At 37.4% G+C, this 121,896-nt stretch overlaps 15 protein-coding genes across 19 annotated transcripts in view; 6 read left to right on the plus strand and 9 right to left on the minus strand.

Annotated features, from left to right (window-relative positions):
- LOC149391250 (protein PSK SIMULATOR 1-like) overlaps positions 1-5,423 on the plus strand; it is a 5,635-nt gene extending 212 nt beyond the window's left edge. The window contains exons 1-13 of one of the 3 annotated variants that reach the window (XM_089619362.1): positions 1-260; positions 504-1,094; positions 1,839-2,164; positions 2,271-2,363; positions 2,484-2,574; positions 2,752-2,845; positions 3,435-3,532; positions 3,862-3,931; positions 4,109-4,203; positions 4,349-4,465; positions 4,536-4,612; positions 4,713-4,757; positions 4,824-5,423. The exon at positions 1-260 is cut by the window's left edge and continues 212 nt beyond it. In XM_089619362.1, coding sequence (XP_089475488.1) covers positions 756-1,094; positions 1,839-2,164; positions 2,271-2,363; positions 2,484-2,574; positions 2,752-2,845; positions 3,435-3,532; positions 3,862-3,931; positions 4,109-4,203; positions 4,349-4,465; positions 4,536-4,612; positions 4,713-4,757; positions 4,824-5,259 — 1,881 coding nt within the window. In that variant the 5' untranslated portion in view covers positions 1-260; positions 504-755 and the 3' untranslated portion in view covers positions 5,260-5,423. Of the gene's footprint in view, positions 261-503; positions 1,095-1,838; positions 2,165-2,270; positions 2,364-2,483; positions 2,575-2,751; positions 2,846-3,434; positions 3,533-3,861; positions 3,932-4,108; positions 4,204-4,348; positions 4,466-4,535; positions 4,613-4,712; positions 4,762-4,823 lie in introns of those variants that run through there. The other 2 variants (XM_089619361.1, XM_089619363.1) reach the window with 2 other exon arrangements.
- Positions 5,424-7,390: 1,967 nt separating this feature from the next.
- LOC149391251 (uncharacterized) lies at positions 7,391-8,218 on the minus strand. The gene has a single exon (XM_089619962.1). It carries the CDS (start codon positions 8,216-8,218, stop codon positions 7,391-7,393), a length of 828 nt encoding a protein of 275 aa, XP_089476088.1.
- A 1,276-nt stretch (positions 8,219-9,494) lies between these two features.
- LOC149391252 (sucrose transport protein SUC2-like) lies at positions 9,495-12,207 on the minus strand. Its single transcript, XM_089619255.1, has 5 exons — positions 11,779-12,207; positions 10,696-11,481; positions 10,141-10,204; positions 9,998-10,041; positions 9,495-9,886 (listed from the first exon to the last, which is right to left on the minus strand). The coding sequence occupies exons 1-5, from the start codon at positions 12,205-12,207 to the stop codon at positions 9,701-9,703; spliced, it is 1,509 nt and encodes a 502-aa protein (XP_089475381.1). The 3' UTR covers positions 9,495-9,700.
- Positions 12,208-23,714: 11,507 nt separating this feature from the next.
- On the minus strand, positions 23,715-25,312 carry LOC149391253 (Eukaryotic aspartyl protease family protein). The gene has a single exon (XM_089618559.1). The coding sequence runs from the start codon at positions 25,229-25,231 to the stop codon at positions 23,876-23,878; it is 1,356 nt and encodes a 451-aa protein (XP_089474685.1). The 5' UTR covers positions 25,232-25,312; the 3' UTR covers positions 23,715-23,875.
- A 1,798-nt stretch (positions 25,313-27,110) lies between these two features.
- Positions 27,111-31,787, minus strand: LOC149391254 (protein PSK SIMULATOR 1-like). Its single transcript, XM_089620517.1, has 13 exons — positions 31,733-31,787; positions 31,351-31,535; positions 30,770-31,074; positions 30,595-30,687; positions 30,428-30,512; positions 30,041-30,134; positions 29,640-29,740; positions 29,405-29,474; positions 28,677-28,774; positions 28,470-28,586; positions 28,297-28,367; positions 28,128-28,172; positions 27,111-28,027 (listed from the first exon to the last, which is right to left on the minus strand). Exons 2-13 carry the CDS (start codon positions 31,513-31,515, stop codon positions 27,595-27,597), a joined length of 1,677 nt encoding a protein of 558 aa, XP_089476643.1. The 5' UTR covers positions 31,516-31,535; positions 31,733-31,787; the 3' UTR covers positions 27,111-27,594.
- Positions 31,788-39,514: 7,727 nt separating this feature from the next.
- On the plus strand, positions 39,515-44,757 carry LOC149391255 (alpha/beta-Hydrolases superfamily protein). Its single transcript, XM_089620198.1, has 14 exons — positions 39,515-39,850; positions 39,920-40,009; positions 40,460-40,521; positions 41,132-41,232; positions 41,409-41,498; positions 41,658-41,780; positions 41,980-42,057; positions 42,412-42,497; positions 42,742-42,790; positions 43,063-43,119; positions 43,213-43,343; positions 43,429-43,512; positions 43,926-43,995; positions 44,090-44,757. Exons 1-14 carry the CDS (start codon positions 39,603-39,605, stop codon positions 44,540-44,542), a joined length of 1,722 nt encoding a protein of 573 aa, XP_089476324.1. The 5' UTR covers positions 39,515-39,602; the 3' UTR covers positions 44,543-44,757.
- Positions 44,758-46,232: 1,475 nt separating this feature from the next.
- LOC149391256 (P-loop containing nucleoside triphosphate hydrolases superfamily protein) lies at positions 46,233-50,550 on the plus strand. Its single transcript, XM_089621279.1, has 15 exons — positions 46,233-46,468; positions 46,580-46,738; positions 46,830-46,919; positions 47,023-47,151; positions 47,457-47,557; positions 47,846-47,960; positions 48,188-48,319; positions 48,435-48,500; positions 48,632-48,811; positions 48,905-49,000; positions 49,249-49,386; positions 49,505-49,587; positions 49,676-49,713; positions 49,800-50,014; positions 50,165-50,550. Exons 1-15 carry the CDS (start codon positions 46,298-46,300, stop codon positions 50,252-50,254), a joined length of 1,803 nt encoding a protein of 600 aa, XP_089477405.1. The 5' UTR covers positions 46,233-46,297; the 3' UTR covers positions 50,255-50,550.
- Positions 50,551-52,224: 1,674 nt separating this feature from the next.
- Positions 52,225-54,084, plus strand: LOC149391257 (Tmem18). Its single transcript, XM_089620362.1, has 4 exons — positions 52,225-52,481; positions 52,599-52,704; positions 53,568-53,716; positions 53,834-54,084. The coding sequence occupies exons 1-4, from the start codon at positions 52,341-52,343 to the stop codon at positions 53,927-53,929; spliced, it is 492 nt and encodes a 163-aa protein (XP_089476488.1). The 5' UTR covers positions 52,225-52,340; the 3' UTR covers positions 53,930-54,084.
- Positions 54,085-71,863: 17,779 nt separating this feature from the next.
- Positions 71,864-75,781, minus strand: LOC149391258 (histone acetyltransferase HAC12-like). The gene is made up of 12 exons (XM_089619963.1): positions 75,572-75,781; positions 75,308-75,499; positions 74,874-75,122; positions 74,656-74,784; positions 74,348-74,548; positions 74,119-74,261; positions 73,438-73,687; positions 73,221-73,357; positions 73,067-73,130; positions 72,927-72,986; positions 72,400-72,467; positions 71,864-71,936 (listed from the first exon to the last, which is right to left on the minus strand). The coding sequence occupies exons 1-12, from the start codon at positions 75,779-75,781 to the stop codon at positions 71,864-71,866; spliced, it is 1,776 nt and encodes a 591-aa protein (XP_089476089.1).
- A 7,134-nt stretch (positions 75,782-82,915) lies between these two features.
- Positions 82,916-87,622, plus strand: LOC149391259 (forkhead-associated (FHA) domain-containing protein). 2 transcript variants are annotated; one of them, XM_089618837.1, is made up of 7 exons: positions 82,916-83,299; positions 83,399-83,616; positions 83,709-83,804; positions 83,919-86,300; positions 86,383-86,518; positions 86,631-87,022; positions 87,092-87,622. In XM_089618837.1, exons 1-7 carry the CDS (start codon positions 83,044-83,046, stop codon positions 87,344-87,346), a joined length of 3,735 nt encoding a protein of 1,244 aa, XP_089474963.1. In that variant the 5' UTR covers positions 82,916-83,043; the 3' UTR covers positions 87,347-87,622. The 2 variants fall into 2 exon arrangements, with proteins under 2 accessions (XP_089474963.1, XP_089474964.1); XM_089618838.1 differs by having other exon boundaries at positions 86,401-86,518.
- A 124-nt stretch (positions 87,623-87,746) lies between these two features.
- Positions 87,747-90,079, minus strand: STOP1 (C2H2 and C2HC zinc fingers superfamily protein). Its single transcript, XM_089618839.1, has 2 exons — positions 89,962-90,079; positions 87,747-89,251 (listed from the first exon to the last, which is right to left on the minus strand). Exon 2 carries the CDS (start codon positions 89,222-89,224, stop codon positions 87,911-87,913), a length of 1,314 nt encoding a protein of 437 aa, XP_089474965.1. The 5' UTR covers positions 89,225-89,251; positions 89,962-90,079; the 3' UTR covers positions 87,747-87,910.
- A 3,844-nt stretch (positions 90,080-93,923) lies between these two features.
- LOC149391261 (uncharacterized) lies at positions 93,924-96,711 on the minus strand. Its single transcript, XM_089619964.1, has 5 exons — positions 95,703-96,711; positions 95,389-95,568; positions 95,003-95,148; positions 94,825-94,893; positions 93,924-94,499 (listed from the first exon to the last, which is right to left on the minus strand). Exons 1-5 carry the CDS (start codon positions 96,709-96,711, stop codon positions 93,924-93,926), a joined length of 1,980 nt encoding a protein of 659 aa, XP_089476090.1.
- An 11,201-nt stretch (positions 96,712-107,912) lies between these two features.
- Positions 107,913-110,552, minus strand: LOC149391262 (Tetratricopeptide repeat (TPR)-like superfamily protein). 2 transcript variants are annotated; one of them, XM_089619050.1, is made up of 6 exons: positions 110,248-110,552; positions 109,888-109,962; positions 109,609-109,666; positions 109,002-109,267; positions 108,755-108,901; positions 107,913-108,450 (listed from the first exon to the last, which is right to left on the minus strand). In XM_089619050.1, exons 1-6 carry the CDS (start codon positions 110,323-110,325, stop codon positions 108,157-108,159), a joined length of 918 nt encoding a protein of 305 aa, XP_089475176.1. In that variant the 5' UTR covers positions 110,326-110,552; the 3' UTR covers positions 107,913-108,156. The 2 variants fall into 2 exon arrangements, with proteins under 2 accessions (XP_089475176.1, XP_089475177.1); XM_089619051.1 differs by having other exon boundaries at positions 107,914-108,450; positions 109,609-109,670; positions 110,248-110,551.
- A 1,078-nt stretch (positions 110,553-111,630) lies between these two features.
- Positions 111,631-114,003, plus strand: EMB3003 (2-oxoacid dehydrogenases acyltransferase family protein). The gene is made up of 6 exons (XM_089619049.1): positions 111,631-112,597; positions 112,697-112,888; positions 112,989-113,076; positions 113,265-113,335; positions 113,420-113,503; positions 113,596-114,003. The coding sequence occupies exons 1-6, from the start codon at positions 111,764-111,766 to the stop codon at positions 113,698-113,700; spliced, it is 1,374 nt and encodes a 457-aa protein (XP_089475175.1). The 5' UTR covers positions 111,631-111,763; the 3' UTR covers positions 113,701-114,003.
- Positions 114,004-117,923: 3,920 nt separating this feature from the next.
- Positions 117,924-121,634, minus strand: LOC149391264 (leucine-rich repeat transmembrane protein kinase family protein). Its single transcript, XM_089619536.1, has 2 exons — positions 118,753-121,634; positions 117,924-118,488 (listed from the first exon to the last, which is right to left on the minus strand). Exons 1-2 carry the CDS (start codon positions 121,313-121,315, stop codon positions 118,190-118,192), a joined length of 2,862 nt encoding a protein of 953 aa, XP_089475662.1. The 5' UTR covers positions 121,316-121,634; the 3' UTR covers positions 117,924-118,189.
- Positions 121,635-121,896: the final 262 nt, after the last annotated feature.

Below are 121,896 nucleotides of genomic sequence, written 5' to 3' on the forward strand. Positions count from 1 at the left end.
TTCTCAATCGTTTTCTGTTGCTTATTTTTGGTTGCTTGGGTTTTCTTTTCTTTTTCGCTGTAGCTTTCTTCGAAGTCCCTCGTTCTAAATAACCCATCTCCGTAAACATCACAGTCACAATCATCATCATCAACATAACCAACTTCTTCTCATCTGGAAGGAAAGAGTTTTCAGACCCAGAAGATTTAAGTAAAAAAGACAAAAAAGAAATATTTTATGCTCTCACAGATCCAACTCTCATTTCATATCCTATTTAGCTGGTAAGCTTTCTATTTTTGTTTTCCCTTCGTGTGGGTTTTCTTTTTTCCTTCTCGGAATCTACTATCTCAATCGTTTGTTTCACCACTATGCCTCCGCTTTTACCATTATTGGCTGTAATGGGCTCCTTTTCTTTGGAAATGGGTTTCGGTAATTTGGGCGATATTCGGTTCATTTGTAATGCAGATTTTCAGCGTGTGTTAATTATATTAATTCTAATTCTCTATGGTTGCTTTGATTCACAGCTAGCCCAGCCCAGAATTGATGGATTGGAGCTTCTGTGGCGATCACAATTGGTACTGTTGTAAGGTCGGTAGAGCTTGGGTTTCTAATTGATCAGTCTCGGGATAATAAACTCTTCTGTGAGGGCTTTGGCATTTTCCACCAATAACTCAATCGAATTCCCGGGAAGTTCTTAGCTTCAACTTTTGAATGGAAGTTGTGGATAATTAGCAGTGAGTTAGATACAAAAAAAGAAAAAAAGAAGAAAAAAAAAGATGGGCGGGATATGCTCAAGAGGAAGAAGGTCACGCTCTATAGACAATGTCAATGTAAATAACGAACCGAGTGGAAGTTATCACCACGTCAATGGTGATTCGGGCAACAACGGGTCTTACGAAGCTCCCGCGAAAGCCGACGCGAATTCGGTACCGTCCTCGGCCGGTAACAGCATGGACATGCAGTTGCTACGCGATCCGTATTCGTCTCAAGAGCTCATCCACATGGCGCCGTACGGGATCGGCTCCGATGACTCCAACGATGGGATTCCTCGCTTGTCGAGGGTTTTGTCCAACAAGTCGAGATCAGCGAAGTCGAAACAGGTTGCCGTGGCAAAGGTAAACGCTCTGACTCTAAACTTTTAGTGTTATTATTTTGAATTGAAGTATTTGTTAGATTCCCGGTAGAGTTTAAGGAGTGTAGATAGTTCTAATCACCTCGGTAATCTGTTGCCCAGAGTTTCCTGAGATTATTAGTCATGAATATGGGCTGAAACGAATGAAACAAAAAGCTTTTTGAGGGTCATGCCTCTTGTGTTTTAAAGCAAAGAGATGTGGGATTCGAAGAAGAGAGGGATTTCAGTATTTTACTCACATAAATGGTGAGAAAATGGTTGAACAAAGTGTTAAAGTTTAAAGTTTTGTTACAAAAATGTTATCATTCTCTCTGGGTATTTCCAACCAATTGTAGCCTATTTTTAGACATGTTTGATTCATCTCCTCTGCCTGTTGTGTTTCCCGGTCTTGAGTTTTCCACGTCGTATTATATCAGTGCGTTCTTGTTTTTCATATTCCACTGTTTTATCATCACGGATTCGTAACCTTTGCGAATTCTGATAAGTAACGTTGGAGAAATATTTATCAATATTTTCTAAAGTGTAGAAGAATTAAATATTTGGGCTCAGGTCATAAAATGTCCAACTCTAGAAAAAATAAAAAAATTTATTTCGAGTCTTTGATGGGCTTTGCTTAGAATTCAACCAAAGTACTATCCTGTCCTGTCCAGGAATTTTACATTTGGTCGTTAAAAAATGTTCAAAATCGAGCTAGGTGTGACCCTTCTCTGATTTGAATTCGTTTTAGGTATCAGAAGTGAGCTCACTTCTGGGCAGAGCTGGTACGGCCGGCCTCGGAAAAGCTGTAGAAGTTTTGGACACGCTTGGTAGTAGTATGACAGGTTTGAGCCTCGGGAGCGGTTTTACCTCCGGAATAACGACAAAAGGGAACAAAATCTCAATCCTTGCTTTTGAAGTTGCTAACACGGCCGTGAAAGGTTCCAATCTAATGGAATCCCTTTCAAAGGATAACATAAGACGTTTAAAAGAAGAGGTGTTGATATCAGAAGGAGTCCAAAACTTGGTGTCACGAGATATGGATGAGCTCCTGAGAATCGCTGCCTCAGACAAGAGGTTGATAAGCCTATAAAATATGTTTTTTTAAATACCATTATCCTCTTTTTTTTTTATTCCTTGAGTTTGTGAATGGAGAATAATTTATTTTACGCGGTTTTGACAGAGATGAATTGAGAGTATTCTCCGGCGAAGTGGTACGTTTTGGAAACCGTTGTAAAGATCCTCAGTGGCACAATTTGGATCGATATTTTGAGAAGTAAATCTTAGCTATTTATTCTCGGTCAATCGTTTCTTTTTATGTATTTTTAACAATTATTTTTATAAACCTTTAGATTTAACAGAGTACCTTTGCCGCCTCTTTTTTTTCATAAACTAGGTTAAGTTCGGAACTTACGCCACAAATGCAATTGAAGGAAGATGCCGAGACACTGATGCAACAGTTGATGACTTTGGTCCAATATACAGCTGTGAGTATATAAGCCGTACTAAATTTATGCCAAATACGACTGTTCAGACTATTGTCTTCTATAACAAATCGTTGTATTTGCAGTGTGTGTTGATTTTTATTTTTAAACAAACAAAAAAAAAGGTCTGGGACTTTGATTAATTACAACATTATATTTTCATTTTCATTTCCGGTGCAGGAATTGTATCACGAGTTGCACGCCCTGGACAGATTTGAGCAAGATTATCGGCGCAAGCATCAGGAAGAGGATAACTCAAATGCAACACAACGAGGTTAATTTCTCAAAAAATATTCCATTATCACACTCTAAGAATTCGTGGTTCTGAGCTTTTGTTTTCCTTGTTTCTAATTTAAATCTATAACCCTTTACCTAGGTTTGTACATTTTGTATTTAGTAGAATGAATTTACTTATTCTGCTACACTTTTGTCTATTGAGAATAATACTTGATTTAGCCACATTTTGAAAACTCAATTTGCAAAGCAGCAACGATTTCCATTTGCTTAGTTTTGGTGGCCATATAGGGTTAATTTTACTATAATACTCTAATGGTGGTATTTTTTTAGGGAATAATTAAAACCGTTTTTAAGTAGTTTATTTGAGGGTATTGATTTTGCTCTTTTTTTGTTTCACATGGGGGTATAGCTTTCCCACTTTTATCAATTTATTTATTAAATTAGAAGAAAGTTATGTGGTTTGATTTTGCGATTGCCAAAATGCTAGGAAAGATAGGCAACTCTGGTTCCAATTTGTAGTTTTGCACAAGAGAGGTGTTTGGTAATATTTTATTTTATTTTATTTTTCCATTTTGTCATATAAATTTATTATTAAGACATATGTGCACGTGATTTTTGGCATGTAGGAGACAGCCTTGCAATTTTAAGAGCTGAGTTAAAAAGTCAAAAGAAACATGTGAGGAACTTGAAGAAAAAATCCCTGTGGTCCAAGATCCTTGAAGAGGTAACAAGTAGCAACTAACTGTTTATTTATTACTCTATAAATTGATGGCTCAGTAAGTTAGGCTCTACTTACTTTACTGGTGCTACAGGAAATATATTCAGCTACTACAAAATAGCTAGTTAATTGTTTAAGGTGAAATAGAATTAGTAAAAGATGTTTGTATGTAAATAAAAAGTATGAAAGAGTCATTTAGAGGAAGATGAATTAGTTTGGTTTAAGGCTCTTCTTTGCGTTTTGGGAGAGTTACAGTTATCTTGTACTTTCTTGTCGTATTATCATATTGAATTTGTAGTTTTTCACCTACTCAATTTGGTTGTATTTATTTACAGATAATGGAAAAGCTTGTAGATATAGTACATTTTTTACACGTGGAGATTTATGAAGCCTTTGGTATTGCTGGTACGTTTTGCCAAAACATGCCGGAATTGTGCTGGGTTATTTCAATTTTCAATTTTTTTTTTAAACAAGAATCTTATATTAACAGGCTGAAAATGCTATGATTTGGATTTCCTTACTCTATTTCAATGATTGAACTTCACGTGCTTATAAATGGTTATTTCGGTGAATGAGTTGCAGATAGTGATAAGGCAGTGAAAAGTTCTCATAACAAGTTGGGATCTGCGGGTCTCGCGTTGCATTATGCAAATATTATTACTCAGATCGATACTCTTGTGAGTTTATTCTATACAATACACGTCTTTTTGGCTGTGAAACAAAAGAAAACCTGCTTGTATTCGTTACATCTGTAGAACCGCGCGTGACAATATATATATATATATATATATATATATATATATATATATCATATGAAAATAGGTTTCCCGATCAAGTTCTGTTCCTCCGAATACGAGGGATGCTTTGTATCAAGGGCTTCCACCCAGCATAAAGACAGCTCTGCGCTCAAGGTTACAAGCATTTCAAACAAAGGAAGAGGTACTCGCTCGTGATTATTTTCAAACTTAAAATTAACCCTCAGCTTCAATTTAATTGCGATTCTTTGCAGCTTACCATACCTCAAATCAAAGTCGAAATGGAGAAGACGCTGCGATGGCTCGTCCCTATCGCAAATAACACGACAAAGTAAAATCCATATTTCATTTCCTTCTTTGTTTTCCGACTTTGGTGCAACCCAACGTGATCGTTCTATTTGGTTTCAATTTTGTTTATATGTGATCCTCAGAGCTCACCACGGATTCGGTTGGGTCGGGGAATGGGCAAACACAGGGTAAGTCATTGTTTCAAATTCCATCACCACATATTGTATGAAGCAACGAACGATGGGTGTTTTCAGGTCGGAGGCGAAGCGGAAGGCGGGGGGCCAGACGGAGGTGCTGAGGATCGAGACGCTGCACCACGCGGACAAGGAGAAGACGGAGTCCCACATCCTGGAGCTCGTGGTGTGGCTGCACCACTTGATCGGCCAATCGCGCGGCGTGCGGTCCCCGATCCGGTCCCCCAACCAGGTGGTGGGGCGGGCCCCGCGGCTGACGGTGGAGGACCAAGAGATGCTGCGCGACGTGAGCAAGAGGAGAGCCGTGCCCGGGATCAGCAAGAGCCAGGAGCTCTGCAGGACCACGCTCAGCAAGCACCACCGCCTCAGCAAGAGCACCAACCACTCTCCGTCCAACCCTTTTTCCGTCCCAGTCATCGACTTCGACATCGACCGCGTCAAGGCGCTCGATCTCATCGATCGCATCGACGACCCACCCTTGCCTACTTTGATGTGAACACCACTTTTGTTTTTTTTCTTCTTCTCTATGTACAGACTTATATTCAATAATTATATGTTCAAGCCTTTTTTTTTTTTTTTTTTTTTGCCTGGAGGGTGTAAATACGAGCCTTTCATTGGTTTCATAGTTTCATTACATTTATAAAAATATATTGGAGAGAATACTAGTTGTGATTAGGTCCACTCTTATTTTTTCCTTGAAAAAAAAAATAAGTTTTTCAAAAAAAAAAAAAAAATCACTATTCACTTTAGTGTTAGATTTATTGTTCCAACAATCTAATGATAATAATCTACATCAAACAATAACTCGGACCACACAATATTTGGATATTTATGAAAATTTTAATGAGAAATTGTCTCAACTATACTATTTGATAAAAAAAAAAAATTAATTTCTCACCAAAAACTTAATTTAGTAAAAAATACTATTAAGTCACTTGTATAAATATAATTTTACCTTCACCATGATGTCAACAATTGACATCTGTTGTTGATATAGATGTCAATAACTGACATCTATTGTTGACATTTGTGAGTTTTTAATTATCTGTTTGTCGACATAGATGTCAACAATCGACATATATTGTTGACATCTATATTAACAATTGACATAAATTATTGACATAAATTATTGACATTAATTGTTGAAGGTAAAATTGTATTTGTACAAGTGACTTAGTAGTATTTTGATCAAATTAAGTTTTTGGTGAAAAATTGGAAAAAACTTATCAAATAGTGGTAATTGAGACAATTTCTCAATTTTAATCTGGTCTAATCTAGACGGAACGTGATGACATTCTAGACTGATGATGAATGTCGACTTTGAAAAGTTGTGTTTAAGATTTTCGAATGTCATGTTTCAAGGCGTTTTGATAGTATCTAGGCTCTCAGCAAATGACAAGCCGGTCGAAAATACCAACACAAAATGTTGCGGAATGTCTTATTTTAGTTCGGGGTATTACGTGAGAGCTATAGACATACATTATGCTATTTTTTTTTCATAAATATCGATTAGTTTAGGTAACATCATTATCATCATTAGGTGAGAGCTAGTATTGGATTTCTAAGTTTACAAAAGAGAAATAGAATTTGGGGAAGATGAAATTTTGTTCTCTGAATGAGAAAATCATATTGAAAGAGTTTATTCGATTCAATCTAATTCTGTACAAGTTATCAGCTAGTATGAAACTCTGTTATCTGAATGAGAAAATCAGAGTGAAAGAGTTTATTCGATTCAATCTAATTATGTACAAGTTATCAGGTTATATACAACTGAGTTGTTTGACAATACAAAAAATAAAAAACTAGACTAACAAACGACACATACAAGCAAAGTGAAACGACATCAACAGATCAAAGCAACAAAGCTGAAAATCAGAACTAAGACTAACAACAGACTTTCTTGATGTTCCAATAGCTAGACATAAATATGAATTATACGCAACATCATCATCATCATTAAATAGGCGTAAATTAATTTTTAACATAGGTAGTCTAAATAGACCTTATATCAAAATCACATAATATGGTTTTCGGTATATTATGTGATGGCTAGACGTACATTATGCTATTTTAATTGAGAATAGTCATTACGTTATTTTGAACAATTTCTTCATTTATGTAATTTTAGACATAAATACAAATTCTACTAAAAAGAAAAAAAAATACAAATTTAGCCTATTATCACATGAATCGGGAATACAAATTTAGCCTCTTTTCAAAGCAAAATTGATCATCATCTGGATAAAGTATTTATAGATGAAAATACCCCGAAAATGTGATTTTGGAATTGAACTATTAACGTACAACATATATTAAAAAAAAACCTTCTGAGTAGTAAAAGATAACTTAGAGCAAGTCAACTTCAATGTCAGGATGATGATGATGACAACAACAGCAACAACAACATCATCAGGATGACGCTTGGGATGTATCAACTATCAATTCATATTCACTTACTCGGGAAAGTGAATTAGCAGAATATAACTTGGCTGATAGCCTACTATAGTTTGAAGCAAAAATATCCATATATATGGTTGGTATTTTTTTTTTTTTTTTGGACTGTGGGCGGGACCACGGGAAAAATATATTAAAGTTCTCACGTATGACGGAGGAAAACCGTGGTTACATCAAGGATTAATACCACGACGATCGGTCACGACCTCGTGATAGGCACACGGAGGAATCGATTCCAACCACCGGGCGCCCGAATCAAACTTTAAAGCAAAACTAGCCAAATTATGAGCAACCTTATTACAATCATGAGGATGAAAAACAAACTCAATATAATCAAAGTTTGGCCTAAGCAAAAGGATATCGCTAATAATTATTCCAAGATCAGAGGCCGGGGAGACATTCTTCCGGATAATCGAGATGACCTCAAGACAATCGGATTGGATGCTAACCTTCTTCCAGCCCATATTTAGAGATAACACCATATCTTGAAAAATCGCCGAGGCTTCCGAGATTCGAGGAGAGAGGCCACAGAGAAGCACATGGGTTTCGGAGCAAAGAACCTTTCCTTCTGGGTCCCTAGCAACACAACCCATCCCGATTCTTCTATCCCTCGGATGGATCACGGCGTCGACCGAAATTGCAACGATCCCGGACGGAGGAGGCCTCCAAGCACGCTGCCGGCTCCCTCTCGTAGCCTCCCGTGTCCCGAGCGCCGCTTCCCGAAAGTCCCGCAAGTAGCCTCCCGACCATTCCACGAGCTCCTCCGGGGACCAAGGGGTTTTCCCCGCATGCAAACCATTCATGTGATTCCAAATCTCCCAATTTAAGAATAGAAAAAATTCTAGATCACTAACCTTGAGGGACGAGGTGGCTTCGAGAAAGAGGCCGATCATATCGCCTTCCTGAAGGTATGGGAGAAGGTCTCTAAAACCTCCACACTTCCACACTCTACGGGCCCAAGGGCAGCCCCAAAGAGCGTGGTAAAGAGTTTCGTTATGCATGTTACAAACCGGGCACCGAGCATCGGAGAGGATGTGTCGCTTCTTAAGGTTTGCATGAACCGGGATTCACTCCCGACATACTCGCCATACAAAATTTTTCACTTTGGGTGGAAGTTTGAGACCCCAAAGCTTCACCCACCACTCGATGTTGTCCGACGGGGAAGAAGTACCAGCCAAGGACGAGGTCTCCATAGTCACGCGGTATCCGCTTTTGACCGAATACTCCCCATCCTTAGAATAGTGCCAACAAATTAAATCTGGACCGCCTGCTTGGCTTTCCGGGATGCTTAGGATAGCCTCAACGTCCTCAGGAGCAAACAAAGCCAACACAAGAGGGATGTTCCATTCGCCCGAGCTAAGCTTAAGTTTCGACACTCTCATATCCTCCGGAATAAGAGGGGGGTTTCCAAGCTCGAAGGTGGGGGGCTTAGGGATCCATTTATCCCCAATCACTGAAACCGCTTCGCCATCCCCTATTCTCCATCTTGATCCCTGGCGAATGATCTCTTTTCCCCAACAAAGACTCTTCCAAAGGAAAGAGGCCGATGAGCCATGTGAAGCATCGAGAATGCACCCATTCGGAAAATAGCTTTCCCGAAGCACTCTCCGGGTTCCTGATGAGCCTCCACACCGTCTTAGCGAGAAGCGCCTGATTGAACTTTCCAATATCGCGGAAGCCAAGCCCCCCATTGGATTTGTGTGCCGTGAGCTCCACTCATTTACACCAATGAATTTTTCGGTTGTCTCCCCGATCCCCCCACCAAAAGCTTGCAATTGCTTTGTGAATGTCGTCTACCAGACCCGGTATTAAATTATCATATTATGCAAACAACTTATCATATCTGTTATTTATAATTGACATTGAGACTGATACTTACTTCGCCTCGCTTTCCGTTTTTTTTTTTCTAGAAAGACTCCGAACATTGCTTCTCTGCCCCACAAATATTTATTGCAAATATTTATTTCATTCGTCCTAATAGAAATTATCAAAACGTTGACCCTCTATGCATTGAATTTCTCAGAGTGTAGGTATGAACTATCTTTATGTTGATGACCTCTCTTAATTTTCGTTTTTAAAGGGTTATCTAGTAATAGAAATCATGTGAAACAGATTATCATCATCGTCGTAGCATTTGGAGTTTGGACATGTGACTTGATGGCCAGTTATAACGTGAGCAAAATCGTATCGAAACAGGAAGTAAGCAAAAAAAATAAAACGATTATATTTGCTTACGCATTAATTACCACGCTTTCATGATAAGAGCAATGCCATCAATACAAAAATGGAAAATTGCTGGCATTTTTTTTCGTACATCACGTAGTCTTAATGAGGACCAAAATAAAAAGGAACACTTAAATGAAAGATTGACATTTTATGTTAGAAAGGAAAAAGAAAAAAAGAAAAAAAAAAAAGGAAAAAAGTTATTCAACTGATCTCTCGCAATAAAACTATTTGATGCGTTCCAAACGGCCAAAAATTTGTTAATGGAACGCTGGGACTGAAGGGCTTGCGTTTTTCGCCGAAGGAAGATCCGGCGGCGGCGACGGAAGAAGTGTGAGGGCGAGAATTCCGCTCGCCGCGGCGGCGATCGCTCCGACGACGAACGCCGGCAAGTTGCTCCCACCGAACAGAGCGTCCCATGGTCCACTCGCCACTGAAACGACCATCTGAATATACAAAAAAAAAAAAAAACGACACGTCATCAATAACTTTGAAACGTGTGTATTCAGCGAACGGATTATTAGTAGACTCATTTAATTTTATTTTTTGAAAATTACCTGTGGAACGACAATGGCAAGATTGAGAACTCCGAGAGAAAGGCCTGTGGAAGAGAATAACGTATGCGTTGATTAGGTTTTCTGAATTGGATTTAATTTGATTCAGTGATTCAATTGTAGGATATATTAAATAATGCACGTACCTTGGCCTGCACCGGAAGTGTTGGAAAATATGGATGCCATCGCAAAAGGAACACTGAAGGTGACCTGTCAACAGATAGAGGTGACAAATACATTATTTATTAGTAGGATGCGATTTAATTAGCAAAAAAATAATAAAGATAGAACGTTACGTACAAAGAGATCTTATATGTTCTTATTATACGACACTATTTCAAAAAATTAACATCTTACATTAATGCGGTACGATCAAAATTAAAGACAACGAGTTACAAATGCTTTCTTGTACATGGATGAATCATATTTAATCCTATTAAACCACCTTTCAGATTTTCAACAAACTTCAAGGGGTAGGGGTATAGTAATATATTTTAAAAATTTATAAATTCTGTTATATTCTCTCACTTCTCAATTTTTACCGATCTAATTAACCATCTTTATAATTTAAAAAAAAAAATTAACCATCTTTATGCCGTTCAAAATTGCACGCCTAAAATCACGCGAGTAATATATTTATTAAATAAAAAAATAAAAATAAAGTCAAGTCAAGAGATTAATCCCATAGTCGTAGTACGTACCGCAAGAGGCACGCCCAAGGCGCCAAACACGGCGAGAGCAGCGCCAACAACAGACTCCGGCGGCGGAGCCACGACATCTCCGGCGTCTCTCCGGCTGGCCTCGGCCATCTTGGTAACAAGCACGGTGGCGGCGAGGCAAGCGGCGAGCACAAAGTTAACGAGCCCCCAGAGGCGTTTGGCTCCGCCGAGCAGCCTGGCAACGGGCTCAACCCCGAGCGACATGAAGCCGAGCACAACCGAGTTGATCATGAGCCCCAAAGCCCCGGCGTGGACTCCCCGATCATACAGCTTAGCCCTGGCCGGGTCCGACGACCCCACGTCGCCCCCGAACACCTCTTTCCCCATCCAGTCGGTGTCGAAGAGGAGGAACGGAAACCACGCCACCCAGTTGAGACACGTCACCAGGAGGAGGATCCACATGGGCCTCTTGAGCTCCTTGAACGCCCCCGCCATTTCCCCGAAGAAGGGCATCGCCGCCGACGACGTGGAGGCTTCTGATTTGTCGGGCGGCGGGGCCCGGGGCTCGGTCACGGTGGCCAGGGCTACGGTGGTGAGGAAGATGAGGAGAGCGATGGAGATGAAGAAGCATGTCTTGAGGTTGGCGCAGTAGACGTCGCACGCGGTGGTCCGGGAGAATGGCAGCAGCGCGTGGAGTTCAGTGTACGACCCGGCCGCGTAGCCGAGCACGTTCCCCACCGCCATGAAGAATGAGTAGAACCCGTTCGCCGTTCTCATCTTCTTCCGATCGTCGCCAGATAAGTCCGCCAGCAAAGCCCGGCACGGTCCCTGAGAAAAAATCGTAGACGGGGACGGAGTCAGAAATTAAACATTAATTTTTTTAGAGGGGTATATAAGTAAAAATAAATCTAGTTTTGGACTGAACAGCAAAAATTAGGATGAAATACTATATCTCACCATAAGAATAATATTTTGCAGTTAGAATTTTAATTCAGGAGAAAGATAATAGGCATAATTTTATTTTGAAGACGGGTATGTTAGAAAGAAGAATTATGTAGGAGGGTGTATATGTAAAAATATATATAGTTTTGGACTGAACGTTAAAAAAAATGGAGTATTAATTACTTGGAGCATGTTGTTGGCGACGTCGAGGATCCAAAAGCCGACGACGAAGACGGCGATGGCGCGGGGCTTGGCGTGCTTGGTCAAGTCGTCGCCGGAGAGGTGGCCGAGGTCGGCGGCGAAGCCGATGAGGAAGACGGCGGTGGCGACGAGGCCTGCACCGGCGGCGATGAAGGGGCGGCGGCGGCCGAAGCGTGAGGTGCACCGGTCGCTGTAGTAGCCGACGATGGGCTGGACCAACATGCCGGAGATTGGGCCGCACAGCCAAATGAAAGCGGCCCACGTGTGAGGGATCCCCAGAAGCTGAACGTACGGCGTCAGCAGTGACAGCTGTAGGGCCCACCCGAACTGAACTCCGGCGGCGATCGACGCCACCGCCACCAGCTTCCGAAACGGACTCGCCGCCACCGGTGTCCCGCTCTCAACCTCCATAACTAATAAATAAATAAAAAATGAGAAATGAAGAAGTGTAATTTAGAGAAGAAAGAGAATGAGTGAGTGAGTGAGACTGAGAGAGAGTTGGTGTGTCTGATCTGATCTATACATACACAGAGTATTTATAGCCAATATTGGGAAATGAGACTCGAGAGCGTTTGCATGGAAAGTTTTGGCTGGCTGGCCTTATCCGTTTAAAAAATAGAGTAAATATATTTTTGGACTTAAAAAAAAAAAAAAAAAAAACTTTTATGGTATTGCCAACTATGATTAATTACGCTTTATGTGGATTATTATTATTATTATTATTATTATTATTATTAATTATTACTTTTTTTTTTCCCTTTCTTCCTTGGGAATGAGAATTGTAAAGACTTTTTCCAATTTTGTTTTCTTCTTACTAAATGTGTGTCATTGTCCTCTTCTAAATAAATACGTTGTTCACATTTAGTGCGGTTGCGCATATAGTATGGCTTTCTGAGTAATAAAATTGCCTACTAATATGCACGTGTACGTACGTTGTATATATAATATATTATATTACCTTAACTAGTCTGTGAGTTTATTGTCCTTTTTTATTTTGGTTAATTAAAAAATAAATTGTTGAGAATTATGACTTCTATTATCCAATATATATCTGTATTTATAATAGGAGTAAAAGAGAAGTAATCAGTCTACTATTACTCCCTAAAAATTAATTCAACGATTTATGTTGGTCCAAATTCAAGTCATAGTCCTAAAAACTTGCCAATTAATCTGACCACGTAAAGGTATATATATTAATTTCGTTTATGTCATGTTATAGAGGTCGCTCAATTTAGGGTTGTTAGAGCACTTGTTTATGCCTCCTCTAACCAAGGCTTAAGACAAAGTAATTCTCAAGTGCATATATATATATATATATATATATATATATATATATATATATATATATATATAATATTTTATCTCTCTTCGTTTTTTAAACTGACATATTTGTAGAAAAACGTATTTGTTTGGTAATATTAATTTTTTAAAATAAATCAAAATTTAATCAGAGAAGCATGCTTGAGGTGGTGGAACAAAGAGGATGTGTCACCAGTTAGTTTTTATCAAAATATAAAGTATTACAAATCAAAATTATAATAGTACTAATAACTTAATCACGAAACTATAACGAATCGGGATCTTCTATATACGATTAATGTCCATTTTCCTGTCTCCCAATAACTATTTGACACGTGTATATATAATATTTTTTTTAACTTTACCTTCACGGTGTTAACTTTTTTTTTTTTTATATAATAATAAAATTGATGTCTTTTCTTTTTAATAAAATGAAACTGATGCTTGTTAACTTCACCTTTATTTGGTTTCCAGCCCCAAATGACAATGGGTAGCTACTTATAAAAAAATATGGTTACTTTTTTTTTCTGCCACTCCGTCACCGGAAGACATACACGATCGCCCGATATTATCCATCGCTCCACCCTGAAAGATTAAGGGAACAGTTTCTCGCTCTAAATCGCGACCGGAGAGATATAGAGAGGCTCAATATCAGGTCAACCGTAGAGGTGAAAAACTCAAAAATTATGAAAGGGAGAGAGACATGTATTGTTTAACCCCCGGCTCAGGCTTTTCTTGAAAATCCATCAAGTTTAAACCATAAAAATTATATTAAAACTCCATCAGATGTTTCCATCAAGAAAAAAAGTGGTGGCAAAGTATTAATCAGATAATAAAAGAAATGATTAAAAACTACACATTGGTTGAAGTGTTAAATCCGACCGTCGTGAATTTTTTTTCGGTCACAAAATATATTTTATTTTGGGGGTTGAGAAAGTGAAAGAAACAACAAGATGAAATGGTGTGGTTGCTTAACACGAATAAATTTTTATTAAGAAAACGTTAGCACCGTGATAATAATTTTTTTTTAAAAACACACGTGTCAACGCTTTATTGGGAGACAGGAAAAGGGATAGGATTTGTAGAGAGGATCTGGATTCAACCATAACACAATCTTGTTTAAAATTTATCAAACATTGGCTATTTAACAATATCAAAAGTTTAAGTTGATTATTTTCCTAATTTTTTTGTTACTTTAACTGTCAACTACCATAGTTACATACCCCATCATCTTTCTGAATTTTACCGTAATATACAAATGGCGAGTATCACTTATAATCGCTCGACATTGTTCTTTGTCAACCACCATAGTTACTCACTCCATCATCTTTCCGAGTTTGTTTTTCAAAATATGTTCTTAAGTCTATGCCATCACGCAAAAGAAGGGCCTCACAAAAAAAGAAGCAGTGTCATCACTCTTGCTCTTGGAGCTAATTTATCATTACATATGTCAATGGCCTCCATTTGATTTATTACGCTTAATTTTACTACTTATCACATTTTCTTGGGTGTGCAAGTTAGTACTTATCACATTTGTTCGAATAACACACTCTATCTATAATAATGCTAAACTAATATTAAATATTACATTATTCTTATATTGGGGTGGTTCATCCATGTGATACATTTTTCTTTGGCCATGAAGTATATTTCACACACCCCAAGGATGTTTCAACAGATTTTATGGATTATAAACATATTGTCACAAGCTAGCTAGAAATTAGATCTTGGTGAGTTGTTTAGGATTTCCTAGTTAAGTTTTTCTTAATAAATAAATAGTTGTAATTGTATTAAAAAATCGCACATTGGTGTCTTAATAACATATGGTTACTACAATGTAATATTATATAAAAATCCTTTCGTAAAATGCACCAATATACAGTTTCGCATTTATTTACTACGCAATATGCATATGATAAACCGACAAATTAATTTTATCAACTTAGGATTTTGCTTCCTCACATACATATATGATCATGAACAGAGACCGAGAAGCTCACCAAAAAGAGGGCTAATTTCGAAACAAAAATCAGAAAAGATTAATTTGTAAGGATTCATAATGTAATTTATTTTTACGATCAATTTAACAAATATCGAGGATCACTACTCAAATATGCTTTATATTCTAGTAACACGAGTCAAATATGCGCCTATACGTATTTGTGATACCATAAATTGGTTAAAAAGCGATAATAAAGTTAAAAAGCCCTGGTCAATATGCTGACGGGGGATCCGTATGGACTATATTGAAGAGTAGAGTTGTTCAATACATTATCCATATTAAAATAATATTTAATTTAGCCGTACCAGTAATAAACTGATGCGTGTATGTGAAATTTCGCAAACCAAAAGGATAATAAAAATAAAAGGAAAAGGGCATTGACAACAGCAATTTAAATCTGTCGTTGACTCTAACGATTATATCATAACGTAAGATATCAAATACACGCGTCAGTGTTGACTGCTATTTGCTCTCATTGGTTGGCTTAAGTTGAAACAGTAAATGGTTTTCTGGTTCAACTGGATAAGTGCCGTGGGATTAGTGCTTTTCTCTAGATACGATATTATATATGAATATACATAGACCTTGTAGTTATATAGCGATACATATGCAAATTATCAAAGCAGAACTTCTATCCAAACGAATTTTAATTTAATGCTAATACACAAATTGATACGATGACAAAGACGTTTGAATCCGCAAAAAAGTGTATAAAATAGTTCCAAATAATAGTAGCGACCTTGGGATCGAATTCAACTACATTGATTAGTGAAATACAGAAAATAATATTTTTTTTTTAAGAAAAAGGAAACTAGAGAAAAATGTGTAGCAAAAAATCAGCTAGCGAATTATGTCGTATTTTCAACCCAAAGACGGAGTGATAAGATATTGAAATGCCAACTTCCATATAATATATATTTTGTACACAAATTTGTCGGATGAATCTTGTGTTGGTAGAACAAGGACAATGAATCTTGTAAAGAAAGAGGGCTAAAACCACGTCAATAACATAGTTAGTGGGTATTCTGAGCATTGTTTCTAACTAGTGGATATTTTGAATATTAGTTGCAATTAGTGAGTATTTAGATGCATGAAAACAAAAGTGAAATGTAAATTTCATGCATACCAAGTGGAACAATTAATTTTGGGAAAAAAGAGTCCCACATAAATTCTTTACAAAAAATTGCAAGATCAAAGCACTATTTAAAAGGAGAGAATGCAATTATTTCTCTACAACAAAGGTACAGATCTTATATTATTATATAAATTTATTTACCGACTCTTTCAATAAATTTAAAAAGCATATTTTATGACTGTTATTATTCATCATTATGAATCTGTTATGAGTAAAGATCCAATATATACTTCATTTATACTATAAATTTAATTATTATCTATGATCACGAGTCAAATATACTATAGTTTTTGTTTCTTGTTTATTGCTTCATTCAAAATAAGGAGAAAAGTCTTTTGAAAATAAAAAATAAGGTATTTATGAAAGGTTTATAAATATAAATATAAAAATTACAATCTACGATTCTCATTTAAAATAGAACAATTTGTTGCTTAGCCAATTCTCTAGTTTTTTTTTTAAGATTCTAACCAAAGTTTCATTTTATTAAAAAATATCTCACCAGGTCGAAGTAAATTAAATTAACTAAAACAGTTAATTCAATTTACTTTGACCAAGCCGAAGTAAATTAAATTAACTACAATAGTTAATTTAATTTATTTCAGTCTGACCAAAGTAAATTGAAATAACTGAAATAATTAATTTAATTCACTTCAGCATGGTAGACCATTTTCTTAAGAGATTTGTAAATAACTAAGTCACTTTAAACATGTGATTTTGGATCTAGTCTATGTTTAACAATTTTTAGGGATATAGCCAAATGGCTTATGTATCAATAATTAAGGTCTACTTTACCATTATTTATTAACAAATTCGTCACTTTCTCTCTCCTATTTTTTTCAAATAATTTTTTTTGCCTCAAAACTTCAAAAATTCGTATCTTTCTCATACGAACTCGAAATTGAGTGATTTCAGATCCTACAAATTCGTGGCGTCGAGATCTTCAAAAATAAACCCATTGTGTTTGATGAAAAATTATATTTATGTCGATAATTTTAAAAAATTTCAGTTATTTCCATATTTAAGTAGTAACGTGATTTTTCTACATCTATGGTATTAAACATGATTTTTCATCAAACACAATGGATCTATTTTTGAAGATCTCGGCGTCACGAATCCGTAGGATTTGGAATCACTCAATTTCTAGTTCATATGAGATAGATATGGTTTTTTGAAGTTTTTATGTAAAAAAAAGTGTATGAAAAAAATAGGAGAGAGAAAATAACGAATTTGTTAATAAATAAGGGCAAATAATACCTTAATTATTGTCACGTAAACTTGTTGGCTATTTCCCTAAAAGTTGCGAAACATAGGCTAAAAAAAAATTTCATATTTTCATTTTGACTATTTTGCTACACTGCCCTTTTCTTAATATAGTTAAACTTTGACTATTTTTTTCCAAAAAGATGATGGGTTATTGGACTACTGAGCTAATTTTCCCTTAAAATAATAGAAAAATCTTCTGAAAATATAAAAAGTAAGATATTTTTGAAATTATTGAAAGCATGAAATTCTAAATGAAAATTATAAACTTCAAATCAAATATGATATTTGTGTAAGAGAAGATATAATTTCAAAACTATAATCATTTTTAAAAAATTTATACTAAAATTCATTAGTTGCTTCTAATTTTAAAATTATTAATTATTGGTGGTTTTGAAATTAGTAGTAATGAATGGATTTTGATCCAACAAAGTTTTAAATGATCATAATTTTAGAAATACCTATTTGTGTAATTTACGCAAAACCAAACCCTACGCATAATATGGAGGCAGAAGAGGCCAATATCCAAGACATGCCCAAGAGAAACACCATGAAGCCCACCTACCATGTAGTGGATGAAAGGTGAAAATGGGAAACTTTGAAGATGCATATATTGTTAGGAAAGTAATAAAAATAATACTTTTTGTATACAATATTTTCAAAAGGACAATTACGTCAGCAGCCCAATAATCCACTATGTTTTTTAAAAAAAGTCAAAATTTCATTTATTAAGAAAATAGTTCATCAGACCGAAACAAATTAATTAACTGGTTATTTTAATTTAATTTACTTCGGAAAATAGTCTTCCAGACCAAAGTGATTTAATTAATCTAGTTAGGTTAATTAATTTACTTCGGCATGATGGACTATTTTGTTGTCAATGGTGCCCACAAGAAGAGTAGTAGTGTCTATTTATGTACATTTGATGTCATATAGTCTTACGAAGACTCTTGCTTGTAACTGCTGAATAATCAATAAAAGTTGAAACGTTCATTCATTCTTCCTTGTATGTTTAAAGTTTTATGATAAAAACCTTAGTCTTTAGTCCATAAATAAACCTAACAACATATGAGGAGACAAACGTAGATTTGCATGAACAAACTCTTCATGGTTTGCTTAAAACTACATATTCACAATATAAGGATCAAAGGACTATTGATCTCAGTACGATTGTTAGGAGAATCTATGATGTCTGGTTATGAGACATTGAGAGTTGGAGACTCTATAGTTCTTCTAGGTATCTTCTAAAGGTACTAAATTGACCAGTGCACTTCTAGAGACAGATTAAGAACAAACCATTTAACCTTATATGTCTCGAAGTCACTACGTATGAATTGCATCATGCTTACCTCAATCCTGAAATGAGACATGTCATTTCATAGCTTACGTATTCTCATTTGAGAAAGTCAGAGTTCGGATTCACTATGTGATTCCGAACATGACCTATTGGTGAAGTACTAAGTTATGAAGATGTCATGAGTAACTTTATGAAAATCTCATAGTAATGGAATGCATGTACAAGATTGCTGAAATAAAATGTATATCACCTCATGCTTTGTTCCTTGGAATGTGAATGAATGAACTGGCCAATGTCCAAATTGAGTCATGACTCTTTTGGATGAAACAATGTGACTTGTTAGCTCCTCGTCAATACATTGTTTCTAACTTATTTACAAGCGACAAAGGAGTTGAGGAAATAACATCTATAAGGGTAAAATGGTAATTTTGTAAATCCCGACTAGCTGATGATATTCATGAAGGGTAAACATAGATAATATTCAGTGGATCAACTCATCACAATTAAGTTGAATTCTTGAATAGAAAATAAATTCATTTGAACCGAGAGATTCTCAGTGTCAACTCTTTAGTGGAGTCAGTTGACATTAAGCTAAACTTGGAAAAAGTTTGTGAACTTTTGAGTCCAAGTATGTTAGTTCAAGCTTTGTTCATTTGGATCCATGAGGTCATTTTCACAAATCATATCGAGTAGGAATAGTTAAACTCAAGCTAAGTCAAAACAAGAACGAGACAAGTTTTACGAAAATTGTCTAAATGGTATTTTTGTCTTTTTGGACATAGGATGGTATGAATGTCAATAAATAAGTTTTTTGACATTGTCATATGATGACAATGAAATATGTCACACGGCCATATTAGTGTAATTGGGCCTTCAGGATTAATTTCATTTCATGGAATTTTATGTGAAAATTATTAATGGGTTTTCCTTATATTGTCATGAACAAATAAACAAACATCTAGAAACATGTTCTAGACTCAAAAATTCGTGCATACCATAGAGAGAAAGAGGAAATTATTTTATGCATTGATGTATGAAGATACTTGCCAAAATAAAAAAAGAGGAAACAAATTTGCTCCATGGAGCATATATTTGGGCGGCCAACTAAGAGAGAACAAATAAGGAAACAAATCCAAGGACTTGTATGACATGTCTTGGACGTCCATAATAGAGAAAGAGAAGGCAAATATTTGCTCATGAATATGTGATATTATATAGAAGAGGAAACTACATTTATGAAGGTTTTCTCTCTCCTATAAATAGATGACTCATTCTCATTGTTTTCTCATTTCACATAAGTTAGAGATTGAGAGCTTCTCTCTCTAGACCTTGTGGCCGCCCCATCTTCCTCTCTCTCTCTCTCTCTCTAAGTTCTTTTCGTTTTTGTTTTGGCACCTAGGTCCACATTTGACCTAGTGTTTTAGCTCTTCGACTCTTAGACTTGTTCTTGAGTCGTCGTGTTGAAAAGTGTCCACACACTAATTCCTTTCTTTCTCGAGTGATTATTGTGATATAAATTTTCGTGGTTGCTCGAGTTCCCAAGGTAAGAAGAAAGACGAGCTGAGTGGAGAGACGAACGTTTTTACCTTCCCAAGGTTTCTCAACGTTCAAACTTCACAAAGGTTAGTAAATGAGTAATGCTTTTAATATTTTTATATTAACATGTACTTGCTCTTTGTCTAGGTTAGTAAAATCGTTTTACTCGTTTAAAAGAAAATTTTTAATTTCCGCCGCTTGCTCGAAACGTTAAATCTTTTCTTAACCCTAGATCAATTCCAACATATTTTTCTAATAAAATAAAACTTGGACTAAAGCTATATAACTAGGTAGAGAATTGACTAGTTGCAACAAATATTTGATTTTCAAAATAGTAGCTTTTTTAAATCCTTTTAAAAATCTCAATTTTTTAAATGGTAAATTATTATTTTCCTTACAAATGAAGTTATAAAAGTAAATAAAGTTAATGAGAACCCAAAACCTTAAATAAAATTAAAAATAAAAACCTTAAACATAAAAAAATGAGTGTTTAAAAATTAAAAAAATTATTTTCGCAATAAAACTTTAAGTAGATTATTCTTGTAATAAAAAAACAACTAACAAAAGAAATTATTACTATATTGTTTAAGGTGGTTTAACATAACAACAATTTTTACAAACTTAAAAAAATAACATTTGAATTGAAATTATAAACAATCTTTATTTAAATGAAACTATAACTAATAATAATAATATACAAATGAATAAAGCTACAAACAATCAACTTAATTAAAAGGAATAAAATTAAGAAAAATAATTGGCCAAGTTTGAAAAAAAATGTGTAAAAATTTTATTTCAGGATCAATTTTAAAAATTTGATATATCATGTAATTTCTCATGATTTTTTTTTTTTTTTTTATGAATAAATTGTCTAGCAGACCAATTTTTTTTATAAGTATTCATTAAATATCTCCCAAAAATTTTAAATCTCATATAAAACAGATTTTGAAAATTGGCCCTTTTTTAATCTAAATGAATTCATGCATTCATATTTTTTGATTTTTGTCAATTTTTTTTAATAAATTTATTAAGATTACGTTTTTTTATCCAAGAAACAAATGAAGTAAAGAAGGACTATTTATTTTTAGGGTACATTAGAAAAATAGTCAATTTAAGCGTTTGACATTGCTAAATAGCCAACGTTTGGTAAATCTTAGGTAAATAGTCATTTTCATGTATTTACAGACGTAAATCTTTGATAAATAGCCACCTCTATATATTATGTCACGTCATTATTTACAACTATTTATATCAGATTTACCAAACGTTGGTTATTTAGCAATGTCAAACATTTAAATTAGCTATTTTCTTAATTTTCTGTATTTTTTAAAGGAAGAATGACTAATTGGTTAGTCCAAATGGTGAGCATTTCCACCCACAAATCCACGAGGTGGCGAGTTTGTCTTGGACAAAAGCTCAATTAAAAAAAGTAAGAGATATATAAATTTAAATTTTATGGGGTGATGATATCCTAAAATTTGAAAGCCACAAAACAAAGACTGTCTAATGATTGTCTTTATAAACTACGGACTACAACCATATTAATAAAACTATGGATAAATTTCATTTTTTCTCCTGAATTATAGGGTCCATAACAATGTCTATCAGACCGGTAGCTAGTTTGGTCTAGCGGTAATCCCACACACACCTCGACGGAGAGGTCATGAGTTCAAGCCCCCATGGGATGCAGAAATGCATGCCCCCTAGGATTTATTCTAATAAGTATGTAATCTTGGCCAGTAGTGCCACCTACTATGTAATCTTGACCGATAGTGTCACCTGCGCTTTGCACTGATAATATATCATGTAATCCTGGTCGATAGTGCCTCTACTCAAAAAACAATGTCTACCAGACTTTTTTTTTTTTTTTTTTTTTTTTTACAACCGTTTACCATCTATTTTTGAGTTTTTCATGAATATCCTTCTGTTACATATATAACAGAAACTAAGAGTAAAATCGTATTTTTGATTTTTTTTGCTCTATTATGTATTTTATGAATATACCCAAATTAAAGATAAATAAATATTAAAAATAAAATCTCCAAATTAACAATTTCTTCCTCGTTGTTCTTGTTAAAATTCTCGGCCGTGCTTCGACAATTTGAGCTTTAATTTTTTTAATACACAATTTTTTAGTTTTCTACGAGCTAATTCGTAGTATAAAAAATGTTGCTTTTGAACAGAATTGTGATATTTAAACAATGGAGATAGGAGCATGGTGGAAGCTTTGGATGAAGACGCTCATAAGCTGTTCGACGAAATGCGTGTGAGATACGTGGTGTGTTGGAATAATATGCTCTCAGGATACACGAGAGTTGGGCAGATGAGAAAAGCTAGAGCGGTGTTTGATGAGATGCCCGACTTAAACGTTTGCTTTTGCAAAATAGTCAACGTTTCGTAAATCTTAAGTAAATAGCCACTGCATTTTATTTACGCTTATTTACAATCGTATATTTACAAAAATATCCATAAATACCCAAAAAATTTTGAACTTATTTATGGGTATTTTTGTAAAAATACATTTGTAAATAAAATGCAGTTGCTATTTACCTAAAATTTACGAAACGTTGGCTATTTTGCTAAACCCAAACGTTGGTTATTTTGCTATTTTTTTGTTAATATAAATATAAAGATATTAAAAACAATATATTTAGGGGTATATTGGTAAACTCAATTTCAAATTCGTTTATGTATTGATAATTGAAACGTGTATAATTCCGTTAAAAAATTTAATGGAAGGGTGAATTTTAAAAAACTTAACAAATTCGAGGTAAACGGTTGTATAAAAAAAGTAGGATATGCATTGTTACGGACCCTATAATTTGTATAAACTTTTTAGTATAACTAGTTTGTATAATTGAAAACCTTGAAATATATATTTCCTGTCATTTGATAAATAAAGAGTAATTTATTTTAAATTCTCGACTAAAATTTCCGAGTTTATATTTAAAATACCTGCTTTTATTATATTTTTTACCGTGTTTACTTTTGACCGGCTGCATATAACAAACAAATATTATTTAGTCTTACCAAACCGTAACACCCATAATAATCTAGTCATATATGTATATATCGATATGTCTAAAAAGAATGGATATGTCTAATTCTAAATATTATTGTCTCATCAAGTAGTTGGGAAGTTGATCAAACTCGTCCTAGTATTTTCTTCAAAGGGGTAAGAATCCATGATGAAGCATTTGATCACACGCAAAAACCCTAGCCTACATCAATACTTCATTCCCACGACTTGATCGTCTAGAAACCAATGATGATCACAATTAGTACATATATATATATATATATATATATAGAGAGAGAGAGAGAGAGAGAGAGAGAGAGAGAGAGAGAGAGAGAGAGAGAGAAAGAGAGAGAAGTAGCCCTGACCAAACTTGCGAACCAATCAATATGCTGAGTTGTATCGAATTTATTCCATATATTTAAACTAATTATCATAATGCACGTACGTAACAAGTTTCATACTGAACGCATAACAGCCGATCTAAAAAAAAATTAAAAATTAATTCATAAAATAACAAGAATCACAAACAATTCACAACTGGTCACACTGCGTGGGAAGAAACGACAAAGTCCCCTTGTCAAGATCATGAACGACAAGCATGTTCTGCTGCTGAACATTCCCCAATATAGACATCCCCGAGGACGACCCCATCGCCAAGCAAACCACCCCCAACTCCGAGTCGCTCAGCACGTAATTCTCCGCCGGAAGCTCCAAATCCCCTCCCCGGAAATGAAGCACCATCTTCGGAACCTCCACCGTCTCAACCCCCTCCGGCAGCGAAAAGCAAAGCTCCAAACCCATCGACCCCGCCGTCGACGACGACCCTTCGTCCAACACAGAAAGGCTCATCTGCTTCACGAACTCGTCCCTCACCGCCCGAAACCCGCTCCGCTCCAGATACGTTATGGTGGTCCCGGAATCGATAATCAAACCCCCCGTCCCATCATCCCTGATCGCGAACGCGTCGTCCTCCAACGGAAGCCTAACGCCCCCGACAGAAACCCCGACGAGATCCAAGTAGTAAAATGACGGCTGAGCCGGGTTCGTCACCAGCGGAGTAGTCGTTACGGAAGCGTCGTTGTCGTGATCACTCTCCGCCCCCATGACGAGCTTGCTCGTCTTCTCACTCCCTTCGTCGGTAAGACAATACGAAAACCTCGTCTGCCTGAGCTGGGAGACGAGGGAGAGCGGGCCCCGCCCCAGGCCCACGAGGCCCGCGGCCTGGGTGAACCCGTCCCCCTCGTTGTCTTCCCCGCAGCCGAAGGCCAGAGCGGGGAATGAGGACGAGGCCGAGCCGAAGGAGAAAGTCTCGGTGGCGAGGAGGCCCTCGGTGGAGGAGTAGTCTCCGTAGGAATACGAGTACTCGCAGTGGTCGGAGCAAGAGGAGGAGTGGGGGGAGAGAGAGTGGCAGAGAGGGGCGGAGCAAGGGAGGCGCGAGAAGGAGGAGGAGTGGGACGGGTCGAAGATCGGAGTTTTCTGACGGAAGCATGAGGAGCAAGGGAGGCACTGAGTCCACGTCAGGTCGCTCCCCGTGTCCATGATGGCGGAGAATTCCTGGGGCGGAGTGCCGATGGAGAGTCGCATGAGGAATTCACCGTTCCCCGGCCGGACCGGGGACTCTATTGAGTCTGAGGAGGAGGAGAGGCGGTGGAGGAGGGATGATCCGCCGCGGGCCATGCGGTGGGAGAGCCGCTGGAGCTTCGTTAGGTTTGCGGCGACTGGGACGCGGGTGAGATCGATGGTCAGGAAGCTTCTTCCGGGGGCGGTTTTTGTGGCTGTGGGCCCGGGTGATCTGGAGGTGGAGGAGGATGGGATGATCATGATGAGTAGTGTTGTGAGTATTATTATTGTTCTTGTTATTAGTTTTGAGGAATATTTGTTGGCCATGTTGAGGGAGAGGGAGAAATGGCACACAAGCTAGGGTTTTTTTTTGTGGGGATTGGAATGTTGTTATAACTTTATATATATAATGGCACACAATAGCTACGGTTTGTTTTTCTTTACGTCTGAGAGAAAGAAAGGGACAGCAATATATGTATATATATACATGTGATTATGTGTGTGTGTTTCTGAAAGAGTATCATATATATAGCTAGGTAACACAAATTAATTCAAAGAAAATTACTTACTAATAAGACTATACGCATGTAGTACAGGTTGATTCTGTGAAATATTTAGTCACAAATTTGTTGATTCCGTGACACATTTGGTATTTTTTTTTTTTTTTTGAAGAATTTGGTATTAAATGTGTTAATATTTGAGTTTTTGTTGATTTTTGGTAAATGATAAGCAATTGATATTATTTCTGTCAAATTTTCTAAAAAAAAATTAGGTAAATAGCCGATTAAAACATTTGAAATTGTTATATAACCAACATGACGTGATATTACTGATTTCTCATTTCATTAAAATAAAATGGTGAGATATTTACGTCATTTTACGCGCGTAAATACACGAGGTTTGCTATATATATATATATATATATATATATATATATATATATATATATATATATATATATATATATATATAGTAAGATCTTTACTGCTTTAATGCGATAAGTTATAATTTTTTTTAACAAATGATTGATTAATATGTCGATGCAGAATAAAATAGGTCTACTAATAATACCATGAAAATTTATATTCGTTTGTGTGCGTGAGAGGCTTAATTGGTTTGGTTTGATTTTTTTGTATAGGAGAGTTTGATCTTTCGAATGTGAAGTAAGCAGCACACATGAGTCATGACGACCCAGTTTGGTTGGTAAATTGATGATGAATGTAACTCAACATGATAATCTCAGATATAATAGCATTCACTATATCTCAATTTCTTTCTTTTCAAGTGAATGATTATTTTTATATGAATTCACTATATTATTTTTATAGTTTTAACCTTTTTAGGGAAATTGATCGTTGAAGCAAAAAAAACCTTTTTAGGGAAATTGATCGTTGAAGCAAAAAAAAAAAAAAAAGTTTTCATTACACTTTGCCACAAATACAAACCTCTCGGGCCAAAATAAAAGTACCAAAATGTGTCGGCCAAAGGAAAAGTAAAAATGGGAAGTGAAAGCACGAGATGTTGTTTCCAGGATTGGTGCACATTTTCCATTAAAATTGACCGATACTTGTCACTCAAGTGCTTTGCACCTGTAATAAGCCATTTTCTTAAGAAAAAGGAATGTATATATATCTGATACTTTTTTTATTTATTCCCACCGTGTGTAAAATTGGGAAACTGCATAATTTTTTTTATTTTTTTTTTCCTATTGAGACAAATACATCTTTCAGTTTTCCTATTATAAGGGAAGCGCTGTGTATTATTATATGGAAGCAATTGTTTCTACGTCATTTATTTAAAAAAAAATGGCTATTGGATGTGATTTCTAGGTGACCATGAAGCCCAAAATAAATAAATAAATAAAACAAAGACTTCCTATGTACGCGATTTATAGGTAAGCTGAATAGTTACTTTGATCTCATGACTCTCAATTCTCAAGTGATTGTTTAACTAAGCTTTACCAACTCGACGAGTTGTCGTTAATAACAAGCATCTCTCTCTCTCTCTCTCTCTGGAAAAAGAAAAAAAAAACACACTAGTTTGAATTAAGTTCCTCTCCTACAAATTTCCCTTTCTTTTTTGGGTGACACAGATCAATCTTTTTGGTTACATGTTTATCAACAATAATATCACAATATTTCTACAGATAATCTAAAACTCTCTCTTCAAGGAGTAAAATGTCCATTGTTATTAACACACCTTTTTTTTTTCTTTTTTTTTCTCTTATTTCCGTTTTCTGTTTATACATCAGTGGTGAAAAAGTCAATTGCGTGGATTTCAAGGCAGATATAACACACAAGGCGCATCGTCTTTCAAAGAAGCTACTTATGTTTGGCTAGAAATTTTAATAAAATTGGCATATTCTTTGAAGCAGACACTTGAATGTCCGAAGATACCGACCTAAATCAGAGAAGATGAAATTGAATATGACTTCTTACCTTTTATACCTTTTATGCTTTGCAACAAACTATCAACACATTATTAGATAAACTCTGTACTAAACATACTATATGCATGGCTATACAGGATTGCAATTTGCAGCTCTCTGCTTATTAGCCTAGACCTATATTTCCATGTTTTACAACATATCCACTTTTAATAAATAAACAAATCCTCCTACTGCTTAAAACAGATTAAGCCCTCCAAAATTGATAACTATTTACATCTCGTATCCACACCCACGTATGCTTTCAAGCTCTTTCCAATCCATCGATGACATCCAAAACCTTGAGACGATGAATGTCAAAGTCGATAACAGGGTCCCAAGAAGACCATCCGAGTCGATTCTCTGTGCCCGGGGACTCTCTACCACTCTTTGCCAGCCTGAGAGTCTTGCTCAACCCGGGTTTCGAGGCAGCAAAATTCTGGCTCTTACTAACTCCGCATTTCGAGATCTTCTGCCTCACGTTCTCTAGCATATCTTGGCCTTTGACCGACAATGACCGATGAGACGAGGAAGAAGCCGCCGATGGTGCCACATCACTTCTCGCTCTGACGATCAGAAGATGAAGCCACGTCACCAGTTCGAGAATGCAGGCCTCGGTTCTCTCTCTGTCGGCGTGGTACAGCGTCTCTATCCTCAGCGCGTGAGTTTGGCCAGTGAGTTCGTGGTTCACTTCGGACCTACAAAAAAATTAAGCTGAATTAGCTGAGAAGATAATAAATTAATAAAACTTTATTATTTGGGTGAAGGAATAAGAAGTGTTTGTTCGTGGACGCTCACTTGAAATTTGCCCACCCTCTGCTCCAACCTAAGCCTTGTAGAGCTCTTTATGCACAACATTTTCAAGACAAACATTATCAGCCCGATATAATAAGCAAAATGATATATGGAACACTTGTAGTTTAAACGAGGACGTGGTTAATATAGTGATATCATATGAGTCTCTCACTTGGTTGTATTACGAGCGATCGGAACAAGCCAATGCAAGATTTTATCCATTTCAGCTTTAACTTGATCGCACTGAAAGATAATCAGTTGAAAATAGATGATAAACATGTTTCTGAGAGGCTTTGATGTCAAGTAATGAAGAGTGGGAGACATGAGTATAATTGCTAAATATACCTTGAGATTATCTGGAATAGACTGCAATTTCTCACGTAGAGCTGATTTCATCCCACGTGGAAGCCGTTGATATAGATCATCCCTCATGCTTGGAGGCGCAGAACTTGATAATGTCCCCTGAGTAAAATTGGAAATTAAATCAACAAACAGATAGAATTATTTTCTAGATATGAAATTTGGAGAGTAGTTAATACAGCGTGAACTCACAAGCGTGTCGATTTGAATTATGATGGTTGCATAATGCAATGACATTGGCCCCAGATTTTTCTCGTTGCTCCTAGAACTTGCTACAGTTTTATAATCACCTGCAAGGCAGCGGAGGAAAAAAAAAACAAAAATTTAGCGATATAAGCCACATAAACATAAGTGTGTGTGTTTTAGCCAACGTTTTGTAAATAGCCAAAAACTGTTGGAAATATTTCGTAAATAGCCATATTTACTATAAATTTACTCTGCATTTTTTGTTATTTTTATAGCGTAAATAGATTTATGTGGCTATTTACAAAAAATTAACGAAACGTTGGCTATTTCAAAATTCTAACATTTCATGTGGCTAGATAGCCAATGAACCCAAAAAAAAATGGGCGTAACCATACCTTCAGTTTTGATATCTATAATGTGGATATACATAATTGAGTCATAAATGCTAGCCAAGATTTCTTTTAGAAGACAGAGTATGGCTGAACCATAATTCAAAATTGGGATTATATATGGACAGTGAAACTATGATTCTTCTCGATAAAGAATCACCATTCAATCAAATAAAAGGAATAGGCATTCTCGGAATTAGAATTATACTCTCATCTTTGTTTCTTTTGTGCATATATTACTTCAATTTCTTTTATACTACAAATGCAGTAAAAAAACATATAAGAAAAACCTGACGTTACACAAGCCTAAACAAGATTTCAACCCAACATTCGATGCATACGTACCAGCACTACCAAAGGCTTGATTCATTGTTGTGAGTAAGCACTGGCCAACGTGCACAAGCTTCTCGACTATCTGCAAAGCCAAGATTGTAGGGACAAAAGGGCTAATACAAATTTACACTCTTGAATAGGAAGCACAAATGCCTCTGATGCGAATACAATCAAAATTCAGTGTGTGTGTAGCATGGTATAACTATAGTCCCTAATATACAGAAGACAAAGTAATTCTGCTTGCTACCTCTTCAAAACTCTTGCACCAGAGTGATTTCTTCTTCAAACTTCTTACTATCTTCCTTTGACTCTTGATCTCAGCTCTCAAGTTTGCAAAATCTCCAACACCTAAGGAACGAAGACATTCAGAGTAAAGTAACTGACGAATCATGATTGCCATTATCGACGGGCAAATAGGTGACATCTCATTATGTAACATTGATTGATGACGCATAAACAAAGTGCCTATATGTATGACAAGATTTTTACATGATATGGCAAACATTAACGGACATGTCATGTCCTACAAACTCAAGAATACATTAAAAATGAATAGAAAGTACCATCGAGTATTCAAATTAGAAAAACGAAAATAATGAGATTATAACCTATATGCAAAAGAAGAAAGAAAACCAACCCAGAACTCACCTCTTTGAACTGCAGTTGAGAAATGTCCTTGCTGACTTTTAGCATGGAACTCCTTTTCAAGATTATCCAATGTGCACAGCTCGGAAAATAAATTCTGAAATGAAGAAACAAAAAATGGGCACATGTGTGCTTAGAATTGTCAGCTAAGCTTAGTTAATAGTACGGCATTCTAATTTCAGCTTTAGAGATTTTTCATTCCTGTTTGCAGATGTGAAGGAAACAGAGTAATTTCAAGAGCATCCATTATCTATGGGCACATATATATCGTACTAATTTATGCGTGAAATTATTCCACAAACTCGAGAAAAAACGTCTCCGCTAAAATATCGTGCTGTTCCACGGAGCTGGAGATAAAATAGAAGTGGATTAAACTAATAGAAAACTCACTGCAGTATGGTAAACCAAAGTCATCAGTTGCTCCATTGTTGTATCTGCGCTGATACTCGGTTCCTTATAAAGCCCTCGACCAAACCTGTCGAGATTTCAACAAAATGAACAGAAAGGTACTGAGAAAAAAGTTAAAAGGAAAAAAGGAATTCATTAACAATATTTACTTCTCAAAATATCGATCCAAATAGCGCCACTGTGCGTCTTTACAAAAATTCCCTAAGTGCGCAACCTCTCGTAAAAAGCTCTCCAATTCCTCTCTGCCATGGAAAAATCACAATCCTATGAAGAGCTAACCAGACAAGAAGACTTTAAAAAGTGAAACTGTTCGAAATCGCTCACCTCTTATCAGCTGCGGTGATTCTCAGGAGCTCATTGGAATCTTGAGACACCAATGTCCTCACGCCTTTTGATTCAAGCACCGACTTCTTCAGATACCGAATGTTTTCGCCCGAAAGCGATCGCCCGAGTCTATGTCCCTTGAGAATCACTTTAGCGACTTCAAAAGACAGAATAGATATCGTTGAGCTTAAATCGCTTCCGAGCTTCAAATTGGCCACGCTAGTACCGAGAGTGTCCAAAAGTCCCACGGCCTTCCCAATCGCCGCCGGACCCACCATGCCAAGAATCCGACCCATTGCTGAGACCTTGAAAATACAAATAAATAAACCAAAGAGAAACAATACTATGAGAAAAACAACTTTAAAAAGCTTTTCACACCGGTCGAGACTTTTTATAAGATAAAATAATAAATACAGTCAAAGTTTTAGAGTCGCATGGAGTAACAGTCCCACCAAACAGAATCACAAATATCCATAACTTTCTTTTAAGATATGTAATAATCAATGACAAATAAAACCCTAAGCTTCAAGTCAACGAGACGAAACAGAACTTCAACAGCGATTAAATTTAATTTTTATCACCTCAAAAGCCTTAGAACAATTGATCGCATTAAACGAATGGTGTCGATTGATCAGAGAGGCTTGAACCGATCGAGAACGGTCAACGCTGGGCTCGGTCGAATTGGGACTCTCAGCCACACGAATCGCATTGGGGTTCCCTCGAATCCTCGTTCGAACCCCAGGCATTTCGCTCGCTGGTTCAAGCTCTGAAAAACACTCGGTATTAGAATCAAAAGGCCTGAGATTGATAGTCGAACGATTACGTGCGAAGCAAGAAATGGTTTTTTTTTTTTTTTTTGTTGGATATTTTATTTCACAGGAAAAATAAGGACAAGAGGTTTGTACGAATAATTAGAAGAGATTTGTGTAAAGCAATTTTTTTTCCCTTAATTGTAATACCCACCACAACAATGATCTAGAAGCGGAGCTATAATTTCAATGAAAACGATAGAAAAATTGGAGGTGATAGGAAAAGACATGGTGTTTTCTGGCCGCTTTCGTTTATAAATTCACTAGGAGAAGAAAGGAAGTTCAATAAGAGATTTACAAAGGATTATATTCAATACTTAAGTAACAATTATATAAAAACTTCTTTAAGTTTTCATAAGTAATTATTTTTACATTTATGGAAATTAAACTTACACATTCACACACACAAAAATCTCACAGAGATAATGCCACTAAAATCATTATTAAACTATAAAATATAATATTTGTGATTTTCATACTGACGAAATCTAATAATAAAAATATATAAGTTGCTTAAATTGATGTATCTAAAAACAAATGAGAAATTTCATTATAGGGGTTTTAAAGTTAACAAAATATCGAGACTAGACTTCTTATTTAAAAAAAAAATCTAAAAATGAACTTTTATCCATTTTTCGGAAAAAAAAAATATCCTTCTAGCCAAATAAACCTCTTTCTCTCTTCATTCTTCTATTATCTTTCATTCTTACTCTCAAATCTTCTCTCTAGCTCTCAAATCCTCTTTACTTAAGTAGATTTCATGGAATCATGGGTAAGTTTACTTACTTAGTCGTTTTAAATAAGTTTTTATTGAATAGTATAGCATGTATGGTATTATAGACGTTCATATCTGAATTACATAGGAAAAAAAATATGGGTTTTAACATATTTGTACGATGGAATACGATAGGAGAGGATGAGATTTAACTTGTTTTAAACAAAATTAAGTTATTGTACGATAGGATACGATGGTGTACGACACAGACGCTAATTTTGCTTAATTTTGGTTGTTTTTGCAGTTTTAGTCTTGGTTAGCGGCACTTGAGAGAAAAAAAGAACACGTATGGATCTTCACCAATGTTGTTATGCATGCTTTATATGTTTAGAAAGAGGCAACTTACACAGAGTTAGTGAATAAGATATACGAAAAGAGCCATGTAGACAGATTCATGTTCGACTTAAAGCTCAAAGTCTCATACGCAATGGGTACGATTCTGATTGCTCATGTTGTTTTGAAAGACGATGGTGACTTTTCGTATTAATTGAAGCACAAAAATCATAAGAGATTTCCACTTTGTGTAAGTTTGGTAAAGAAACAGATCACGACGCTAATTGCATATCGAGAAGTATTTAAAAGGAAAGATGTGATGGTTGGAGAATCGTCTCGCATTGAACCGAAGAAGAGACAGAATAATCTTATTATCTACGACCGACAAAATGATCCTATAATCAACAACAAACACAATGGTGGCGAAGATGACTTGTATAACGGGTACAAGGGTGTCGAAGACGAAGTGTACATGCGCGATAGAGATGATTACCACCACAGTGACAAAGATTACGAACTAAGCAGTGTTGGAGGTGATGAACACAACAATGATAGAGGTGATGAGCACAATAGTGGTGGAGATGATGAACATAACAGTGCAGAGATGATGAAGACAACCATGATAGAGGTGAAGAATTTGAACAATTTATGAATCTTGGAGAATATGATGAATTTGTGGAAAAGTTTACAGTACCCTCAGGCCACTGTCGATCGTCACGTGAGACTCCTATAATAGGATCACCAATGGAGTGCGTGACTTATTCATGGAAAGCGCACGAGTTCACAGTCGATGATGTTGTGAATGAAGAATCAAGTCATTAAGCAAGTCATTCTTCTACAGGTAATATAGATTAAATGTACTTAAATTCGCAAATGAAATATATTAAGTTATTAAATTTTTAACTAATCTTGAAAGTAACAAGTTGCTCAGAAGAAGTATATATTGGGCAGCAGTTTGAGAGCAAGCAGGAATTGAAGAAACATATCCACTTGTACGCTCTGAAACATAATTTTTAATTTAGAGTGAAATCTTATTAAAAAAGGAGATGATATATTCTATCCAAAGATGAGAAATGCACGTGGAAGCTGAGGGGTATCGTGCAGTGGTCTGATATATGGGAGATTACGCCTTACGAAAGTAGACACTCTTGTGCGCGTGTGGTTGAACGGAGGGCCATCGAGGAGCTGCACCATGGGTCATTGGTCACGTATTTAAATATAAATAATTCGTTAGTTATATGACGGAGTATTCGGCGCATAACGTCAGAGAAGAAGTCAAGACAATATGAGGTGTTAGCATATCGTATATGAAGGCTTGGAGATCCAGAGAGCAAGCTATTGGGTACGTGCGGGGTACACCGAAACAATCCCATCAGAAGTTACCGTCTTGGCTATACATGTTGCATCAAAAGAATCCTGGAACTTTGACTGACTTTGTGAGAGATAATGATAGTTCAAGTACACTTTCTTTTTATTGGGGCGTGCGTAGAGGGTTGAAGTCATGTTGGCCGATCATATCATTGGATAGTGTATTTTTTAAGATAAAATATGGTGGGCAATTACCTAGCGCAATTACAATGGATGCGAATCCATAGTTATATCAACTTGCATTTGGGTTGTAGACAACGAGTGTCATGCTTCCTGGATTTGGTTCCTGGATACAACACATGAAGTTTATCGTATCTTATCGTCTTTCACCCCTAAATTCAAACCTTAACTTTTCAAATCCGAGAGAGATGAGAGAAATGAGGAGTAAATTTTGAAAAATGAGGAGTAAATTTTGTAAAAAAAAATGGGTTTATTTGGTCAGAATGACATTTTTGTCTATTTTGAGACAAAAGTCCCTTTTTAGATATTTTTGAAATTAGAGGTCTAGTCTTGATATTTTGTTAACTTTTAGGTCAAGTTAATAAAATTTCTCAAACAAATCATGTTCTACATGTGACGTATACGTGACCTAACCCAAAGCAAAAAAAAAACATATTATTAAAGAGAATTGATTTTTGTAAACGCTGTTAACTATCAGCGCTTACATATCTTAAGTTATTTTTCACTTATGCATTTTCGTGGGCCCACATGTTTTCAATACATGTATATATATACTACATATATAAATATGTATATATATTTATATTCTCAATGTTGCGCTGATGGCGTTTACATATAGCAATACTCATTATTGAATACTTGTCCAATTATAACAACTTACTATTCTCAAGATTATGTCTATTATATTCATAACATAGTTAATAAGAAGTTATGATTTTTACAACTTTGCTTCTGAAGCCGACACGTGACTAAGCCAAACGAAGACATTTATTATTTTTTTTCTTTTTCTTTTTTCTCTTGCCTCCCTCTCTCCTCTTGCAAGTTTTTTTCCCTCTCATTTTCTGCTTTGTTTGACCTCTCTCTCTCTCTCTCTCTCTCTCTCTCTCTCTCTCTCTCTCTCTCTCTCTCTCTCTCGTGCACGAGTGCGTGCTTGAAACTAGTATATAATATAAGGAGTAAAACTCTTCCAACTTTGATCTATAGGTCGCTACGTGGTTTCGCCAAACGGCAACATATGGTGATTTTATTTTTTTCCCCATATTTTTCCTATTTTATTGTTTTTTCTCTCTCTTTCTTTTTCATGTTCTTCTTTATTTTCCCGAAATTCTCCCCTCTCTCTCTCTCTCTCTCTTTCTCTTTCTCTCTCTCGTGCACGAGCGCCAACCCGAAACTAGTATATAATATAAGGAGTAAAAATCTTTCAACTTTGATCTATTGATCGCTACGTGGCTTCGTCAGACGGCAACATGTGACAATATTTTTTTGTCACTTTTTCTCTTTTTATTTTTCATATTCTTCTTTATATTTTGAGAAACTCTCTCTCAACACGCGCTATGTTTGGAAAAAAGAGAGAATGAAGAGTGTAACGATGTTCTTCATAATTAATTACAATTACAAAGTATAACAAAACTGTTTTATTCTAACAAAGTTACATTTACTTCTAACTCAAATTATAACTACAACTAACTACGTTTACAAGCTTAAATAACTTCTAACATAATTGAAAACAACACTCGGATCAACGGGGCAGATCTGAGATGTGCTGAGTTATCAGTATATCGTAATTCCGTTTTTTTAGTGTAAACTTGTCTCATAGACATTTTATATTCGCATATGATAAACTTTTTTTTTAATAATTTAGTATATGATATACCTATTGACTGACTAATACAATTTTTCAAAGAGAAAAAATGTTAATATCGCATGCCTATGAGTAGTCTCGAGCGCTGATACCAAAACTCTTGTTCGGTCGAACACATATATTGGTCGTGACAATAACAAAATATTAAAAAAAAACGAAATCTGTTATTCTCATAATAAAAAAAAATTAGTTTAGAACCAACAAAACTTATATTAGCAATATTATATAAATACTACAAGCAATATGTCCGGCGTGTTGCTGCGGAATAATTAATATGATGAAGAAATATATAGAGATATGTTCAAAAATATTTAAGTTTTTAAAAGAATGTATTTAAAGTTTTTTGGAGACATTTTTATGTTTTTGATAAAAAAAAAAATCGGTACAAATGAACACTACTTGTGTCTAGGGTCCAATCTTTTATTTTTCTTAAAAAAAAATTGTTTATTGAACAATGTTTTTGTAAGTAGAGAAGATTCCTCTACTTTATATATATATATATATATATATATATATATATAATATAATGTGCGGAAGTAAAAAGTAATTTGCGATACAATGAAACAAATAAATATTTATTTTAGTGTTGATTGGCCGAGTATCTCGAGTAGATTAATTCAGGTCTAATTTATTTACTCGAATCTAAACCCACTAAAATGTTAATGAGTCCTATCTATTTATCCAATAACAACATATATAGTAGATAAAATTGTAATTTCTAATTTGAGAAGGTGGAAACCAAAAATTTTAGTCCTTTTTCGTTACAACGCTCAAATAGCACAAAAAACATCTTGAACCCAGTTCCTGTAAGACCTGAATGCATCTTTGGAATTAGCTCTCTCTTCTTGTTGATCCAATTTTGAATTAGACTTCTATAACTCAAAACAAGACATGCAACCGGCCACCAGAGCTTCTCGCAAAACACCATTCAAACACTCGAAAATGTTTGTGGTCATTACATTAAACATCTTCCCAGGAAATTTGCTTCTAGCCCAAAGCTCTGGATTAGCTTTGAGAAGATACTTTTGAATTTTTACTTTGTTGTTGGAGAGTATATAGATCCAATATTCAAACTCTCTTTCTGAATACGCTTTAGCACATCTATAAAAAAGAGGCTGAATGTAGGTTTTCTCAAAATTGGCATTCACATTACCCCAAAGATGTTGCATGCATATAGCAAATTTCGCCTCCGGAAACATAGTGTTGACCGCCTTCTGAATTGACTTGTGCCTATCCGAAACAAAAACCAACTCTTTTTTAACACCATACACAACTTGAATATGCATCATAAACCAAGACCAAGATTTGTCATTTTCAGAATCCACAATACTAAAGGCTAATGAGAACAAATGATTGTCACCATCTTGAGGAGTAGCCAATAGTAAGGTACCATGAGATTTTCCTTTCAAGAAAGTATCATCAACGGATATTACCGGACGGTAAAATTGAAATCCTTGTACCGAAGCACCAAATGCAAGGAAGAAATACCTAAAAGTACCATCAGGTTCAGTCTCGGTCACAGTATATGAACCTACAACAGGACTAGGTAAGTATTGAGTAAATAAATCCTTAATTTACAATTAATGTAGTAAATAACAAATATTAAACTGTAAACATAGTGTAAATGTATATAATATTTACAGATTTATTGTACTGTAAATAAGCTGAAAAAATATATTAAAAAGTCGACGAAAATTAAAACTAACCTGGATTTTTCTCTCTGATCATTTCACCAACTAATGGTAAATGACTATATGACTCTTCAAAATCACCACGAAGATCCCTCAGAGCTTCTTTACGACCCTTCCATGCCCTATAATATGTTACCTCCACGTTAAATCGTGTCCTCATTATTTCAGCAACACCGGAAGGCGTAAATTGATTTGTCAATGAACCCCTGAAATAATCTTTGACACATTTGCTAATAAGAACATAAGATGCGTGTTTATTCTTGTGCACAATTGATTGTCCATAGCAAGTATGATATTTAACATATGACCTTATGACCCATAATCCAGATTTCTTGCAAACCGACACATTTAACTTCCAAGAACACTGCAGATTCGAACAATCAATGCTATAATGAGTTTTACTGGATCTATACACCTTGAATTCAAAATTGTTGCGAACAGCGGTCATGCCAATAGCCGTTTGAAGTACATCTTTGCGTCTAAATACGTTATTGACATTAATTTCAAAATTCATAGGAAAATTCCTTAAATCGGGTTCATCATACAATACAATTTCTGCCTCGGAATCTTCATGACTACAATAAGGCAATAATGCTTTCGATGATTCATGGCATTGTTGCTCAAATAATTTCACTGGAAAAAAAGGGAAAAATTAGAGTGACGAAACGATTAACAATACTGCATAATTGAGAGAAAAACACAAACCTGAATCAATTAGAGAAAATGACGAACAATCATCCATGCTTTTTTGGACGGTTATGAATTCTGGGAGAAACAATTTTGAACGTTCAATCGTCTGAAACTGTAAAATTTGAAATACAATTGGCGGCCAAAATATAATGAGTAACTATCGGCCAAAAAAAGATTAGCAATGAATGGAAATATTTTTAACAGATTGTAAGATAATGTTATGTAACGAAATTATAAACTAATCACCTAAAAACATGCACCAAGATATTCAAGATTCTCGTCCTCAAAATTTTAAATTTCAGTCGCAAAATATTCAAAGATTCTCGTCCTCAATTTGAAATTTCAGTTAATACTTACCAATTTGGTTTAAAATGTTTGATTCAAATTAACAAAAAAACTACTTAAGTTACAGTTACTAATCCAAATATTTTAAGGGCAAAGCTGTAAAAAATCCGTCATTAATATGCTGCCACATAAGCAACTGGTTATTTACAAAACGTTAGCCAAATTTAAATTGTTATAGATTCTATGACTTATAGTCAATTTTTTGTAAAGAAATAGATAGCCACTCGCTCCTACAAGGCTATAAGTTAAAGATAATTACATTTTATTTTGGACATAACATTACTTTTATCAAGAATTTTTGTTCTCTTACTCAAACATCTTTAAGTTGATTTTATCCATTAGATTCTTCTAGACTTTACAGTATGTCAATTTTAATGACATAAGGGTAATCATAAAAAGGAGAAATTTCATTAATTGGGCTTAATAAGCCATTAAATATCTAGATTAGACCATAATGTTTAAAAATATATAAATATGGATTTTTGGACACATTTCGGACCAAAACACCCTTGATTCAAAAAATCCATATTTTTTTCTCTCATTTTCAAATAATTTGCATCACAATTCTTTTTATTTGATTTCAAATTATTTGCGCTAGGATTAGAATTTCATTTAATTTGCATCACAATTCTTTTCATTTGAGCTCGACCATCTAAAATTCTAATCTTAGCGCAACCAATTCGAAATCAAATGAAAGAATTGTGATGCAAATTATTTGAAAATGAGAGAAAAATATGGGTTTTTTGAATCAGGGGTATTTTGGTTCGAAATGTGTCAAAAAATCCATATTTATATATTTATAAACATTAGGGTCTAATCTTGATATTTAATGGCTTATTAAGCCCAATTAATGAAATTTCTCTTTCAATAATCCTAAAAAAATATAAAAGTTTCCAAGAAAAAAAATGTGATCACTGATCCGTACGCAATAATGAAACGAGTTCAATGACGGGACTCGACTTTCTAGAAGAAAGAAAAAAGGAAAAGGAAAATTAATATTTGGTTTCATATCATCCTCGCATCTCTATCGAACTCACCGCCCAACTTCTTCTGGTCAGCCATGGCGGAGTGTGAATCGCCGGCCGATCCGTACGCCCTGATGTTGCGAGCCTTGAGCCTGATCCCACTCTCTCACTACCTACTCGCACTCGCCGCAATGATGGTGGTCTTCCTCTACGATTTCCTCGAGCTTCACTTCCTCCAGGACCTCCTCACCGGCTTCCAGGGATGTCCCGTCGCTCTCACTTTCCATTCCTCTTCCCACATCTACAAAGGCGTCGTTTCGAAATGTTCGATTCTCCATGGAAGGTCGCTTTTCTTTGTTCTCTTAGCTGTTTTCAGAAGCCAAACAGAGGATTTGATTTGAGTTTTGTGCAGATATTTTCCGACGCCTTGGTTGTCGAGTCCTCATCTTCAGACTGTTTTTCTCAATTTCTTTGGAATAACGCCGAAATTCAGCTACACAAGGTTCTCTTTTTTGTTATATAGATAATGCTTTCACAGCTGATAGTAAATTCATGGTAGCATTAGCTTTTATTTTGGGATCAAGAGTTTACATGCAATTGCCTTGTATAAGTAGTAGACCATCACTGCTGTACTTAAACTGAAGACGAAACCTTTAGCTGACCCGAGATAGGATAACTGACTAGGATTTTGATGCATATCTACATTAGAACGACAATAAATATGCGTTTGCGTTGAATAAGGTCCTCCTTGAAATCGATTCGTAGCATGTTCTGGAATATTTTGGCATGGATTTTCGGATACTTGTACTTCATTTTTCTTTGAGGCTGATTGAAGTCCCCACCCCATATTATTAGTTTATTATTTCTTCGTTGAAAACCTTCTGTTTCTTATAAATGTATGCCATCTACAGAATCTGGTTTCATCTAATATATTATGTTTATTTTCTCCTAGAAATGTCTTTCGCACTTCTGATGGTGGAACTATTGCGTTGGACTGGCTTATGAGTTATGATGGTATGTAAGAAAGTTTTACTTCATTGTAGTCCTTTAAGAGAAAAAAGCTTCATGTGAAAGAAAAAAAAAAACCATGAACGGAAGTGTCAAAAGAAAACCGCATAAACTGCAGACACAAAGAAATTATTTCTTAGTAAATAGTACCTTTCTTTTAAAACCTTGCAAATTTTTATTGGAAATTTGATATCTTGGGCATGTGGTTTCCTCTCTGAAGCCTCATAGAACTCTTGCGATGCATTATGTTACTTGATAATGCTTAGGGCTAGCCTTCTTTCTCTAAAATCTTCGATGCATTCTGCTTTGAAATATGCTAATAAAACAGTTCACCATGTGTGCACACCCTCATACTTCTTTCAACATAAATTCATTGTGACTTCCTTAAACTAATTGTACCTGAATAGAGCTTGATATTGAATCCCAGAAACTTGGATTTCTATGATGAATAAGAAATTGAAATTACCTTATGCAATTTTATTCATGTGCTAATTGGATTTCTTAGCATTGTTTACTTTTATCACTTATCCAATGATCTGTACTAGTGATTTTTCAGTTCGCCACTTTATTGTGTGCACCTTTTCTTCTTTTGTCTGCCTAAGCTAATCTTGTGCAGTTCACGATGGAGGTTTTCAAACAACTGGTGCTCTTCCTAGAGATGATTCAACTCCAATCGTGTTAGTGATTCCTGGTCTTACAAGTGACTCCCAATCCCATGTATGTTCTATGTTTCTCACAAATGAAAGGTTTATCTATAAATCCTCAGTAGTTTTCACCTCCATATCTTTGAGAATAATTTGATTAAAAAACTAGACCACGGCTCTTAGGCTGGACAACAGTAAGTTTAATTGATTTGGTTCTTTATATGATCATGTTTCTCATATTTACCGCAGTACATGAGGCACCTCGCTTATAACACAGCAAAAAGTGGATGGAATGTAGTTGTCAGCAATCACAGAGGACTTGGTGGTGTTTCAATTACTGTGAGTTTGGATTTATCTTTGTGTGAATGTTTGCATCTTTTCTGTGGGTGTGCACCGCCAGAATGGAGTGGAGCCAATGTGCTTAGCAGTGATGCTTAAAACTGCAAATGTATTGTAATAATGATCTTACCTTCTTTTTGCTAATTTAATAAATTGCAGTCCGATTGCTTTTATAATGCTGGGTGGACGGAAGATTTACGGGAAATTACGAATCATCTCCAACAAGAATACCCCAAGGCTCCATTATTTCTAGTTGGAACCAGCATTGGAGCTAATGTTCTGGTATGCCCCGTGGTCACTATATTTTCTCAAGCCAAGGAACTTTCATTTCTCACATTAATAGTTTAGATACTGAATGTAGCTCGACTACAAATGGCTGCTATCAATGCTCAGAATTGTCTCGGACACGTCACTTCTATGTGGTTAATATCTTTGGTTTTTGTATTGACAATCCACTCTCCCTTATTGTGTTTGCTTTTAGGTAAAATATCTCGGGGAGGACGGAGATAATATACCTATTGCCGGAGCTGTGGCTATCTGCTCCCCTTGGGACCTTTTGGTAAGTATGTTTACTTGTTGAGTTAATTTGAAGTAAAATCACATTACAGTGAGCTCCTGCGGGGTTGTTAGCCATGATGTTAGACTTACATACTAATTTGAATTAATACCATATCTATGTTCCGCTACGCCATCTTAATTAAATTGTTACATGCTCCACTGGATATGAACTAAGATTCAGATCTTGATATAAACCACATTAAACTAATTGCTTATTCATATATAAAAACTGTATCCTTTTAACAATCTGCCAGGTTCTAATTTCTAGAATAAATTTTAGCATAGATTTTAATAACCATATGCAAGTGCTCAATTTTTTTACTAAGGTGATCTGAGATTTATTCACTGTATGCAGATTGGTGACAGATTTATTCGGCGCAGGTTCGCGCAGACATTTTATGACAAAGCCCTTACCATTGGTCTCCAAGGCTATGCTCAATTGTATGTATCATGACCCCTTTCAAGTGAGAAAATGGAAATTAAAGTTTTAAACAAGAGTCCACATCCTTCCATGGACAAAAGAAATATTCCATTCCATACCCGTTTATATCACTCTGAACACATGCTTAACTTTGTCTGTCGCGTTGTTTCGTGTCTCAAGTCGTTGCTTTATCTAAATCATTGTTTCCATAAAGGTTTCATTGCCGAGCTTTGTGTGATTGTAACATTTGTTTTAATTTCACAGGCACGAGCCTCACTATTCTCGTCTTGCTAATTGGGAAGGAATTTTAAAGGTTGGCTTCATTTCCCACTTTCATGTTTTATTGATGCATGACGATTCTAACCTTTTTTAAGCTAAGATTCATCACTGAACTGGAACACAGGCTTGTAATAAGCTTAAATTCAGTGCGGAATGATCATCCAAAAGCAAAAAAATATGTCCCGAATAAAAAACACTAGTTGAAAACATTTCATCCTGCGTACATAGCAATTTATATCGAGTATTATTGGGTGCATCAATATACTCGACTAATAGTGATTCACGTGCTGTCCTTCCTCTTCAAAGTCGCGCACCATTAGAGATTTTGACCACCATGCTACCCGTCTCGTCGGGAAATACGAGGTTCAAAAATTTGAAAATTACATTTCACATTCTTGTTATTTTCCTTTCTCTCAACAGTTAAAAAAAATGCTTTCCTCAATCTTGTTTTCCCAGACTGTGGATACATACTATCGGCGCTGTAGCAGTGCTAGTTACGTGGGAAACGTGTCAGTCCCTCTTCTCTGCATCAGTGCTGTGGATGATCCAGTCTGTACCAAAGAAGCCATTCCTTGGGATGAATGCAGGTCGAGCAACTTGTTATACTCTAATGAATGCTCTACTTGTTTTATTTGAGAACAACGTTTGAAATTTTTTTCTCTATTTTTACAGGGCAAATAAAAATGTAGTGTTGGCTACAGTTAAGCACGGAGGACATCTCGCGTTCTTTGAAGGAATCACTGCATCGAGCTTGTGGTACTCCATAATTTCTTTGTATTTTTTCTCTCCCATATTTTTTGTTCATATGTGCATAAGAATAATGGTTGCATATATGCCGTTATATTTATAATGCTCGATATGCTAGAGACTTTCTGGGGCAATTCACTTACGAAATAATTTTCAATCACGAGTCAGAGAATGGCACTGCAACCTAATCTAACCAATCAGTCTTTTATAGGCTCAAAACTTGGCAATCTTTCACCATAAACCAGATTGAAATGCCTTGACCAGACAGAGAAGATTATTACCAATGAAACTACTCTGGTTTTAGTGTTGCATATAGGTGCACTGTTAGAAGTTTTGATTGCTTCTATATCGAAAGAAATCACTCTGACAAACTGTTACACTAATGACTCTCCGTAGAAATGATAATTTCTCTCAACTTGCAGGTGGGTAAGAGCGACTAATGAATATATAAGGGTTCTGCATTCTAGCCGATATATGCACGTAAAGAGCAAGGTGCTGATTCGTCACAAGCAAGGACTCATTAGTTTTGTTTTTTTTATTCAACATTATAAAAAACCTAAATCGGGTTTATTCTATCTCGACCCAGATCCCGAACATTGCACCACAATCGCCGCTAGACTCTGCGATTGACCGGGGTCCATTCGTAAGCGTTGCAGAGGACGGAATGTTGGTTGCGATGGCCAACGAGCAAACGGAAGATAATTCGATAGAAGAGTCGTCCGAGCCTCGTGATGCTCGTCGTCACGAAGAAACAGAACCAGTTTTGGTGGCAGACCCGGATGAGCCAAGCACAGAACCAAAGCCGGACCTCGAAAGAGTTTCTGGGCAAGTCACCAGCGACCAGGATTCAAAGCCTCTCGACACAGCTTCTCTGGTCAAACGTTCGTTTGACCTGCTGCGGAGACAGAACAGGTATTCGCTATGGTTGCTCGCTTATATTGCCGTGGCTACAAGCTGGCCATTTTTGGGCTCTATCCTCAATGTATTCTATAGAAAGAAGCTCAGAAATGTCTCACCGGCCGCTTTGCTCAGAAGTTAATTGAATCAGACGGCCAAGCACTGTTGTTGTAGCTTTTTATATTTGCAAGAGATGCGGAGAAACATTATTATTGAAAATTTATATATGGAAATAAATCATGAGGAAGATAAACAATTAGAGCTAAAATGTGTGAAAGCTGGGTTTAGCTGTTGACTATGGAAGTAGCATGTCATTCCGAGGTAGCAAATGAAATAATATTTGTTTGTTGCAATGAATTGTTTGATGTGTTAATTTTTTTTTTTTAAGGCAGCTTTGCTGCAGTGGGGATTGAACCCACGACCTGCACACATGAGGGTGGTGTGGAATTACCATTAGGTTATCCTAGGTACCACTTGTTTGATGTGTTATTGAATCTAAGATAATTTTTTTCAATATATTAATATAAAAATTAGATGCGTGAAATTATTGACTGGTGTTAATAAATATATCACGGCGTAGATAGGAATACAGTACTCGTAGGGGTTTTTTTTTCGCAAGGATTAAACGACGATGCTACATACGACGCAACAAAGTTAGGTCAAAATTACTGCCGTTCATGCGTTTTACAGAATTCAATGGATAAAATTGACTTTCAAATAATCTGTACATCCCCTAAATTAATCATTTCAAACTTTTAGGTTTTGGCACGTGTAACTCCAATTGTTTCATAAGGGTTTATTTGGGGCTCAAAAAATGTGAGGAAAAAAAAATTGAGAATCTATTATGTTTTCTTATGCATTCTCCGTATCATTTTCATTTACCTTTAAAATTTCACTTTCTTCCATATTTTTTAGGTTCTAAACGGACCCTAAGTATCTTGGATGACAATTTGAGCTTCCTTTAAACACGAAGGGTCTTTGATTTATATCAGGTATTGTCGTAATCGTCAGTCGGTCATGATTTGCCGGTTTGTGAGCATGCTTGCTCGGATGAGACACTTAAGAAGAAGTGACTTGTACCGAGCTTCGTACGTGCATATTAGAATTAGAGTTGTACAAAAATTAATTGAAAATTGGTTAAACCGATAACCAAACCAATCCAAATCCGAAATTTGGTGCCACATCAACAAACTAAAAATTTGGTTTATTAATCGTTTTATGAATTTTAAATCCGGTTAAACCAGTTAGAATTTAGTCCTTGTGGCCTAGTGGAAATGTAGTTCGAATTATTAAATACATAAACCAGTCGTAAGATATACATATCGTGGCTTAGTGAAAATGTAGTTTCAGATTGCCTTAAGCATTTCAGTTTGAATTCAGTCCTTGTGGAGAGAATTTTCGTTGTGCTTTTGTCCTTTTTACAAATGATTTTAATTTAAAAATGTATTTATTTAAAATTGGTTCAAAAAATTGGATATTGATTTTAATAAACTGAATAATCGAATTTCGGTTTTGACCTCATTATTAGTCTAAAATTTTAAAAATCAAAAGTCGGAACGAAATTAGTGACATGAAAGTTCCATACTTGCAAAAACAAAACGTCCAACATTAGTGATGGGTGTATTCATATGGTTTTTAATAGGGAATATATATATCCGCCTCATTGTTTATTTATTCTGGTCTTGCGGACCATGAGGTAAAATTGATGTACCTCTCCTTTGTATATAAAAATAAATTACAGAGCATTAACCAAGCTTTAGTAAAACTCAGGGGTATGTATGAAATATAATTTGTATATATACATTCTCTAATATTTTTTTTATAATCGCCGTAGTTCAAATTGGGTCTAAGCTCTAAAGTGAAATAACATTAAAACCCTAAACCCTGTCACCCCCCAATGGCTGAAACAATGGAGAACCCAGGGAAACAGGCCAAATTCGAAGAAGTCGAAGAACAAGAACAGACCTTCGAAGAGCTCGGATTGGACCCACGTCTCACTCGTGCCCTCCTCAAGAAGGGAATCGAGATTCCAACCCCGATTCAACAAGTCGCGATTCCTCTCGTGCTCGTCAGTGTTTCTTTTCCCCTTCAATTTTCCCACACAAAATAAACGATTTCAAGTGTACGAACCGAATTTTAAATAGTTTCTGGGGGTCTTGATTTGGTTTGGGTATTTCAGGAAGGTAAAGACGTTGTTGCTAGGGCTAAAACTGGCTCTGGGAAGACCTTTGCTTATCTTGTTCCGTTGCTTCAGAAGCTCTTTACTGATTCCGGTTCAAGCCCTAATCTTGCACCTAAAGCTTTCGTTCTCGTACCCACCAGAGAACTCTGTCAACAAGTCTGTTCTCCTTCACTCCCTTTTTTTTCCTTATCAATTTTCTTTAGCTAGTATTTTTTATTTATTTTATTTGCTTGATATTTTTTGATAGGTCTACTCTGAAGTGTTATCTCTCATCGAGTTATGTCGAGTTCAACTGAAAGTTGTCCAGTTGACGAGCAGTATGAATGCCTCAGAGATGGTTTTACTCATACTCATTTTAATTCTCCAATTCAAGATATTTATCGTGTTTTTGTCGGTTTTGTATCGGTCTGTTGATAATCGGGAACACTTTTGATTTTCAGAGGAATGCATTGGCGGGCCCGCCCGAAATTCTGATTTCTACTCCGGCCTGCATTTCGAAGAGCATGTCGGCTGGCCTTCTTGAATCAGCTTCCATTAGTAGCTCTCTCCAGATTCTCGTTCTCGACGAGGTGTGAAATCTAATCCTCCATTTAGTAGTACCACACTCTACCTCCTTAATGGGGCTTATATTGAGAATATGTGATGTGTTATTGTTGGGATGGAAAGCAAAGTTTTCATTTTTTGTCTTCTTCTTAGCAAATGTGTAACTTCCTCATGTCCTACTTTGTTAGTTTGATACAAAAAAAAAAAAAAAACCCCCCACAAAATATGATAATTGGAAGTGTGAAACTTTGCCTTATTATTATGTGTTTGCCTTTTATGTTATTTTAATTGTTTCCATTGAGGGGTATGATTTACTAATATTCATTTTCAGGCAGATCTTCTTTTGTCATTCGGTTATGAAGATGATATCAAAGCACTAACGCCTCATATTCCGAAAAATTGCCAGTGCCTTCTGATGTCCGCTACCTCAAGGTGTGTCCTTTAGGATTTTTAATACCATAAACGCTAATGACGAACTAAACTTTCCATTTTTATATTCTTATGCTTTGTTGTAAACTGTTCAACCAAATATATATAAATGCTATATTCTCCCTCACTGTTACAATTTACATTTACATGGTTTGGCTTTAAGCATAGTTGAACCCATGTATTGTTTTGAAGAATATTTTCTCGTATGGTTTATACTATTGCGTGAAGCTAAGGGAATTATATAGAAAATTTCGTAGGTTTATTCTTCTTCTTATAATCTTATTTTTGCAGCGCCGATGTTGAGAAACTTAAGAAGCTGGTCCTTCACAATCCGTTCATTTTGACTCTGCCCGAAGTGGGAGATGTCAAAGATGATCTCATCCCAAAAAATGTTCAGCAGTTTTGGGTAAGCAATATTGTACCTTCACATGATCTTTTCAGCTTTTGAAATTAGCGTCTATCAACTTAAGTAAAGTATTTGTATCCTATGTGTTTATAAGGCTGTATCTTGTGATTATAGGTTCTAGCCTATGTATAGTTTTTAGTATTTGTTTCATTATTCATATTTGACTTATGCTCGAAGTAAATGCTGATGAGTGATTACGTTTTTCTTTTTTCTTTTTTCTGGACTAGATATCATGCGCTGCTAAAGACAAGTTACTTTACACACTTTCTATCTTGAAGTTGGAGCTGGTTCAGAAGAAAGTTCTCATATTTACTAATACAATCGATATGGGATTCAGATTGAGATTGTTTCTGGAAAAGGTACGATTGATTCTCTTCACAGTAAATTTGGTGGGTCGTAGAATCTAAGAGTGTCTTTCAAGCGGCAACGTGCGTCTTAATTGTTACTAATTTTTTAAATGTTCCGTACTTGCAGTTTGGAATCAAATCTGCTGTCCTAAATGCCGAGTTGCCTCAGAATTCCCGTCTTCATATTCTTGAGGTACACCTTAATTCTAACAAAAAAAATGTAGTGTTTCATGAATAATTGTTGATGATTTTGTGTTATAATTCTAAGGATTGGAATTTTACACGATCTTTGTTATTGAATAATATATGTTTTTATTATTAAAGGAATTCAATGCCGGACTTTTTGATTACTTGATTGCTACGGATGACACTGAATCAAAAGAGAAGAACGAAGTCAAGGAAGAAGTTAATGATAAGCAGAAAAAGTCGGGAAAAAAATCGAAGAAAAAGCTAGATTCGGAATTCGGAGTCGTTCGAGGAATTGACTTCAAAAATGTGTACACGGTAAGCCATTGCTATTGCGATTTTCTTGAAATTGGGTACATTGCTATCAAATACTCGTATTCACTTCTTTTGCATGCCTTTTTTGGTTGGTAGGTTATCAATTTTGAAATGCCTGAAAGCTGTGCTGGGTATGTTCATCGTATTGGACGTACTGGAAGAGCATTTAATACGGGAGCTTCAATCTCACTAGTGAGTTTCCTTTAACACAGCTTAGGGTTTTGTATTTTTTATTTAGATTTTTTTTAATGGGTGTCAAGATCTGTTGAGTAGATTGTTCATCCATGTACTTTGATTTTCTTTTATGGATCCACCGAATGATTTACACGAGTTTTTTGTAATAGAGGTGTTGGAGTAATTGGTCTCACGTGCTTGTGGTGCTAGGTTGATATTTGTGATGGTTATATTAACATTTATTCTGATATTTGTTGTCTTAATAGGTTTCGCCAGATGAAATGGAAATATTAGACGATATAAAATCCTTCTTAGGAGATGACGAGAACACAGATGACAACTTGATTGTTCCTTTTCCTTTATTGACACCGAATGCTGTTGAGTCCTTGCGTTACAGAGCGGAGGTAATTTATTTTGTTCTGGACTGTAGACTGATTAATTAGTTATTTTTACTTAATTGTTACATAGTTCAATTAGTTAATTTATTTTTGTTTTGTGATTTAAATGGTGACTTTTATACAGGATATTGGAAAGAGTGTCACGAAAATTGCAGTACGTGAATCAAGAGCTCAGGATTTAAGGAACGAAATTCTCAACTCCGAGAAGTAAGTCCTTGCCTCTATCTTGCCTTGCAAAATTTACCTTTATTTTTTTAACTCATATATTATTTTGACAACTTTTTCGCATTCTCAGATTGAAGGCACATTTTGAAGCTAATCCAAGAGATTTAGGTAACGGAAATCAGTACTTTTGGCTTTTCCGATCACAGTTTTTTTTTTCCGTATATTTTCTCAGGCAATTTATTTATTGAAAACAGATCTTTTGAAACACGACAAGATCTTGAGCAAGAATCCTCCGGCTCCTCACCTGCGTGATGTTCCGGCGTACTTGGTGGACAATTCAACCATGGAAGCGAGCAAGATGGTCAAGCTTGCAAGAGCAGCCATGGGGAACAAAAACGATCCTCAAGCTAAAGGATCCAAGAGAAAATTCAGAAGAAATAAAGACCCTCTCAAGACATTCTCCGCCGAGGTAAAAGCTAGCTTGGTATCTCAGTTGTCGAATTTGCAATGTGTTATGATTGCCCTTTGTTGATAAACTCGTCTTGATTCGTGTCTTGGTAAAAAAAAATGCTGATTTAAGGGTTTGATTTTTAATTTATTTTTTAAAAATCAATCGCAGGCGCCGAAAAAGGGACACGGAGGCGGAAAGAAGAGAGGAAGGAGCGGTGGTGATGGATTTAATAAGGGCAAAAAGAAGAAATCTGTTTGATTATTTGTATGATTTTACTAATTTATTCATTCAGTGGTACTACCCTTTGAAACAGGGTTTCATCATATGATTCCCCACAATTTTGTATCAAAGTCGTAACATAAAATTTAGTTCATGTAGAGCATCACAAGAAGTATGGAATGAAAGTTTCAAAGTTTTATTTAATGAAAACAAAAGGAAAGAGAAAAATGTTCTTTTATAATATCTATGTTGTGTGACTATATTATTTATTCAGAATGCACTCGGATTAGATTACTGATTGATTATCAGCACGATGACAAAAATTATTTTCCCTCGGATTACGGGAATGCAAGAGAGCTGACCAGAGAATACGAGTTGTTTAGTAGTTCAATCAAATTGTTTTTGTTTTCTGTTTTTGTTTTCATATAGTTAGTCTAAAAAAATTTTGCCATTGTTTTCAAATAACTGTTTGGTAAGGATTTCAATTTTTTTTATTCAGTTTTTTGTAATTGTAATGTAATAATTCACACAAGAATTAAGCGTCGAGATATATACTAATTGAAAGTCTTTGTTGCGAACATAATGATCGTACTTTTAGTTATAATGATTGTTTACAAGTTCATCGGAAAACACCGTTTGTCTTTGTAATTAATACAACAAATATCAAATTTTGATACCTAATGTTGACTAAAAATAGTGAAAACTTATGTGCTTGACGAGAGGATCACGACCAATTAACAGTTTGTAAATTGGAGTTCCGATTGTTTAAAGTTTGTCATAATTGTAAAACTTAAGTATTCCAGGGAACGAAAACAAATTCGATAATCAAAATCGAGGAAAATGAAATGATGTTGATAGGAGAGAAGGAGATGTCAAGAGAACATATTAAAAAAAAAGAAAAAAAAAAGTTAAAAAAATTGAGTGGAAAAATTGGAAAACACTTAAAAACTGTTTTATGATTTTCTTCATTAAAATAGAAAACCGTTTGAAAACTTTTTGAGTTGTATTCTGAAAATCATCAAGCAAACAGTGAATTCAGTTTTTTTTTTTTTTTTTTTTTTTTTTTTTTTTTTTTCATAAAACTATTAAAATTAGAAAAGTCAAAAACAGTTTTCAAGTTAAGAAACAAACAGACCCAATTTTTGGTATCCGGAAAAGAATTATGTTTTGTTCACAAATTTTTTTGTTTTTAATTTTTTTTTCCGGATGCTCTTATGTTTTATTGTTTTAGTACATGATTAGTGGCAAAACAAATCGGAACGCGCGGTTCTGGTTTGGGGAGAATTTTTTATTTTTATTTTTGTATTGTTACTGACTCCGGTCACTCCAAAAATTCTGGTTCGATTGGAATAGAATTTTTGTCAAGCCCGAAAGCCTAACTATTAACGAATAATGATGTTTTTTTTTTCAATAGAAATATTTCGAGAGACAAAATTTATAAATGATAGTTTAATACTTTTTAAATATATTTATCTATTTACTTGTTCAATCAAAATAACTCAAACAATACTAAAATTAGTTTGTCGTAAAATTTAATTGATAATTAATTTGTGTAAACTCAAATCATTCATATATAATTTATTCTTTCAAAGATTTAGTAAATGAAAAATTACGTGATATATTGGTATGTCAAAATTTAATCAACAAACAACATAAAAAAAAAAAAATTAGTCTCTGAATGTGTACCATCTTTCCAATTTTAAAACTTATTTTCCTTAATTTTAAATATATCTATATGTATGTATATATATATATATATATATATATATATATATATATATATATATATTTTTTACTTTTCTAATGTTAATTTTTAATAAATTTTTTTACGTCTATGTATTTATTAATTGAAAATGACTTTAATTTAAAATGAGTTATTAAAAGAATAAAAATTTAAAAAGGGAAATCGGTAATCTGCTGAATTTCTAATAGATCGGACAAGAGATTGGGCTTGTACAGGCTACAAAGGTAAGGCCTGGGCCCAAGTATCGTCGTAGTCTCGAGAAGATTCGTCATAACCGTTTCTACATAGTACACGAGAAAACGAAAAGAAAGCGAGGGATCTTTGAATAATAAATAACTACACAATTTTTGGATCTGACATCTGAAATCTCCATCGCCAACAATGGAGGTTCTCAAATCCGCCATGGATGAACACCTCGACCAGATGTCCGATCTCATCGGAAAATTCTCCACCGAGCTCCGCTCATCCATGGGCCCTGCTTACGACAACTTCCTCGGCTTCTTCCACGCCATCGACTGGAAAGTTCGTCCTCTTCCTTTCTGCTATTACTTTCTGTTTGGCTCCGGAGAAATTTAATATGATGGAAAACATTGATTTCGGTTGTTTCGAAGTCTTAATGTTCTTACGTGTGTTTCGCAGGAACCGTGGATTATTTGCTTGCTCGGATTCCATTTCTTGTTGCTGGTTTTAACTTTTGCTACAAGGAAGAACATCAATTTCCAGATGTTTCTTTTCTTTTTCGCTTGTAAGTTTCTTCTGATGGCTTATGAAATTTGTATGAGTAGATTTATGGTTGTGTTGCTTATGCTTTTTGTTTTTAGTTTCAATTTGTTGATTTAGCTTTCATGTTAGAACTGGAATTTCGCTGACTTGCCAGTTTTGGAGTTGATAAAAGATGTGGTAAACTCCATTACGGCTGTTTTGTAGGAGTAAATTGTGTTCTGTGCCTGTACTGTTTAGGATTTGCAAATGCACTTTCATACATCTTTTGAGCAGCTAGGAAATTTCTATATGTAGTTACAGTCTAGGGCTTTGGAATTTGGATGATTCTATTTGTTAGGGATCGGTCAGTTTGGTGTAGAAACTTATTTCTGGTAATGCAATATGTCGCTCGGTTTTAGTGTATTAATCATTGGCACCAATGTTCAAAGAGAAAGATTTTTGTTTCAAACGAGCTGTTTCTTTCCGCGAAAGCTTTCTGTTGATAGAGAGCTTGATATTGAATTATGATTGTCACAATGTCCGAGTTAGAGTATCTCATGGGTATTCTCAGATTTATTCTGCATTAATGGATCCCTAGAACCAATCTTTGTGAATTTTCAAGCAAACCCAACTGCATTCGGAGTGATGTTGGATCGTATTTTCTGTATGCTTCGAATATTTTATATCTGGCCACTTCTTGTTTGTAATATGAAGTTGGAGCTTCGTGCTTGACTGTGAAGTTGATCGCAGCTCGATAAAACCGAACTTTGTTGGAGTAGCCAGCTATTTCTCCCTGCATTGATGCCCGATTTGTTATTTATATATGTGTCTTCCAGTTTTCTTATACATCTCGCTCATTCACATCGCCTAGACTTTTCTTTCTTATCTTTGTTAATTGTTGTGCAGTGGCTGGTGTATATTTTGCCGAGACGATCAACAGTCTCTTGAGCCAGAACTGGAAGAGCTTTTCCGGGCAGAACTATTTCGACCCAAATGGAGTTTTCCTTTCGACGATCTGGTCCGGGCCTCTTCTCGTCATTTCAATCATAATTTTGGTGAGCTGTCTATCTCATATGAGCTTTTCCTTTGAGTTGTCTCTTTTCATGAACATTGTTGTGTTTCCTCACGAAAGTTCTGAGTCGGAATATTTTTTCTGTTTTCCTTTCTTTCAGGTAAGCACTCTCTTATCTCTGTGTCATATGATCGTAAGGTGGAAGAGAGCAGAGCTTAGACACCGTGCAAGAGCTGCACGTAATAAGCAAGACTAACTTTATCTACAAATTCCCATGTTTTGTCACACTTTTGTAGAACAGATCTTCAGATTCAGATGCAGATTTAGGATATATCGAGTTTATGTACCATTGGGCTTCATCTAATGCCATCATTACTATTTTAATGCATTGCATGATTTTTGTGTAAAAAAAAAGAATTAATTACAAATTTAGCCCCTCAACTTTGTTACTTGTAACGAGTTGGTCCTAAAACTAAATAATCTGCAGCGTTGCTCCCTCGTCATTGTTACTGATTCACTTTAACCCTTTCTGTTAACATTTTCGTCAATTTAAGCGGTCTTAGACCACGTGGCTTTCACGTGTTGGGCAAATTCGGGTAAATTATGGTTTTGCCCTTCTTTATCTCCTTTGTTATATGTATGTACGTGTGAAAAGAAAAGAAACGAAATCGCGAAATGGTGGAGAAAATCCCCAAATCGAAGAGCTAGGGCTGAAGAAAGAATAAGATGACGATTCATGCAATCTAGGGCTGTATTGTTTTCTTTTTGAGTGTCGAGTTGAAGGTAGATGGAATCTAGTCGTACATCGTCTTCGCGAAGAAAATCTTGCACATAAGTCAACAACGTCGTTGAATCGACGAGCATTCGGCGACGAGCTCCGGCGTGTTTCTGCAGGCTTAATGGGGTCGAACGCACGTCATGGACGACGGAAAATCCGGGTCGAAGATTTTATGGCTGCCCTGAGTATAAGGTGCGTGTTTGTTTCCAATTTACAGGTTTTCAATTTTTTAAATAGCGTTTTAACATTTTTGAGATTTACCAGAATAAAGCGATGCCAGGATGTGGATTTCATGAGTGGCTTGACCCCATAATGTGCCCAAGATCAACGATGATAATTCCCGGACTGTTGAAAAGGATTAACGCATTTGAGAGGACGATGCCGGAATCAGTAGCCGAAGAATTACACGACCACCAACCCACTGCAGTAAAGGAATCAAAAGATCTCAGACAAATTAAATTGATGATATGGCTTGTATTATTTATTGTTGTTGTACTGTTGTTCAAGTAATTGATGATGCTGGTTTTGTAATTTGAGACTTGGTATGACCTTGTAGGTAATTACTGTGTGCGAGTTTCTAGTCTTTGTTTTGGTGTTTTGATTCAGGGCTAAAACCAACAAACTGTGTATGTTGGGTGTTTTGTACGGCTGTGATGGTTGGTGTTTTGTACTGGCTAATTGAAATGTTACAGATTTGTTCAAATATAATGGAAAGACAAGAGTTAATGCCCTAGATAAACTGAGTTGTTCAAATATCATGGAAATACATAATTGAAATGTTACGGATTTGCTCATGAGTTTAGCTCATGCCCTGGCTAAACTGGCACTGGAGGCTGATCCCTGGGCTGTCACCAGGTTTTATAAAAAAAAAACAAAAAAGAAGTGTTACAGATTTGCACATTGTGCTCACAAAATCCGAAAATAAAATGGTCCAAATTTATAGTCAAAATAAGAGATGAGATGTGCTGATCTTATGTCATGAGTGTAGCCAATAAACCAAAAATACATAATGTATGTAGCCAATAAATGTCATCAAGAGTTTGTCTAGTTTTTCTCATGATACTACATTTGAACAACTAATATACCATATAAGCCAAACCTTTGAACAATGTTTTAGCCTTTTTTTTTTTTACAAAATTACAGACTTGTACATAAACAAATCCGTAAACCAAAAGAGTGACAACACGAGGACACAAAACAGGCTTGAACTTAGTCACGTCGAAAACATCTACGTGTCTCTGAATAAACCCCACGGTTGCATCAGATCCCGTCGTGTGGTGTGAGTCCTGAATCTCGGGCTTCTCTGTACAATTCAAAGTACAAAGGAATGAGAAAAAAAAAGAAGTTCAAACAGGAAATGAGAACAGAAAAAAAGAAATTCAAACAGGAATGAGTATTTTTTACCCTCAATGGGTGTGTGTCTTGAGTTGGTGGTTTTGTAGCTTGAGTCGAAGGCTGTGATGGCTGAGGTGGCTGTGTAGCTTGAGTCGGAGGCTGTGATGGCTGAGGTGGCTGTGTAGCTTGAGTCGGAGGCTGTGATGGCTGAGGTGGCTGTGTAGCTTGAGTCGGAGGCTGTGATGGTTGAGATGGTTGAGGTGGCTGTGTAGTCCTTGTGTTTGCTCTTCCATGCCTCTGTGGCACTCAATAAATGTCATATTTGTTATGTACACTCAATAAAGACAGGAAAAATGGTGCAGTGCAGTGTTAAAAATTACTCGTGATTCTTGCTCCCGCCTGAAACAAGTTTTGATGTTGTGACCCACTTTGCCACACTGTGAGCACCGTGACATGACATATTTTCGTGTCATCTTTGTAGCCTGCCTTGGAACAACGTCATCATGAGCGAGTCGTCGGAGCTTCTTTGGTCTTCCCGGTTTGGCTCGGTCTGGTGGCATGGACATAGGGGTCAGTCCTGTTCGTGGCCATTGTTCTAACGGATTAATAGGACTTATCCCGTGCACATATGTTTGTTGGTAACAAGGCTTCTTGTACCACATTGAGACATACTTCAAAGGATCGTCGTGTTTGTGCCAAATGCAACTTATTGCATGAGAGCACGGTATTCCTGCAAAGAGTATGACATGTTCAGTAAAGTCTAGTAAAAAGACATGAAAGATTATAACTACGATATTACCTGAAAGATTCCATCTGTTACATGAGCATGTGTGTTGTGACAAATTAACAGCGTACATTGAAACGAACATGTTGGAGACTTGGTAATCGGATCCACCGGCCCAATATGCTATATTTTGTGCACTGAGGACTTTGTTGGTTTCCAAAATCTTGTAAATTCGAGGCCCAATTTCTCCATTCCACTTATCTGCAGCCAATCTCTGCTTTGTGAACCGTTGAAGTAGACACATTCGGATCCGCTCCAACATTGACAAAATCGGTTTTTGTCGGGCCATTAGCATTGATCTAGTCCCATTGAAACTTTCACATAGATTATTCAATAAGATATCGCACTTTGGACCTGATCGGAATTGGCTCCTTGCCCAATGTTGAGGTTGTTTTTCAATCAGCCAGTTGTAAGCATGTTCATCTTCGGCTTTGATTAACTCTAATTCTGCCTCAAAGCGTGACGTTGAGTACGCCATAGCCGCGGCCATCATCTTGGTCTTCAGAAATTGACCTCTAAAAACCTGTTAATGTTAAAAACACTCTCAGTGATTTATTTTCATAAAAAATAGCACAATTGAGTTTAGATTTTTTTTTTTTTTTATAATGACATTTAATACATGTAATTGAGTTTATGAGCATATGTCTTATAAGTTGTTTCAGCATTGGATTTCATTACCAAATCAATTGTTCAAAGCCTTAGAATGGGCAGATTAATAATAGTCATAAGACTATTTTGCTCTTGCGCTACTACCGTACAAATTGACCTCTTATTAAGTAATTAAAACACTCTCTTATTAACAATACAGCAGTGATTTATTTTCATAAAAAAAAAAAAAAAAACAAGAATTATGAACAGTCCTACCTTCGTGAAATTTCCCTGAATATGGCGTGCACAGTGTCGGTGCTCACCTTTGACCGATCATTCTTCCCATAAATCATTCAAAGCTTCTTGTAATCCCTTTTGTTTATCCGAGATGAAAGTCCAATGGTGTCTGTTGTTGATTTTCACGTCTTCCTTTAATAAATTTAAAAACCAACTCCAAGACGATATTCCTTCTGATTCGACCACCGCGTAGGCAATAGGGAACATTGAGTTTTTCGCGTCAATCCCTATTGCTGAAAGTAATTGGCCACTGTGGTGACCTTTGATATGGCAGCCATCGACACCGATCACAGGTCGGCAATGAGAAAATCCTAACTTGCAAGCCTGGAAACAAATGTAAATCCTTTTAAACACCGACTTACCGTCAGGGCTAGCTTCTGGTTCAATTTCAACGGTTGAACCCGGGTTTGACCGCGCTTCAGTTCTGCTGCAAGTCCCACAATGCCGCGTATTGCTCTTTATTCGAGCCTTCAATCACCTTTGTCGCAAGCCATTTTGCTCTGTACGCCTTCATCTTGTTACATTCTAGGACGTAATCTTTTTGAACACGATTCATGAAGTCCGGTGCGGACCAGGATTCGCTGTCTTTGAATGCTTGCATATACGTCTTCGCAAGCCATGCTGAGGTAGCAAATCTGTTTTGATTGACTCTGGGACAAGAGTGGTCACCATTGTACGTTTTGATAATGAATAGACCAGTGGTCCCCATATTCGATGCGTAACAAACCCATTTGCAGCCTTTGTCCTTACACTCTGCTCGTACACGTGTGCTCTCGTTTTTTTTTAAATAAATGTCCTTTCCCTCGCGGATTGCGTATTCTCTCACTGCCTTCTTGAAGACTTTTGAGTTTGGGAACGATAAACCTAATTTAAAGCTCACATTACCCATATCAGCTCCCTCTCTAAACTCTTGAAAACGTGGCAGCTTTTTCTTGGGGTTTCTCTTGTTCCAAAGCTTGTCATCTTCTTTTTCAGTGCCTTCGTCTGAATCTGTGTCTACCCTTCCAACGTCAGCGTCAATTTCATATTCACTGTCCATATCAGAATTTTCGTCTTCGAGAATACGCTTTCCTTTGTCTCATATCCCAGCAAGCCCAAGATCCACAGCTGCCCCATCAACATCAATGTCCTCTTCACTCAACTCAAACCCGAATTCCACTTCACATGGTTGTCTTGCTTCCCATGTCTCTTCATCCGTGTCCTCACTATTCAGCTCATCATCAAGGTCATTATCATCAGGGTTTTCTTGCTGATTGGCGGGTTCATCACGCTCTGCTTGCTCGGTTTCACCATGTTGATCTTCTAGCTCCATGTGAACTTGGGATTGGTTGTCACCGGCAGGTATTGGCTGCTCATTGTCACCATGACGATGTGCTGCATCATCCTCAACTTCATACTCTATTCGCTCAACTGGGTGATCACAGAACATTTCTACCTCTCACTTTGTCTTCAATATCTCAGACATGGCTTGAATCAAAAAGTCATCACTTTCAACAAATAACATCTGATCGCACGTAGCCGACTTCAAGAAGTACACAACCCCGGATGAATAACCCAGGTCCTTCATCAAAATTCCATTCAACTCCATAACAGACATCTTGTCTACATCTGTTAAGTCAATAGCACTTATGGAACCCCCAACGTATTTCGCTCCGCCATTCTCAAATACCATTGACCCACCATGGTAGACTTTTAATGTGAAGCTGTTGAGCAATTCTTCTGGGAAAAAAAATGGAAAACACACATTACATACGAGACAAAGACTCCACTGTCCTCGACAAACAAAAAAAAGGCAAAACCCCATTCCATTAAATAACACCCACCAACTCAAAATCTCAGTCATAAACATGGAGACCCTACACTTTATGCGTTTGAGACAAAAAACGACACTTTCCTCGACAAAAACTGAAGATAAACACCAGTGGTCCCCCCCCCCGTGGTCCCAATCTCCATTTTCAATCTCTTATTCTATTCTTTTATTGTGTAAAACTAAGCAATAAAAAAAGGAACTTACCATAACACCCAGATTGCATTGGGGTTGTATTCCTTTTCGACTTTTGCGTATTCAAAGGATTCTTGCTTGTTTCTCCCGCCGAATGACTTGACATCGAAGGCTTCTTCCTCGCCGGCGACTTCTTCAGCGTCGACTTCTTCAGCGGCGACTTCTTCAGCGGCGATTTTTGCTTCGTCTTCGCCATTCTAGGGTTTCAACTCACTCTCCACCACGATTTTCAAACCTTTTCATTTGTTTTCCCTCTCAAAGAATTCAAGCCAGAATGGAGATTATTTTCGAGAAAAAATCGCAAGCCATCTTCCAAATTTGCCCAACACGTGAAAGCCACGTGGTCTAAGACCGCTTAAATTGACGAAAATGTTAACAGAAGGGGTTAAAGTGAATCAGTAACAATGACGAGGGAGCAACGCTGCAGATTATTTAGTTTTAGGACCAACTCGTTACAAGTAACAAAGTTGAGGGGCTAAATTTGTAATTAATTAAAAAAAAAAAGCGAAAAAATTTCCTCTAGTCATATTTTCTTGCAGTCGTTTGTCCCAAAAAAATTCGTCATAATCTATCATTATTAAAGTATTAACAGAAGTGTTGAGTTGATGAGCTATTTTATTTGCAAGCTAAATCTGAAACGAGGATTAAAATATTATTCGATCATTGCTGAATATATTGTTGGAATATTAGAGAGGAAAATGTACAATAGTGAGTATTTATTGTCTATTAAGCTGCTGTTTTTAGGCAAAGTCTTGAGTGGGGTCCACTCAATGGAATTTGATAATTCTTTCGTATTAAGGTATAATACCGATTATAATTTTGCCAAAAACGGAGCTAGAATGAATGAGAAATTGATGTGTGAAGTATGCTGTATGTCACATTGAGAAAGTGGGCGAACTGACTAAGTCAGTCCAGCTCGACTGGACGAGGCGAGCTCAATTAGACGAGCTCGACTGGTTCAGCTCGACTGGGCGAGGCGAGCTCAAGTGGGCAAGGCAAGCTCGACTAAACAAGCTCGACTGGACGAGCTCGACTGGACGAGCTTGACTGGACTTAGTGACGAAGTCAGTTTGACTGGACGAGCTGGACAGGGAGAGCTCGACGGGACTAAGTGTCGAAGTCTCTCCAGCTCGACTGGACGAGCTCGACTGGACGAGCTCAACAGGACGAGCTTGACCGTACGAGCTCGACTGGACTTAGTGACGAAGTCAGTTCGACTGGACGAGCTCGACTAGACGAGCTCGACCAGACGAAGAGACAGAGCGTACGTTTGAGACTTAAAGCCAAAAGTTTGGATTCTTCAATCCAATGGTTCTTTGAGCATTAAGTACTCTTTATGGCTGTGTAACAATGCCATTAAGGCTGAAAACGTTTGACTGTTCACTTGGCCGTGAGTTCAAGACCGTGTATTAAATGGTTGCAATAACCTGCATTTGATTACCTTTAAGGCTGGACAGTTTTGGAACTTCAAACAACTCAGCCTTGGCCTTTATATATAGAGGCTTGCTCTTCTCATTAGAAGATACACGAACACACACAGAAACACACAGTTTCCTCTGCTTCTCTCAGCTCATTCTCTCTCCCAGAAATTGTTTTTCCTTTTTGTAGTCGGTGATCAGTTCGGTTACAGGTTTAGTTCGCCGGAGAAGTCAGTTTGGTGCAACCTCTTCTCATTCCGCCGTTGTATCCTGGGAGGTAAATTGCTCGTCATTTCCGGCACCCACGGGAAGGGCAATATTACTTTAAGGAGACCGTTGAACGGTCCTCGGCGTGGCTTCCTTTTTGTTTATATTCTTTGTTCATAATAGTGTTGTGTTGTATTTCTTATTTCCTTTCCTCAAGCTGTCAGTTTTATTTTCCAGAAAAATAAATATTTTTCTAGTAATATATCTAACAATCTTAAAGTAATATTTCCTCTGAGACAGCTTGCTCGTGGAAGGAGTTTTCGTATTTATTTTTATTTGTGTTGATTGTTTCAACAATTTGATTTGGGTGTTTTCTTTTGTAGTAATGGAAAACAACAACAACAACACCTTATTGAACGGAGTGGATGCGTCGGGGAATCCGATCATCCCGCTGCCTTCCAACGTGGAGGTATTGACGACCAACGCCTCAAACCCGAGCATCGTCGTGCAAAACTTGGCGAAGGCTTCGACCGGGAACGGACCCGAGGGTCTTGTTCAATCGATGGCGGCTATAGCCGTGAACGGACCCGTGGGTCATGTTCAAAATGCGGGCGCGGTCCGAGGGCCTCCCGTGATGATGCCGGCCGAGAAACCGGGGAAGTTCGATGGCTTGAACTTCAAAAGATGGCAACAAAAGATGCTCTTCTATTTGACCACCATTGGTCTTGTACGGTTTTTGACCGACGATCCTCCGACTCTCCAAGCGGACGAGACCGATCCGAAAGTGAGAATGGCGTTTCTCGCTTGGAAGGATTCCGACTATTTGTGTCGGAATTATGTGATGAATTGTCTAGCGGACTCCCTATACAACGTGTATAGTTCCAAGGCGTCTTCGAAAGAGCTTTGGGAATCACTCGATCGGAAATACAAGACCGAGGACGCGGGCTCAAAGAAGTACATCGTGGGCCGCTTCCTCGAGTTCAAAATGGTGGACAATAAGACGGTCGTGAGTCAAGTGCAAGATTTACAACTTATCTTTCACGAGATTCAAGCCGAGGGAATGACCATTAGCGAGTCTTTCCAAGTTGCCTCCGTCATCGAGAAGCTACCTTCGGGTTGGAAGGAATTCAAGAACTACCTTAAGCACAAGCGAAAGGAAATGAGTCTTGAAGATTTGATGGTTCGCATTCGCATAGAGGAAGACAACCGTGGCTCCGACAAGAGGTTCAAAACCACGTCCGAGAGAGCCAACATCGTCGAGCATGGTGAAGGCTCGAGAGGCAAGAAGCCCGCCAACAAGCTTGGGGCTAAAGGGGCTGCCTTCAAGAAGAAGAACCAACAAAAGTTTGTTGGAAAGTGCTTCAACTGCGACAAAGAAGGTCACCGCGCCGCGGATTGCCGAAAGCCGCAAAAGAAGAAGAAGCGTGAGGCCAATGCCGTCGAGACCGAGAAAGATGACCAATTTCTCGTCGCCGTGGTCTACGAAGTAAACTTGGTCGATTCAAACCCCAAGGAGTGGTGGCTAGACACTGGAGCTACCCGCCATGTTTGCTCCAACAAAACCGCGTTTTGCTCGCTCGACATGCGCCCGACTGGGGAGAAGCTGTTCATGGGAAATTTGGCCACCTCCGACGTCATGGGGATTGGCCACGTCATCCTCAAAATGACCTCTGGGAAGGAAATGAAGCTCACCAACGTTCTCTACGTACCCGACATTAGGAAGAATCTTATTTCTGGAACTCTCCTTTGTAACCATGGGTTTAAGATGGTTTTTGAGTCTCAAAGGATTGTTCTTAGTGAAAATGGGATGTATGTGGGTAAAGGCTATATTAAAGATAATATGTGGAAGATGAATGTAATCGCCATTACTGGCAAGAATGATAATGAGAATGCTTCCTCTTCTGCGTATATGCTTGAGTCATCTAATATGTGGCATGGTAGACTTGGTCATGTGAATTATGATACTTTGCGCAAATTAATTAATTTGGATTGTATACCAAAATTTAATATTGACTCTAAACACAAATGTGAGATATGTGTTGAAGCCAAATTAACGAGAACATCCTTTCATAGTGTTGAAAGGAAAAGTGAGTCACTTGAATTAATCCATACCGATTTATGCGATTTGAAATTCATGCCTACGATAGGTGGTAACAAATACTTTGTGACTTTTATTGACGATAGTACGAAGTATTGTTATATGTATTTGCTTAAAAGCAAAGATGAGGCAATTGATAAATTTACCATATACAAATTGGAAGTTGAGAATCAACTTGGTAAAAAGATTAAAACGGTGCGTAGTGATCGTGGAGGTGAATATGTGGAACCATTTGGTACATTTTGTGCTCAACATGGAATTATTCATGAAGTCACTCCACCATATTCTCCTCAATCGAATGGCGTTGCCGAACGAAAGAACCGGACTCTTAAAGAGATGATGAATGCAATGTTGCTAAGCTCGGGGTTACCACAAGAAATGTGGGGGGAAGCCATTTTGGCTGCAAATTATCTTTTGAATAAGATACCTCAAAAGAAAGAGGATAAATCCCCGTCTGAATTATTTAGAAGAACGAAGCCTTCCTATAAATACTTGCGAATGTGGGGGTGCTTGGCCAAGGTTTTGGCTCCCGCACCTAAAAGGATGAGGATCGGTCCGAAGACCGTAGATTGTGTATTCATTGGCTATGCACATCATAGCAATGCTTATCGCTTCATTGTACACGAATCTAAGAATCCTGATATAAACAAAGGTTCTATTATTGATTCTAAAAATGCATCGTTTTTTAACATGTATTTCCGTATAAGACTAAGGAAGATGAGCCGAGTTCGTCAAATCAACAATTTGAGAATATAGAAGATATATCTCAAGATTTTGATGAGGAATCCGAGGATGAGATAGAATCTGAACAACCTCGAAGAGGTAAGCGAGCTAGGGTGGAGAAGTCATTTGGATCTGATTTCCTTACCTATATGTTAGAGGTCGAACCTCTAAGTTATAAAGAGGCTGTAAATTCAGTCGATGGTCACTTATGGAAGGACGCCATAAGAAGTGAAATTGACTCGATAATGCATAACCACACGTGGGAACTAGTTGACCTTCCTCCTGGAAGTAAAACTCTTGGTTCTAAGTGGATCTTCACAAGGAAGATGAAAGTGGATGGCTCAATTGATAAATACAAGGCGAGACTTGTAATTAAGGGTTATAGTCAAAAAGAAGGTCTTGACTATTTTGATACTTATTCTCCCGTGACGAGAATAACATCTATAAGATTGATTATAGCCATTGCCACTTTGCGCAACCTTGAAATCCATCAAATGGATGTCAAAACTGCTTTCCTAAATGGTGATCTCGAAGAAGAGATCTACATGGACCAACCCGAGGGGTGTGTAGCACATGGGCAAGAGAGGAAAGTATGTAAATTGATTAAGTCATTGTATGGACTCAAACAAGCCCCAAAACAATGGCATGAAAAATTTAAAACAATGGCATGAAAAATTTGACAATGTAATGATGTCAAATGGCTTCAAGATCAACGAGTGTGACAAATGTGTCTACATTAAAACGACCGAACGCGGTTATGTAATTTTGTGTCTATATGTAGATGATATGCTTATTGTTGGGAGCAATGAAAGCATGATTAAATCCACAAAAGATATATTGAATTCGAGATTTGATATGAAAGATTTGGGATTAGCCGATGTTATCTTGGGGATCAAGATTAAAAGAACATCAAATGGACTTGTTTTGAGTCAATCACACTATGTTGATAAAATTCTAGACAAATTTGCAAAGGATGATAGTGGAGTCTCTAGAACTCCTATCGACGCTAGTCACCATTTGTCTAAGAATAAAGGAGATAGCGAGTCTCAAAACGAGTATGCTAGAATAATAGGAAGTCTAATGTATTTGATTAATTGTACTAGGCCTGACTTAGCTTACTCTGTAAGTAGACTTGCGAGATACACGAGTAATCCAAGCTCTGAGCACTGGAAAGCAATCGTGAAAGTACTGAGGTATTTACGATTTACTCGTGATTATGGTCTACACTATACTAGACATCCCGAAGTCATTGAAGGTTTCACTGACGCGAGTTGGATATCTGATATAAAAGACTCTAAAGCCACAAGTGGATATGTATTCACTTTAGGTGGTGCAGCTGTGTCTTGGAAATCCTCAAAACAAACCGTGATAACTAGATCCACGATGGAATTTGAGTTTGTTGCTTTGGATAAGTGTGGTGAAGAAGCTGAGTGGCTAAGAAACTTCGTAGAGGATATTCCAAATTGGATAACACCTGTGCCTGCAATATGTATATATTGTGATAACCAATCTGCTATTGGTAGAGCACAAAGTGTTATGTATAATGGTAAGTCTAGACATATCCGTTGACGACATAACACCATTAGACAACTTCTCTCGTCTGGAGTCATAAGTTTTGACTATGTAAGGTCCAAAGACAATATTGCGGATCCGCTAACCAAGGGGTTAAATAGGGACCAAGTAGAGAAAATGTCAATAGGAATGGGACTAAAGCCCATGAAATAAAAGTTTTAGCAAAGGAAACCTAACCATGATGACTGGAGATCCCAAGAACTTGGTTCAAAGGGACAACCTAACTGCTAGAATGAAGTGAGGTCACTGTGGGGGAAAACCCCGGTCCTATTCCTATGATAAAACCAGTGACACCCGTACGAGGCTAAGCATTGTGCTTTTAATGATTCTTTGAAATCGGATCTTTGAGATTCCGAACGAGTAATGCGGGATTACTCTTTGTCGTAAGGATCACCTATGTGAGAGAGAAGTGAGGCCGCTTCGAAAGAGAATTAAAGGGGCGTAATTCTTTAGAAAATCTTACAGAACCAGGCGCATGTTCAGGGCCGAAATGAACATAACTATGAGAACTAAAACCTGTGGCAGGAAAATATCAGCGAGATATATGCTCATCGTTTATATACAAACGACTAACAGTTCAAGGACATCGTGTCTACTGAGTAGTCCATAAACATGACATACTTCTACGAGGGAAGGTTCAAGGACTTTGTCTACCTATCCTATGCTGGTATTGACCGTAGAACTGATCACCATATTGATTCGTGTCGAGTCTTTTTGTTGTCGTCATGCAATTTCATTCATGTGGGGGATTGTTGGAATATTAGAGAGGAAAATGGACAATAGTGAGTATTTATTGTCTATTAAGCTGCTGTTTTTAGGCAAAGTCTTGAGTGGGGTCCACTCAATGGAATTTGATAATTCTTTCGTATTATTCTTCCTTGCGGAATGAGGTATAATATCGATTATAATTTTGCCAAAAACGGAGCTAGAATGAATGAGAAATTGATGTGTGAAGTATGCTGTATGTCACATTGAGAAAGTGGGCGAACTGACTAAGTCAGTCCAGCTCGACTGGACGAGGCGAGCTCAATTAGACGAGCTCGACTGGTCCAGCTCGACTGGGCGAGGCGAGCTCAAGTGGGCAAGGCAAGCTCGACTAGACAAGCTCGACTGGACGAGCTCGACTGGACGAGCTTGACTGGACTTAGTGACGAAGTCAGTTCGACTGGACGAGCTGGACAGGGAGAGCTCGACGAGACTAAGTGTCGAAGTCTCTCCAGCTCGACTGGACGAGCTCGACTGGACGAGCTCAACAGGACGAGCTTGACCGTACGAGCTCGACTGGACTTAGTGACGAAGTCAGTTCGACTGGACGAGCTCGACTAGACGAGCTCGACCAGACGAAGAGACAGAGCGTACGTTTGAGACTTAAAGCCAACAGTTTGGATTCTTCAATCCAATGGTTCTTTGAGCATTAAGTACTCTTTATGGCTGTGTAACAATGCCATTAAGGCTGAAAACGTTTGACTGTTCACTTGGCCGTGAGTTCAAGACCGTGTATTAAATGGTTGCAATAACCTGCATTTGATTGCCTTTAAGGCTGGACAGTGTTGGAACTTCAAACAACTCAGCCTTGGCCTTTATATATAGAGGCTTGCTCTTCTCATTAGAAGATACACGAACACACACAGAAACACACAGTTTCCTCTGCTTCTCTCAGCTCATTCTCTCTCCCAGAAATTGTTTTTCCTTTTTGTAGTCGGTGACCAGTTCTGTTACAGGTTTAGTTCGCCGAAGAAGTCAGTTTGGTGCAACCTCTTCTCATTCCGCCGTTGTATCCTGGGAGGTAAATTGCTCGTCGTTTTCGGCACCCACGGGGAGGGCAATATTACTTTAAGGAGACCGTCGAACGGTCATCGGCGTGGCTTCCTTTTTGTTTATATTCTTTGTTCATAATAGTGTTGTGTTGTATTTCTTATTTCCTTTCCTCAAGCTGTCAGTTTTATTTTCCAGAAAAATAAATATTTTTCTAGTAATATATCTAACATATATTAACAAATCTCATAATCATTTTTAGTGTCCGGAAAGTATGACGTATACATTAGTTCTAAGTTTAATCAAAGGTTTTCTACCGCATATAGTTAGCGATATGTTTTAGCGGAGTGGATTATTTTGCTTTATTTTTTTTTTTAGCAGCGAGATCATAATCATATTTATTTACAATACTAAGACCTAGCCTAACAGTAATAAAGGTTTGAACTTTGAATCTTGAACCTATATAATAATGGCCGAATCTTGGAACATGACGTCAAAAAGTTGTGATTATTGAGCTAAAGACTTGATATTTGATTCGAAAGTCATGTGAGGTTGGTTATCATCAAGTTAAGAAATTAACCCGTATCATAATGAGAAGCTAGGATAGGTCCTTTAAAATTGTGGTTTATCATGCCGGAAAGGATGATTTTTAATTTAGGCCAACCATTGCGACAAACTTTGCAAGATTTGACAAATTTATTAAACAACAAAAGAGTCGAAACATGTCTTGATTGATTTTTGTTTAAAAAAAGGTTTACAACGAAATGCACGATTTTTTTTTAATTCATTGTATATTGAGATCTTGATTGAGATAATAGCAACAAAGTATATCATACTCAAATTTTGTTATAGAGTGTAATACTTTATAACTATGAAAGACATTCTTTTTTAATATATTGTGAGTGTTGCTTAAAGTATGTGTTTAGCTAGCCATCCCTTCACGTATCTACATCACAACTTTATTGTGAGTGTGACTTAAAGTATTTATTTAGCCAGCCATCCCTTCATATATCTACATCACATGGTTTACAAAGCCCAATATATGATATAAGCACAAAAAATGCAACGTGTCTTGTTTATAATTGAAAAATAAATGACATGTCTTCTATATACGTTTCCTTTTTTTTTTTTTAAACACCACCTCGCCAGCCCACTGTCAACCCAGATCACGAAGAACAGGAGAGAGCGAGGAAGCCACTGCCATAACACTAGCCAAATCGGCGTTGAAAGCACTCCGCACAAGGGGCGGAGTTTCCCTCAGATTACAAAAACCAGAGCTACCATCTAGAGCCGCCCATTGACACAAAGAGTGGGCTACTCGATTGGAGTCTCTATGCGACCAAGCAAAACTTATACTTTCAAAAAAACTACAGCAATTCAAAACATTCTTAAATAGAGGAATCAAAAACCAAAATGGACATTGTTTAGACGAATTCAGACTTTCCATAATACTCTTGTTATCGCCCTCGATCTCTACGTTTTTAACTCCACGGAATCTGGCAACAAGGAGGGCCAAATGAACAGCCTTCAATTCAACCTCAGCTGCCGAAACAGCTCCAATAGAGCATCTCCACAGCCAAGCCGACTTCCCGTCATGCCTCCTAGCTACGATTCCCACCGTCGCGCCGGAGACCCTGTACGAAGCATCAGTGTTAATTTTGATAACCCCCTCGCAGGGCCTTTTCCACTGCAAAAAACCGCCCCGCTTCTTAGGGATACACTCAAGCGTTACCACACCTACTACTCCCAAGTGCTCCCTGACAGAAGAACGAACACAACACACCATCCTCTCGAAAACTGGCTCTGAACCTTCAAAAGCCATCTTGTTGCGACTAGACCACAACTCTTCCATAATCCTCCACGCCCTCAACATGAACTCATCTTTCCCGCTGCCTTCTCTGTTACGAACTCGGTTCACTGCCAAAATCTCTTCGATAATCTCCACGCCAGTAGCATCTAAAGCCCATTCCCATCTTCTACCCATACCTTCTAACAACCAAAGCTTCTTAGCCCAGTCACAAAGAAAGAATAAGTGAGCCAGCGTTTCTTTCTCATCACCACAGCTCCGACACAAGTCATCGTCGGACATGTTTCTTCTCCTCAGCAAAGGCCCTAGGGTGAAACAACCACTAGCCATCCTCCAGAAAAAAACCCGACCTCTCTCATGCACATGAAGCTTCCAAATGCTACCCCAGACCGGATTCGCAGGCTCCTCTCTGAACCCCTGAATTTTTCTCAGCGCCGACTTGACTGAGAAAGAACCGGAGGGCTCCGCCGTCCACATCAGCTGGTCTGGAAAAGGATCTTCCAAAATGTTAATCTTCTGGATCTGCTCTACCCACTCCTCCCCGCAGATATCTAAAATACAAGAAGAATCCCATTTTCTAATTTCCCTGTCCATGAGCAAATCCACCAAGAACCCCTGCAAATCTCCAATCCCAAAATCAGAAACGACTGGGCCCGAGTGAAGCCAGGGTTTCATCACTTTGATATCGCTGCATAAAATCGTGCGTGCGAGCTTAATACTAATCTAAGAGGAAACAAAGAAACACAAATCCAATTTAATATGTAAACTCGTAACCCTACTTTCAAAGCTAATTGACTTGGTTTTGGCTCGGAAACTTTCTCTTTCTCTTGGAATCCTCTCAGCGAATACTCAATTAAATTTAAAAAGAAAAAAGGAAAATGAGTTATATTATATATGTGAACAAGAATTTGTGTCTTATAAGGACTATTTTGGCTTATATCTGTGAACAATCTGTGCCTTATAAGGACTATTTTGGCTCACACGTGTTCAAATATAGTAGAAATAAATTATAACATTGTTAGCTATTTCGATATAATTTGCAGGTAACATTTAAAAAAAAAGTCATTCGATTTAGCTTGAAGCCTTAAGTCTAAAATAATCTTATCATGTTCCTTTAAATTTTTTGGTTATTAATTGAATTTATGTAATCATGTTTCCACTGTTTGATTTCATGGTTACATATAAAAAAAAAAAAAAAAAATCTTTTACATATTTATTTTATGAGAAAATAACGGCATAAATATCTAATGTTTGACCGAAATCATATTTATATATCTAACTTTTTTTTCCGGTAAATATACGGTATGTTACATTTAAGTTGTGCCATATGCTTCCTTGTTCATTTGGTCCACGTGAACGGTGATTTAATATAAATTTAATGAAATTTCAATAAAATTAATGAAAAAGTAATTACTTCATTAAGTATTACAAAATTATTAAACATTAATAATTGGGGAGGCTCAACTTATGCCTCCCTTCCTCTTCTTCTCTAATGAATTTTCTTCTCTCTCTCTCTCTCCCTCTCTCTCTCTCTCTCTCTCTCTCTCGTTAAGTTAGATATGGGTCTCTGGCGGCTATCACCACTAAAACAGGGGAGATTCTCGGGGCACATATCAATAGTGTGGCCAAGGTGATCATAGACCGAAATTGGTGATGTACTCAAGACGGGTGTTTTTACAGTCCAAGTGGAGTTAGATGTGACAATGCCTCTTTGTCGTGGCATCACAATTCAACTCGGGAAAGCACCGAAAAAGGCATGGTGCAAGATCAAATATGAAATGCTGCCCGCTTTTTTGTCTCCCCGAATTAGGCATCATTGAGAGAATTGTGGTGTGGACGGCGCGCCAAAAGAAAATCCGGAGAAAGGCTTCGGATATGGATCTATCTTAGCAAGAACTGCTCCAAATCGCTTCTCCTCCCCGATTAAACACATGGAGTCAAAAGCAACAAAATACTCGATGAATTGGTGATAAGGAGTGCCGCCATCATCTTAGGGCGCGGCATCGGAGAAGGAAACGAACGGTCGTGACAACACCATGAACGAGGCAAGGACGCCCCAGACATCGTCACATGCGAATTATTTTTATCGAAAAAAAAACAATACATGTATATAAATATGACTTTGAGTAAACATTAATTATTTTTGGCTGCATTTTCTTTTAAAATGCCACTATTAATTGTGTTTCTGTTCTTATATATTGAGGGCAAAAGACTAGTTGAATAAACATCTCCACACATCCTCGTCATTGAAAAAAAAAAAAAAACCCTCAGGAAATAAGATCATTAAAATTGTGGCTCGTTTTGTTGGTTGTTTATAGTACCAAAGATCTTAACTTACTCATATGACCTCTCATAAATGTACATAGCAATAGCATCACTATGATTCCTTTTAGCAAGATCAACACAATAATTTTTGGTGCCTAAAGCAAATTTTGTGTGGGTTTTCTTAAATTGAAATGTGTTTTTAATTTTTAAAATAATCAACTAATGAAGATTCTATGTCAACATTACACTAGCAATTCAAATTGTAGTAATGTTGAAAAAAAACACATAACTAAAGTGGTGAAAATTGAAATATGAAAAGAAAGAAATGACATATTTTCTATTAATCAAACCTAGATAGCATTAAAGTATCAGGCAAAAATAGTCACATCCCAACTAGGTTGGCACCCGACTAACTCGCTAATCATCTACTTATGCTATCAATTAGGATAAAACTATAATCATCATTGTCTTGTTACGTTTCAGTCTATAAAGTACCGGAAAGAACTATATACCAAAAGTTCATCAGTGGAATACAATTCTGCTTCAAAATTATACTCTTCATTAGTGGAGATGAAGAGCCCTTGCTTGGATAAAGCCTGAAAGAATAACCGGGATTTGGTTCTTCGCTATCCTCCTGTAAAAACAAAACACAAAATATGTTGAAATGTACGTAATATGTAATCGAAAATAAATTAAATATGATAGAAAAAAAAGACACATCATATACTTTTGCTATCGAGTATGATATATAATTATATATAATCTTTTCGTTACACTTCAGAATATACAAGAGGAAAATAAATAAATAATACCTTCAAAAGTCATCGATGAGATACAAGGGCTTCAAAAGATCTACTCTTCGTTGGTGGTGAAGAGGCCTCATTAAAACCTTGCTTGGATAAACCCGTAGGAAAAAATCCACGCAAGGATAAAAGAGTGCATGATCGTAAGCTGTGATTCGCTTCTTCGCCATCCAATAATTAAGAAGAAAAAAAATATGAAAGATTGGTTAGGCAAATCATCAAACACTTGGTATGCCATCTTCTTAAACTGAGTTACAAATCCTATTGATAGGAAGAAGAGCAAAGGAAAAGTACCTTTTGGCAAGCTGGCGAAAGATTGAGGTGTTGTTGAGCCCAATTATAGGAAACACGCGTCTTTGAGTCTGTAATGAATAATGCCAAAAGCAAATTTAAAAATGTTAGATTACATATATTCAGCAACTAATTTATGAAGTATTAGAGTATAGACTTGCGTGTACAACACGTAAACTTATTAAAACATATATAGTCGAATGTGTATGCCACGCTGGCAAGAGTTTGTTAGCTCAGCCACATAGGCATTACTTTAGTTAATTGAAATTATGTTACTCTATAGCTATACAGAGACAGAGTATAAAACTTGTAATCATCAACGATTGAGTTCAGTAATGAAAATCTTCATTTTACTCACACCTAACATGAAGCGTTTTGCAACATGATTACCTGAGAAGTGATGTGGTTCAGTTATTTCCGGTGAAGCTGGTACAGAACATCATTGAGGAGTGCTTCGCTCGTCGCAACGTGTCGAATTGAAGGCCGTTCTTTTCGAAGAAGCCCAAGAGATTGGTTCTACTCGCACAAACCTCGTTGAAAATCACGCCATCTTTTTCGGTGGCCGTGTGATCAAGGACGCGATTTCGCTCCTGAATATACAACACTTTCAGTTACTTAGCAATCAATTCAGTAATAAGGCAATGGACTTATAAGGAATAGTTGAGATAACCTTTGAGTGCAAACACTGGCTTTTACTCGATCTCTTGTCAACCCTTGGCTTCCGATCGTGGCATCTGCCAACAATTTCAAGAGAGTTTTTTTTTTTTACTGAATTGATTTCAAATGCAATGACACGGTGTTGAAATTTGATATGAATTACGTACCTTTCACATAAGCACTTTCCATCGTAGCTATTATACCAGAGGTTGCCTGATATGATGGCATCGCAGCAATTGGTGCAAACATGCTTCAAGTCTATCACTATAAACTCCTCTTTCCGCGACCGAAAGAACTCGCCAAGCTGAAGAAAAACAAATAAATTAGACCAGAGCAACAAAAAAATAATAATAATAGCGAAGAAGAAATACTTTTTTGACAAACCTTGTACATAAGCAAAATATCTGTGTTGACAACACCTGGGTGCTTTTTTCCTCTCCTTTCTTCTTTCTTGGTTTCCTCTTTGATGTTGATGAGAAGATCTTCGACGAGTGTAGGCCAGCAATCGCCATCGAAATAAGGTAAACGATCGAGTAATGATAACCACCTCTTTCCGGTGAAGAAGCGGTCGTAGAATGTCGTGTGATTCACCACAATGCCTTCTCCGGCGGCTTTTTCGACCATGCTATGGTACCTGAATCACAAACATATCAAATATGTCACTTTGATATGAGTAATCAACCTGTTTTTTTTTTTTTTTATACAACAGTTTATTGCAAATTTTTAATTTTTTTTAATTGAATCCGATGAGGAAATATAACTCAAGCCATTATGCTCCTCGAGGCTAAATTATTTTGCTGAGAACATTTCTGTTACTTAATATACAACACACAATATCAAGATTTCATATATCAACGACACTGTTAATATGAATGCCAGAGCAAATTGAATCCTAAGAACAACTCATCAAAACAAACCTTCCTAATCCGTAATTTAAGTAATCATGATAGAATTGACACAAAATGGCTAGAGGAGATAAATTATCCATAATAATTAAAAAAGACGACGATACAAATAAACAAAATACAAGGATAGAAAAATAAACAAAGCTTAATATAAACCAACCATTGTTGAAGTGCTTCGGGCTCCGGCATCCTCTGATTCTTGGGATGAGAGTTAAAGATGTATTCGTCGCCTTTTTTAGGCGGGCATGACCAAATATAGCAATTGGTGAAGCCACGCAACTTCACATAATCGAGGTAACTAATCTGTAAATTATAAGTCATATAGTTGTGAGAACTAAGTACAAAACAATAATAATAGCACACTTGGTCATATTTGACTCATTGCTCACCAACACTTGATGATATATGACAGTTCTAAGAGGCTCTCCAGATGAGGCCATTATGTTTGGCTGTAGCATCTTGACCGAGTCGAGATACGAAATGTACGCGCAACGTTGGTTCGGCTTCTCACACTCTGCCCCGTACTCTTGAACGTACAAACTAAATACGCACACATCGATCCCGCTAATCTTCTGAAACAGAAGGATCAACTGAAAGAAGAAGAAAAAAAAATAACATTAATACTAGCTAGTGAGAACTATTTATATCATGAGCATATAAAATCAGTCCATTGTCCAACTGAGACCCAAGAAGAGACCTTGGACGTGTACTCGAACTCAGTAGGGTAGGTTTGGTCATGAATAGCACCCAAGAAGGCCTTGTTCACTTTCACGCTCTTCTTCGTTGAAAGAACTACTCTAACTGAGAGGTCCTTCACTTGAGGAACCTGTGGTTTAATTACACACCAACACACATATGTTAATGTAGACAAATGAAAGAAGAAGTACATACATGCATACGTATATAGGTACGTACCTGGTGCTTGGCATGCATAGCCCTGGCTTGCGTGTCACGTGAGAGGACGATGGAAAGGCGGCGGTGGATGTGGTCGCTGAGGGCGGTTTTGGGAAGAGTCTTGGCCGTGAAGAAGGGTTCGACTATGTGAGGTCGTTGCACCAAAGCCAGCCAACACTTGGGGCACTTGTACGAACCGCTCTTCTCTTTGCTATTGAACATCCCGCAGATCTGGTGGTGCCACTCCTCGCACTCCTCGCACTCAACCCACTGCATATATAAGTAATGATATTCTCGTCAGCGCGCTAATGTGGGCCCCATATGTAATGATATTCATCTGCTGACGCACTCAGATTGGGTGGGCCCCACAAATGTGTGTACACGTGATGAGGTTAAAACGAACTTAGGACTCACCGGCTCTTCTTGCGATTGGTCGTTCTTCATGGGGACCAGACGAGAATGGGATGTTGGTCTCCAGGGTCTGCAGAAACAGGCGGGACAGAGTCGCCGAAGTAACTTCCGTTGCGTTCGATCATTCCGCCGCAGTTCCAACAACACTTGATCTCCGGCGCCAGTAGGATCTGTCCCTTCCCGCACAGCCCACACTTCTCGAACTCCTCTTCGTCGTCGTCTTCTTCTTTCTCGCACTGTTCGAGTACCCACATTACTGTTATGTTTGCTATCCACGGTGTTGATCGAGTGAGTTGACTTATTATTACCTTGGAGCGACTTCGAGTGAGACTCCTCAGATGGTCTCTCAGGTCTTGTGGACTCACGACCGGAGAGGGAAGTGCCATCACGCGCTGCCTCTGGTTTCTTGAACATTCTACGTAATCCTCGCTTGCGTTGACTGTACTCGTCCCTGCACAGTTCAAACCAGAAGAAGAGAGAGACCCTCTCTTACGCTTCTTCTCGCTACACAATCCCATTGCTGTTTCTTGTTTTCTTTCGCTCTTTCTTTCTCTTCTTTTTTACTTCATAATTTTGCTTCTTTATAATAGTTATCGTAACCTTCGGTGCGTCTTTTATTTTATTTTTTTTCCTAAATCTTTGATTGCGTATTTAGTCACGGACCCGGCCCAGCTATTAGGCAAGTAAAGCCATTGCTTGCCTAAGGCCTCATATTTACTCATTTTATTAGTATAAGCAGGGCCCAATTATATTACGGTCTTTTCGGAATATATTTCAGGCTTGTTTATCAGGATATACGAATAAAGCCTCATAAATTGCTGCGGGTTCGTTAATATATTTTATTGTTAATGAGTTATCAAATAATTGATAACATTCTTCTTATGAAAATTTTGGGTTCCTTAGATTATTGTTATCAAATCTTTGATAACATTCTTTTTTATGAATATGACTTATACTGAATAACGCAATAAACTTTTTGGCATGTAAATTAATAATATAAGATTAGTTTTAGTTCATATTACATTAGAGACATATCATATACATACACCAAAAGATCAAAATAAAAGTTCCAAAAAAATCAAACAATTATTACAGCCTATAAATTGTTTGTGGTGTTCATTCAAAATATTTATAAAAGGTGAAACACATATTTTGAAATTAATCATCCTTCGATTTCCCTTTTTTGTTAATTTCTTTGTCACTGCAAAAAAAATAATAAATAAATTTTTAAAAAAATAAAAAAATAAAGAAAGAAAATTAATTTTGGCAATTAAAATGCGAATGATAATTTTTTCATATAAAGTAGAAATATGAAATACTTGGACGAGGTGCGTTTTCGTGAATCGTTCGAGCTGCATATTAACAGTGTTTACAAACATATATTAAGAACGTGTACATTGTTACAAAAATTTGCTTATATTATTTAAAAGTTATTACCTTTCAACATGGATTTCCGGATATGGAGTTTGTGAGAAGTTAAGATAAGATAAGTTGTTGTTGGAATCTTCAGTTGATACATCGTGAAACATCTTTTTTCCAATCGCTTTTGTGTTTGCTCCTTTGTTCTCAAAAGAAATTTGGAATATGACATATTTTCCTATAATATCAATAATTGCATCTGGGATTTTTTGCTTGTTATCGTGCACGTGGTTTTCAAGTAACATAGCACATGATTCATTGACCACGTTTTCTACAACCTGACCAAAAAACATCACCTTCATCCTCCCTGTCTCATCCTCTATTATGGTGTTTAACTTGTACCTAAATATTACATTTAAGTTAAATATAACATATTTATATATATAGATAATATCTAAACTACTAAGGTTGTATGTTCATATATGATAAAAGTAACAAATTAATAATATATATGATTATCATTACCATGGCATAGGCGGTTCTTCTAGGTAACCATTGTTAGTACACCTGTTGTCAATGGTGCCCACAAGAAGAGTTGTAGTCTTTATATTGTACATTTGATGTAATAAAGTCTCATGAAGACTCTTGCTTGTAATTGCTTATTCATTAATAAAAAGTTGAAACATTCATTCATTCCTCCTTGTCTGTTTGAAGCTTTATGATAAAACATTAGTCTTTAGTCCATAAACAAACTAAACAATTTACGAAGAGACAAATGTAGATTTGCATGAACAAACTCTTCGTAGTTTGCTTAAAACGATATATTCGCAATCTAAGGGTCAAAGTACTATTGACCTCAGTATGATTGTTAGGAGAATCTATGATGTATGGTTATGAGGCATTGAGAGTTGGAGACTCTATAGTTCTTCTAGGTATCTTCCGAAGGTACTGAATTGACCAGTGCACTTCTAGAGACAAGATAAGAACAAACCATTTAACCTCTTATGTCTCGAAGTCACTACGTATGAATTGCATCGTGCTTACCTTAATCCTTAAATGAGACATGTCATTTCACACCTTACATATTCTCATTTGAGAAAGTCAGAGTTCGGACTCACTATGTGATTCCGAACAAGGCCTATTGGTGAAATACTAAGTTGTGAGAATGTCATGAGTAACTTTGTGAAGTTCTCATAGATATGGAATTCATGTACAAGATTGCTGAAATGCAATGTATATCACCTCATGCTTTGTTCCTTGGAGTGTGAATAAATGAACTGGCCAGTGTCCAAATTGAGTCTTGACTCTTTTGGATGAAACAATGTGACTTGTTAGCTCCTCGTCAATACATTGTTTCTAACTTATTCACAAGCGACAAAAGAGTTGAGGAAATAACAGCTAGAAGAATAAAATGGTAATTTCGTAAATCCCGACTAGCTGATGATATTCATGAAGGGTAAACATAGATAATATTTAGTGGATCTGCTCATCATAATTTGGTTGAATTCTTGAGTAGAAAATAAATTCATTTGAACCGAGAGATTTTCAGTGTTAACTCTTTAGTGGAGTCAGTTGACATTAAGCTAAACTTGGAAAAGGTTTGTGAACTTTTGGGTCCAAGTGTTTAGCTCAAGCTTTGTTCATTTGGATCCATGAGGTCACTGTCACGAATCACATCGAGTAGGAATAGTTAAACTAGAAGCTAAGTCAAAACAAAAACGAGACAAGTTTTACGAAAATTGTCAAAAGGGTATTTTTGTCTTTTGAGACATAGGATGAAATGAATATCAATAAATTTTTTGACATGGTCATTTGATGACATACATCACTCGGCCAAAATTAGATTTATTGGGCCTTGTGGATTAATTTCATTTCATAACAATTTTATTGAAAATTCTTAATGGGCCTTTTTCATGTTGTCATGAACAAATGGAAAAGCTTCTAGAAGCCTTTTCTAGATGGTTTAGGCGCCCAACATACCCAAAAAAAGAGAGAATATTTTGTGCATGAATGTATCAAGATATTTGCCAAAAGAAAAAGAGGAAACAAATTTGCATATGGATGTACTAGTGGAATCGGCCAAGTGAGAAAAAGGCAAGACAAGGAAACAAAAAAGGAAACAAATCCAAGCCTTCTAGAAGGAAACAAATCGCCCAAATGAAAGATGTAATAAGGCTATATTGCTCATGAATATGTGATATTCTATAGAAGAGGAAATTACCTTATTGAAGGCAAAGCCTCTCCTATATATAGGAGCCTCATTCTTCACATTTCATTCATCCAAAGTTTTAGAGATTGAGAGCTTCCCTCTCTAGACTTGGCCGCCCCTCTCCTCTCTCTCTCTCTATTCAATTTCGTTTTTATTGTTTTGGCACCTAGGTCCTCATTTGACCTAGTGTATAGCTCTGCGACTTCAAGACTCGTTCTTAAGTCGTAGTGTTTAAAAGTGCCCACACACTAATTCCTTTTATCTTGAATGATTTAGTGATAGAAACTTTCGTGGTTGCTCGAGTTAACGAGGAAAAGAAGAGAGACGTGCTACGAGGGAGACGAACGTTGCAACCTTTTCCAAAAGCTTCTCAACGTTCAAGCTTCTAAAAAGGTTAGTAGTCTTTTATGCTCATATTAGTTTTTATTTACATGTGCTTGCTCTTTGTCTAGGTTAGTAAAAACTGTTTTACTTGTAAAAGAAATTTTTTAAAATTCCGCCGCTTACCGAAGCGTTAAACTTTTTCTTAAACCCTAGATCAATTACAACAAGTGGTATCAGAGCTATGGTTAAAGATATGCATGTACATGTATTTAAAAATATGAGCTTGAAAATCGTTTTCGAAAGTTTACTAATTTTGTGACAAGTTATTATTGTTTTCTTAGATTTTTTTTAATTTATTGCTCTTGCCTTTAAATTAAAAATCATGTTGTTTTTCTATGAGTTTGGGATGTTATTAAAACACATTAGAATTAGTTCTAAAAGTTTTTAATTTTTTATATTGAAAAACGTGTTTTAAAGGTTTGAGAAAATTTCGAGTAATTTTGTGACTAGTTATATTGTCTTGCTAGTTTCTTTTATTTACTTGAATCGTTTTATGCTTGTTGTTATTTCTTTTATACCATGTTATTACCTTGCTAATAAAACACAAATAAAAGCTTTAACAACCTCCTAAAACGTTTCGTTACACTCGATTCTTTTTCGCACCTAAAAAGACCGAACTTTAATTATTTCTTTTTCTTTGAGCTGGAGTAAAACCCGCAGTAAAAGTGGCATAACTCTCTGCTCAGTAATCGAAATTTAATGATTCTTGAATCAAATTAAAGGTCTGTCTGTCCTCTTTCCAATGCCCCGGTTTTGGGTCAAAAGGACATTGGAGCCGCCAGTTATGGCAATTTTACTCCGAGGTGCGCGGCTGTTCCGAAAGTCCAGTTATTTTAGAATTCCGGATTTTCAGCCCCACTACCATGAGTCATAGAACTCTAATGAGAAAATTTTCTTGAGCAAAAATGTTTTTCATAAGATTATAAACATGATGTGTAAGTTAAAATATTTTGATTTTTGAAAGTTTAATTGAAATTGAATTTTACAAAACTAGTTTGAATCTTGAAAAACCATTTTCGTTTTCAAACTTGAAAATATTTTGTCATCCGAATCAAATAAGTTTTCAAAATGTTTTCAAAACTATATCTATATCACATATGTTCAAAATCTATATGCTCTTGAAAATTTGAGTGGGAGGTCTCCTTGTAGACAAGCCGAAAAATAAAAAAATGTGTAATCTAAAACTTTCAAGTGTTCGAGTGAGTTGAAGTTCACACTTCCCTCACGCACTTTCCCGAAATAGAAAATAGGAAAAGATCCGAGTATGTCCCTTGTGCCTTTATGCACTAACACTGCTCTGAACATGAAAATCTAGGATTCTTTTCTAGTTGTCTGCTCTATCGCTCTATAACTAGGAAAACCGTTTCCGAACTTATAAGAGTCGATGTACCAACTCCAAAAACTAAGTGGGAGGGTTATACTTGTTGTTTGTAACCCACGATCCCCAACACTAATGAAAAGTGCAATTGTCGCCAGACTAAGAGTCACCCTAGTGGCCCTCTCTTAAATGAGAGTACTCAAGGGCGCTTTGCACTGATCATTGGTCAATGAGCTAAATCCGAAAGTGAGACAATGAGACAAGACCTCCCCTCGGCGGATTGTTTTTCAAAGTCAATCTTTTGGACTAAGTGGTTGGTTACACACTTAGACTCAATCCCTAGTAATCCTCCCTCGAGGCCCTGCGAAAGGATGTGAGTGATCAAACCAATTTAAAAGGTGGCTGGTCTCAATCATTTCATTTTAATGATTAAGGTATTCAATTAGAATTCGAATAAAAATTATATGTATATATATATATATATATATATATATATATATATTGTATATTTGTTGAACCTTTTCTTCAAATCTTCAAGATCAGGCATGTGAGGGTCGAAGTAAAAAAGTGTAGATGCGGTACTTGAAAGACATGGTTCGCCTGAATTTGAAGTATTGAAATTTTATAAGATTACACTACAAAATTATAAAATCAATAACAAAATATTTAAAATATAAATTTAGTACTTACCTAAATATTTTTTTTACTAAGAGAGATGTGAAAACTGCAATAACCGGGCTTTCAAGTGTTTTGAGGATGTTTTCATCAAATTGATCTGCTTTATATCAAGTGTCACTTGCAACTTCACATTTCTTAAAAAAAATTATTATTTAAAAATAAATTTATAAGCTATAAAAATAAATATGGATATAAGTAACATACTAAGTAGTCTTGATGATTATATTTCACCGAGATGTGGCGGTGGTTCTAATAGCGGGCCTCTCTAATTCCTCAACACATGTCAGAACTCCAACGACATCTAATTTTTTTAATTTAGATTAATGCTATATAAAAAAATTAGATTGCAAATTGTTGTGTTTCTAAAGTATTGAAGAAATACCTGACAGTAGCTCAACATTGTATATTCGTTTTTGTAATTCGTTGAAGGTAGCAAAATAAAATCAATGGTGTGGTATTTTAGTGTTACCATCGACAACTACGAATGAAGTGGCTTTCGCAAAATGTATCATCAAGTCATTTGGAATAACCTTATAATTAGGCTTGCATACGTCGACTAAGAAACTTTTGATGTCATAGACATTGCCAATTTTAATTTTAGACGTGATAATGTTCGCATCTCGACCTCGTATTACAGCATGTATCGCATCATCCTAACAAAATTTTAAAACATGAAACCTTAGAAATATCTATGATTTATAAAACCTGAACATATTTATTAAAATTAGTACTTACATTTTCATCAACCAATAGGAAACCTAAGGAAATAAGTGTGTCCGTCTTCATATTATGATTTCCCCACATTCTACAAACTCTTAATCGGATAAAATTGCATCTTTGCTTTGCCTTCAATTCTCTAATAGGGGTTGCCATTTTCTGAAATTTTTACATACATATATTCAAAAATTAAAAAATATTTGTTAATATTATGTGTTAATATTTTAATATACATATCGGATTTTTTTGTTCTTGATTTTTAAATGACAAATTTTAGGTTTCGTAAATGTTAATTAAAAAAAATGCATTAACAGTAAATATAGTCTAAGCCTTGTGAGTCATCCTTATCCTGATTTCGAATGATTATGAAGTTTGTCACGTTATATTTTCTCCTTTCTCCGTGTAACGAAAATTTCAAATACAATATAAAAAGTAAAAAAAAAAAAGAAATACATCATGAGTATAATCTTGAGAAAATCAAGTAATGAAATAATTACTTATCATAAATTTAATTAATTTCGGTCTGATTTGACTATTAGCTTAGTACAATGAAATTTGGGCCAGATCGTTAAAAAAGATTAGATGATTGACTAATTGCAATAAATACTTGTAAAATTTAATCTAATTTTCTAAATCAAGTTTAATCTAGATGACAAAAATTTATGTTTACGAGGAGGCTTCCACTGTGTAATAAGGTTTTACATGTTAAAACTTATATTTTTTCAATTTGAAACATGAATTTATTTCTTATGGTTGTGCAAAAATGTCCATTATGATTAATTATGCATCATATAATGTAATATTGAAACTGAAAGTAATCAATAAAAATCTTATTTTCCAAATATAAAAAAAAAAACTAAATACTAATTAATTAAAAGTTAGACAAGTCTGACAGCAGTCCCCAATCAAATCCAAAACTTCATAACGTCTAATCTAATAAAATTGATAATAATTAAAGCACCGTCACTTTTTCAAAAATCAAATTCCCTCCGAAGCAAATCTCTCTCCCTCTGAGTTGTCTGTTCAGTTCTACTTCAACTACGAATATACGAGTCATTTAGCTTCTCCTACAAATATTTCTCATTCGGCCAAAAAGAAAACCCGTAGTCCTTGCAATGGCTACCAAGAACGTAGAAGAACCTAGAATCCCAGTCTTCACAGTCTTGAAGAACGGAGCGATTCTCAAGAACATCTTCATCGTCAATAACCACAATAACACCACTTCGGACCAGAACAGCGAACAAGTTTTGATCATCGGACGACATCCAGACTGCAACGTCGCGCTAACTCATCCCAGCATCAGCAGATATCACCTCAAAATCATATCCGTTCCCTCTTCTCGGAAACTATCCGTGATCGACTTATCGTCAGGTCAGTCACAAGATTCCGAGCCGAAAGCAAATCGTTCCGCTAGGGTTTCGTTCTTAATTTAAGGATTTTTTCCATTCTTTCTTTATTGTTGTGTTCCAGTGCACGGGACGTGGGTTTCGGAGAAGAAGATCGAGCCGTGGGACCGGGTTGAGCTCCACGAGGGAGACTCGTTGAGGATCGGCGGTTCGAGCCGAGTCTACAGGCTTCACTGGATTCCTCTGAGCCAAGCCTACGATGTCGAAACCTCGTATGTCTCTAAATGCGATGAGCTGATGGAGGACGAGGACAACGATCACACTGCTGTTGAGGCACTTCAGGTTTTGATTCTTGTTCTATTTCTTTCTGTTTGTGGTGATTCGTGACTTGTTTTTGGGATATCAAAGAGTCCAATTTGGTGTTTGTTTCTTAGGATGAGAATTCTGTGCCAATTAATAACGAGATTGTCGAAGAAGAGGAAAGGACATTGACGGTGGAAATGGAAATGAAAGAGAAAGAAGACAATGGGGTGAGGCGCTTTTCTTATTCGGACCTTGTGTAAACCTACATTGCAACAAGACTTATTTATTTTCCATTCCTAATAATGATTGTCTTTTTTGTGTGTTTTGTTTGGGTTGTGTAGGGAAATAATCCTATGTTGCTTGAGAGTAGAGAAGTTCAGTCTTGGGGTGTTCATGACGAGGATTTGAGTTCTTTATCCTCTGAGAGCTTGGAATTAACTGTAAAAGAGATTCCAACGGCACTGCCTCTTCCAGATAATCCAATTTATTCGATTCTTGATGAAAACGAGGAAGGTGTTGAGAGTCCATTGAAGGCTGTTAGCGTGGAGAAGGAATTCTTGAGCCGCTGTGAAAATGAGCTCTTTTGGAGTACTACAGAGAAATTGACTTCTGAGGATTTTAGTTTGGATGACGAGCTCTTAGGATATGAATTTGATGCCCGGAGCACAGAACCATCTTTTGTTACAGAGGTATCTGAAAGAGAGTCTACGGAGGTCTATTCAAGGGACCTGGAGAACCAGAGCTTAGGATCACACCCTGTTACACTTGAAGGAGAGTCTCACAATATCGGTTCTAGAGAGCACGAGAACCTGAGCCCAGTCAAAGACGGGGTTTGTGCAACAGAGGAAGTGACTTTGCTGGTTGGAGAGGTTTCGGCTGAATCTTTAAGTCAACACGCTGGGACAAACTCTAGGTCCCTTGAAGCTTTCTATGATGTCGAATTGCCATATCATAGCCTGAAGCAAGAGGATTCTCCAAGGGAGCCAAAGCCATGTATGTTCTCCGATTTTGATTATCCAGCTTCTGAAACTGTTACGGGAACCAGGGATATGAGATTCTCAGAAGGTGAAGAAGAACTGAGGGGTGTCTCAATCATGGAATCTGTTAACTCATCTTTGCTAGCTGCAGAGGGAGGAAATCAGATCCCGGAGTCTTGGTACATGGCAGAAGGAATGGCTCGATCAGGAATGTTAAAGAAAAGCTCTTCAATGAAGTCAGATGATAGGCCAACCTTTGAGAGCATTTGGTTGAGAAGAGGTAAACCTGAGAATGCCATTCAGCTCCGAACAGGAAAGACCACAGTAGAGACCATGCTCAGCGGTGTGGATTCTGAAGATGGAAACCATAATCAGGAGGACATGGAAGATAAATCTGCATTAAAGGAAGTTTACGCTAGCTTGGGTGAAGAGAAAGAAGAGGCTTTTACCCCGGACAAGGAAAATTTCACGCAAAATACCTATCTAGTGAAGTCCTTGAGAAGACAGGGTAGTGTGGTTGTGTCTGATCTGAATAGTAGACTAGAGACCAGGCTCGACAGTCTGGATTCTGAAGATGGAAATCATAATCAGAAGGACATGGAAGATAAATCTGTATTAAAGGAATTTTATGCTAGCTTGAATGAAGGGAAAGACGACGCTTTCACGCCGGACAAGGAAAATTTCAGGCCAAATACCTATCTAGTGAGGTCCTTAAAAAAGAAGGGTAGTCTGGTTAAGGTGGCATATCCTTCTTCTTTGGGCGGAGAGACCGTGCATGACGGTATTGATTCTGAAGATGAAAATCATAATCAAGTGGACATGGAAGATAAATCTGCATTGAAGGAAGTTTATGCTAGCGTGAGTGAATGGAAAGAGGAGGTTTTTACCCCGGATAAGGAAAATTTTACTCCAAATACCTATCTAGTGAAGTCCTTGAGACGGCAGGGTAGTGTTGTTAAGTCTGATATGATGGCATATCGTTCTTCTTTGGATGGAGAGGATGAAAACTTTACCCCGCATAAGGAAAACTTCACACCGAATACCTATGTAGAAAAGTTTCTGAAAAGGAAGGGAAAACTAGTTGACTGTGATGATGCAAAGCGCAGTCAGGACTGTTCCGAGGATGCATCGACTCTGAAGGCGAATCACTCTTCTTTTGATGGGGAGGAACATGAGAATTTTACACCGGATAAGGAAAATTTCACACCAAATTCCTATCTAGCGAAGTCCTTAAAGAGGAAGGGTAAACTTGTTAGCGCTGGTGATATGAAGCACTATCAGGACTGTGCCGAGAATACATCTACTCTGAAGGAAAATCGCTCTTCTTTGGATGGGGAAGAAGATGAGATATTTACACCGAATAAGGAAAATATCACACCAAAGCCACATCAACCAAAGTCCGTGAGAAAGAAGGCTGTGCTTGAAGAAATAAAGATTGCTAAACCAAGCAGATTATCCCCGCTGAAGATTACCTGCTCTCGTCTCCAAGAAAACTTTGATCTATCTTTCGAAAATGAGAATCAGGTACCGAGAGTTCTGCAAGAACTGAAGTCTCCTACATCCGGGAGTAAAGTGAGGATTGAGCGAGAATTATTGGTTAAGAAAAAAAGACCAGAAAGGGTACCATTTCAATCATTAGTTGAAAAGTCCGACGATAATATCGAATCATCGGCTCGGGGAACCAGTTTATCGGTTAATTACACGGGAGCTCTGGAGCAGAAGAAGAGGATTACCAATGCAATCTCTGTAAGTCTACCAACTAGCTCTACTTTTATGTTAATAAAACTATCTTAATCAAGTATGAACTAGTAACTGAAGTTCATTTCAGAACAACTCTGTTCGACAGAGTAAGAAGGCTTGGACAATGGTTGCGGACATCGGTACTCTTCTAAACAAGCAATCCAGGAAGTACTTGCAGCTCTTACAAGGTGTTAAGCACACTTGCTTAGTCATTCCGAGAATGGGTAATTGAATCTATATACAACAAAAAACACATGAAACATATGATTCATTCTCCTTTGATGAAGTATCTGCGAAGCTGACAAAAAAAATGGAAATGTCTTTTGTTTTCTCAAGTCCTTAGGGAACTGGGCACCTTGAAGCAGCATGGGAGTCTCTTCAGAAGAAAGAACGAGGCTTGTGTAGTGTTGGAGTGGATCGAGCAGTGCATGGTCGAATTTGGGCTGTGGATTCGCATCCAAAGCTCGGCCGAGGACGTAAGGCTGACTGCTCCTACACCTCCGGCTTCTCCGCAGACTCAGTTCAGCAGTGGAAGTGGATGGTCTTCTTGCGACGAGACAATGACCTCTTTGCCCTTTCCGCGGCGTATGAGTTTAGCAGAACTTATTTCCCCGACGACAGAGGATCATATTCTCGAGTGTGCTCTCATGTGTAGGAGAGCAAACAGCGATAGAAGGGTCGTCCTTCTTAGCGATGACGTGACTCTGAAGATCAAAGCTATGGCCGAGGTAACGAGTGGAATAGCCGTGATTACTTTGCTTGGATTATAATTCTATTTTAATTTTTTTTTATCGTAGGGCTTGATATGCGAGACGGCACGGGAATTTCGGGGGAGTCTGATGAATCCGTTTTCGGAGAGGTATTTGTGGGCTGATAGTTCTCCTAGAGGGCAAACTTGGTCGATTCAAGATGATGTGGTTTTGAGGGAGAAATATGATCACTGGGGTTTGAAGAGGCAGCTGAATGGTGAGAGTGCCAAGGGTTTGAAGCTCATTCTGCTCCACAATTCTCAGTATGGTCACAAGAAGTCTCTCGTAAGCTCGCTAGGATAGTCTCACAATCCTCATTTCTTTTTGGAATCCGAATGTCGACATAGAGTTGATCGGATAATTTTGTGCATCTTCTCTGATGAGTACTTTCATCATGTTTCTTTATTTTGCAAGATCGATCTTTGTTTCTGTTCATCAAACACAAAAAGGAGATTAGCTAAGAAAACAAATGTCAGCTTTATCATTTCTCAGAATGTACAGGCAAAATTATGAGATCTTGATCAGGAGTTAGCAATGGTTATAAATGATGAAAAAGAAACTCTAGCATCTTTGGCGTAGAAAATTAGTTAGCTTGGCTTATATTCAATATGTCATTCTATCTTTTTGCTCAGCAGCATGTCCTTCCATCAAAGTTTAAACATAGGACACAAAGATCATTGATGAAATAAGAAATTGGAAGAGGTTAAAAGAAACGAAATAATTTATTTCACTCTGGAACATTTTTAACAGGGTACAGTTGGATCTGATGAATACACGATGCTAGTCAGAAACTGTGAAAACCCTGATTAAAGTTAAACTAGAAATGCAAATAAAATAATGGATTAATTAACTAATTATACATTCATTTTACACGAAATTATTCGTCGGCGAGTCTCCAAGAGTTTTCTGGGTGTAATTACAAGACCCCGACAGAAGCAACGAGAACGAACTCTCCGAATCTTCGTAAGGCGGTCGAGGAAACTCATGAAACCCGCCGAAGCTAGACGTATCGAAATTCATCGGCGAGAAAATCGCGGTCTGATCTTCATCGATGGTGTCCTTGACCGGAGAACCCGAGCCGAAACCGAAGCCGAAGCTCAGAGACACCGCCGCCGGAGAAGAACCTTTCTCCCTCGCCGCCGCCGGCGCTTCTGCGGCGGCTCTCGCGTCGTCGAGCGGAATGGCGGGAGTGTGGCCCTGGAAGAGCGAGATGTGGCCGAACAGCTTGTCCTTCCTGGAGAAGGTGGTCCCGCAAGAGCAGAGCCACTTGTCCTTCCCGCAGTGCTTCTCGTGGGTCTTGAGGTCGGCGATGACGGAGAATTTCTTGGCCTTGCAGCGGCTGCAAGTGAAGCTCTTGTCGCAGTGGGTGCGCTTGTAGTGGTTCTTCACGCACAGTATCGTCTTCAGCGGCTGAAACTTCTTGTGCTCCCGGTTCCTCTTGCAACCCCCGAACGGGCACGAGTACCGCTTCGTCGCCGCCGCGGGCTCGGCGGGCCCCGCGTTGCTGGGCTTGGCCAGCGCCGCGGCGGTCTTGTACTCGTCCCCGTGGCCCCGCATGTGCATCCTCAGGTTCGCGTCCCTCTTGAACCCTTTCCCGCAGATCGCGCAGAAGTGCGTGTGCGGCGCCAGAATCTCTTCCTTCTCGAGCTGCAATATCTCGTACGTCCCCGGGGCGAGGCTCTCGCCTTCCTCGGCCTCGTGCTCGTGCTCCTCCTCTTCCTTGAGCTCGGGCTCTTCGCGGGCCTGCTCCGGCGGCGGCGGCGGAGGGAGGAGGTTTCCGGCGGCGGAGATCAGCTGGGCGATCACGGACGCCACGTCGGCGGTGACCAGGTGTCGCTGGCGGCGCTCGTCTCGGGTCTGGCGGCCGGCGATGAGGTGGACGAGATCCTGGAGCTGGTGGATCTTCTGCTCGAGGAAAGCGAGGTTGCTCAGCATCGTCTTCGGGTCCCACTCCCGGTGGTTATTCGCTTGGGAGGCCGAGGTCGGGATCGTCGGCTGGTTGAGTTCCGGGAACGGAGGGTCGATCCCGATCCCGTAGTCGAGAATCGAGGGACAGTCCCACTTGGGGTGGGGATCGAAGTTGGGATAGGATCGGAGATTATCCGACGAGATTCCTTTCGGTATTTCGTTTCCGGATGAGGAGGAAGAATTCAGCCACTGCTCTGCTTCTTCGAGATCCATATCTGCTTCTCTTCAGGGTATCAAGATCTACTCTCAGCCCAAAAAAAGAAAGAAAAAAAAAAAAAGGAAATTATTATTATCCTGTAAATATGAAATGGGATAGGAGAGAGAAGGAAGGCACGATCTTTCACTCCCAATCAAGCTATGAGCAATTTGGGCTTATCAATTTATTTTTAATTTTTGTGGATTTTGTTTTGAGTCAAGTTGAAGGGTTTTGATTTAAAAAGGAAGCAAAAAAGAAGCTGTCTTTCTCCATGGAAAGTCAATATTAGTTCTCAAAGCCACCCCCTTTTTTTTTTCTTCTTCTTCTTTTTTAGATATTTACTAAAAAGATTCCCCGAGAATCTCATTTCTAGATTTAAACTCGATTTCCTCAATAATGTATTCAATCTTAGTAATCATACGGAAAAAAGTTTCTACTTTTTTCTCAGAGCTTCTACAACTTGTAATCATACACCTTTGCTAGCTCTAAAAGCAGTAAAAAAAAACATTCCAAAAATAATAATCTTAAATCATTAGGAATGAACGAACAAAAGGAAGACCAGTTCCAACCACATCCAATCACAAAACCCATAAGAACAAAACTATTCAATAAATGAGGTCACAAATCTAGCAATACCATGCTCAAAGAAAGAAAAAAAAAAAAGGCGGATCAATATTTAGTATTTAGTTTCAGAAACACAAACCAAATTCACAAAAATGAAAAAGCATAAATAACAGAGTGAAAGAAGAGTCACCAGATTCCAAGACTGTTGAGATGCTCCTCTAGTCCACACCCTACTTTCTAGAGAGAGAAGCGACGAAGAGAAAATGGACAATAAAGAATACATAAATGAAGGAAGAGGAAAAAATGGAAAAAATTATTCAAGAAGGGCAACAATATATAATATATAGATGGGCATATGGCGGGACCACAACTTGCCCTTAAGTCAACCCTTCAAATCAAACCGTTCATTTTGTTTATTTATTCATTTATGATTAGTATTTAACTATAATCCATGAAGTCTTTCATCCGAACTTCTTCAGTGGGACCCACTCATCGTCAGGCTTGTCAGTTCGAGACACCCACGAACGAAGAACCAAATAGACGACACCCACCAACTTTAAACGACGTTTTATAAAATTATATTATAAAATTTTATTTAGAATGAGCTAAAAATTTCTAACGCTAAAAAAAAAAAAAAAAAGGGGCAATCATATCAAATTTTTTTTTACTTGAAAGTTGGCGCTCTTTATTATTATTATTATTTTTTTGTGATAGAAATTATGCCCTATTTTCAGTTTATTGTTAAATCAGTGATTTTTTCTAATGTTGAATTATATGTAAATATTGGTATTATTAAGAAATAAACATGAAAGATGTACACAAGTATATCATTATAGAAGAAGGAATAAATGTAATTTATTTTTACTTTTTGCTCGTGTATGTGTGTGTGTGTGTTAGAAAGAAAAAAAAAACGTCAGGTTGATGGAGCTTTGCTAAGAAGAGCTCAAAAGATACCGTAATAACTAAAAAGAGATACACATATGTTATTCACGGTACGAGGTATCCTAGCAAAGATAATGAGAAATTAGAGAAAATATGAGGTAACGAAGCCAAGCATAGCTAATGATTTAAAGTCATATTCTGCTGCACAATAATAAAACAAAAATTCGTAAGGCTGCTTATATCATATATATATATATATATATATAAAATGTTACATTGTTTCCGTTCGCTCGGTTGTTGGCTTGTGGAAGCTCCGACGGTGTTAACTATTTGGAAGATAAACTCCTTCAATTCATTTTGCTAGACGAGAGTCTCAATATGCTTTGTCAATTGGAAATTCACAATATATATTTTGACTTTGTGGTTTAAAGGCAGAGTACATGTTATGGTTTGAGATTGCTTGACCGAGTTTTCTTGTAGAAAATTGTACAGTATACTTATTTTATTTATATTTGTGGTACCTGAAATTTACTAAGTTGTGGAAGACTGATCATCACTAACTTTATAAGTAATCCTTGAATTTTAAAAATTCGTTTGACCCTCTTGATTACCTTGCGTTGATTTGTATAAAGCAAAATGGTCTTCTTTTCTAAGTTTTTAAACGGAAGTTTATAAAATTTAACGTTAGATCCTTAACATAATTTGCTTGATAAATTTTCACATCATTTTTACCTTAAAACTTAGGGCTGTACAAAACCGAACCGAAAATCAGATAAAACCGATATCCAAACCGAACCGAAACCGAAATCTGGAGCCACGTCAGATAACCGAAATTCGGATTCGGATAACCAATCCGGTTTCAAAAACTGGACCGGATATCGGATTTGATTTTAGACAAATTTGGATATCGGTTATATAACCGAATTTTTTTTATTTAAAAAATTAAATTAAAAATAATTAAACATAGGTCTTTCACAACCACCTAGACCATGATTTTGAAAAGAAAAAAAACAAAAAAAAACCTTCACAACATTTTTTACCTAACTTTTATTTTTTTATTTTTTAGACTATGGATTATTATTTTAGAGCTTTATATGACTCGTTTTGTACTCGTATTTAAATCATTTTAATAATTTTAGAACTAGCTATGTATTTTAAAAATTGGATGGCCGCTTTGTTTAAACCGGATATAAAATTGGATCCGAAATTTAAAGAATCGGATAACCGAATTTTAAAAAACGGATATTGGACCGGATATTGGATTTAAGAAACCGGATAAACGAATTTGGATAATCGAATTTCGGATTTAGACTAAACTGGACTGGATATTGGGTTGAATTTTTAAAAACCGAATATTCGGATTCAGATATAAAAAATGTAAGAAATCGAATCGAATCGATCCAGTTTCAACCATATTAAAACCTATAGACACATAGGCCCCCACATTTGAAATTTCATAGAAGATAATAGACGACCTGAGTTAGGCAAAGGGTGAAACGTGCCAAAATTTTAAAATTCGTGGACCACTAATACTAATTTTTGGGTTCAATATGTTATAACCCAAAAAAAAAAAAAAAAATCCACACATATAGATATAGTGCGGACGTGTGCGTGCGAGAGGCATTGAAGGCTGTGGGAGAAATTCCAAGCTACGTCATTGCTTACTACTGAACTGGCTCATATTTTGTAATGTTTTGTGTTATTAATTATTACTTCATATTTCATTGCCATACATGAATAAAGATAATAATGCTTACAAATAACAACTCTCTTACATCACAATAATACGCCTTGCATGGAAAAATAATGGGCGTACTGAAGATTTAGAGATTCAGAGAAAAAGAGGAAGTCTGAATTAATGAATTACAGAATAGAATAGTCTGGGTATATATATAACCCTAATATAACCAAAAAGGGAAATAAAGAAAAAGGGAAATAATCCTAAATACAATAATAATAATAATGACTAATATATTATATATATATATATATATATATATATATACGCTAATATCCCCCCTCAAACTCACGATGCTACAGCAATAAGCATTGAGAGTTTGTCAACTAAGAAGCGGAAGCGCGAAGTGGAATGAGCCTTCGTGAATAAATCGGCAATTTGAAGTGAAGAGGGAACATATGGCAATGTGATTGTACCAAGCTGTAGATGATGGCGGGTGTAATGACAATCAATCTCAATATGTTTGGTTCGCTCATGAAAGACCGAGTTACGAGCAATCTGAATGGAACTCTGATTATCACAGTATAACGGCGTAGGATGATGAAGAGTGACACCCAGATCAGCAAGTAACCAGCGTAACCAAACAATCTCACATGTAGTCGTAGCCATAGCGCGATACTCAGCTTCAGTGGAAGAGCGAGAAATAACATCCTGCTTCTTGCTCTTCCAAGAGATGAGTGAATCTCCAAGGAAAACACAGAATCCAGTGGTGGACTTGCGATCCGTAAGATCACCAGCCCAATCAGCATCAGAGTAAGCGCGCAACTCCAATGAAGACGAGGAGGGAAATAATAGACTCTGAAACTGAGTACCACGAAGATTCCTGAGAATGCGCAGAACAGCAGCCCAATGAACTGTGGTAGGAGCAGTGTCAAACTGACTGACAATATGAACAGCATGCGCAATATCAGGACGAGTAACCGTGAGATAAACCAAGCTTCCAACCATCGTGCGGTATAAACTGGGATCGGGCAGAGGAGACCCATCAGATGGAGAGTAGCGTGCATTGGTTTCAAGAGGAGTATCAACGATTCTGTTGTCAGTGAGACGAGCGCGCTCAAAGAGATCTGATATATACTTTGACTGAGTAAAAAGGTAGCCCTTCGGAGAAAAAGCCACCTCTATACCCAGAAAGCAACGCAACGAACCCAGATCTTTCATAGCAAAACACCGAGCCAAGTCAGACTTCAACGATTCAATCCCATCATAATCATCGCCGGTAATAATCCTGTCATCGACATACAAGGACAAGAGGATACGGCATGTACTTGTATGCTTGACGAACAAAGCGGAGTCGTGTTGACTAGGAATGAAACCAAGGGAGGTGATCACAGTGGAGAACTTCTCAAACCAAGCTCGGGGAGCTTGTTTGAGACCATAAAGGGCTTTGCACAGCTTGCACACATGTCTGGGCTGATGCGCGACACCAGGAGGGGGTGTCATGTAGACCTCCTCGTGAAGATCACCATACAAGAAGGCATTCTTCACATCCATCTGAGATATCTGCCAACGATGTACGGAAGCCACAGCGATCAGAGCGCAACAAGACGGGCCTTGTACCGCTCCACGGACCCATCTGATTTAGTCTTGATCTTATAGACCCAACGAGAACCGATGGCCCGCTTCCCTGACGACAACGGTACGAAGTCCCAAGTGTGGGTTTGATGCAGAGCAGTAAATTCCTCAGCCATATCAGTCTGCCAAATGGGGTCAACAACAGCTTCTCTATAGGACAAAGGCTCAGACAAAGAGTGAAGAGACACGTGAAAGGAAACAAAAGATATAGAGTATGACGAATAGGCAAAATCGGGAAGTTTAGTGGACTTACGAGGACGGGTGGACTGACGCAGAGGAGGATGATCCGCAATCTCAAGTGATGGCTGAGCAGTCGTAGCAGGAGGAGTCAGAGGCGTGTGTGTCTCAGGAACCAAAGTATCAGTGTGTACAACCTCATCGGCGTCAATATCAAAAGGATCAATGCGAATAAGATCATTCTGAGTCATGTTATGAGAACTAGCAGGAACATAGAAGAAAGGAATATGCTCTAAAAACACAACATGACGAGAGACATACAATTTCTGACTGGCCGGATCAAAACAACGATATCCCTTTTGACCAACACCATATCCCAAAAAGACACACAAGACTTAGGAGACAATTTATCGCGCTCGACGTGAGGTCGGAGAACGAAACAAGTGGAACCAAAAACATGCAAACATGCATAATCAGAGACTTTTTCAAACAACTTTTCGAAAGGGGACAAACCTGAATTATGAGAGGTTGGGATTCTGTTTATGACATAGGCAGCGGTATGGATAGCTTCCCCCCAAAAAATACTAGGAACCTCGGCAGACAGGAGAAATGAGCGAGCAGTCTCAACAAGGTGACGATGTTTCCTTTCAGCTACACCGTTTTGTTGAGGTGTATCAGTACATGAGATTTGACGGATAGTCCCATCGGAAGCAAGTAACTGGCAAAAATCGTTAGAAGTATATTCACCCCCTAAATCACAACGAAAACATTTAATGACAGCAGAATGTTGTGTTTTTACAAGGGCTCTAAAATCACGGTGAATGCTCAAAAAATCAGATATACGCTTCATTAAATAAACCCAAGTGTAACGAGTGAAATCATCAACAAATGAAACGTAGTATCTAGAACCACCCTTATTAGACACGGGAGCAGGTCCCCACACATCAGAATGCACAAGATCAAACGGAGCAAGAGAAGACGAAACACTTTTATGAAAAGGTAAAGCTAAAAATTTTGCAAGTTTACAACCACTACAATCAGAAATATCCTGGGAGTTCAAATTTCCTAAAACTCCCGTAGAAACCAAAAAACGCAAATGAGACGCTGAAACATAACCCAAACGAGAATGCCACAAATAAAAGTCAGACGACAAATGACTCAAACGAAAAGAATATAAATCCACACTAGAGGCAGCCACATCCGTTACTTTAAGTTCATCCAAGACATAGAGTCCCCTCTGCTTACGGCCTGTCTCAATCACCATCTGAGATCGCGGATCCTGAACACAACAAGATGAAGAAGAAAAAGTGACTACGAAACCAGAATCAGTCAATTGACTAACAGACACAAGATTTAAAGCAAGACTAGGAATATAGTAGACATCAGGAATGGAAATATGAGATGTAACAACAGAACCAAAACCCTCTGATGGCATAGGGGTGCCATCGGCGGTCATAATGGGTATGGACGAGTGAGGGGACAAAGACACAAAAGATGAAAAATGAGGGACATATGGTTAGAAGCACCCAAATCAAGTATCCAAATGGAGGACGGTATACCTGGGACTGACGATGAAGACAAACCTTTAGAGGAAGAGGCTGACATGGCATGAGGCTGAGAGGCAAGGAACTGCTCAAACATGTACGGGTCCACAGATGGGGCAGCAACGTCGTTGGTGGGCGGAGGTGTCCATGGAGGTGTCGGACGAGGTGCCCACGGAGCTGGTGCACGAGGTGCCCACGGAGCCGTCGGGCGAGACTGAGGCTGGGTTGGGCGTTGATGCTGCTGCTGCTTCGGACACTGAGCCTTCCAATGTCTCTTCTCTTTACAGAAGGCACATTTATCCAGAGGGAGTGATGACCTGGACGTACTACCAGCAGGAGAACGGTACGGGACAGCAAGGACAGCAGGCACCGCGGGTGATGGACTCTCCTTGTCGATCTTGGACTTGAGACGAACCTCTTCGGCCAGCAGCTCGTTGACCACAGAATCAACAGAAGGAAGAGGACTGCGGTGAAGAATCGCACCACGCAATCCCTCAAAGTCGTCACGAAGGGCCATCAGGAACTGAACCAATCGCTGCTCTTCACGCCGAGAGATGTAAGCCGCCACTGCCCTCAATTCAGCCGACTCAGTCAATGCCAACTGATCCCACAATGAGGACATGGAAGAATAGAACTCTTGAATACTCAAACCGTTTTGCCGAAGCGCACGAATATCCATCTCCAACTGATACTGTTTGGCAAAATTAGACTGAGTATAGAGTCTCTCTAGATGTCCCCATACCTCATTCGCAGTCTCGTACTTCGCCAACTGAGCACCGATCGAGTGGGTAACAAAATTGTTAATCCACGTGATAATTTTCGCGTTGTTAGACTCCCAAACATCAATCGAAGTTGCAAAATCTTCAGCCTTCTCATCGGTAGGCTTATGACGCACACCCGTCACATAACTCCACATCGATTTTCCACGCAAAAAATTCCTCATAACATAACTCCAATATGAGTAATTTTTGCCATCCAGTTGAACACCAATTGCCTGAAGGGAATCATCTCTACGACTCGCCATATCGAAAAAGCACAAATCCAAACACTTTAAAAAGAACGAAATCCAAACAAACAGATAGAAACCCCCAAATCAAAATCCGAAAACGAAATCAACAACGCATCCAAACAGCACCGAACCGATGAACAGGACAATCACTCAACCAATTACGACATCCACAAATCAAGAGGAGGAGACGAAAATACCAACGATACCAACTATCCGCGAACACCGTGCTTGGTATATTAACTTTCTTCAATCAATTAACAAAAGCCATGAATGGAGAAGATGACTCTGATACCATGAAGATTTAGGGATTCAGAGAAAAAGAGGAAGTCTGAATTAATGAATTACAGAATAGAATAGTCTGGGTATATATATAACCCTAGTACAACTAAAAAGGGAAATAATCCTAAATACAATAATAATAATAATGACTAATATATTATATATATATATATATATATATATATATATATATATATATATATATATAGGCTAATACGTACGTTATGAAGTTGATATTTCAATCTAAATGATTGATTGGTATGCACATAAAAGCTATTGTCAAAATAGGTTTGGCTTTCCTATATCTATCTTAAGGTTTGAGTGTCAAATTAGGCTGGGACAAAAAATCAATCTCTAACACAGACTTACCATGCTGATAACTTTAAGTTTTAAGTACATGCTTTTATATACGTAATATATATATATATATATATATATATATATATATATATATTAATGGAATAAAAAAAATGATCATAAACATGCAGTTAGTTAAATAAAAAATAAAAAAAACCAAACACTACCACATACAATTTTCACTAAATTTGACTAAGGTTTTCACTAAATCAAAAGTTGTCAAGAACTTTACGTGCCTAAAATATTAGGGTGTCAAGTTCAAAATGTCAACCATGTTATACGAAAAATAGAACAAATTTGTTGAGGCGTCCAACAGTTGGAGCATCGAAAACTGGTAAAATAGTTATTTACTTTTAAATTTTATAATAATTAATCATTCCAACTAAAGTGTTGTAATACTTTTATATTTAATTTAATGAATTTCTTCAAATTTAAACATATTTTAAGTAATCAAAACTAAAATTAATTTCTTCTATCCATTTAAATTTTTTTGAATGAATTGTTTACGTAGATACATAATCACACCAATATTATTAATCTTATATTCTATTTTAATCAATCACATCCGATTAATACAAACTTTTTTTTAGTTAAACAATGATTGGTCGTAGTTAAATTTACCAAATAAAGTCGGTTTCAGCTGAAACTTTCAATTAGAGTTAAACAAGGCTAACTCAAACCTCACGTGGGAATATTTTTTTTTTTTTTTTTTTTGTAAGGAATGATATTATTGATCAAAATTTCATGATATATTATAACATTCAAGCGCAAGTGATATTATTGATAAAAATTACATGATTTAGTACATGAGTATTTAATTGAAAATGATAATTCCTCAATTTGTAAGAGAACATGTATTTTTGCAATCCAAAGGTCTTGAACTCAAAGACCTCTTAGTCGATATATGTGTGAGATTATCATTAGACTAAATTAGTTATGTAAAAGAAAAATTGTTTATGCTAAAATGATTTTTTTTTTTATTGTAACTAATAGGAATGAATTGTTATATAAACCTAGCCATGAGTTTAGAGAGCGATAGTTCAAGTACAATTTTACTTTTAGAACTTTAATTATGGCTTATGGCCACAGGCGTGCTATTAATTTCACAAATAACGATGACATATGCAATGACGTCTAGTTCATGAACATGACAGAATATGTATATATGTTTATCCATTTCCCTTTTTCAAACCAAGTCCACTATCCACCAAAAAAAATTCGCCATAGAAGAAAAAGACACAATAATGCATATTTTGAGACCTAAAATGTCCGAGACCATGCCTTCATTTTGGAATTACCAATCTTCTTCGCCACTTTTTATATATTATTTATTCGTAGTATTATTTTTACTCAATAAAACAGTCCTTGTTTCATCATATGTCAATCTGAGTTTCCAGCAAAAAGAAAATGCCAAACTGAGATAGATTTTATGATTATTCATAGTATAATTTATAAGATTTTCTTCTCTCTTTTTCGTAATTTATATTAGGAGCGTAATCGGGTTTGGCCTAGTCGATTTTTTCATGTTCTATCAACCCGAACCGTTACGGTTAATATTTTAATTTTAAAACCCAAACCAACCCGAAAATAATCGGGTTGGTTTGTGTTGATTTTTTCGGACTATAATTCTAGACAAATGACTTTATAACTCGAATGAAAATCATATACGTATATTACATCTAGAACGTATTGTCAAATTAAATCAAAATTTTTCGTATTAAAATAAAAATTACGTATATTTTTAATTACCAAATTTTCATGTAGTCGTAAATAATAAAGTATAATACTGAGTATTTTTTATTTAATTATAATATTATTTAAAATAATATATATTTTTTTTACAATAGTACATATAAAATATTTGCAATCTTACAAAAATTAAATAATTAACACTATCGGGTTGATTTGGTTCAATCCAATCTCACGACTATAAAAAATCAAACCAACACGAAATAATTGCGGTTTGGGTTGGTTACAACCGAAACTTCATCGAGTTTTAATGAGTGGTTTAAAAAAGAGTGTGGTTTGGTTTGAATATATATTTTAAACCAAATATATTTACTTCTTCGCTCAAGATGGAATTTAGGTTCTTATGATAGAATGTATGGTCTAAATGCTCGTGTCACTATCTTTTAAGGGGAATTTCGTTACTCGAATCGACGACTTTAAATTGATATGAGTGGAGATGTACATTGCTTGAGCTAGTCGTTATTTATAAATGGAAATACTAAGCTTCTTTGGGTAACTTTGAATTTATATTTGAAGTACACTTTGTAATTTGTTTTACATATTCTTAATTAAGTACTTTTAATACTTTGCAATACCGCTTGGGGAGATCAGGAGCTCTATCACCGTTGGAATTAAAGATTGACGATAATTGTTTTGGACGTTTAACTTTTCACGAATACCAAGTTGTTTATTTCTTTTGGTGCTAATACTGATTTTAAGGAGTAACACATGTTGTATAAGATATTATTGAGTTTTAATATTGTGAATGTTTTTTTTCTTTAATTTTATATTTTTAATTGGTTGAAAATGTCATGTTCAATTTTTATTCTATCGAAATAGTATATAATTAAAATGAAACCTGGACTCAAGTATTAGTAAAATTGAAGATTTTCTCAAAATAAACAAAATCATAATTATGATAAATATATAAGTGAATCCATAGGTGTACATTTGACATAAATGTTATTAAATCATGACTTTATTGACATACATATCAACAAAAGTTGAATTTGTTGACATATATACATTTGTCCAAGTTCTGCTACTTGGGTCCTCTCTACACGAATTGATTTGGGAGGATAATTACTTTGGGCCTTTGGATAATTTGGGATAATTACATGGCTTCATGAGAGTTTGGGCCTTTAGGTGATTACGTTTCCAATCTCATGTTTTCCTTAAGAAAACTACAAAAATAATACTTTTTAAATCTAATATTTTATAAATAGCTGTTATTTCAAATCATTTTAAAAAATAGCTGTTTTTCAAACAGGAAAAAATTATTTTACTTCTAAATTAAATTTTAATAGTAAATAACGTTAAATGGAGTTAAAAAAAAAGTAAACAATTTTTTTATATAAAAATTGTAAACATCAAGAAAAGTAAAAAAAAAAAAAAGTGACGGTATAATAAAGTTTTATAAATGCTATTCTCGCGATAAAATAAAAAAACGGTTACAAGAACAAATTTCCCCCGAAAAATTTAAGTGTACATTTTCAATATATTTAAATACTTTTTTCAAATGCTAAACTATTATTTTCCTTATTAAACAAATAAAATTAGATAAAGCTAAAAAAAATTAAAAATGCTAATATAGAATCCATTTTTTATTGAGCACATGCTTTTCTTAATTACCCAAAATATGTTTGGTTTTTTTTATTAATAAGAAAATATATATTTGGATTTGGCAAAATTACCCAAAATTATAGCGTTAAAAAGTTTATGGAATAAAGTATTATTTTGTGAATACGAGTGAATCGTAATATCCATCCACCGAGTGTTATATCTTTCTCCGTCACGAGTTAGAAGGTTAGAATCCCTATCATGAATCCAACGAGTGTTGTCTCTTTCTCCGTCGCGAGTTAATAGGTAAAAATCGCTATCGTGAACCCCTAATGTCCATCGTGTTATCTCTTTTTCCCCCGTGAATTATGAGCTTCAAGTGACTCACTCTTCGCTATCTCTCACTCGCCTTTGTATAGGAATCAGTTCTTTGCCCCTCAAATCAATTAACACCATATTTAATTGTGATTTCATTGTTATAAATTTGTATTACGGCTTGGAGACGGTGATGACAAAATTCTATCATGACCCGTGACATTCTCACAACTCTCGTGTCAAAAAACTCATAATATACATATCATCTATACTTGTTGTTGAAATGCAAGCGTACATGTACTTCCTACACATAAACTTGTCACATTGATCCTCAGGTCGTCTAACATCCACTGCAACAACCTTCAGAGTGACAAGTAGCTAGCCCTCACACCCGAGCAATTAATCATGAGGATGACTCCAAGATTTAAACTTCGTCTAGGATCCTTTAACGGTACTATCTCCGAACATAGTGGCATGTCAGGAGCTCCCTGACAAGCTCAGACGTGCTCGACACGCCGGTTAATTTCAAAGTACAATACTTTGCGCCAATCAGACTTGCTGGTACCACCGACAATTGTTATTCTTTAGTGTTTGGTATCCGACGGAATCATAGTCAACCCTAGACTACAATGGGAAGAACATCGTCTCGAGTAGAGCTCAAGTTAATATAGTTTAATAAGCTCATCAAGGTATTTTAAAAGAGAATTCAAAATTTAACCCTTGCAACCGCTAGGATACAGATATCTCAGTTGGAATCTGAGGAACGTCCGCCTTTACTTTTCCGGTAAACCCGTCTATCGAGTGAATATAAAATTAGTGAGTTAAGAGAAGATTAGCTACTCACATAAGCAAATGTTATGATTGTTAGAAGTTACGTTTGAACTTATCGATAGAATCTGAAGCTACATTTTCAACGAAAGTGGCTGAAGCCTTGATCTTGATTAGTTTATCAAATTCATGTGCTTTTAGTTACTCTTGATTACTAACACAATAAACTGTACGTAAGCATGTGATTCCCTTGGTAAGTAGTTGACTTAATTCCCATTTACTTGGACTCCTGATTCGCTAGCTCTTTTCATCTTCAACGCCTACTTTTACGATGATAGCGGGAAATATCTGAGGAATAAAATGGCGCGTCGAACATCAACAAGATTTGAAATCAAAGCTGTCGTCCCCAGAGAATTTTGTGATATCCAATATCACTTGGACTCAAGTTCCCTATCTTTCCAATCTTAAGTCTGACGCTTCTAAAAAAGTGTGTATTGTTGTTCGTCCCGAAGACGAGTCCAAATACGGCTTCTACCTTTACATGGTTGATGGTTCAGAATGCGCGGAAGCTCAATGGCTTGAACAGACCTCGATACGGATTAGCTACGACGCTCCAGCTTTCACCTTCAGAGACTTCACCCTCTACAATATGTTCGGTGGTGTGGCCAGCAATGGTGGACAAACCACAACATTTGCTTACCCTCTGTTGTCCGGCTCTTGCACCATCAATGAGTCCTTTAGAGCCGGTGTGCAAGCAATATCACCTATGCATTCTCCCAAGTGTAAGCCTTGCGCGGTGTTTCTCGACAACAAAATATGTGTGTAATTCCTAGCAAAATCCAGTGTGGCGCGATGAATTTCGAGGTATACAATCCTGAACCCAATGAGTGGTTCTCAATGTCGAATCCTTCGTTCATCTACGTCGATGCCATTGGTGTGACCTACTATCACACAGTGGGTTCGCAGCTGGTTATACATTGTGCAACAATATGCTATTATCACGCACTCCAGATGGTAAGGTGGGTTGCAGCTTCAAGGTCCGATTGTACTAATTCGAAACCGGATCATTCGAGTGGCGCTCTTGGGATTTTTCTTTGCTCTTGGATGAAAGCCCATCGTTGAAGATGACTACTTGCTGTTGTTGCCTCTCTTGGAAATCTTGAGACTCCGAGTCGGCGAAGCCGTAGGACAAGTCGCGTGGGAATTCTTTCAGCTATGCAAGAAGGGCGAGATAGAGTTTATTGGCACCCACTATGCTATCATCAGATTGCAGAACAAGAAAGAGAATGATAGGCTGAGGGTGTGCATGGTTAGAGTCGGAGGGCCCTCAATCCCCGTTTGTCGTGACCCCATTCAGCATCTTCTTGCCATTGATTTGGTATCATGCGATGCTCAAGCCACTCTCGGTGTCCTCATATTACATGTCTTTCGTTGGGATCCCACTATTTACACTTATGAGAGTGTTGTTGTTGGTGTTTTTCTTATGTAACTCTCGGCTTTGTTTATTTTGCATGGTTGTCTGTCAAGTGTTTTTCGTTTGGTGGTTGTTGACTTGATGTGGTTTACATCTATATATTTTATATAAAGGTGATGTGGCTATCTAACCACTTCAAACTTTAGGTTTAGTAAAATAGCCGAATTTGTCTATCGCGACTCTCGCCAAATTTGTCAGTCTCGTCTCTCGCCAAATTTGTCCTAAAATCAAAAAGTTTGCATGCGTCATTGATCGGATGTCTCGAGAGGACTGTGATCGTGGATTAGGGTTAGCGATTTGGGGTTCTAGTTTTGGCACGAATTTTGGGGGGTTACGAGTCTATTAATCAATTTCGAATTCGTCTGCTTTGATTATAATCGAATTTGTCTTCTTAGATTTCGTAAATCTGTCCATCAAATTTCGAGTCTGTTCATAAATTAATTTTTCCAGGATTTCAAAAATATTAATCAATGTGTCCAAATATTTAATCCACATTTTTATTGTAGCTAAGTTTTTTGAAGCCTTCAGTTTTGTGAAAAACTGTACATCTTCGGATTTGCGATTATGAGTTCTTGTTTGGCGAGAATTCTGAGGGGTTATGGGCAGCAAGCGTTTCTATGGGAAGCCTCGCTCGTAAATTTTTGAACGGTTACTTAATTTTTTTTGTGTGGTTGTGTGTCTTCAAGCCATTGTTGTCGATCTTTGACGCATCGATCACTGTCGCCATTGCTATCAATTTTTGTCGTCATCGCCGTCGACCTCTTCTTCATCATCGTCGTCGATCTCTGACGCAATTTACGTCGATCTTCATCGCCATCGCTGTTGAACTAGGTTAGTTGATGTAAGTTTCATGGTCAGTCAAGGGGATACATTCAAGGTAAATTGTTTTGGAATATGTATTAATATTTTAAAATCTGGATTAACATTTTTGAAATATGGATTTTGTATTCGCACATTGATGTATTATGCAGGTGGAGGAAAAAGTTATGATACAACTTACAAGACCAAATATGCAGGTTCGAAAGTCAATGAGTGTTGGGGAATCGAGCGCGTATCAGACATGAACAATCGTTCTGATGCGACTCGTTTGAGATGATTCCACCATATAACCATATTAATGCGGAAAAATAATTAATTACGCTGATCATAAGCTAATTAAATTATGGTTATAATTAACAAGATCTAGTTATGTTTAATTAATTTAATTCACGAGAGCATATTTATCAAGCAACCGATTTGAACGAAAAACGAATACTTACATTGATTTTCGGTTCAGCTACAGAACGCTCCTAAACCAATCGCGTACTCATTGCGTCGTCTTGATGAAGGACTCGAAGATGACACATTAGTCTTCCGAAACGTAATCTCCGAGACGAATAAGAAAGATGAGTGGGCACAGTCTTTATCTCACTAGATCACGAAACTAGGTGTTTCGAGATCTCGCTCTTATTTTACTAAGAATGGAAATGAATTTCCGATGGGAGGGAGAGGCAGAAGTGCACGGCCAAGGTAGGCTAGAGTGCACGAAATTTTTCTCAAAAATTGCTTATTTTTTGCCTTCTCATGAACCCATATTTATAGTAGTAAAATGAGATATTCATGGAATCTTCCAGAATATTTTATTTCCTTTTATTGTGTTCACACTGGTGGATTAAATCTAGGTCCTTGGATCTCAACAAGTTAATCATACTTTTTCTCTCATCCATCAGATCAATATCTATGGGATATTATTCTCTATTTAAATAGAGAATATTTTATTTAGTGAGAGCATAAGGGGGAATATATTATTTCCCTTTAAATATATTCTCATATATTCTCATAAATACTTTCATTTAAATAATGAGAAAATATAGGACAATATCTTATATTATTCTCTCTCCTTTATTTAAACAACTAAAGAGAAAAAATTGGTAAATACCAATTATGTATTTTCGAACTTGATGGCACACGGCCAAGGAGATTTGCGCAAACCCTAGTGCCAAATAACCAAATTCGAATTTTCCATGTGTGCAATGCCCAATTGCTTAAAACTCATTTAATCATTTATTTACTTGGTCCAACAACAAACAAATAATTAATAATTGTTTATTTACTTGATCAAACAATAAATAAACAATTCTACCATAAATATTTATTTAATTCTGCGAATACCCGTTTTCCAGAATTAATGCTGTCAATCACAATTACAGCAAGTGAGATTAATAATGATAAACATTATTATACAAAAGTTCTTATCCGCCTTTATCAGAGCCGAATCGGGGACTATGGACCTAGTCATAGAAGCTTAACAAATCTGATGAAAAAGACGAAATAGTCATTTCTCTTTTTCTATCGATTCGTCTAATCTTGGTCAAATACTCCACCTTGTAAGCCAAGACTGAACTCTCCTTTATACTAGAATTATATTTACTCATCGTGACGAGTGTCCACTGATATAGTCAGTTCGTGATCAAGATCCTCCAGGTTCAACCCGTGTCAAGAGAAGTCAATTTTTCCGTTATACTTCTCTTGATACATATCAGCCCTAAGCATTGTTGCTTCCCCAGCGAAAGATTCTTTCGAACGTTACTTACTTCGAAAGTGCTAGCAATCTATCGGTTCTGGAATCAACCCTTAGGTGAGTGAACATTAACCTTCTTTCAGGAAGGCTGGATTCCGTATCTGTAAATCACTTCCCACTCGAATTATGCTCTGAGAAAACTCCCAAGACATAAGCTGTGGTTAGCATGAATAGCCTTTTAGCGAATGAGTCAAAGAGCTCAGTAACATAACCCAGTGTCCATGATCACTTCAGGATTTAGATCAAGTCTCACTGTGACCATCATAGTGACCTCGGTTAGTGTGTCGTAACGGTCCTTAAACGACACATCTACACCAAGACCTGTCCAAGTCGTACACTTACCACAAGTGTAGAATGCTCCCACATAGTGATCAGCCTTCACCTATGTGTTCCACATATATGACATTAAATATTAGCTTTCCATGCGTATATCAGTCATATATCGACCTCGTTTTAGCTCACCGTCCGAACTCAGGTGCCCAGCACGTGACTCAGTTTAAGACGGAGGCTATGGAAGATAGTTGTTATTGATTCTAATTGTTTAGAACTCAACCCACTAATCATATAATGCTAATAAAGTAATCTTATTATCGAATTTAGTAATCATTTATTCATTATCTTCAAGTGGGCAATATTATTCCTAACAATGAGAACATGTCAAGGAGGAAAAAAATTAGCAAGATGATCTACAACTCGGTGTTTGTGTGTTTGAAACCTACATTAATAATTTAGAAAAGTGGATTATTTTTTCAAAAATGATATATCATACGAGAGCAGAAAAAGTGCAATACAACCTTTATGACAAGTCAGCATGTCTGTTGGTCTCCGAGACAAAATAAAGGTGTTACTAAGGGGTTTGTATCACGTGAAGGAAGAAAAAAATGCACTGAATGAAGAATTAATCATCGAGTGGAAGCGTGAGACACATAAAGAGAATGTAATATGTCCACCATAAACAACTGAATTTGGATCTTCCGATCGAGGAAGAAAACACACAAAATCAAAAAAGATGTTGTGTATAATGTACAAGTGGATTAATATTTTGAAAAGTTGACTAGTATTTTTGAACCCTTAATATAGCAAAGAGATGACTTGTTTATTTGATTGTTCTGACTTAGACTTGTTTAATGTCTATTGTTTATCAAAGATATTTGTGATTTGTTTGTCTATTATTATGAACAAGTGTATTAATATTTTGGAACCTGAAACATATAAAAGGGATAGATAATTGACATTGCTTATAATGACAACATTAATAAACCTGAACATAATAGGTTGGAATGTAAAAATTACAAAGAATGAAATTTGAACTAATAAAGGACCAAAGATAAAATTATTGACGAGCACGATCTTTTGTTGTGTCAAGGTTGGGTTGACCACAAGAACCACAACGCAAAACATTTACTTCACTTCCAAATCGCAGCATCTTCTTTGTAGGCCTCCCGGGAAGTGACTTTATGGTGGGAGGTTTAATAGAACTCTCACGAGTGGAATCAAAATCCACAATTATCTCAATATATGAAGATGCACAGTCATCCACCAACTAGTTCATGATCCAAGTTCATGAACATGAACACGGACATTAATAACATAAATCTAAAAATCAAGATCTATAATTCTATATCATAACTGACCTTGCTTAGGAAATGATATTAAAAATGAGGGATTCGAGTCTAATTCCATTGAAAATAACCTGTATAGAAGATTATAAACATAAACGTAATTAGAAAATTGAAATCATATGTCATAGTGAAAACCAAAAAGCGAAAAAATAGTTATGATTGGAAATATCTGATGAAAATCAAAGCAAGCAATTTCGAAATCAAATGATGGACAGATATATGAAAAGAGATCGAGAAAAACGTAAGAAAACTACAACTACAACTCATCTTCGAATCAAAGATGGCAATAACATAAGAAAAAATACAACTAAATTAGGGATTTCAAACTCCAATCTTCATAGCACCAAATAATCTCATATAGATACGAATCGAAGATTAAAAACGAACCTATGAGTCGATTGATAATGAAACTCGAGCAACAATCGTGTTTGGGAGATGAAAAATCGTGCTTGTTACGTGTTTGTGAACTGAAAATTCGTGTTTGGGGTACGCAAGTTTTATTTTTCAAACAATAAGGGTATACTAGTCTTTCAACAGTATAAGTGGTTAAAAAACAATAGCTTAGGAAACTTTGACCATTTTGCTAAAGAATTAGTTTAAATTGGCTTCTTCATACAAAAAATCCTTTAGAAAATTACATTTTCACATTACATTAACTCAGTACAAAATACAACAAAAATGTTATTATCAAATATCTTCACGTCCGTTTGTAATGTAGGAGCTCAACCAAACATAGTCATTGATCACGCAGTCTCTCTCTCTCTCTCTCTCTCTCTCTCTCTCTCTCTCTCTCACGCTTAGTCGGTTCGCTTTTTCTCCTTGGAAGTCACGGGAACACCTTTGTACATCGCAACCTTGGTCTTAAGATCATCTCTTCTGGGTCGAGCCACCTTGTTGTTGGGGTCGAAGAGAAGGACTTCGTCGAATGCCTTGAGAGCCGCCGTGAAGTCTTTCTTCTTCTCGTAAGCGTCGCCGAGGTTGTTCCAAGCCGTCACATATCCCGGCTGGAGTTTAACTGCCATTTCGAACTGACTGATTCCCTTCTCGAGCTTCCCATCCAGAATATATGTCACACCCAAAGCATTGTACACCTGCTTCGTATTTCGAACACAACACACACCCAGTCTTATTTTCCTCAACTTGATCCAAGTTAGAACCACAGAATTGTATATTCATCAGAAAAATGTATATAAGTTATTATTTAAAAGAAGCGAGCCGATTTTCGGCTTTCTCAATTCCTGGCTTCTAATGATTTGGTTCTGTTGGTTTTACTCGATTATTTGGTTCTACGGTTTTCTTATACATGTATAGAAAGACAGAGAAAGGAAAAAAAAAAAGAAAAAAAAAAGAAGAAGACGGGGAGAGAGAGAATCGGAACACTAGAGAAATAAATACCTGGGCAAGATCTTGATCATCTCCGTCCCATTTCTCGATCGCCTGGAGCAAGTACTTCATAGCTGCCGGGTAAAATTTCCTCCTCAGCATCACTGCACCGAGCTCAAAATACTCCGTCGCATTCCCGTCTCCACTTCTTACACTTTCCTGAAATTCACTCATGTATAAATAAATACATACTCACATATATACAACACACATAAACACACCAGTTCTTTGTGATGAATGAGGTGTTTTGATGGCATACCTGCAATTCTTTGGCAGAAAGATCGAGCTCTCTCCGAACAAGGACTTGACGGATCACGAAGAACGACCCGATCCCAAGAAAACCCAGCAAAATTAGCAAGTACGACAACTGGATTCCCAGCTCGAATAATTCTCCAACCTCGTAAACCACATTCGGGTTGAATTTATGGCTTGCTTGAGCCGCCGGGGAAGAGATTAGGCACAAGGTTTGTCCAACGGAGAATGTGGATAGACAAAGCAGTGACCTTTTCGCGTCCCTGAAAAGTTCTGAGATCGACAGCGGAGACCGAAGGTGTTAGCTTAATAATAACTTATCGATAAATTTAGTGTTCTGTATTTATTAACTACAACAAGAATGATGCAGATTAGATAACAACTCAAATGTTCAAAGCTTATGGAAAGACTCTCGTCTAGTTCAGTGGTTTTTGTGATGTAGAATCATCTTAAGATAATCACGAGCACTTCAATCGACAGAATGTTCAAAAGGCTTGTTTATTATTAGGTGACATAACAAACTCATTAACAAGTCTTGTGATTCGGACAGGAAAAAAAATTAAATATACAAAAGAAAATTAAGTGGCAAAAGATGGAATGGACAAAGCAGTTACTCTGAGAATCTTCTGCAGACGTGATCAGAGCTTCCATTGGCAATTCCCTTTGAAATATCTGCCTTTTTTTACCACCATTGAGCAATACGTTAGATGGTAAATATGTTCATTACTGATTCAGTAATTTCAACAAGCCAAAACTACTAGTTAGCATTTACTCTGCTAAGTCCATTCACAGGAATTCAATGCGTAATCGAGCTAAGCTTCCCAAATACAGTCGAAATTCGACAGTACGGCTTTTGTAATTCAACAAAAGAAATGTTACAACCGAACACATACCTTAAACTTAGGAAACCTAGAGGCATTCAATTTTGCGGTTGTCGAACCTGAAGTGTTTAATTGCTGAACAATGGCCTACAAAAAAGAAAAAAAACCCTTATTCACTAGATGTTGGACAGAATTCAGTGGTCAGATAAACTAATAAAGTAATAAAGCAATTATTGTACAAGTTGATGATAAGTTCTGTAATAACACCATTGCATTGCATTTCACAACAATTAGGGCACTATTGAAGAATGTATTAGAGTCGAAGACTGTTCCTTTTGGGAATTAAGTTTACTAAGATTCACCGAAATGTAGTCATGAGCTTGAAGACTAATAAAATAATAATTTGGAAGTGGGATTATGGGATTTTTTTACCTGTAAATAGGCCTTGTGTGGGTGTTGTAGAAGAGATAGTGATGACATGGTTGTAATAGTGCCACAGTGAAGAACCATTTTCCTTATTGGCTCTGTCTGGTTTTGCTTTACAAATTTTGTTTGCGCGTTGGATAAATAGTTCAAGTCGGTGATCGAAGAAGGATTTGGAAGTGGAATTTTGTTGGGCTGTTTTTCTCTATCGGTTGAGAAGAGAAGGCAAAGCCAGGCGAGAGTTCATCATCACTCGCGGACAAATATGACAGAGCGAGAGGCTATTTATCTTTGTGGATAATATTAGATAATGGGCATAAGGCTTTTGAATCTTATGTATCCGGTTTTACTCGGTTCACCCCCAACGCTTTGCTATTTTTCATTTCATTTAAGAAATTTGAATAGAGATACTCTCTCTAATTTGTTTGTTTTTTATTTGTTTTTTTTTAATTATTATCACTGTTATCATCAAAATAATGAAAAGAAATAATCATTTTATTCTCACAAATAATCATTAGATAATGGGCACAAGGCTTTTGAATCTTCTTTGTATCCTGTTTTACTCGGTTCACAAATAATCATTTTATTCTCACAAATAATCCACAGTGTGAGAAATTTATTTTTCCATACTGGATTCCATTTTTTCCATTGCAATCATTCTTCCTCTCCAAAAGTATATTAAATTTGTTTTGAGAAATTTATTTAATTATATTATTACGCATTTCATCTGTGTAAGTATATATAAGATTAAATGTGATTTTTTTGTAAATTTTTTAGTTTTTTTTTACATGGATTCGATAATTATGATGAATTGCGATTCTTTTAAAAAAGTTGCTTTTGTATAAAAAAATAAATAAAACCTTGACAATGCACATCAGAAGCAATGTCACGTAACCGAAATTTCAATTTGCTTCCGTTTCAAATGGCCATATTTAGTCACAACCACGAAAAAGGTAGTGTTTGGAGACTCAATTTGATTATTATTTGTTTATCAGCTATCTTAGTAAAAAAATATATATATATAACATATGAGAGATGTCCCATTATTTTTAACGGAATATATATACATTATTTTATATTTCTTGTCGCACCAATGCCTTTTTTAAGTGTTAAAATGTAATTTTTTTTTTTTTGCTCAAGACTGTTAAAATGCATTGAAGGGGGGCATGAAAAGCCTATTATCACAAAAGAATACCAATATATAATACGAAATTAAAGTCCTTAAAAAAAATAATAATAAAAAATTTGCAAAATCAAAACAAAACGACACAAAAAAAAAAGAAATAAAAAATTTGCAAAATCAAAACAAAACGACACAAAAAAAAAAAAAAAAAAAACCCTAACTTAACCAATTCAAGTCAGTCCCTTCACCGGTAATTTGGTTTGGAACTTGGAAATCTCCGCCTTAGCTACTTTTTTCTTCGATGCACTCGAGGAGCCAAAAAAAAAAAAAAAAGTATTACAAAAGCAATCCAATTAAATAAAAACTCGAGTTGACACACATAGACGCACCCGAAAACCAACAATGTCTCAGCTTCTCAACACTCCCTTCGTCCCCTCCGCCTCCCAATCCCTCCTCCTCCGGCGCCGGAGCCCCGCCGCGCCCCTCCGCGGACGTACGGCGGTGCGCGCCAAGATCCGCGAGATCTTCATGCCGGCGCTGAGCTCCACCATGACAGAGGGCAAGATCGTGTCCTGGATGAAGTCCGAGGGCGACAAGCTCGCCAAGGGCGAGAGCGTCGTCGTCGTCGAGTCCGACAAGGCCGACATGGACGTCGAGACCTTCTACGACGGTTACCTCGCCGCTATCATCGTCGACGAGGGCTCCGTCGCCGCCGTCGGCTCCGCCATCGCTCTCCTCGCCGAGACCGAGGCCGAGATCTCCGACGCCAAGGCCAAAGCCTCCAACGCCAATGCCGGCGCTTCCTCAGCTTCTCCTCCACCGGCCGAGCCAGAGGCAAAGACAGTCGCCGTAAATCCCGCTCCGATCGCTGCGGGTCCGGCTCCGGCGATCGCCGCCTCGGCGGCGCACCCGGCGTCGGAGGGAGGGAAGAGAGTGGTGGTGTCGCCGTACGCGAAGAAGCTTGCGAAGGAGATGAAGGTGGACCTGAGCCGGATCGCCGGGACCGGTCCTTCAGGCAGAATCGTGGCCAAGGACGTCGAGGCCGCGGCCTCGTCCCCGTCCTCCGCCGCCGCGGCGCCGGTTCCGGCGAGTCCGGGGATCGAGCTGGGGACGGTGGTGCCGTTCAGCACGATGCAAGGGGCGGTGAGCAAGAACATGGTGGAGAGTCTCTCGGTGCCGACTTTCAGAGTCGGATACACCATCACCACTGACGCTCTCGACGCTCTCTACAAGAAGGTAAACCTAACCAGTGATCACAGATATAGTTAGGTTCCTTGTTGTTTTGATAGTGATGAAATGAAATTGGGCGTGATTTGAATGATGAATGTAATGTAGGTGAAGTCGAAGGGAGTTACTATGACGGCGTTGCTTGCGAAAGCAACGGCGCTTGCGCTGGTCCAACATCCGGTGGTGAACTCGAGTTGCAGAGACGGAAACAGCTTCGCGTACAACTCTCACATCAACATCGCCGTCGCTGTGGCTTTGGATGGCGGGTTGATCACGCCCGTGCTTCAGGATGCTGACAAGGTTTGACCGTTTTTTTTTTTCTTAAAACGTTTGGGACCCGAAGAAGAGAGCGATGATTGAATGATTTGCTGAAAGAAAATGTTGTGTCTGTCTGTATTAGGTTGATCTATATTCATTATCAAGAAAGTGGAAGGAGTTAGTGGACAAGGCCCGAGCGAAGCAGCTTCAGCCTCAGGAATATAATTCAGGTATATTCTATGAATAACTCTTTGGTTTCTCAAAAATGCTTCGAGTCACGGTTGTCAGGTTTTGTGAGCGTGTAAATACCCTCTTTAAGCTTGGTAGATTGTTTGTACGACTCTTCATTATCCTATAACATGTAATTGATGTAAGCGATCTTTACTTAAACAACAGTTGCTGATTACCCTATGTATAGGTACATTCACTCTTTCAAACCTCGGAATGTTTGGGGTCGATCGTTTTGATGCCATTCTGCCTCCTGGAACTGTAAGTTGCTAAACTGTTCACAAAAGTAGTCCTGTAATACACACTCGGCAAATTTATATGAAGTATATATGTTCTGTTGGACAGGGTGCGATTATGGCTGTCGGTGCATCTCAGCCGTCCGTTGTGGCTACCAAGGATGGTAGAATCGGTATGAAGAACCAAATGCAGGTGAGTAGTTCCTGGTTCTTAGTGAAAGTATAAATTGAGGTTGATGTTAGCATTTTCCGACTCCTAACTCAATAAAATTCTCTTTTATACAGGTCAATGTCACTGCGGATCATCGTGTGATTTATGGTTCTGACCTTGCTTCATTTTTGAAAACGCTGGCGAGCATTATTGAAGATCCCAAAGATCTTACCTTCTAGGCTCACATCCTTGCCACACAGTGAGCATTGCAGTTTTTTTATTAGTATAATTATTATCATTGTCGAAAGATTTTTTTTTCTCCCTGTTTAGTTTGTCATTGGTTCATTACCATGTGATTCTTAATAATTTGGCGGGATAAATTTGAAGAAATGTGAGAAGTGATTAGTATCCGTTGGAACTGCATCATGAAATTTTGGAGCTTGTTTAGTTTCTAGTTCAGCCACATGTATGTTACAGTTCTCCTTATGTTCTTGTAAACGAACCGTTATGTTATCGTGAATGTCAGGTTGACTTGAATTATATATGATTCAGAGCTTGTGCAGAGTGTTAAGTAACGTTTGTTATTCATTATTTGTCTTATTGTCGAAGAAGACCACAGAGCTATAAGCATCTGAAATGACTAGCGCATTTAGAGTCACCAGATACCTTGCTCTGCAAGTATGTGACCTTATTTTTTTCTGGTATATGTGATTGCAACACATGCTTTTTATACCGACAGGGTGGCTGGACTAAAATTATAGCTTGCTATCAAATTAATTTTGGTCGTGAATGAAAAACCTGCTACACTGAATGACTCATGTCTAGGGGTTTGTATTCTCAAATTTAATGTCTCTTAACATTTCTTTTGGGGTTTTGTTGGATGAGGAAAATGGTTCCTCGTTAGGGGATTTGTGTTCTTGGTTTGGTGGATGAACGGCTAAAGGAAAAAATAGAAAGATTGACCATGACGTTATCAATGCATATTACATGAGCAAACCGAAACTAACTAGCACACATCAAGTCCATAACTTGTATATCACTCAGCCTTGTACAAGTTTAAATTTGCATCTGAACATCCACATTTCTTGCTTTGCCTGGAAAAAATATGAACATTTGCCCGCCCATATTCTGGCAAAGTATCGGATTTTCTGGTGTTGAACAAACCCTTGTTCTCTTAAATAAAATGAAACTTTGGAATGATCGGGGAGGCTATTGTTGGAGAGGAAAATCCAGGTCGGTGTGGAAAGCCGGTATCGCTCCCGAGAATTCGTTGTTGGAGAGATCCGAGACTTCTAACAGAGGCAGTACAAAGAGAGTCGTAGGATAGGGCCTTTGAAGAGGTTGCAAATGCGATTCAAAGCGATCTCTAAATTTAGTGGCATCTCTAAAACCTCAACTCTTGCCATATGCTATTTTAAGGTCTATATTAGCCCAATGTCATTGATTCCATGACCTTTTTGAAGTGTGTCATGAAGTTTTGGAGGGATTCTTTGGCCTTGTTGTAAGTTCCATAAGCCTGCGTCTGAGGTCTTGAGAAAGGTATTGGATAAGGGGTCAAAACTATTGATGGGATTTTCCTCCAGTGGTTGGCTCGATTAGGTGCTCAACAAAGAAGCGTAAAATTCCAAGAGATGATAGGACTCGACTGCCATATGCGGCTTTCAGAGGCAGAGGCTCATGCTTCAACAACAAAGGTTGCAGAGAAAGAGGACCTGATGGTTGCTTAGGTAGAGGTCGCAACAATCAACCGATGTGTCAACTCTGTGGTTGCACAAGCAACGTGGTGTTCAAGTGCTTTGACCAATTAGACGTCGATTTCCAAGGCTCCACACATCAACCAGAACAACGGAGATCAAGGAAACGGAAATTAGAGCAATAACTACCACGAGTGTTGCGATTTTTACGCGCGCAAGTGCACGTGTCGCTCAAGTAATATAGTGAATTAAGTACGAGTGTCGATCCCACGAGGAACAAGCTTAATTAACAAACAAATCAACTAGCACGAATTGAACTAAAGATGAGATGGAAAGATGTCACAAATTATTGACAAGTTCTAACGCAAATAAATAACAAAATACTCAAATAAAAGTTGTAAGCAGAAAGAGAGGCTAAGGACCAAGGCTTCACGGGTTTGTTCAACGGTTTGGATACACGAATTTGACGCACAATCAATAATCAAGTCACTATTCTTTGCTAACCATACTCACGAAAATAATATTGCTAAATCTCTCTCGAGCATCTAACAACCTATGTCAACATTAGGAAAATCTTCTCTCAATCTCAATCCCTAACAATAACATGCATTCATATCAAGAGCATTCACACGATTCTATGGCAACCTAACTATCTCTAGCATAGGCATGCATCATAGTAATTCAAACCAAAACACTAACAACCTAATCTTTCTCAAGCATCAAGTTGAAGTATAAAATCATGAACAAGGTAGCTAATCTCGATCAAGCATTAAAAACGGATTTGAATTAAGCAAAGTAGTAGAGAATGGAAATTGAACTTCAATATATTAAATCATATCCATAACCGAATCTTAAACCCGCTACGCCATAGCCCTTAATGGAATTAGTTCATGACGTAGCGAGAAAACAAAAAGAAAATAAGAAAATAGAAATAAGAAACCATAATCAAAAACTCAATTGTAAATTAAAATACAGGAGTTCAAGAGTAAAAGAGAAGAATAAAACTGTAATTGGCGCGAATTGATGAAGAACGGCTCTCCTCTTTTCTCTATCTCTCCCAAACACTAAACAAACAATAAAAAAAAAAAGTGCTCAAAAGTCCTAAACAAGAGATTGAGATGTGTATTTATAGGCCTAGGTCAAAATCATTGGGTTTCTCTTAATTTTCGGAGCAGATTGGGTAATTAAAAGTGATCCAACGGCTCAGATCGACTCCTAATCAGCGTTTCCTCTTTTTTGTCTCGGCGGACCTCGCGGCGCGCAGTTCGAGGTCGTGCCGCGAGGTTGACATCCCGGAAGACCTCGCGTTCCGCGCTTCATGCTCCGGGATCGATTTCGGCGATTTTCGGAACCTCGCGGCGCGAACCCCTAGGGTCGCGCCGCGCACTTTTTTTTCCCTGCGCGCACCCATTTTGTAACGGCCATAACTCCTAGCTCCGATGTCCGATTCTTGCAAATAAATATGCGTTGGAAAGCTAAGAGAGAGCTCTATCCAATCATGAAATTGGATCATCCAAAATCTTTACTTCAAACTCTCAGAATTGTTCACAAGAGGACGCTGTATTTCTTCTTTGCTCTAACTTGGCGAACAGTCTTCGAATCTTCTCAAAATGGCTCCGTTGCTTCACGTGATGCTCTACTAACCTCATTAATATCTCATTGGCCTCTAAAATCTACAATCTCTCAAAAACACACAAAAAAACATCACAAATACTCGAGACAAGCTTGGATTTAGTCGGGAAAATAGGAGTTTTCCGTGTGATTAACGCACCTATCAACGAGTTCAACAACGGATCTTACTCACATGAAAAACAAAGATATGGTCAGGAGTGATACCCTCGACAGTGGCGCCACGAACCATGTAAACGGTAGCGTCAACATCTCACCATTCAATCTAAATACATGAGAAAAGACAAGCTCATTATAGGTAACCGATCTTCTCTCTCAATCTTGCATATATGTGACACGTCTGAGAATGGAAAATCATGTTGCCTTTTACACAAAAGTATCCTACACGTTCCCTCAATAACCCAACACGACTTATTTCTATCATAAATCACTAGATACAAAAATGTTCTAATTGAATTTTATTACAATAAATCTCTTGTCAAGGATAAAACTACAATGAAGGTGATGCACAACGCTTAAGGATGAATCAAGCTGGCACCTTCTTATCTCTCATTGAAGCCCATATATATGCAAGTCTTTTTTATCTACTTATTGTGTCTCGATATAGCTTGAGTTAATCTCTTTTTGTGTGTACGAGTGTTTTGGTCTCGATCCATTACTAACACATCGTCCTTTAGACATGAAAGGAAAAAGACACGAGAAATCGCATCTATTCAGACATGAGATTTACAAGATCACTTGTTGCGTCCGATTCAAAATTTAAGCGAATTGAAAAGCGGTACTATTTGCCCCTATTTTTAAATTTTCGACTTTTGTTAGATGTGAAAGGTACCTATGTTTTAAAAGTATTCAGTCTTGTCTTAATTCTAGGTTAAAAAAAATCAAATCCAATTCTTCAGATGACTTGCACAGATACCTTGCTCTGCAAGTATGTGACCTCTTCTTTCCTTAATGGTAGCAAGTTGAAAACGCATGCTTTTTATACCGACTGGGTGGCTTGACTCTGAAGTCTGAACACAGCTTGGTATTAATATAATTTGGATCGTTGCGAGTCAATGACTTGCAAGACTGAGGACTCAATTGGAGACTTGTGTTCTTTTAGTTTGGTGGACGAAAGACGGAAGAAAAAAACAAAAAGATCGACTATGACCTTCTCAATTCATTTCACAACTGAAACAAAGCTAACGCATAACAAACTCATAACTTGTATATATATACTCAACCCTATAAAGGTTTATATTTGCACCTTAACATCCACACTTCTTTCTTTGCCAAATATAAAAATACTACTACATATCATATATATTTATATGATAAGATGAACTTTTCACCACCTACGTATTATATTCTACTTGCAGTTGCAGACCAATATTTTACAAACAAAACTGATATATATTGAATAGAATTATCTTGCAGTGAGAAGCATGCGAAGAACGCTCTTCATCTTGGGCCTAGCCTCGGGCGACACACTGACACAGCCAAGAGCGATCTTCATCACAGCAAGCATTTGGCTTTTCGTCGCCACCGAAGTTCTCGCAATGCCAAAGTCAAGCATGTTATCTTGCTTCCCCGGGAAACTCAACACCCACTTTGCCAGCTCTGTTCCCTCGCTCACCGCCGGCTTTCCCGTCAAGAGTTCCAGCAGAATCACCCCGAAACTGTACACGTTCCCTGTCATCGCCACCCTCATCGTATATGCATACTCTGCAACAAAAAATAAATTAATAAAATAAGATACATAGGCTTTTGATCTTGTCCCACTCTAAAATTGCACACCAAGCTCTCCCAAATTCTCATTCAAAATGTGCTTCTGATCATCTCTTCTTTATAGCATATAGTTGAATGCAACTAACTAGTGGCTTCAATTTACAATGATGCTCCTAGGTTTCCTAACACATTCAAAGCTTTTTTTTTTTTTTTTTTTTTTTTATCGAAATTCAGAATCCAAATAAAGTCGGGGATTCATACCTGGAGGAATGTATCCGACAGAACCAGCAACGGTGGAGATACTTCCGGTGCTCTTTGACGGGTCGATGACCTTATAGAGCTCAATGTCTCCCACTTGAGGCTCCTTTAGGGACTTCAAGAAGATGCTTTTGCTCGAAAGGTCGAGCAAGAGAATTGGGCCCGAGGCAGCCCCGTGGAGGAAAGAGATGCCTTGAGCTATGCCGACCGCTATGCTGTACCTACTCGCCCAATCGACTTCACTTCTCGAGCTTCCATGGAGAGCATCGAAAAGGGTTCCTTTCGAAAAGTGTTCGTAAAACAAATACGCGCTCTCGGTGGTCAGGAGATAGGCCAATGGAGTCATGATGTTGGAGTTGTTGAGCCTGCCAAAGACCTCAATCTCGAACCCAAATCTCAATGCCCGGCTACCCAAATGGGGTATCGTGTCGCTCAAATTAAGCTTCTTAACGTAATAGCTCGAGCCGGACGGAGTGACTGTTTTGTAGTAGGTTGAGAATCTCGTCTTCAGCACGATATTCGCCGGGACGGAAACCAATTCCATGGTCTTGGAGAAATCGATATTGGACCTGTGGATCGGGTTGGTCGTCAATAAATTTCCCTGTATGATTTGCGGGAATGGAAATTCTTCGACGGGCTGTAATTGTCCGTCTTTCACCCGGAAGTACCGCCTCGAGAGGATCACAAGAGCGGCAGCCACGATTACGACCACGACGAATGATACAGCGATGGAAAGGACTATTATGCCCACCGGATTTTGCTTCTTGTGTACTGGCAAAGAGTCGGATTTCGTAGCGTCGTTCAGTCCCTTGTTTCCTTCCCAGTCAACCGCAGTGAACGAATGAAATTTCGGGATGACTCCGGAGAGGCTGTTGTTGGAGAGCGAAATTCGGGTCAATGAGCTGAGCTGGGTGAGAAAAACCGGTATCTCGCCCGAGAATTTGTTGTTGGAGAGATCCAAGACTTCTAACGAAGGCAGAGCGGATAGAGTCTTGGGAATAGGGCCTTCGAAGAGGTTGTTGCTGAGATTCAAAGCGATCTGCAAATTCAGTGGCATCTGTGGAATGTTGCCGCTCAGCTTGTTTCCTCCGAGCTGGAGCTCCAAGAGAGACCTCATTTCGCTGATAGTGCTCGGTATCGGACCGCTGAGTTCATTCCCGTTCAGGTTGAGGTTGTCAAGGCTTTGGAGGCTTGAAATCGAAGCTGGTATTTGACCGCTCAGAGAATTCCAACTTATATTCAGCACCGATAACAGCTTTAGTTGGGTTATCTCAGTCGGGATTTTGCCATAGAGACCATTGGATTGAATCTTCAACACTTGGAGATTGCTGAGATTGCCGAGCTCTGATGGCACACCCCCGGATAGCCTGTTCCCGGCCAGATTCAACAAGGCCAAGCTCTTGCAAGAGCCCATTCTGGGAGGAATTGACCCGGTCAACCGATTGTTATCCAGCTCCAAGTAAGCCAACTTTTCAAGCGTCGAAAAGTCCGCCATAGGAATCGACCCATTAAGCAAATTGCTTCCCAACCGTAGCCTGATCAAGCTACTAGAGATATTCTCCGGAATAGAGTCTTCGAGCTGATTAAAAGACAAGTCCAGAGTCTCCAGATTCGGCCCCGACAAGAGCTCAAACGGGATCGACCCCGTCAATCTGTTGTAACTGAGATCGAAATTCTTGAGGGACTTTGTTATTCCGCTGGGTATCCCTCCGGTGAATTTGTTCTCATTCGCGGCGAACCGCGAGAGAGTCGTGATGTTGAGAAGGCCTCTCGGGATTTCTCCATCAAGGTTGTTGGAGGAGAGAAGCAAGACCTCAAGCTTCGAGAGCTCTCCGATCCGATCGGGTATGACCCCGGAAAGTTTATTGTGGCTGAGATCGATGTGGGTTAAACCCCGGTGGCCAAATAGCTCGGTGGGAATAGAGCCTTGGAAACTATTGGCTGAGAGTATGAACTCCTTCAAAGCCATGGACTTTTTCCCAACTAAACTGGGAACAGAACCACCAAACTTGTTGGAGTTAAGATTCAAGGCTCTGAGACCGTTCAGTCCCTCCAACTCTGGACCAACGCTCCCATTCAACAAATTAACAGAAAAGTCCAAACTCTCCAACGCAGCAAAACCAACAAACTTAGGAAAATGACCGACCAACCTGTTCCCACTGAAATTCAGACGCTTGAGCCCGGTGAGTCTCCCACAGTCAGTCATGAATTGGTCCGGGATTTTGGTCAGATGGTTGTTGGAGACATCTAAAGCCTGCAAAGTCCAAATCCCACAGAGACCAGGCAAAAAATCTGATGAAGAAAGTCCATACCCAGATAGAGAAATCTCAGCCACAGAGGCGTTGTTGTTGCTGCACTTTATTCCCTTCCAAGAACACGGCTCTTTGCTGACATTCCATTTGTGAGCGCTGACACTGATGTATTTTGAGAGATTGATCATGGAGGCTTTCTGGGTTGATGATAGTTCAGCCAAAACATAGGGACAGCAAAGAAAGAAGGAAAAGAAGAAGAAGAAAACACACAGCGGAGAGTAAAGAGGGAATCTTTTTTGCTTGAAACTGGCCATATTTTTTTATTTTTTATTTTTTTGGGGAAAGGTTTTTTTTTTCTTTAATAAGAAGAAGGGAATGAATGTCACACTGTTATTTTATGGATATAAGCCTTGCCTTCCCTGTTATTGCTTGGGTTTCAGGTGGCAAATAAATTAATTAAAAACAATTAAAAAAAACAGGGCATTGAATGACACATAGAAGAAGTTTGAGTGTCTTTGAATGAGAGGTCAAGAGAGAAAATAATCATGGCGTTTGCGTTGGGTCAGTGGAGTTGACTGGAAACTCATAACTCGTTCAAGTCTCGTCTATTTTACTGCGAAAAAGACCAATGACTGACAAGCAAACATTTGATTGGATTATCCGATTATGTGGAAGAAATGTGGAACCGGAGGTTTTTCATTTATTTATGTTTTCTTTATATTTTTTTCCATTCTGTGGAGCCCATTCTTGACTAAAAGCTATAAAGAAGTAGATTGTTCAAATACGCGTAAAACAAGGGAATGACTTTCTGACTAAAATACAAATCCAAATCCAAATCCAAATCCAAAGTTAGTTTGACTAGGAAATTTTGGAAATTAGCAGCCTTTGTAGGTGT

This window comes from Urtica dioica, chromosome 7 (genome assembly GCF_054948205.1).
Source record: "Urtica dioica subsp. dioica isolate 48M chromosome 7, U.dioica_male_clone48M_v1_H2, whole genome shotgun sequence".
NCBI classification, from domain to species: Eukaryota; Viridiplantae; Streptophyta; class Magnoliopsida; order Rosales; family Urticaceae; genus Urtica; species Urtica dioica.

Coding starts and splice junctions, on each gene's coding strand:
- LOC149391255 (XM_089620198.1), top strand. CDS start 39,603: ATGGCGGAGTGTGAATCGCCGGCCGATCCGTACGCCCTGATGTTGCGA. Junction 42,791..43,062: donor ATTGGGAAGGAATTTTAAAG/GTTGGCTTCATT, acceptor TCCTCTTCAAAG/TCGCGCACCATTAGAGATTT. Junction 43,513..43,925: donor ATCACTGCATCGAGCTTGTG/GTACTCCATAAT, acceptor CTCAACTTGCAG/GTGGGTAAGAGCGACTAATG.
- LOC149391254 (XM_089620517.1), bottom strand. CDS start 31,515: ATGCCTGGGGTTCGAACGAGGATTCGAGGGAACCCCAATGCGATTCGT. Junction 28,587..28,676: donor TAATTCAAATCGACACGCTT/GTGAGTTCACGC, acceptor AATTTTACTCAG/GGGACATTATCAAGTTCTGC. Junction 28,028..28,127: donor AGAGGGTGGGCAAATTTCAA/GTGAGCGTCCAC, acceptor ATTTTTTTGTAG/GTCCGAAGTGAACCACGAAC.
- LOC149391258 (XM_089619963.1), bottom strand. CDS start 75,781: ATGGGATTGTGTAGCGAGAAGAAGCGTAAGAGAGGGTCTCTCTCTTCT. Junction 74,785..74,873: donor CTATGCATGCCAAGCACCAG/GTACGTACCTAT, acceptor ATTAAACCACAG/GTTCCTCAAGTGAAGGACCT. Junction 73,131..73,220: donor GGAAAGTGCTTATGTGAAAG/GTACGTAATTCA, acceptor AATTGTTGGCAG/ATGCCACGATCGGAAGCCAA.
- LOC149391259 (XM_089618837.1), top strand. CDS start 83,044: ATGGCTACCAAGAACGTAGAAGAACCTAGAATCCCAGTCTTCACAGTC. Junction 83,617..83,708: donor CTGCTGTTGAGGCACTTCAG/GTTTTGATTCTT, acceptor TTTGTTTCTTAG/GATGAGAATTCTGTGCCAAT. Junction 86,519..86,630: donor CTTAGTCATTCCGAGAATGG/GTAATTGAATCT, acceptor TGTTTTCTCAAG/TCCTTAGGGAACTGGGCACC.
- STOP1 (XM_089618839.1), bottom strand. CDS start 89,224: ATGGATCTCGAAGAAGCAGAGCAGTGGCTGAATTCTTCCTCCTCATCC.
- LOC149391256 (XM_089621279.1), top strand. CDS start 46,298: ATGGCTGAAACAATGGAGAACCCAGGGAAACAGGCCAAATTCGAAGAA. Junction 47,558..47,845: donor CTGATGTCCGCTACCTCAAG/GTGTGTCCTTTA, acceptor TTATTTTTGCAG/CGCCGATGTTGAGAAACTTA. Junction 49,001..49,248: donor CGGGAGCTTCAATCTCACTA/GTGAGTTTCCTT, acceptor TTGTCTTAATAG/GTTTCGCCAGATGAAATGGA.
- LOC149391252 (XM_089619255.1), bottom strand. CDS start 12,207: ATGGAGGTTGAGAGCGGGACACCGGTGGCGGCGAGTCCGTTTCGGAAG. Junction 11,482..11,778: donor TCGCCAACAACATGCTCCAA/GTAATTAATACT, acceptor ATTTTTTCTCAG/GGACCGTGCCGGGCTTTGCT. Junction 10,042..10,140: donor CACTTCCGGTGCAGGCCAAG/GTACGTGCATTA, acceptor TCTCTTCCACAG/GCCTTTCTCTCGGAGTTCTC.
- LOC149391253 (XM_089618559.1), bottom strand. CDS start 25,231: ATGGCCAACAAATATTCCTCAAAACTAATAACAAGAACAATAATAATA.
- LOC149391251 (XM_089619962.1), bottom strand. CDS start 8,218: ATGCATAACGAAACTCTTTACCACGCTCTTTGGGGCTGCCCTTGGGCC.
- LOC149391264 (XM_089619536.1), bottom strand. CDS start 121,315: ATGGCCAGTTTCAAGCAAAAAAGATTCCCTCTTTACTCTCCGCTGTGT. Junction 118,489..118,752: donor TGTCGGATACATTCCTCCAG/GTATGAATCCCC, acceptor TTTTTGTTGCAG/AGTATGCATATACGATGAGG.
- LOC149391262 (XM_089619050.1), bottom strand. CDS start 110,325: ATGGTTCTTCACTGTGGCACTATTACAACCATGTCATCACTATCTCTT. Junction 108,902..109,001: donor TTTCTGCCAAAGAATTGCAG/GTATGCCATCAA, acceptor AGTGAATTTCAG/GAAAGTGTAAGAAGTGGAGA. Junction 108,451..108,754: donor ATGATCAAGATCTTGCCCAG/GTATTTATTTCT, acceptor AATACGAAGCAG/GTGTACAATGCTTTGGGTGT.
- LOC149391261 (XM_089619964.1), bottom strand. CDS start 96,711: ATGGCGAGTCGTAGAGATGATTCCCTTCAGGCAATTGGTGTTCAACTG. Junction 95,149..95,388: donor GATGGTGATTGAGACAGGCC/GTAAGCAGAGGG, acceptor CAAAATTTTTAG/CTTTACCTTTTCATAAAAGT. Junction 94,500..94,824: donor GACTATCCGTCAAATCTCAT/GTACTGATACAC, acceptor GTTGGTCAAAAG/GGATATCGTTGTTTTGATCC.
- LOC149391257 (XM_089620362.1), top strand. CDS start 52,341: ATGGAGGTTCTCAAATCCGCCATGGATGAACACCTCGACCAGATGTCC. Junction 52,482..52,598: donor TCCACGCCATCGACTGGAAA/GTTCGTCCTCTT, acceptor TGTGTTTCGCAG/GAACCGTGGATTATTTGCTT. Junction 52,705..53,567: donor GTTTCTTTTCTTTTTCGCTT/GTAAGTTTCTTC, acceptor ATTGTTGTGCAG/TGGCTGGTGTATATTTTGCC.
- EMB3003 (XM_089619049.1), top strand. CDS start 111,764: ATGTCTCAGCTTCTCAACACTCCCTTCGTCCCCTCCGCCTCCCAATCC. Junction 113,077..113,264: donor GCCTCAGGAATATAATTCAG/GTATATTCTATG, acceptor CCCTATGTATAG/GTACATTCACTCTTTCAAAC. Junction 113,504..113,595: donor GTATGAAGAACCAAATGCAG/GTGAGTAGTTCC, acceptor TCTTTTATACAG/GTCAATGTCACTGCGGATCA.